At 31.7% G+C, this 117951-nt stretch overlaps 15 protein-coding genes across 36 annotated transcripts; 5 read left to right on the forward strand and 10 right to left on the reverse strand.

The window, feature by feature from the left end:
- Window positions 1-549: 549 nt before the first annotated feature.
- LOC140665743 (cytochrome P450 9e2-like) lies at window positions 550-3640 on the reverse strand. The gene has a single exon (XM_072892212.1). It carries the CDS (start codon window positions 3576-3578, stop codon window positions 2025-2027), a length of 1554 nt encoding a protein of 517 aa, XP_072748313.1. The 5' UTR covers window positions 3579-3640; the 3' UTR covers window positions 550-2024.
- A 3575-nt stretch (window positions 3641-7215) lies between these two features.
- Window positions 7216-10810, reverse strand: LOC140665932 (cytochrome P450 9e2-like). Its single transcript, XM_072892538.1, has one exon. The coding sequence runs from the start codon at window positions 10749-10751 to the stop codon at window positions 9201-9203; it is 1551 nt and encodes a 516-aa protein (XP_072748639.1). The 5' UTR covers window positions 10752-10810; the 3' UTR covers window positions 7216-9200.
- A 10209-nt stretch (window positions 10811-21019) lies between these two features.
- On the reverse strand, window positions 21020-23452 carry LOC140665619 (cytochrome P450 9e2-like). Of its 2 annotated transcripts, none has more exons than XM_072891924.1 (2): window positions 21704-23452; window positions 21020-21609 (listed from the first exon to the last, which is right to left on the reverse strand). In XM_072891924.1, the coding sequence occupies exon 1, from the start codon at window positions 23261-23263 to the stop codon at window positions 21713-21715; it is 1551 nt and encodes a 516-aa protein (XP_072748025.1). In that variant the 5' UTR covers window positions 23264-23452; the 3' UTR covers window positions 21020-21609; window positions 21704-21712. The 2 variants fall into 2 exon arrangements, with proteins under 2 accessions (XP_072748025.1, XP_072748024.1); XM_072891923.1 differs by having other exon boundaries at window positions 21692-23452.
- Window positions 23453-26425: 2973 nt separating this feature from the next.
- On the reverse strand, window positions 26426-29963 carry LOC140665620 (cytochrome P450 9e2-like). Of its 2 annotated transcripts, none has more exons than XM_072891926.1 (2): window positions 28200-29963; window positions 26426-28105 (listed from the first exon to the last, which is right to left on the reverse strand). In XM_072891926.1, exon 1 carries the CDS (start codon window positions 29760-29762, stop codon window positions 28212-28214), a length of 1551 nt encoding a protein of 516 aa, XP_072748027.1. In that variant the 5' UTR covers window positions 29763-29963; the 3' UTR covers window positions 26426-28105; window positions 28200-28211. The 2 variants fall into 2 exon arrangements, with proteins under 2 accessions (XP_072748027.1, XP_072748026.1); XM_072891925.1 differs by having other exon boundaries at window positions 28188-29963.
- Window positions 29964-30230: 267 nt separating this feature from the next.
- LOC140665618 (cytochrome P450 9e2-like) lies at window positions 30231-34047 on the reverse strand. Of its 2 annotated transcripts, none has more exons than XM_072891921.1 (2): window positions 32402-34047; window positions 30231-32305 (listed from the first exon to the last, which is right to left on the reverse strand). In XM_072891921.1, the coding sequence occupies exon 1, from the start codon at window positions 33982-33984 to the stop codon at window positions 32425-32427; it is 1560 nt and encodes a 519-aa protein (XP_072748022.1). In that variant the 5' UTR covers window positions 33985-34047; the 3' UTR covers window positions 30231-32305; window positions 32402-32424. The 2 variants fall into 2 exon arrangements, with proteins under 2 accessions (XP_072748022.1, XP_072748023.1); XM_072891922.1 differs by having other exon boundaries at window positions 32390-34047.
- A 1066-nt stretch (window positions 34048-35113) lies between these two features.
- LOC140665747 (cytochrome P450 9e2-like) lies at window positions 35114-38481 on the reverse strand. Of its 2 annotated transcripts, none has more exons than XM_072892220.1 (2): window positions 36752-38481; window positions 35114-36655 (listed from the first exon to the last, which is right to left on the reverse strand). In XM_072892220.1, the coding sequence occupies exon 1, from the start codon at window positions 38306-38308 to the stop codon at window positions 36761-36763; it is 1548 nt and encodes a 515-aa protein (XP_072748321.1). In that variant the 5' UTR covers window positions 38309-38481; the 3' UTR covers window positions 35114-36655; window positions 36752-36760. The 2 variants fall into 2 exon arrangements, with proteins under 2 accessions (XP_072748321.1, XP_072748320.1); XM_072892219.1 differs by having other exon boundaries at window positions 36740-38481.
- Window positions 38482-39333: 852 nt separating this feature from the next.
- LOC140665746 (cytochrome P450 9e2-like) lies at window positions 39334-41733 on the reverse strand. 3 transcript variants are annotated; one of them, XM_072892215.1, is made up of 2 exons: window positions 40118-41733; window positions 39334-40005 (listed from the first exon to the last, which is right to left on the reverse strand). In XM_072892215.1, the coding sequence occupies exons 1-2, from the start codon at window positions 41671-41673 to the stop codon at window positions 39999-40001; spliced, it is 1563 nt and encodes a 520-aa protein (XP_072748316.1). In that variant the 5' UTR covers window positions 41674-41733; the 3' UTR covers window positions 39334-39998. The 3 variants fall into 3 exon arrangements, with proteins under 3 accessions (XP_072748316.1, XP_072748318.1, XP_072748317.1); XM_072892217.1 differs by having other exon boundaries at window positions 40105-41733; XM_072892216.1 differs by having other exon boundaries at window positions 40093-41733.
- Window positions 41734-44743: 3010 nt separating this feature from the next.
- Med23 (mediator complex subunit 23) lies at window positions 44744-52434 on the reverse strand. The gene is made up of 12 exons (XM_072892695.1): window positions 52092-52434; window positions 51870-51927; window positions 51408-51652; window positions 51191-51323; window positions 50864-51046; window positions 49404-49691; window positions 47069-49214; window positions 46723-46962; window positions 46319-46478; window positions 45914-46201; window positions 45559-45765; window positions 44744-45102 (listed from the first exon to the last, which is right to left on the reverse strand). The coding sequence occupies exons 2-12, from the start codon at window positions 51912-51914 to the stop codon at window positions 44964-44966; spliced, it is 4074 nt and encodes a 1357-aa protein (XP_072748796.1). The 5' UTR covers window positions 51915-51927; window positions 52092-52434; the 3' UTR covers window positions 44744-44963.
- Window positions 52435-54111: 1677 nt separating this feature from the next.
- Window positions 54112-56501, reverse strand: LOC140666027 (mediator of RNA polymerase II transcription subunit 23-like). 7 transcript variants are annotated; one of them, XM_072892740.1, is made up of 5 exons: window positions 55425-55694; window positions 55173-55230; window positions 54765-54955; window positions 54501-54630; window positions 54112-54356 (listed from the first exon to the last, which is right to left on the reverse strand). In XM_072892740.1, the coding sequence occupies exons 1-5, from the start codon at window positions 55460-55462 to the stop codon at window positions 54234-54236; spliced, it is 540 nt and encodes a 179-aa protein (XP_072748841.1). In that variant the 5' UTR covers window positions 55463-55694; the 3' UTR covers window positions 54112-54233. The 7 variants fall into 7 exon arrangements, with proteins under 7 accessions (XP_072748841.1, XP_072748836.1, XP_072748840.1 ...); XM_072892735.1 differs by lacking the exon at window positions 55425-55694 and adding an exon at window positions 55760-55915 and having other exon boundaries at window positions 54115-54356; window positions 54711-54955; XM_072892739.1 differs by lacking the exon at window positions 55425-55694 and adding an exon at window positions 56415-56501 and having other exon boundaries at window positions 54116-54356; window positions 54711-54955.
- On the forward strand, window positions 55964-69566 carry Lig (ubiquitin-associated protein-like lingerer). 5 transcript variants are annotated; one of them, XM_072892696.1, is made up of 15 exons: window positions 55964-56159; window positions 57703-57879; window positions 58169-58532; window positions 58726-58980; window positions 59633-59826; window positions 60839-61087; window positions 61457-61774; window positions 61908-62339; window positions 62421-62609; window positions 62701-62911; window positions 62990-63192; window positions 64271-64480; window positions 64567-64686; window positions 64971-65246; window positions 65331-69566. In XM_072892696.1, the coding sequence occupies exons 2-15, from the start codon at window positions 57754-57756 to the stop codon at window positions 65577-65579; spliced, it is 3396 nt and encodes a 1131-aa protein (XP_072748797.1). In that variant the 5' UTR covers window positions 55964-56159; window positions 57703-57753; the 3' UTR covers window positions 65580-69566. The 5 variants fall into 5 exon arrangements, with proteins under 5 accessions (XP_072748797.1, XP_072748801.1, XP_072748800.1 ...); XM_072892700.1 differs by having other exon boundaries at window positions 64310-64480; XM_072892699.1 differs by having other exon boundaries at window positions 59660-59826.
- Window positions 69567-70149: 583 nt separating this feature from the next.
- Window positions 70150-72994, forward strand: LOC140666025 (WD repeat-containing protein 13). 3 transcript variants are annotated; one of them, XM_072892732.1, is made up of 5 exons: window positions 70150-70658; window positions 70756-70931; window positions 71000-71679; window positions 71761-72053; window positions 72449-72994. In XM_072892732.1, the coding sequence occupies exons 2-5, from the start codon at window positions 70802-70804 to the stop codon at window positions 72693-72695; spliced, it is 1350 nt and encodes a 449-aa protein (XP_072748833.1). In that variant the 5' UTR covers window positions 70150-70658; window positions 70756-70801; the 3' UTR covers window positions 72696-72994. The 3 variants fall into 3 exon arrangements, with proteins under 3 accessions (XP_072748833.1, XP_072748831.1, XP_072748830.1); XM_072892730.1 differs by having other exon boundaries at window positions 70151-70658; window positions 70719-70931; XM_072892729.1 differs by having other exon boundaries at window positions 70151-70575; window positions 70659-70931.
- LOC140666010 (uncharacterized) lies at window positions 72976-81840 on the reverse strand. 3 transcript variants are annotated; one of them, XM_072892693.1, is made up of 9 exons: window positions 81122-81832; window positions 80691-80833; window positions 80563-80586; window positions 76880-80052; window positions 76236-76785; window positions 75932-76147; window positions 75464-75593; window positions 75265-75336; window positions 72976-75164 (listed from the first exon to the last, which is right to left on the reverse strand). In XM_072892693.1, exons 1-9 carry the CDS (start codon window positions 81207-81209, stop codon window positions 74674-74676), a joined length of 4887 nt encoding a protein of 1628 aa, XP_072748794.1. In that variant the 5' UTR covers window positions 81210-81832; the 3' UTR covers window positions 72976-74673. The 3 variants fall into 3 exon arrangements, 2 of the variants coding, with proteins under 2 accessions (XP_072748794.1, XP_072748795.1); XM_072892694.1 differs by lacking the exon at window positions 80563-80586; XR_012046688.1 differs by lacking the exons at window positions 72976-75164; window positions 75265-75336 and adding an exon at window positions 75719-75822 and having other exon boundaries at window positions 81122-81840.
- Window positions 81841-82294: 454 nt separating this feature from the next.
- Window positions 82295-83676, forward strand: Samtor (S-adenosylmethionine sensor upstream of TORC1). Its single transcript, XM_072892733.1, has 2 exons — window positions 82295-82428; window positions 82614-83676. Exons 1-2 carry the CDS (start codon window positions 82297-82299, stop codon window positions 83520-83522), a joined length of 1041 nt encoding a protein of 346 aa, XP_072748834.1. The 5' UTR covers window positions 82295-82296; the 3' UTR covers window positions 83523-83676.
- Window positions 83677-83984: 308 nt separating this feature from the next.
- Rpl28 (ribosomal protein L28) lies at window positions 83985-85004 on the forward strand. Of its 2 annotated transcripts, none has more exons than XM_072892857.1 (4): window positions 83985-84091; window positions 84365-84461; window positions 84572-84814; window positions 84883-85004. In XM_072892857.1, the coding sequence occupies exons 2-4, from the start codon at window positions 84375-84377 to the stop codon at window positions 84967-84969; spliced, it is 417 nt and encodes a 138-aa protein (XP_072748958.1). In that variant the 5' UTR covers window positions 83985-84091; window positions 84365-84374; the 3' UTR covers window positions 84970-85004. The 2 variants fall into 2 exon arrangements, with proteins under 2 accessions (XP_072748958.1, XP_072748959.1); XM_072892858.1 differs by lacking the exon at window positions 83985-84091 and adding an exon at window positions 84154-84275.
- Window positions 85005-100451: 15447 nt separating this feature from the next.
- LOC140665597 (allergen Tha p 1-like) lies at window positions 100452-107108 on the forward strand. The gene is made up of 4 exons (XM_072891885.1): window positions 100452-100591; window positions 103999-104173; window positions 105830-105924; window positions 106785-107108. Exons 1-4 carry the CDS (start codon window positions 100586-100588, stop codon window positions 106884-106886), a joined length of 378 nt encoding a protein of 125 aa, XP_072747986.1. The 5' UTR covers window positions 100452-100585; the 3' UTR covers window positions 106887-107108.
- Window positions 107109-117951: the final 10843 nt, after the last annotated feature.

Here is a 117951-nt window from a genome sequence, read left to right on the forward strand (position 1 = left end):
TGTTTTATTTACATATAAATGTTATAATAATATCACGTATTGATAAAAATACAAATGACGATGACTCACAATTTAAATTTTAATCAATTCTATGTAAAAAGTATATCATACATGCTTGTTTTTTCTGTGATATTCAATTTTTCAAATTCAAAAATACTAAATATATAGTATAATAAATATGTAAATACATAATAAATATATTTATATATTTTTAAATATTTTACGTATTTTTGCGTATACGCATAAAATAATTTAGGAAATGATATAAAAATATATTTCATCACAGCATTTACTGCTAATTGCATGATGCAAATATTCATCTAATTATACTTATAATATAAGTATATAATAAACGTATTCCTTCTACAAAAATATTTTTAAAGTATATAATATTATTTTATAACATATGCATTAAAAAAAGATATTCTTGATAATATACAGAATTAAATTTTTGTAAACTAATCTATTTCTTTATTAACAAATAGTTAAAATCGTCTAATACTATCAGTAAGTGTGATTTCTTTTTACGTTGCTTTACAAAAAAATTTATATGTATATACATATGCGAGTAAAATTTATATTTGGCGTGTATACTTGAGGAGATTATGTAAATAAATAAACATTAAAATAAAACTAGAGAATAAAGATTTCACTTGAATTTATGAGATTAAAAGTGATTTGACTATGTAATAATATATAGAAAATAGATTAAATTAAAAATTATATTAAAAATTATACTATAATTATATTAAAAATTCATGCCAGTTTTAATTTTACATTATCTCTTGTCTTATTATAATATTTTTGCCTAATGTCGATATCCATGTCACAATATCTTTGTTCAAATAAAATCATTTCGGCTAGTGAGAATAAATAATGCCAAGAAATGTAATCACCTGATGTCAAATAGTGTTACTCGAAAATGTTTAAACATCTTTCATCTTTTGTTAGTCAGAATTAGTTGGAATCATATCATTACAGCTACAGATAATTCCAATTATTAGTAAATTTTTAATTGCCAAAGGAATATGCTTTGCATCGTAATCCGTATATGTTTAAGATTATCTTAGTTTTTACTAGATTTCAGTTAGATATAATAATTTGTTTTTTATATACTCTTTTTTTATAGTATTTATATACTATTTAATTCTGAATAATAAATCAATCATGACTAGTCTGCCTAGTAGCAATCTTTGAACCGTTAAAAAAAAGTATCAAACGTTTTGCTGATATCCAAGATTATTCTTATTACAAAATTTCGTCAAAATAATGATTTTTCGATTTTGTTAATTTAAAATTCTGATTATAAAAAATATTATTTTAAAAAATTATATTTTTTTACAAAACATATGTTTCGAAAAGTATCGAGAAAGTTATTAATTACATTATTATATTAATTATTATATAAATTTAAAAAAATGTTAAATAGAATGTTTTTTTTTTACAAATTACGAGACAGACATCTAAACTAATATAAAAGAAAAGAAACATAACAGATAATATATTAAAACTAATAAAATGCAACATATATGAGTGCGCGGTAATAAAAGATTTCTTCTTACTTAATTTCTTATTAAAGAAAGAACAAGAAACATCTTGACTAGAACTCTCTATCATGCTATTTGCCAACACAAATACAAGTTATACGTAAGTCGTTAAAGACCATTAATATGATCAAGTAAAATCGAAAGCTACGCATTTACGACACATACATTGTTCATCACGATATTTCTGTCTTGTCATTCTTTACCGGCAAAAGTTTAATAACACATTATATAAAATATATAATATTAAATTTATTTCATATTTTACTGGTGATAAGAGAGATGTTGTAGATAGATCCCAAATTTCAACCATCCTTAAAAACTGAAAAATTATACACAATTAAACAATTTAAAAAAGATGTAAATGCGTCATTTTTTTAAATTGTTTAATTGTGTATAATTTTTCAGTTTTTAAGGATTGTCTAATTGTGTATAATTTTTCAGTTTTTAAGGATGGTCCGTATTTTATACACAAGCTGATCACGGTTCTCTTTTCTCCAAGCCAATCCAAAATCCGCCATCGGGTGTCAAGTTAAATTCCCTCTTATTGTATATCACAGGATCCACAGTTTTTGCTGTTTTCTTCAAGATAAATTTTTGTAAGAGATGAGATACCAGAATTTTGGTCTCCATGAGAGCAAATCGATTGCCGATACATTTTCTAGGCCCCTCTCCAAAAGGTAAGTAAGTATATGGAACAATATTATCTTTGTTTTCCTCGCTGAATCTTTCGGGATCAAACTTCTCCGGGTTCGGAAAATATTTAGGATCATGATGTAAAGCGTAAATGGGTATCGACATTACAATATCAGGGTTGACGGTTATGCTTTTACACCCCGGTCGCGGCGGTGGCAGTTCGTATCTCTTGGTACAAGCTCTATCGGTAACGGACATCGGTGGATATTTTCGAAGTGCCTCAGAAATCACCATCTCCATATAAGTCATCTTTGACAACGATTCGTAAGAAAGCTCATTTTCTTCAGTGAGATGTTGCTGCACTTCTTCACGCAGGCGATCTTGAATGTCTCGATTAAGCGCCAGCTCGTGAACGATAAAACACATCAGCGTCGAAGATGTTTCAAAACCGGCTAAGAAAAAGATGAAAGCTTGCGAAACAATGTCCTCCAATGTCATTTTGTCGGAACCATTTTTATCTCGAGCCTGCATTAATAACTGTATCATATCCGGCCTGACAATGCCTTGTTCGTCTCGAACTTTGATAGTCTCTCCAACAATTCTCTTAAAAAACTCGGACACAGTCGATGTGGTAAATGCCTCCATACCGAGCAACTTGGCAAAACGTGGATATGCACGCATAATGATAAACTTGAACATAGTTAGAAAAGATCCAGTGAAACCTTTACTGACCTCTATTCCCCTCATGTAGAACTCGTTAGTTTGATCTTTCATTGAATTTACGCTTATGCCAAAAGCCGTTGTGGCGATTACGTCAGTGGTGTACCTTCTGAAGACTGGCTTCGTCTCAATCTCATCGCAGAGTTCCGGATGATCGATCAGATAATTGACGAATTCGCGAGAACACTTTGACACCAAATCGAACATGACCTTCATCTTGCTGGCGGTAAAAGAAGGACTTAGCGTGTTTCTCATTTCTTTCCAACGGTCTCCGCGCAAGGCGAAAATGTTCTTACCGAATAGCGGCTCTAAACTTACGTCCACGAAGCTTTGATGATCATGAAAACTTTCAAAGTCTTTTACCAACACATTCCTGATCAGTTCAGGATCGCGCAAACACACAGTAGGGGTGGCAAAATTCATCATTCCAAAATACTTTGCGTCCGGAAAATAATTGTACAAAAAAAGGCAAAAGTCGGCAATACTTATACGGCGAAGAAATATTTTCCAACTTGTTATAAGAGACCCTAGTGAATCGGGCAGATAAGGAATACCCTTGCCTTTCCAGTAAAAGTATACATGATGAAACACTGCGACAACTTTCAAAATGCCAAAAATGATCAGAGTAGTCACCAATAACTTGAAGGGCGACGTAAATAAGGACGAAAATAATTCCATCGCGACAGAAGTATAAACGTGACGGACGAACGAATGGTCGTTGAATGAAAAGTAAAACGTATAAATGCGAACGTATATAAGCGCTTTTATCGTGGCAGAGGAGAGAAGAGGCAAAGGGAACACCTCTCTCGGTTATAAATTGTTTTCTTAGTGAGCAGGCGGGATGACGTCAGTTCTATTTTAAACACGCTCCATAATCGATTTAAACATATCATTACAGAAATTTAATTTTAAATAAGGAAAAATTTTGTCTTTGTTTTAATAACAACTTACTATTTTTTTCACATAAAAATATCTCTCAATTAATTTCATTTAATTGTCATTTAATTCAATTTGGATTACATTCAGCGTCATAAGTGCTTTACAGTTACAGACAGCTGCTCCCACGAGACCGAGTTTTATTCCAATAAATATCAATTTTTTTCTGGGAAAAAAAACACAAAAAAAATGATAAAGCTTATCAAATAAATTTTGACTTTTGCACCCTAAAGAATCTTCTTAATATTGCTATCTTATTGAAATTAAATTTTTATCTTTGTTTTTAATATATTTAAGTAATACTTGTAACGCGAAAGCAGTATGAGTTTTACATTATTCATTGAATTAATGTTTATGATATCGTTACTTTGCCATAGAATTGTTCAGATTTTAAGTAACTAAATCTACTAGGAAAGAATACACATGATATAATTAATTAAAAAAAAAATAATTAATTAAAAACGATATATATCTTGAATCTGATAGTCATCTATATATCAATCAATAAATAAGAATTTTAATCGTAGATGAGAAGATTAAGATTGTTGATTATAAATTCGTGATTGATTATTCTTCTGCTAATACGCATTTTGCGGACGCACTTTGCATATATACATAAACTCTCTCTCTTTTTTCTTCTCTCTCTTCCTCTTTTTCTTTCTTCTTGGATACGCAGTAACATGAAGGTCGACATCGTCTGAAACATTTCAAAGAGTAAAGGTTTATTGAATATTCTTGTTAATGTTGACAATAATAATGTAAAATAAATTTTCTTCAGAAATTATGCATAATGATTAATCTCGCTACTATTAAATAAATCTAAACTTGCATGCATTTTCTACTTTGAGATTATCCTAAAAAGTCATATCCTAAAAAAACATGTTTTTTTTAGCTTGGAATGCAGGAAAGTAAAAATTTAATTTAATATTTTTTAATTTACTATCTTTTTATTTTAATATTAAGAGTTTATATATATATTAAAACATATCTTAAGTTTTCTGCATTTAAAGTTTTATTAAAAAATATTAATATTTGCGTGAGCTACAGGAATTCGTTTGAAACATGCCTTTGCGTACACAGTGAACGGTACACGATTCCGTCGTTTTGAGACAGAAATATAAATTTTTATTTTTTTATTAATCATATATTTGTATTTTTTTCGGCGTTCCGCAAGCTTATTTTAGTTCTTTTTTTTTAATTGTTTGTAAAAAATGTTTAAATTTTGTTACAATGTTTTACAAAGATTTATTATATTTTTTAAACTAAAAATCTCATCATTTTTCTAACTTAATTTTAAACTAAAAATGTTATAAGCAAAATCTTACTTCGGTAAAATTACTGTTTTTTTGAATGTTTATTTAAAGTTTGAAAGCAACTCATGCATTGCAGCCTGAGATTATATGTACGCCATTTTGAAAAACATATTTTCGAAAAAAATGTGTTTAAAGTTTAAAGTTTGACTCGTTTAAAGTTGAACTTGTGTTTTCATTATTATATTATGAATTTATATTATAAATTATTTTCGTCTTATCTTTCGCATATTTAATTTTAGGACATTAATTTATTTTCTGAAGCAAAACAATTTTTTTTTTATTTTTGGAAAGTTTTACAGTAAGATAAACTCTCAACGTATAATCATATAATTTGAGATTTGAATAAATATTTTTTATTTGTGCCATTAAAATGTTGCAATGTTATATCTTTTATAAATCAAAATATTATTTATTTTAATTTTAAAATGTATTTATTAATTATTTTTTTATATAAATTTTTATTGTTAGTGTAAAAAGTTGAAGCAAATCTGTTTTGTTTCATAGACAGAAATACAGTGAAAGTCAATAATATTTTAAAACAAATTTACTAGTGGAAACGTTGTTTATTCCATTTTTCAGGTACTGTTTTTAACAAATTTCTTTTGATTAAATATAAAAGCTTATTCAGACAAACTTACATAGGTGCATAAGCATGGATCAATTTCCTTATGCATATGTTTATGATCTAGGAAAATCTTTTGGCTCTAATGTTTCGACATGTGGACATTTAGGTAAATTACCAAGCATATTTTTCACGCTATAATTTATTTATAATAAAAAGTAATTTAATTAAAATAAAATAAGTATTATCAATCTTATCTACTAAGATGGAATATAAATATGTAAGTAGCATGAATCTACAATGTCTACGGCGTTTTTCTGCACGTTCAATTCTCCGTACATCTAAAATTATTAGTCATAAGAATTACACATACACTTCTTAGCACTTCCAATTTAATGTTTAATATATTTAATGACTTTATTTCGAAAAATCCATTGCAATCCTTTCTAAAAGAAAAATCCAAATCAGTGTGAACTGAGAATATATTGATATCACTTTTAAAGCTTTCCTATCTCCGATATACTGCAAACAGTATTTGATTTTAATAAATTCTTTGATGCGTACAATGTGAGTAATAAGTTTTTTAGATCTTTACATAACAAAATTATGTCATCTCTTGTATATTTCTTTGTGAATTTTACTCTTTAAAAATTACTCATAGAATCTTCTAAATTGAACATTAAACATTACTTTAATTATTATTTAGATTACAAATTTAAATATTAACTAAGTTTTTAAAGCTTATTCCTCTAAGTTATAAAATTAAATTAAAATGATAGAAATTTGTGTAATTTCAATAAAAAAAAAATTTCTCCACAAGTAGAAAAAATTGATAGAAAGGAGAAAAGTACATCAATGTGTTTATAAGCAATAAAAATAATAAAAATAAAAATGAGAAGTATAAAATAAAATATACATACAAAACATATACGTATGTGCATCAAAAAATAAATTCCATTTATATACGTGATTTCTAAGTTTATTGTTTATTGCAACACATATATTTACGCTCTTTTGATTTATTTTATTTTCATTATTTTATCATTTTCACACGTACGCACAATGCAACAAAATGATAATATGCCTTCATAATCTATTGGACTTTGATCAATACTTTATTATTATTATTATCAATAATTGATATAATTTTTAAAATATTACTCGCTATCAACAATAAATTCCTAACTGCAAACGTTCATATTTGCTATAGATTATACTACTTAGCGTTTTTTACTTTAGCATGTATCAATTATATATAGTGACAGATTTATATATTTTATATTTTTTCATACACATATTATTTAATTTCTGATGATTACTTTTTTTTTATAAAATTATATTAATGATGATTTTTCGATTTTGTTACATTTCTAAAATTTTAATTATAAAAAATTTAAAACATTACATTTAAAAATATTATGTATTTTTATAAAAGATTTCCAAAAGCATCGCGAAATTTTTATTCTATTAGTTACATTATTATAACAATTTTAGAAATTGTAAAATAGAATGTTTACTTTTACAAAATTACAAAAATATGATCCGCTCTAATATAAAAAAAGAAAATGTCTTAAAACTAAAACGCAAAACATGTCTGTGCTGTAACGAAACACTTCTTCTTATATAAAGAATAAAAAACATCTTTACTCTCGATCATGCTATTTGCAAACACAAATACGAGACTTAAGTCGTTAAAGCTATTATAATATTAACAAATAGAATCGGAAGCCTGCGCAGTCAGATACACTCTCCTCGTCATAATAATCCATCTAGTCATTCTTTACTTTACTTTAGTTTAATAAATATTGTATAAAATATGTAATAAAAAATATATTTAATATATTTAATATAATATATATTTAAAAATATATTTAATATATATTTAATATATTTAATATATTTAATATATTCGAATGTAATATGTCGTAGATAGAGTCTAGACTTTAATCATCTTCAAAAGCTAAAAAATTATACACGATTAAACATCTTGAAAGAGTTAAATCACGTCGCAATTAGCGCAAAAACACTTTGATTGACGTTGATTAAAATTATCAATTGACGAATTATAAATTATGAATTTTGCTTAATATTTTTTGTACTTTGACAAAGTTATGACTTTATGTAAATTACGAACTAGTTGCTTAAAATCGATTAGCGGATCGAGTGAATGCTGAAATGTAATTACGATCGATTATTTAAATTGAATCAATACCTGATACTCGCAGAGATAATCTGTCATTTGCAGCCTTACAATTAGTTACATTGTCGGGTTCAGTCCTATCTTATATGAATGCACATATATTATTATAAAGAATCATTCTATTGTGGTAGTTGATGATAATTTCGATTCATGTAGTCTTTGGTGACATGATGTCTTTTGGCTCCCGGAGATGTCATTGTGAGTATTAAATAAACCGCTTTTTCAAGTAATCGTTTCCTCTGATGATTGTTTGACTAGTCATTAATCCTGGTACTTATCTTATCTTATTATTTTGCACATGTCTTTTACAGGTTTTTCTTTTATTTGCCTCGGAAAAGAAATCAAGGTAAAAATGGAATCAATTTTATCGTGTTTATTCAATCAATTAAATTATTAAAATTTGACTACGATTGTTAACGATAACATTGGATATTTGACTAAGAAAAATTTATAATATTTTTCTGATTTATGAGAAGAAAAAGAAAATAACTTTATTTTAGTACACTTATACATATCTATATTTAATTTAATATACAAATGAAATTCACTATAATAATATCTGGGATAAAACTCGATTACTTCAATATCTAATTATTTTTATGTAGCATAGATCTTATTCTATAGATACAGATAATATTGACAATAAAAATGTATAATATAAAATAAAATATAAAATATTGTTCTCTGTGATTTGATAAGCACATTTCTTTAGCGCTTTTAATCAGGTGCAATACTTAAACATAATTGTGTTGCTTATAGCAAAAAAATGTCTTCTTTGTATACATATTAAAAAATAAATTGCACGATTGGTTTCAAAGTTTAAATATTGTTAAACGTATATACTTATAGTTTATATTAATCATATACTTTTATTTTATATTATAGTTTATATTATACTTATATATTTTTAATTTTTTATATTTTATTTTCATTATCTAATCATTCTCACGAAAACGCACAATAATAACGTAACAAAATAGTAATACATTTTCATAAATTATTAAAAATTTCGATCAAGACTTTATTATTATTATTATTATCAATAATTGATATAATTTCTCATTGTAATCTAATCATTTTTTACTAGCAAAAGTTAATAACACATTATATAAAATATATAATAATAAATTTATTTAATATTCGAATGAAGATGTGTCGTAGAGAAAGTTTAGACTTCAAACATTTTAAAAAACTAAAAAGTTATATACAATTAAACATTTCTAAACAATTGTCAATACCTTTTTCAACTACTAGAAAATAATAATTCATGTGTTTCGTATTCAAGTTTATCACGTTTCTCTTTTCTCCAAACCAATCCAGAATCCACCTTCAGGTACCAAGTTAAAATCCTTTTTATCGTATTTCATAGGTTCGACAGTTTTTGCTATTCTCTTAAAAATAAATTTTTGTAAAAGATGAGCCACTAGAATTTTGGTCTCCATAAGAGCAAATCGATTGCCGATGCATTTTCTAGGTCCGTGTCCAAAAGGTAAGTAAGTATAAGGGACGATATTGTCTTTGTTTTCTTCGCTGAATCTTTCAGGATCAAACTTATTTGGATTAAGAAAATACTTGGGATCATGATGTAAAGCGTAAACGGGCACCATTATTACACTGCCAGGTTTGACGATTACACTCTTGTAACCCGGCTGCGACGGAGGCAGTTCGTAACTATTAGTGCAAAGTCTATCGGTGAAGACCACTGGTGGATATTTTCGGAGTGTCTCGGAAATCACCATGTCCATATAAGTCATCTTTGATAATGATTCGTAAGAGAACTCGTTTTCTTCAGTAAGATGCTGCTGTACTTCCTCGCGCAGGCGATCTTGAATGTCTCGATTAAGTGCTAGTTCGTGAGCGACAAAACACATCAGGGTCGAGGATGTTTCAAAACCGGCGAAGAAGAAGATGAAAGCTTGCGAAACGATGTCCTCCAATGTCATTTTGTTAGAACTGTTCTTGTCCCGAGCTTGCATTAATAAATGAATCATATCCGGCCTGATGATATCTTGCTCCTCTCGAACTCTGATAGTCTCTCCAACAATTCTCTTGAAAAACTCGGACGTACTCAATGAAACGAATTTCTCCATACCGATCAACTTGGCAAAACGCGGTAATGTACGCACTAATATTATTTTGATCATTGCTACAATTCCATTGAAAGTTTTGGTAGTCTCTATTCCTCTCATGTAGAACTCGTTAGTTTGATCTTTCATAGAATTCACGCTTATGCCAAAAGCCGTTGTGGCGATTACGTCAGTGGTGTACCGTCTGAAAACTTGCTTCGTCTCGATCTCATCACAGATTTCCGGATGATCAACCAGATAATCGACGAACTCACGAGAACACTTTGATACCAAATCGAACATGATTTTCATTTTGCTGGCGGTAAAAGAAGGACTTAGTGTGTTTCTCATTTCTCTCCATCGATCTCCGCGCAAGTTGAAAATGTTCTTACCAAATAGTGGGTCTAGATTTTCATCCACCAAGGTCTGATGATCATGAAAATTGTCAAAATCCTTCACTAAGACATCCTTGATCAGTTCAGGATCGCGTATAAGCACGCTATCTCTGGCAAAGTCTATCATTCCAACATACTTAGCGTCCGGAAAGTAATTGTACAAGTAAAGGCAAAAGTCAGCGATACTTATACGGCGAAACAATACTTTCCAATTCGTTATGGAAGATCGTATTGAGTCGGGCAGATAAGGTACACCTTTGTTCTTCCAGTAACCATATGTCCGACGTATCCCTGCGACTATTTTTAAAATACCGAGGACGATCAGAGTAGTCAGTAATAATCCGAAGGGCGATGAAAATAAGGACGAAAATAATTCCATTGCAACGTGAGAATAAACGCGGCGAACGAATGAATGACTTCGTCGGGTAAAACGTAGAGCTTATGAATGCAAAGATATATAAATACAAATCTTATCATGCAAGAGGAGGGAAAATAAAACGCCTCTTTCCGTATCATTATAAATTGCTGTGTCAGAGTAATTGTATAGGATTGCATCAGTCATATTTTAAACAGGCGCAATAATCTATTTAAACATATTATCGCAAATTCAAAAATTTTTTGCTAAAAGAGAACTGTATTCCCAGTCTTAATTATAATTTACAATATTTTTCCACATGAAAGTATTTTCCAATCGATTCCATTTAATTCATTTAATTACATTTTATTTGCATTACATTTGGCATGTAAATGCCTTTACAAATTTCAAATCAGCTTCAATTTCGTTACGCTGAGTATATTTATGTACAATGGATCAATGTGATTATAAAATACGGATTACAATTGCAAAAATATAAAATAAATTGTATTTTATTCTATATTATTTCTTGGAAAAGAAACAAAGAGAATGATAAAAATCGAAACCAGTTTTAATTTTTGCACAAAAGAACCTTCAACCATTTCTATCACAGAAATAACGCTGATAACATCAACGTTAAACTTTTATCTTTCATATCTTTAAAAAATACTTGTGACAAGATAGGTATGAATTTCATAATATTTTATTAAATTAATATGTTTGTAATATTGTCACTCATAAAATTATTGAGACTTTAAGTAGCTAAACTTGCTACAAAAGAATAAACATATATAATAGGTATTAATATTGAAAAAATAGATTAGAAAACAAAGTATTCATAAATAAGCTGAATTTAGAATTTTTATCGAACTTCTTAAATTAATCTGGGTATCAATTATACATTAGAATTTGAATCGTTGATAAGAAGAAAAATGTCATTGTTTAAATTTGTAATTGATTATTAATTTTTTTTGTTGACACGCACTTTATTAACGCATGCATACACTCTTTTTCCTTTTCCTCCTTTCTCTCTCTCTTCCTCTTTTTTTTCTTCTTGAGTGAAAAAATAAATTAAAATATGCAAAAATATATATATATATTATATACATATATGTATTTGCATATTTTAATAAAGTTAATAAGTGCGTGTCAATAAAAGAAATTAACAATCAATTACGAATTTAATGACATTTTCCTTTTTATCTATGATTAAAATTTTAATGTATGATTGATATACAGATCAAGATATATATATATATATATATATATATGTTTTATTATTCACTGATAATGAACATCTGGTATTAATGAATAGCTTATTAACATTGAGATTGTCACCCCGTGTTAAACATGATAAAGCATAAAGATTTATTATCAAATATTGTCGAATATACACATACAAATAACTTTTAACTAAAATAAAATCACGTCGCAATTAGCACAAAAATACTTTAATTGATACTTTTGATTGACATTGATTATAATTATTGAAACGCGAATTACAGTTTGTTTAATATTTTACGTGAATAACTTTGACAAAATTATGGGGTTATATAAATTACAAACTGGTTATTTAAAATCGATTAGCAGATTGAGTGAATGCTGAAATATAATTGCGGTGGGTTCAGATAAAATTAGCACAGAGGTAATCCGTAACTTGCAATAGACAACTTTAGTAACATAATCGGTTTCGGTCTTATATAAATGCGCATATATTATTAAAGTTGATGATCATTTCAATCTATGTTGTCTTTGGTGGCATAATGTCTTCTGGGTCCCGAAGATCTGATGTGAGTATTACATCAACCGCTTTTTCAATGTCAATTAGTCATTTGGTCGTCTAGATGGCTGTTTGACTAATGACTAATCCATTAATCCGGTATTTATCTTATCTTATTATTTTGCACATGACTTTTACAGATTTATCTTTTGCTTATCCCGGAAAAGAAATCATGGTAAAAATAGAATCAATTTTATCGTATATATACAGGGTGTCCGGTAATTACCGCCTTACCTCTCTAGGGCAGATAGAGCAGGTCAAACTGAACAAAAAAGTCCTGTACCATTTCGCGATTTGCGTAATAATTATTAAACTATTAATTAAAAACCCTCAGCGAACGATATTATATATATATATATTCAAAATGTCCGGTAATAATCGCCCCATCTCTCTAAAGCTGATAGAGCAAGTTAAACTGAACATAAAAGTCCTGTACCATTTTGCGATTTTTGCAATAATTATTAAAATATTAATTAAAAACACTCAGCACATGCTGAGTACTATATACGGCACGCGCTCATACGCTGAGCGTTTTTAATTAATATTTTCATAATTATTGCGCAAATCGCAAAATGGTAGACGACCTTTATGTTCTATCTTTTATATATATATATATAATATGTTATATATATATATATATATATATATATTGTATATACAACTACGCAAAAAAAAAAATTAAACTTTCCTCCATATAAAAAAGGCCAAATTTCAAGTAGTTATAACTTTTTTAAAAATAATGGGAATAAGATCAATAAAAAAGCGTTTCAAAGCTTAAAGTTTTTAGTTTCAAAATCTTTAAATTTCAATTCTTTCTATTTGTTACAAAATTACGAATTGTACGAAAACGACGTCCGTCGATTAAACAAACTTTTCAAAAGTTTAAAAAATTAATTGAATCGACGGACGTAGCTTTCTTACAATTTTGTAATAAGTAGAAAGAATTGAAATTCATATAAAGATTCTAAAACTAGAAGCTTCAAACTTTTAAACGCTTTTTTATTGATCTTATTCCGATTATTTTTAAGGAAATCGCAACTACTTGAATATTGGCCTTTTTTATATGGAAGAAAGTAGCTCTTTAATTTTTTTGCGTATATATACAGAATGGTATTTTAAGTAACCCATTGAAATTTCTCGAAAACCAAAATTTCTATCAAAAAATGATTCAGTAACTACAAATTCTTTAATAGTATAAAAATTGGATCTCAATAAAATTAGCTGATTTTTTTAAATGTTGTAGTTTATGCTCTGATAAACAAAATTTGTAAGAAGCTGAAAGCTAGAACAGTTTTCATATTCGACTAGTTTACAGCCACACATATCTTATATAATTACTCGATAACTTCGAAATATCTAACCCAAAGTAGATAAAATTATATTGTTTTGAAAAGGTATATAAAATAACTAAAAATATGCAATAAAAAATATGAGATTCCGTTTAAAAAATTCAATGTGTGATTATGCCTCAATGTCATTCGTCCTAAAGTCAAATTAATGAAGTCAGTAAATACATAGATCCTTTTAAATCCTATAACTTTTATCTGAAACATTTTTTATAAAACTCATATTTTTCGAGATATTTTAACGTCCCTGTACTTTTTCCACATCCTACATAATGTAATATGTATATTGTAATCTTTAATGTATTAAAGTATACCAAGGTCTATAAACATACGGTGCTTATTAATCATCATACCAACGCTTAAAACTACCAATGATTAAAAAGTACTAAACAGCTTGTTGGGATTTTACACAGAAAAGAGCTTGATATCCATATAGATATATTTATTGTGAACAATGACTGATAAACGTTGTTTTTTCTTACAACGACATACGCTTGTATATTTTATAATAATAAAAGAAAGATGAAAAACAAAAGGGTTGATGAAAAGATATTGCTTTCTGTCCATCGCATTCCCATTAGGGATAATCAAACATACACTATTTATTCTAGATCGATTGGTTGCATCACTACGTTCTTTACCTAGAATTGATATCGTACTTATAAAGCTTAATACTGTTATGAAATATAAATAGTATTATTCAATCAAACTCATATGCTTAAAACACAATCCAAGTTTTTCTTTGAATACAGACTTTGTTAACCTTTAGAGGACGGAAAGCCAATAGTTAAAAACTTAAGTTTTTACAGGTTACACCTGTTGATGATATACTCATATATATTTTTGGCTATTTTTCTCATTCGAAACTAAGATAAAAAACGAACTCTTTGATATATATAATTTTATAATGGTTCTGTGGAATTTTTCTATTTTTGTTACCGTACCGGATGGGAAGCCAATATATTGGCTCTATAAGGGTCACTTATTTTTCATAGTACAACACTATAATAAAAATATAAAAATTCTTACTTTAAATTATAAAATTTTACGAAAAAATATACCCGTCCTCTAAAAATTAAACAATCAGCAATCATATTATTTGAATTAATATATGATATATTAATAATTTCATTCTCAATCTCATCACGAATAAAATAAAATTTCAAATTAACATGCCATGTTTTAGTTGACGACTTTGTGTTCTTTAACTATTGGATAGTAGCTTAATTATCATAAAATATATTAATTGGTTTGCTAATATATTCCACACAATTCAGTTCAGTAAGCATATTTTGAATCTATATAATATCTTTGACAATTTCTGAGATTTATTTGCCTCGATGACGCTATCCATCCCAAGGTCAAATTGTTGAAATCAATAAATACATCTTAATAATCTAAAAATAAATAGATCTTTTTAAACCCTATAACTTTCATCAGAAACATTTGTTTATAAAATTTATTATTATATTCTTCAAGATATTTTAGCGTCCCCGGTACTTTTTCCACATCTTATAAAATGTAAATTATATATTACACTGTAATCTTTAATGTATTAGTGTGACATGTGTTAAAATTACTCGTTGATTTTCAAGATAAAATATTAAAAGATTTTCTTTTTCTAGTGAACAGTCAGGATATCTACAAAAATTTTAACTTATATATGTACATATATTATCAATTACTACCGTTTGCAAACTTACAAATTTTTAATTAATTTAAAATTTATACAAAAATCTTTTTTTAGAATAAATAATACATCATTATATTTATAAAAAAACTAAATGCAAACTATTACATGTTGTGTCTTAATTTATCCTTTCTAGTCTAAAATTAAAAATAATACGATATCTTGCATATCTTATAAATTAATATTATATAAATAATTATTCTTACTTAAAATTTATATATAAAAATATAACTTTCTTCTTTTAAAATAAAAGATATAACGTTTTTGTATGGAATAAATTTTTTTAGTCTTCTGTAAAATCTCTCTAAAAATCTAACCAAAAAATTCCGTTTTTACAGATTGTTCTTTCCCGTGACGATATCACTCTCGAGCTTTTAGTCCATTTAGATAGATTTGGAAACGATTTTTACTCAACTTATCGAAGTAACAGGAAGATTACAACAAAATATGCAATACTCATTGAAAAAATTCCATAACCGAAGGAAATGATTCCAACTGCATAGCAAACACATATTAATTAAATACATTTTGCGCCACAATATCTTCACTTTTAAGTTTTCAAGCCATTTCTCAAAAAAATATTTAATCACGTTTTATACTGATTCAGACATTAGATTTTCTTACAGTGCAATTTCGAAGCGTTACTTACTAACAAAAATATTTAAATGATATTTCAAAGTATTTATAAATTTTGATAGGAAAAAATTAATGTAAATACACATTAGATAATATTAATAGCTGATTGTACGTAGATTGTGCAGCGATTCTATGATAAATACATATTATCCAAAATATATAATTTATTTACGGATTCAACACAAAGTTATAAAAATAATCTGAACTTAACTGTTAATCATTATCGAAAGTGCATTGTCACAACAATTATTAGTTTTAATTTCGAAACTTAAGAGGCACTTCAACTAAGCTCTCTAAGTACAGAAATCCGTGGCTTTTGACATACTAATCACACATATTTCTCTTGTGAGTCGCAGACAACGAGTGACAGTACAGATAAAAGAAATGTTCTCATTGGTTATTTTCTTATTCTCTTATTTTCAGTGAATATTAAAACCTCGAAGTTTGTACTATTCCAGAGAAAAAGCTTAAGAACTTCTTGATGTTAAGACATCTCTTCTCGTCCCGAGCATATTTGAAAAGACAGCTCAATAATATATATAATTGAATCAACGAGACATTATAAGCAACTCGTGATCTGTTCTTTTATAATTAATTTTTGATTTTGATTCATAATTCCAATAAATATCAATCACGACGTGGACACATAACAGTGTAAGGAGAAAAATTTTCGTGAAGATAGAATTAAGTGAACCTCTTAGATTATTCGAAGACTAGCAGAATGCAACTTCTCGTGCTCGTTGCGTGTTTATTGGCCGTTGCTGTGAGTAGAAAGCTAAACAATAAAATTTTCATATTCTTATAGTAATCAATTTTGAAATAATGTAGCGTATTTTTCTATACCATTCTTAAATGTTAAATAAAGTCATGATTATATTTGGTAAAAAATACATCATTTTTTAATTAATGTATTTAATAATTATAATAATGTGTCATAGGTGTTTATTTTTTTCATATTTAATACTTGGAAGACGTTAATATTTATTATATTTAATTTTGAATTTTTCTAGTACATACTTTACAATATATTTAATTAAAAAATTCTAATTTTATATAAATAATTATTTTTTTAAAGAAAACATATAGTTTTATTAAAAACATATATTTATCAAATAACTTTCTTTTTATAAAAGATTTCTATATAATTTTTTAACAAATTTATATATATATATATATATATATATTTATATGTAGAAAAATGCCATAAATGTAAAAAAATATAAAAACTATCTTACTTTTACTTCGATTCTTTTATTAATCAATTCACGAAGGATGATTTTAATATAAGTAGAAACAATGACATCAAAAACGTAATATAATATTAATCTTTTATTATTATACAATTAATATTAAAATAATAATTGCATAATAATAATTGTAATATATATAATAACTGTAATAATAATTGTTTTTAAATATTTTTCAAAATAAATTTTCACTTCTTTTTAAAATAGATATTAAATTATTATTTTATTATTCTTTTCTCAAGACTGGTGTTCCAACAATAATGAAGACAAATAACATATCAAAATTGGCCCAAGACTATACCGTTGACGATGAAAAAACAAATCACACAAAATTAAACCAGGACTACATTGTTAAAGACCGAAAAGCAAATCAAATATTAAAATTGACCACACTGTTATTGGACTATTATTATGTTCCTTACGAAATTACAAATCAGGCATTAAAATTAGATCAAAAATATACTGTTGACGATAAAAAAACAAATTACACATCACAATTAAACTCGAAATATTTTCTTCCACAATGGATAACTTCTTTGTTTTATTTTGGTTAATCATTAACAAACCTCTGAAAACACTTTTTTTGAGTCGAGAGATAAATACTTTATAAGCAATGATAGTAACATGGACGTCATATTTGAAAAATATAAGATTTTGTTTTTTAATACTTTTTATGTTAATTTTTTGTGTCTGAACAATTCCGAGAAGTGATCTGAACGTCACTTTCCTATTCTGGAGTTAACTTCCATTGATTTATTGAAGTTCAAAAAGCCAGACTATATTTTACATAGCAATATAATTTCTAAAATTAACTGTGAAGATGATAACACTTATTTATGTGGGACACATCACTAAATTATTAAAAACTAGAATAGAAAAACATCCATACAAGGAGAAGTATGTCACCACATTCTGTCATTAATCATAAATTAATACTGTCATAGATTAATACTGGCATAGATCTGATTTGTACTCAAGAATGCTTTTGGCGATAAAAAATCAAATACATATTAAAACAATGTGTATAATATAAAAAAATATAAGCAACATTGAAACAGATACAATGTTTATTTAGAGAAAGCAGATATATTCGAATTTCAATAATTTATATAAACTCTTAATTATCAGATTATGTATTAAATCGCATTTCGTCATTTATGTAATTTATAATATTATTTTGTGTTTTGTAGAACAAAAGATTTTCCCTCTGCTGAAGTATGTGTTTGAAACAAATTCATTGGTATGTAAATTTATGCATAGAAAAATTATGAAAATTTATTATAAATTAATATAATTATTAATCATAAGAATTATCAAATAAATATTAAATAATGCAATTAAGATTATCAAGTCTTAAAAAAAAAGATAAAATTCAGGCAATGGTAGCTTCATTAAAAATGAATAAAATTTAAAGCTACAGCCGGATAACCATACCAAAAATGCTCCTGTCGAGTTTTTAAATAACATTTGGACTGTCATATCTTCACTGTAAAAAAAATTTTTCCTCAAAATTTCAGCTCTCTCTATTATTTCCTGAGTTATCGAGAAAAATGTTATTTTCAGTTTTTATTTTTCTTTTCTTTAAATATTTGAGATGATCTCATACCAATTTTTTTTAACATTTATCAACGAAAGATACAAAAAAAACATTTTTCATTAATCTCGAATAAAAACTTGATTTTTAAAAAAAGATTAAAATTAAGAAATGGTTTTTTTAAAAAAATATTCTTTTTGTGTCTTTCGTTGGTAAGTAATCAGAAAAAAATGGATATGAGATTTCAAATATTTACAGAAAAGAAAAATAAAAACTGAAAATAAAATTTTTCTTGATAACTCAAAAAATAATAAAGTTAAGGTGCTGAAATTTTGAGAAAAATTTTTTTATAATGAGAATGACAAGCCAAGTATTATTTAAAAACTCGCCGGGGACACTTTTTGTATGCTTGTCCGGCTATAGCCTATAAAAAAATAATTTTTAAGCTTGAAATCTCTACTTTTAAAAGCTCATTATTCTAATCAAGATAATTATTAGCCATAAAAGTTATCAAATATTAAATAATACAATTAAGATCAAAACTTAAAATAATAAGAAATATTAATTATAAAAGTTACTAAAATAGGCGGATTTGAGATTAGTTTGTAAGATAGTTTTTAAGATAATTTTAAGTCTAGGCTAAGTCTTAGGTTAAGTTTCAGGATGTAAGAGAAATGATCGAAGATGCAGAGTGTAATTTTGAATTGTAACTCCTAGGGGGCCCAATTTGAATAAACATTTATCTATCTATCTATCTACTAAAATATGCCTGTTTTAATTACTTACATAAAGTTAGTATTTTCATATATTTGATATCTATTAAACAATAAATAATAAATAATACATATGTACCTGTGGCAGAAATTTACATTTGACGTAATAAATAACAAAAAATTATTTTTTTTTTAATAATTACAGGAAAATTAATTCTCAAATCAAGAGAATAACTATTTCATATATTTTAAACGTTTCGTGCAAGTTTAGATAATTCAATATTTTTTAAATGTTTTTGAAACAAATATTAAATTATTACATTATAAGTTTTAAATATACTTTTCACAAAAATTAGAACACTTAATTAAAAAAAAAATAGACAAAATTTAGCCAACTGTAGCTTTGCTAAAAATAAACAAATTGAAATCTAAATTTAATTTGAAAAAAGAAGTCCAAATGCTCATTTTTTATTTAATGAGCAATAACTCTGTAACAAAAAATCGTAGACAAATGTTTGAGAACAATTTTGTAGGGAAAATTTTGAACTTTTACACTGGAAAGTTTAAAATTTTTGTAAATTTTTTTTAGACATGTTACAGGCCTACAAATTGAAAAGAAAATTCGCATTTTATCTAGCTTGTAGTCTTTTTCATGTAAGAAACCCAACCAAACTCACAGAAACATAAAAATAATAATAAGCTTTCAAAAGTAGAGATTTCAAGCTTTAAGATTATTTTTTAAATTTAATTTTTGTCCGTTATTAACAAAGCTACACTTGGCTGAATTTTATCTTTTTTTTTATTTTGAGTTTCGGCTAATTTTTTTATGAAGGCTGTACAAGCATTGAATATGTCATATTAAGGTATCATAGATCACACTATGTATGTGTTTTATTGCTTTCTAGATCGACGAACGGTTTGATAAAGAAACATAAGTTTTATTTTACTTATTTAATGGCTGACCAGGAGATAAATAAAGTTATCACTTGTACCGCTCACGGTATTCAACACTTATATTTATTTTATTTTTTATAAAGTTTATTAATAAATATTTTTACAAAATTTTTTATACACATACATGTATTGCAACATTGTAATTCAATTATTTTTTTATTTAACTAATTTTGATATAATTTAATATATTTATATATATATATATATATATATATATATACATATATATATATATATATACATATATTTATATATATATATACATACACAATTTAATTCTTGATGATAATTCAACTAGTCTGTTTAATAGTAATCATAATGACGTTTAAAGAAGTAACAAACGTTTCACTCATATCCTAAATTTTTTTTACAAACTTTCGTCAAAAATAATGACTTCTCAATTCGGTTAGGCTTTTAAAATTTTGATCATAACAAATATCATTTAAAAATATTACATATTTTTACAAAACAGTATGTTTCTAAGCGGTTAAAAGCATCGCGAAAACTATTAATTGTATTATCATATCAATTTCAAAAAATGCCAAAAGTAGAATGTTGAATTTTACAAATTACAACAAAGACATTATCTGAGCGAATATAAAAAATATATAATAATATATAAAAATATAAGAGCTATTATAAGAGAAGAAAAAAGAAAATGTCTTAACACTAATAAAATACTAAATATATACGTATAATAGTAAAAGATTTCTTATGTCTATAAAAAACAAACAAGAAACATCTCTATTAAAACTCTCTATTATGCTACTTGAAAACACAAACATGAGTTATATAAGTCGTTAAAGACCATTAAACGAATCAAGAGCATACATGACATATTGCTCATCATAGTATTCTATTTTGTCATTCTTTATGCGCACAAAAGTTTAATATCACATTATATAAAATCTATAATAATAAATTTATTTAATATGCGGATGGTGATGTATCGTACTTTCTATATTTCAACCACCTTCAAAAGCTAAAAAAATAAATACAATTAAACATCTCAAAAGAGTTGTAAATGCATCAATATCTTTTTTTAACTATCAGAAAATAATTACTGTATTTCGTACAAAAGCTCATCACTTTTCTCTTTTCTCCAAAGCGATCCAGAATCCACCTTTAGGTGTCGGATTGAATTCCATTTTATCGTATATCATAGGATCCACAGTTTTTGCTGTTCTCTTCAAGATAAATTTTTGTAAGAGATGAGCTAACAGAATCTTGGTCTCCATGAGAGCAAATCGATCGCCGATGCATTTTCTAGGCCCATGTCCAAAAGGTAAGTAAGTATACGGGACAATATTATCTTTGTTTTCTTTGCTGAATCTTTCGGGATCAAACTTATCCGGATTCGGAAAGTACTTAGGATCACGATGTAAAGCGTAAACGGGAAACCAAATTACGTTGCCAGGTTCGACGATTACGCTCTTGTATCCTGACTGCGACGGAGGTAGTTCATAACTTTTAGTGCAAAGTCTATCGGTCAAGGTCACTGGTGGATATTTTCGGAGTGTCTCGGAAATCACCATGTCCATATAAATCATCTTTGATAATGATTCGTAAGAGAACTCGTTTTCTTCAGTGAGATGTTGCTGCACTTCCTCACGCAAACGATCTTGAATGTTTTGATTAAGTGCCAACTCGTGAGCGACAAAACACATCAAGGTCGAGGATGTTTCAAAACCGGCGAAGAAGAAGATGAAAGCTTGCGAAACGATGTCCTCCAATGTCATTTTGTTAGAACTGTTCTTCTCACGAGCTTGCATTAATAAGTGGATCATATCTGGCCTGATAATACCTTGCTCCTCTCGTATTTTAATAGTCTCTCCAACAATTTTCTTGAAAAATTCGGACGTAGTCGGTGAGACGAATGCCTCCATACCGATCAACTTGGCAAAACGCGGACATGCACGTATTAATATGAATTTCAACATAGCTACAATTCCGTTGAAAGCTTTGCTGCTCTCTATTCCTCTCAGATAGAACTCGTTGTTTTGATCTTTCATAGAATTTACGCTTATGCCAAAAGCCGTTGTGGCGATTACATCAGTGGTGTACCGTCTGAAGACTTGCTTCGTGTCAATTGCATCACTGAATTCCGGATGATCAAACAAGTAATTGACGAATTCACGAGAACACTTTGATACCAAATCAAACATGACTTTCATCTTGCTGACGGTAAAAGATGGACTTAGCGTGATTCTCATTTCTCGCCAGCGATTTCCATGCAAGGAAAAAAGGTTCTTACCGAATAGCGGATCTAGCTTTTCATCCACAAAGCTCGGATGATCATGAAAATTTTCAAAATCCTTTACCAATACATCTCTGATCAGTTCAGGATCCCGTAGAAGCACAGCAGGTGTGGCCAAGTCCATCATTCCAAAATACTTTGCGTCCGGAAAATAATTGTACAAATAAAGGCAATAGTCGGTAAAACTCATACGGCGAAAAAATATTTTCCATCCTGTTACGAAAGATTCTAATGAATCGGGTAGATAAGGAACACCCTTACGCTTCCAATAAAAGTATAACTGACGCACCACTGTGACAACTTTTAAGATGACGAGGACGATCAGAGTAGTCAGTAATAACCCGAAGGGCGACGAAAAGAAGGACGAAAATAATTCCATTGCGACGTGGGAATAAACGTGGCGTTTGGACGATTAAATCCGTCAGACGAGACGTAGAACGTATCAATGCCAGCGAGTACAAGTGTGGATCTTATCGTAGAAGCGGAGAGAGGAGAAACCACCTCTCAGTATCATAACAAATTGTCGAATCAGTGACTGCGCGCGATTACGAGTCAGTCATATTTCAAACACGCAATAAATCCATTTAAACATATCATTGCAAATTTAGATGGCAGTATTAAATTTTTATTAAAAGAAAGTTTTGTTTTTATTCCAATAACAACTTATAATATTCTTTTCATGTAAAAATATCCTCCAAAGTATTGCGTTTAATTATCATTTAACTTAATTTATGTTACATTCGGCGTCGTAAATATATTTACATTTGAAGACAGTTACTTTTGTGGTGCTGAATATACTTGTTTGTTATAATGGATTTATTAATTACAATTGTGAAGAACAGATTAAAATTGCAAAATTATGTAATAAAATCTGTTTCATTCTAAATATCGATTATTTCAGAGAAAAAGAACATAAAACAAATTATAAAAGCCTATTGAATCCACTTTATCTTTTGCGCAAAAAAACATTCAATCGTTGATATCTACAGTTTATGATTAAATTTTTATCTACCATTAGAAAATACTTGTGACAAAAGAGATATGAACTTTATAATGTTTCATTAAATTAATATGTTTATAATACCGTTACTTTGCCCGTAAAATTGTTCCAATTTTAAATAACTAAGCTTACTACAAAAGAATAAACATGGTATAATTAATTGAAAAAGGTAGATTAAAAAATAAAGTATTCTAAGAAGACAAACATAAAATTATCAACGATACTTTGATAATCAACGATAATCTGTGCATCATTAGATAAGATTTTTAATTGTAGATGAGAAGATTAAGACTGTCGTTGATTAAATTCATAATTAATTGTTTACTTCTTTTGCTAACACGCACTTTGCTGAGATGCATGCGTACATACACATACCCTTTTTCTTTTTTTTTTCTTGAATGATGAAAATAAATTAAAATATATTCAAATATATTAATGTATGCTTTATTACTCGCCAATAAAGATGAAGATCATATGAATAGAGCAGTAACATTGAAATTAATACTCCATCTAAAACATAATATTTAACAACGCATTTATTATTAAATATTCTTGAATATTTATTATAATCAATCATAACTTTCGATTAAAATTCAATCATGATGTACATGTCGCAATTAGCGCAAACATTTTAATTGAGGTCACTTAAAATTATGGAATTACCATAAATTATAAATTATAGATTATTTAATATTTTGTGAATAATTTTAACAAAGTTAAATTATGTAAATTACGAAATGGTTGCTTAAAATTGATTAGCGCATTAAATAAATGCCGAAATATAATTACGATTGGTTTAAATTGAATTAATACCTAAATTAACACTGCGGATATAATTCGTCATTTGCAACAAGCAGCCTTAATTACATGATCGTGTTCGGCTTATACAAATAACTAGGAATGTGCCGGATATCCGGCAATTATTCGATATCCGGCCTATCTGGTCTATTTAACCATTTTCTACAAAATCTAGAATTAATCTAAATATAGAGTTTACATTCTGGCATCTATGCTTACCATATTTGTTTTAAATAATTAAATTAAATGATTTATCAATATTATCAATATAAATCAAGTCAATTATGTGCAATAGAAAAATGTACATACAAATAATTTTAATTATATCTTTTGTTTTATTTATTGCAAAATACAGTTAATTTTTTTTTAGTTTTTTTGCCGGATATCCGGTATCCGGTTATCCGGCAAATTTTCTATCCGGTACATTCCTATAAATAAACAAACGTTCGAAAATTGGAATTATCATAATCCGCTTATTGACATTTTTTTTTTCGAAAATGCATTTTGCGAGTTTGACATGAATGATTCGTTCTTTGTTGTGATTAAAGCATCGTTAAATCTTTGCAATTATACTATATCACTCGTCTTATTTTTTTAGTTTTATATATTATTAGAGCCGTATGTCAGACCTTCCGTAAATCTACTGTAAAAAAACCAAGAACATTTTTTTTCAAATAAATTTATAGCGTCAAATAATTGACGATATGTAAAAAAAAGTCTCACGTTTAGGTGTTGCATGCTTTCATTCATCTCTTTAACTTCAGTACTTCGCTTCAGCCAGTTCCATCAGTAATGATAAAGAAAATATTCAAAAGTACGATATCAGCTTGTCATAAACATCAAGAAAAACGAGAACAGTACTATGTTGTACGATAGATACTTAAAAAATTTCAGTAAAGATAACAATAAAAGCTATATCATTCCTTACCAGATGTGCGATAATATTGCCTGCATTCATTCTTTTTATGCTATCTTTTAATCCAATAATCGTTTAGCGGAAAATGCATTGTCAGACAGAGTAATTTAATTTTCCTTACAAATATGAATGGCTACATTAATGATTTGTTGCAAAACAAAAGTAAAAGAGTAGACGAATTATTTTTTCTGGACGTTCACGATCCGTGTGAGAATATTAACCATCATATGCTTGATACTTATGAGATTATGTTTCATCATCCATTAATGGTTCTTTGTATCTACATTTTTAACAATATAATAGTGGAATTAACATCTTATTGCAGTGTGGATCAATACATATTTGCTGCGAATGTTTCTGTCTATCATGGATATGATCGTAATAATGTATTCCAAAATGCCAGAGCTCAATAATATACAAGGCTATACATTACTTAGATATAGTGGCTTGCTAGTTGTCGGAACACAATCGAGTTGATGGACATGCTAATCGAAAAAAATACTATGGAATATTCTATTTATACCGCATCTGGTATATTTAAATTAAATATAACAAAAGCGATCAATGCAGCGTCTACATCTGTCAGGATTATTAGTGTATATTAACAAAACATTATTTTTTTTAATAACTTAAATATATAATTTACAACTTTAAAAACATAAGAGGTAATAACAAATAAACTTAAAATTTTTGATGCACTTTTATATCAAGTAAATTATCAACATATTTTTTATACTATCAAAATTTTATACAGAATTATATTTTAAATTTAAAAAATAAAATTAAATTATTAAATTTAACATTAACATATAATATTAACATAATAATGTTAGATTTTTTATATTTTATGCCAAAAGTTATTTCACGTAGAGTTATAAAAAATTATATTATAAATAAAATATAATATAAAATACTCTTGGCAGTTTATTTAAACACATGCCGCATTTAGAACACATTACATTTAACCAAAACTAGCTTCCAAATAACGTTCCGTAAAAATGTTTAAGGCAGTTATTATTGTTAGTTAGAATTAGTTGAAATTATCTTATTGTAGTGATACGTAATTCCTACCGTTTATCTTATACATGACAAGAATTATTATAAATAAAATTCTGTCCTGCATTTTATCGTGTATTTTATAGATTATTTAAAGTCTATATATAAAATCTTTAGAATACAAAATGACAAATTTTTAATAATATACAATAAAAAATGTTAGAAAAATGTCATAAATTATTTTAAAAAATTAAAGGTTAAATATTATATTAAATATTATTTAGACAAACTTGAACATTAATTAGTGTTTAAAGCTGATTCCTCAAAACAATAAATATAAAATTATATAAATTAAAATTTGAAATTTTAATGTAAACATTTTTTCAACAAGTAAACAAAATTGGTAACAAAGAGAAAACATCATCAAAGTACATCAACGTGTTTATAAGTAATAAAAATAATAAAAAAATTGAAAGTAGAAAGTAAAATATACATATAAAACATATGTATATCAAAAAATAAATTGCATTTATACAACTGGTTTATATAAGTTTAAATATTCTTGCAACATATATACTTATACTTTTGGTTTATATTTTATTTTTATTATCTTATCATACTCACGCACACAATAATATTGCAACTAAATTATAATAAATTTTTGTAATCTATTAAAAATTTATATTAATACTTTTTAATATTATTGTCTGGATTAAAAGATAGAATAAAAAAATTAATGCAAGCAATAATTGATATAATTTCTAATTATAAATAAGGTATTTTTCGCAACCAACAATAACTTTTAATTGCATACGTCCGTATATATCTAAGATTACCTTACTTAGTTTTTTTTATTAGATATATTCAATTAAATATAGTGAAAGATTTGTCCTTCATATAATATTTTTATGCATATACCATAATTCCTGAAGATGAGTCCGTCTAATAATAATCTTTGACTTGTTTAAACTTGTTTAAATATCAAACATTTTGGTTATATCCTAGATTTTTTCTTTATAAAATTTCGTCAAAAAATTGATTTTTCGATTTCGTTAGACTGTAAAAATTTTAATCATAAAAAATATCATTTAAAAACATTACATATTTTTACAAAAAGTATGTTTCTAAAAATATCACGAAAGCTTTTAGTTACATTTATTTCGTATCACATCAATTTTAGAAAATATCAAAAAGATCTCTAAATCTATAATCTAAAATCTATCTTAAACGTCTAAAAAATTTCTTATGTTTATAAAAAACAAACAAGAAACATCTCTATTAAAACTCTCTATTATGCTATTTAAAAACACAAACACGAGTTATATAAGTCGTTAAAGACCATTAAACGAATCAAGAGCATACATGACATATTACCCATCATAGTATTATATTTTGTCATTCTTTACGGACAAAAGATTAATATTACATTATATAAATTATATAATAATAAATTTATTTCATATTCGAATGGTGATGTATCGTAGTTCCTATACTTCAACCATCTTCAAAAACTAAAAAAAATATATACAATTAAACATCTCAAAAGAGTTATAAATGCATTAATGTCTTTTTTAACTATCAGAAAATAATTACTGTATTTCGTACACCAACTTATCACTATTCTCTTTTCTCCAAGCCGATCCAGAATCCACCTTTAGGTGTTGGATTGAAATCCCTTTTATCGAATACCATAGGATCAACAGTTTTTGATGTTCTTTTCAAGATAAATTTTTGTAAGAGATGAGCCACCAGAATTTTGGTTTCCATGAGAACAAATCGATTACCGATACATTTTCTAGGTCCGTGTCCAAAAGGTAAATAAGTATACGGAACAATATTAGTTTTGTTTTCTTCGCTAAATCTTTCCGGATCAAACTTATCAGGATTTGGAAAGTACTTGGGATCACGATGTAAGGCAAAGACAGGTATCATTATTACGGTATCAGATTCTATTCTTACGCTTTTGTAACCCGGTTGTGACGGAGGAAGTTCATAACTCTTAGTACAAAGTCTGTCCATAAAGATCGTCGGTGGATATTTTCGAAGTGTTTCGGAAACCACCATGTCCATATAAGTCATTTTCGACAACGATTCGTAAGATAACTCATTTTCTCCAGTGAGATGTTGCTGCACTTCCTCACGCAAACGATCTTGAATGTCTCGATTAAGTGCCAACTCGTGAGCGACAAAACACATCAGGATCGAGGATGTTTCAAAACCGGCTAAGAAAAAGCCAAAAGCTTGCGCAACCATGTCCTCCAATATCATTTCGTTAGAAATGTTCTTGTCCCGAGCTTGCATTAATAAATGAATCATATCCGGCCTGATGATACCTTGCTCCTCTCGAACTCTCATAGTTTCTCCAATAATCCTCTTAAAAAACTCGGACATAGTCGATGTGATAAATGCCTCCATACCGATCAACTTGGCAAAACGTGGATATGCACGTATAATAATAAACTTGAACATAGTTAGAAAAGATCCACTTAAACTTTTACTGACCTCTATTCCCTTCATGTAGAACTCATTAGTTGGATGTTTCATAGAATTTACGCTTATGCCAAAAGCCGTTGTGGCAATTACATCAGTGGTATACCGTCTAAAGATTTGCTTCGTCTCAATCTCATTGTAGAGTTCCGGATGATCGACTAGATAATTGACAAATTCATGAGAACACTTTGACACCAAATCGAACATGAATTTCATCTTGCTGGCGGTGAAAGAAGGAGTTAACGTATTTCTCATTTCTCTCCAGCGATCTCCGCGCAAGGAGAAGACGTTCTTAGTAAATAACGGGTCTATACTTTCGTCCACAAATTTGCGATGATCATGAAAATTTTCAAAATCTTTTATCATTATATCTTTGAGCAGTTCAGGATCGCGTAGAAACACGCAAGGTGTGGTTCCATCCATCATTCCATAATATTTAGCGTCCGGAAAGTAATTGTACAAATAAAGGAAATAGTCGGTAAAAGTCAGGCGGCGCAGAAATAGTTTGCAACCTATTACGAGAAACTCTAGCGAATTGGGCAGATAAGGAATACCTTTATTTTTCCAGTAAAAGTTTATGTAACGCACCACTGTGACAACTTTAAAGATGCCCACGATGATCAGAGTAATCAGTAATAACCCGAAGGTCGATGAAAATAAAGACGAAAATAATTCCATCGCGACGTGAAGATAAACGCGGCAAACGATCGAATGACTTCGTCGGACGAGGCGTAGAACGTATAAATGTGAATGTATATAAGCATGGATTTTATCACAGAGAAGAGAAGAGGAGACGCCTCACTCAATGATATCTTACTTGTTGTATCAGTGTGTGGGATTACGTCAGTCTTATTTTAAACACGCGCAAAAATCCACTTAAATATATCATTGCAGATTCAGATGTCAAAGTTAAGTATTTTTAATAAAAGAATGTTTTGTTTCTTGTTTCAATAACAATTTGTGTATTTATTATATGTGAAAATAGCTTTCAAATTATTGCATTTAAACGCCATTATTTAACTCAATTTATGTTTCATTCGGCGTGATAAGTGCTTTTACATTTCAAGAGAGCTATTTTTGTTATGTCCAGTTTATTGATGTACAAATGGATGCAGTTATGTGAAATACAAATTACAAGTGCAAAAGTATGTAATAAAATATATTTTATTGTAAATATCGATATTTGGACAAGAGAATGATAAAATGACAAAGAGAATGATAAAAGCCTATCGTTTATCGTAATAAGTTTTGATTTTTGCACACAAAGTCACCTTCAATCGTTTCTACCTACAGCTGATGACATTGACGTTACATTTTTATTTTTGATATTTTTATTAAATACTTATGACAGAAGAAGTATGAGTTTCATAATGTTTTATTGAATTAATGTTTATGTACCGTTATATTGCTCGTAAAATTATTCAGACTTTAAGTAGCTAAACTTGATGCAAAAAATAGAAATGGTACAATTAATGAAAAAAATGTAGATTAAAAAACAAACTTTGATATTAACAAGATTCTGATATTAATCTGTGTATCAATCATAGATTAGAGCTTTAGTCGTAGGTAAGAAGAGTATTGACTTAAATTCGTGATTGATTATTAATTTTCTTTTGCTCAGAAACGTACTATGCAGAGAGGCATGCACCTTTTTTCTTCTTTTCCTCTCTCTGTCGCTCTATTTCTTTTTCTCCTTGGGTGACAACAATAAATTAAAATATTCATATACGTATACTTTATTACTCACAAATCAAATAGATCATATGAATAACGCAATAATGTCGAGAATAATATCTTGTTTAAAACGTGACAATTATCAAAGATATTATCAAATATTCTTTAATATACAACCATAATTATCAACTAAAATAAAATCATGGTGTACATGTTACAGTTAACGTAAACGCTTTGATTGACATTGAGTAAAATTATCGATTCTCGAATTAAGAATTGCAGATCGTTTGATACTTTGCGTGAATAACTTTGACAAAGATATAACATTATTAAAATTATGAACTGGTTGCTCAAAGTCAATTAGTGTATTGAGTGAATACTGGACTATAATTGTAATCAGTTTCGATTAAATTAGCACTTGACATTCTGACATTATTTGGAGATATATCGTTATTTACAATAGTATCATGGTCTGGTTCGATCCTACCTTATACGAATGCGCATATATTTTCAAAAAAAACTAATTTTTGAGATAGTTGATGATAATTTCGATCGTCTTTATACTATACAGTGAAAAAAATTTTTATTATCTTATCTTTCTTACGCGCGCGCACAATGATAATGCAACAATATGAAAATATGTTTTTATAATATATTTAAAACTTTTAGCAAAACTTTATTATTATTATTATTATTATTAATATAATTTATAAGATATTTCTCACAATTAACAATAAATTTCTAATAGCAAATGTCCGTATACGTTTAAGATTTTCTTATGTAGCATTTTTAGATGTGTTTAATTAGATGTAATGAGAAATTCATACTTTATACCATTCTTTGTATTATTTTTATATATACATATTCCATATAATTCCTGATGATGATTCAACTGATCTGTCTAATAATAATATTTGAACGTTTAAAAAACTATCGCACGTTTTGCTTAAATCCAAAATATTTCTTTTTATAAATTTTCGTTAAAATAATGATTTTTCGATTTGTTTAGACTTTGAAAATATTGATTATAACAAATATGATTTAAAAACATTAGAACTTTTTACAAAAAATATGTTTCTAAAAGCATCAGGAACGCTATTAATTACATCAAATTTAAAAAAATACCAAATAAAATGTTAAATAGAATGTTTAATTTTACAAATTACAAAAGCTATGATTTAAGCTAAAATAAGAGAAGAAAAATAAGAAAATATCTTGAAACTAATAAAATGCGAAATACATCGGTACGATGATAAAAGATTTCTCCATACACTTATAAAAAATGAACAAGGAACATCTCTATTTAAACTCTCTATCATGCTTATTTGCCGACACAATTATGAATTACGTAGTTCGTTAAACCATTGATATAAACAAGTAGAATCAACAGCTTAAACACAACACATTGACTGTAACAATACTTATCTTGTCATTCTTTATGAACAAAAGTTTAATATAACATTGTATAAAATATTTAATATTAAATTTATTTTATATTCGAATAGTGGTGTATCGTAGCTCCTATATACTTCAACCACTTTCAAAAGCTAAAAAATAAATATGATTAAACATCTCAAAAAAATTATAAATGTACATCAATGTCTTTTTTTTAACTATCAGAAAATAATTACTGTATTTCATACCAAATTACACCAAATTCAAATTATCACTTTTCTCTTTTCTCCAAGCCGATCCAGAATCCACCTTTAGGTGTCAAATTCAATTCCATCTTATCGTAGATCATAGGATCCACAGTTTTTGCTGTTCTCTTCAAGATAAATTTTTGTAAGAGATGAGCTATCAGAATCTTGGTCTCCATAAGAGCAAATCGATTGCCGATACATTTTCTAGGACCGTGTCCAAAAGGTAAATAAGTATACGGAACAATATTATTTTTGTTTTCTTCGCTGAATCTTTCGGGATCAAACTTATCCGGGTTCGGAAAGTACTTGGGATCACGATGTAAAGCGTAAACAGGTATCATCATTACGGTATCAGATTTAACGATTAAGCTCTTGTAACCTGGTTCTGCCGGCGGCAGTTCGTAACTCTTAGTACAAAGTCTATCTGTGACGACCGATGGTGGATATTTTCGGAGTGTTTCAGAAACCACCATGTCCATATAAGTCATTTTCGACAACGATTCGTAAGAGAAATCGTTTTCTTCAATAAGATGCTGCTGCACTTCCTCGCGCAGACGATCTTGAATGTTTTGATTAACTGCCAACTCGTGAGCGATAAAACACATCAGGATCGAGGATGTTTCAAAACCGGCTAAGAAAAAAACGAAAGCTTGCGAAACAATGTCGTCCAATGTTAGTTTTTCGTGAACGTTAGGATAATTCTTGTCTCGAGCCTGCATTAATAAATGAATCATATCCGGCCTGATAATACCTTGCTCTTCTCTAAGTCTAATAGTCTCTCCAACAATCTTCTTAAAAAATTCGGTCGTAGTCGATGAGACAAATACCTTAATGCCAATCGACTTGGCAAAACGTGGAAATGCACGTATAAACATAAACTTAAACATAACTAGCAACCCGCCGAAAGCTTTGCTGGTCTCTATTCCTCTCATGTAGAACTCATTAGTTGGATCTTTCATAGAATTTACGCTTATGCCAAAAGCCGTTGTGGCGATTACGTCAGTGGTGTAACTTCTAAAGACTGACTTCGTCTCAATCTCATCGCACAATTCCGGATGATCGACCAGATAATTGACGAATTCACGAGAACACTTTGACACCAAATCGAACATGAATTTCATCTTGCTGGCGGTGAAAGAAGGACTTAGCGTATTTCTCATTTCTTTCCAGCGATCTCCGCGCAAGGAGAAGACGTTCTTAGTAAATAACGGGTCTATACTTTCGTCCACAAATTTGCGATGATCATGAAAATTTTCAAAATCCTTCACCATTACATTTTTTATCAGTTCAGGATCGCGCAAAAACACAGCAGGTATGCCAAAATCCATCATTCCAAAATACTTAGCGTCCGGAAAGTAATTGTACAAATAAAAAAAATAGTCGGCCAAAGTCAAACGGCGCAGAAATATTTTCCAACCTATTACGAAAAACTCTAGTGAATTGGGCAGATAAGGAATACCCTTGCTCTTCCAGTAAAAATTTATGTAATGCACCACTGTGACAACTTTCAAGATGCCCACGATGGTCAGAGTAATCAGTAATAACCCGAAGGTCGATGAAAATAAGGACGAAAATAATTCCATCGCGACGTGAAGATAAACGCGGCAAACGATCGAATGACTTCGTCGGACGAGGCGTAGAACGTATAAATGTGAATGTATATAAGCATGGATTTTATCACGGTAGAGAAGAGAAGAGGAGACGCCTCACTCAATGTATATCTTACTTGTTGTATCAGTGTGCGAGATTACGTCAGTCGTATTTAAAACACGCGCAAAAATCCACTTAAATATATCATTGCAGATTCAAATGACAAAGTTAAGAATTTTTAATATAAGAAAGTTTTGATTCTCGTTTCTATAACAACTTGTGATATTTTTTGTATGTGAAAATAGCTTTCAAAAAATTGCGTTTAATCACCATTTAACTTAATTTATGTTTTGTTCGACGTCGTAAATGTGTCTTTACATTTAAAGGCGGTACTTTTGTTACGTCGAGTTTATTTATGTACAATAGATTTATGCAATTATGTGAGATACGAATTACAATTCTAAAAGTATACAATATATATAAAATAAGTTTTATTTTAAATATCAATACCTAGAAAAGCAAATGATAAAATGGCAAAAAAATGATAAAAGCCTATTGAATCAGTTTTGAGTTTTGAGCAAAAGAATCATTTCTATCTACAGCTGATGACATTAACGTTACATTTTTATTTCTTATATTTTTATTAAATACTTATGACAAAAGAAGTATGAGTTTCATAATGTTTCATTAAATTAATATTTATCTATCGTTATATTGCTCGTAAATTTATTCAGACTTTAAGTAGCTAAACTTGATGCAAAAAATAGAAATGGTACAATTAATGAAAAAAATGTAGATTAAAATAAAAATTCTGATATTAACGAAATTTTAATATTAATATGTGTATCAATCATAGATTAGAATTTTAGTCGTAAATAAGAAGAATATCGTTGATTAAATTCGTGATTGATTATTAATTTTCTTTTGCTCAGAAACTTACTATGTAGAGAGGCATGCATCTTCTTTCTTCTTTTCCTCTCTCTGTTCCTCTATTTCTTTTCCTATTTGGGTGACAAAAATAAATTAAAATATTCATATAAATATGTTTTATTATTCATCAATAAAGAAGATCAAACAAACAACGCAATAATATCGAAATTGATATTAAATCTGAAACACATGACAAAGAGCAAAGGTTTATTATCAAATATTCTTGAATATACAACCATAATTATCAACTAAATTAAAATCATGGTGTACATGTTACAGTTAACGTAAACGCTTTGATTGACATTGTAAAATTATCGATTCTCGAATTAAGAATTGCAGATCGTTTGATACTTTGCGTGAATAACTTTGACAAAGATATAACATTATTAAAATTATGAACTGGTTGCTCAAAGTCAATTAGTGTATTGAATGAATACTGGACTATAATTGTAATCAGTTTCGATTAAATTAGCACTTGACATTCTGACATTATTTGGAGATATATCGTCATTTACAATAGTATCATGGTCTGGTTCGATCCTACCTTATACGAATGCGCATATATTTTCAAAAAAAACTAATTTTTGAGATAGTTGATGATAATATCGATCGTCGGTCTTTATATTATACAGTGAAAGCATGTTTACTTTCGTCTTTTTCTTTGTATATGCCTCTCAAAAAATAAATTGCATTTCTACGATCGGTTTCTAAGTTTGAATATTGTTGCAATATATACTTATATTTTTAGTTTATTTTTATTATCTTATCTTTCTTACGCGCGCGCACAATGATAATGCAACAATATGAAAATATGTTTTCATAATATCTTGAAAACTTTTAGCAAAACTTTATTATTATTATTATTTTTATCATTATTAATATAATTTATAAGATATTTCTCACAATTAACAATAAATTTCTAATAGCAAATGTCCGTATACGTTTAAGATTTTCTTATGTAGCATTTTTAGATGTGTTTAATTAGATGTAATGAGAAATTCATACTTTATACCATTCTTTGTATTATTTTTATATATACATATACCATATAATTCCTGATGATGATTCAACTGATCTATCTAATAATAATATTTGAACGTTTAATAATCTATCAAACGTTTTGTTTATATCCAAGATATTTCTTTTTACAAACTTTCGTTAAAATTGTAATTTTTCAGTTTGTTTAGACTTTGAAAATATTGATTATAACAAATATCATTTAAAAACATTACATATTTTTACAAAAAATATGTTTCTAAAAACATCACGAAATATTATAATAATTAATATTATAATAATTAATTATTATTAATTACATCAATTTAAAAAAATGTCAAATAAAAAGTTAAATAAAATGTTTAATTTTACAAAATACAAAAGTTATGATTTAAACTAATATAACAAAAAAAAATAAATAAAATTTCTTGAAACTAATAAAATGCAAAATACATCTGTGCGATAATAAAATATTCTACTTACACATCTCTGTTATAATTCTCTATCATGCTGTTTGCCAATACAAATATGAGTTACGTAAGTCGTTAAACAATTAATATAAACGAGTAGAATCAACAGCCTATTACGCGACAAATTGCTCATAATAATACTTTATCTTGTTATTCTTTATGGACAAAAGTTTAATATCACATTGTATAAAATATATAATATTAAATTTATTTCATATTCGGATAGTGATGTATCGTAGCTCCTATATACCTCAACCACTTTCAAAAGCTAAAAAAATAAATATAATTAAACATCTCAAAAAAATTGTAAATACATCAATGTCTTTTTTTTTAACTATTAGAAAATAATTACTGTATTTCGTACAAAAGCTCATCACTTTTCTCTTTTCTCCAAGCTGATATAGAATCCACCTTTAGGTGTCAGATTGAATTCCATTTTATCGTACATCATAGGATCTACAGTTTTTGCTGCTCTCTTCAAGATAAATTTTTGTAAGAGATGAGCTACCAAAATCTTGGTCTCCATAAGAGCAAATCGATTGCCGATACATTTTCTAGGACCGTGTCCAAAAGGTAAATAAGTATACGGAACAATATTATCTTTGTTTTCTTCGCTGAATCTGTCGGGATCAAACTTATCCGGGTTCGGAAAGTACTTGGGATCACGATGTAAAGCGTAAACAGGTATCATCATTACGGTATCAGATTTAACGATTAAGCTCTTGTAACCTGGTTGTGCCGGAGGCAGTTCGTAACTTTTAGTACAAACTCTGTCGGTGATAATCATTGGAGAATATTTTCGAAGTGTTTCGGCAATCACCATGTCCATGTAAGTCATTTTTGACAACGATTCATAAGAAAACTCGTTTTCTCTGAGGTGTTGCTGTACTTCCTCGCGCAGACGATCTTGAATGTCTCGATTAAGAGCCAGCTCGTGAGCGATAAAACATATCAACGTTGAGGATGTTTCAAAACCACCTAAGAAAAAGAGGAAAGCTTGCGAAACGATGTCCTCCAATGTCATTTTAGTAAGATCGTCCTTGTCTCGAGCCTGCATTAATAAATGGATCATATCCGGCCTGATGATACCTTGCTCCTCTCGAACTCTGATAGTTTCTCCAATAATCCTGTTGAAAAACTCAGATGTAGTCGATGAGACGAATGCCTCCATACCGATCAATTTGGCAAAACGTGGACATGTACGCAAAAACATGAACTTGAACAATGCTAATATTCCGCCGAAAGATTTGTTAAACTCTACTCCTCTCACGTAGAACTCGTTGTTTTGATCTTTCATAGAATTTACACTTATGCCAAAAGCCGTTGTTGCGATTACGTCAGTGGTGTACCGTCTAAAGACTTGCTTTGTCTCAATCTCATCGCAGAGTTCCGGATGATCGACCAAATAATTGACGAATTCACGAGAACACTTTGACACCAAATCGAACATGAATTTCATCTTGCTGGCGGTGAAAGAAGGACTTAGCGTATTTCTCATTTCTCTCCAGCGATCTCCGCGCAAGGAGAAGATGTTCTTAGCGAATAACGGGTCTATATTTTCGTCCACGAATTTGCGATGGTCATGAAAATTTTCAAAATCCTTCACCATTACATCCTTGATCAATTCAGGATCGCGCAAAAACACAGCAGGTACGCCAAAATCCATGATTCCAAAATACTTAACGTTCGGAAAGTAATTGTACAGATAAAGAATATAATCAACAAAAGTTACACGGCGCGCAAATAGTTTCCAATCTATTAAGAGAGAGTCTAGTGAATTGGGCAGATAAGGAATACCCTTGCCCTTCCAGTAAAAGTATACGTGACGCACCACTGTGACAACTTTCAAGATGCCTACGATGGTCAGAGTAATCAGTAATAACCCGAAGGGCGACGAAAATAAAGACCAAAGTAACTCCATTACGACGTAAAGATCAACGCGGCGAACAAACAAATGGCTCTGTCAGACGAAAAGTAGAACTAATATAAATGCAAATGTGCAAAGCGTGGATATTATCGCGGTAGAGAGGGAAGAAAAGCAAACACCTCTCTCGATAACATTACAACTTACTGCATCAGTATGCGGGATTGCGTCAGTCGTACTTTAAACACGCGCAAAAATCCACTTAAATATATCATTACAGATTCAGTTGCTAAAGTTAAGAATTTTTATAAAAGAAAGTTTTGTTTCTCGTTCCTATAACAACTTGTGACATTTTTTGCATGTGAAAATAGCTTTCAAAAAATTGCGTTTAATCACCATTTAATTTAATTTATGTTCCGTCCGACGTCGTAAATGTCTTTACATTTCAAGACGGTACTTTTGTTACGTCGAGTTTATTTATGTACAATGGATTTATGCGATTATGTGAGATACGAATTACAATTTTAAAAGTATACAATAAATATGTTTTATTCTAAATATCAATAACTGGAAAAGAAAATAATAAAATAGAAAAAAAATGATAAAAGCCTATTAAATCAGTTTTGAGTTTTGAGCAAAAGAATCATTTCTATCTACAGCTGATGACATTGACGTTATATTTTTATTTCTTATATTTTTATTAAATACTTATAATAAAAGAAATATGAGTTTCATAATGTTTCATTGAATTAATATTTATCTATCGTTAAATTGCTCGTAAATTTATTCAGACTTTAAGTAGCTAAACTTGATACAAAAGTAAAAATAGTATAATTAATGAAAAAGTGTAGATTAAAAAGCAAACTGTGATATTAAATTATGATATTAATCTGTGTATCAGTCATAGTTTAGAGTTATTGTCGCATGTAAGAAGAATATCGTTGATTAAATTCGTAATTGATTATTAATTTTCTTTTGCTCAGAAACGTACTATGCAGAGAGGCATGCATCTTCTTTCTTCTTTTCCTCTCTCTGTTCCTCTATTTCTTTTTCTTCTTAGGTAACAACAATAAATTAAAATATTCATATACGTATACTTTATTACTCACCAATCAAATAGATCATATAAATAACGCAGTAATATCGAGAGTGATATCTTGTTTAAAACATGAGAAAGATCAAAGATATTATCAAATATTCTTGAATATACAAGCATAATTATCAACTAAAATAAAATCATGATGTACACGTTACCGTTAACGTAAACGCTTTCATTGACATTGAGTCAAATTATCGATTCTCAAATTAAGAATTACAGATCGTTTGATACTTTTAAGAAAATTTCAAATAAAATGTTTAATTTTGCAAATTACAAAAGCTATGGTTTAAGCTAATATAAGAGAAGAAAAATAAGAAAATATCTTGAAACTAATAAAATGCGAAATACATCGGTACGATGATAAAAGATTTCTTCATACACCTATAAAAAATGAACAAGGAACGTCTCTATTAAAACTCTCTATCATGCTGTTTGCCAATACAAATATGAGTTACGTAAGTCTTTCAACCATTAATATAAACGAGTAGAATCAACAGCCTAGACACGACACATTGCTCGTAATAATACTTTATCTTGTCATTCTTTACGGACAAAAGTTTAATATCACATTGTATAAAATATTTAATATTAAATTTATTTCATATTCGGATAGTGATGTATCGTAGCTCCTATATACTTCAATCACTGTCAAAAGCTAAAAAAAATAAATACGATTAAACATCTCAAAAAAATTGTAAATTCACATCAATGTCTTTTTTTTTAACTATCAGAAAATAATTACTGTATATCGTACAAAAGCTCATCACTTTTCTCTTTTCTCCAAGCCGATCCAGAATCCACCTTTAGGCGTCGGATTGAATTCCATCTTATCGTAGATCATAGGATCCACAGTTTTTGCTGTTCTCTTCAAGATAAATTTTTGTAAGAGATGAGCTATCAGAATCTTGGTCTCCATAAGAGCAAATCGATTGCCGATACATTTTCTAGGACCGTGTCCAAAAGGTAAGTAAGTATACGGAACAATATTATCTTTGTTTTCTTCGTTGAATCTTTCGGGATCAAACTTATCCGGGTTCGGAAAGTACTTGGGATCACGATGTAAAGCGTAAACAGGTATCATCATTACGGTATCAGATTTAACGATTAAGCTCTTGTAACCTGGTTCTGCCGGCGGCAGTTCGTAACTCTTAGTACAAAGTCTATCTGTGAAGATCACCGGTGGATATTTTCGGAGTGTTTCAGAAACCACCATGTCCATGTAAGTCATTTTCGACAACGATTCGTAAGAGAACTCGTCTTCTCCAGTGAGATGCTGCTGCACTTCCTCACGCAAACGATCTTGAATGTCTCTATTAATTGCCAACTCGTGAGCGATAAAACACATCAAGGTCGAGGATGTTTCAAAACCCGCTAAGAAAAAGATGAAAGCTTGCGAAACAATGTCCTCCAATGTTAGTTTTTCGTGAACGTTAGCACCATTCTTGTCTCGAGCCTGCATTAATAAATGGATCATATCCGGCCTGATGATACCTTGCTCTTCTCTAACTCTGATAGTCTCTCCAACAATTCTCTTAAAAAATTCGCTCGTAGTCGATGAGGCGAATGCCTCCATACCAATTGACTTGGCAAAACGTGGAAATGCACGTATAAACATAAACTTAAACATAACTAGCAATCCGCCGAAAACTTTGCTGAGCTCTATTCCTCTCATGTAGAACTCGTTAGTTTGATCTTTCATAGAATTTACGCTAATGCCAAAAGCCGTTGTGGCAATTACGTCAGTGGTGTATCGTCTGAAGACTTGCTTCGTCTCAATCTCATCGTAGAGTTCCGCATGATCGACTAGATAATTAACGAATTCATGAGAACACTTTGACACCAAGTCGAACATGAGTTTCATCTTACTGGCGGTGAAAGAAGGACTTAGCGTATTTCTCATTTCTCTCCAGCGATCTCCGCGCAAGGAGAAGATATTCTTAGAAAATAACGGGTCTATATTTTCGTCCACAAAGCTTCGATGATCGTGGAAATTTTCAAATTCCTTCACCAATACATCCTTGATTAGTTCAGGGTCGCGCAGAAGCACGGCAGGTGTGCCAAAATCCATTGCTCCAAAATACTTAGCGTTTGGAAAGTAATTATACATAAAAAGACTGTAGTCGACAAAAGTTAAACGGCGCACAAATAGTTTCCATCCTGTTACGAGAGAGCCTAGTGAATCAGGCAGATAAGGAATACCCTTGCCCTTCCAGTAGAAATATATCTGACGTATCACTGACACAACTTTCAAGATGCCGAGAATAATCAGGGTAGTCAGTAATAACCCGAAGGGCGATGAAAATAAAGAAGAAAATAATGCCATCCCGACGTGAATATAAACGTGATAGACGGACGAATGGTTCCGTCGAATGAAAGATAGAACGTATAAAGGCTAATGTATATAGCGCGGACTTTATTGTGGCAGAGGAGAGGAGGGAAAAGGCCTCTTTCAATATCATTACAAATTGCGTATCAGCGAGATACGTGAAGTCTATTTTAAAAGCGCTCAACATTTAAACACATCGCAGATTCAGAAGTTAAAATTTTTGTTAAAAGAAATTTTGTTCCTCGTTTCAATAATAATTTATATTTTTTTGTACGTGAAAATATTTCTTAAATAATTCCATTTAATCCTCATATAATTTAATTTTTATTACATTCAGTATCACAAATATTTTTACATTTGAAGACAGCTACTTTCCTAACGTCGAGCATATTTTTGTTATACGAATGGATCTATAGAAATTACAGTTGCGAAAGTATACAATAAAAAATGTTTTATTCTAAATATTGATTATTTCCGGAAAAGGAAATACAAAGAAAATAATAAAAGCCTAGTGAATCCATTCTCACTTTTGCACAAAAGAATTCAACCGTTGCTATCTAATCTTATTGACATTAAATTTTTATTTTTCTTTTTTTATATCTCTAGAAATCTTTCGATATTTTTAGAAAATACTCATAATGAGAAAGATATGAGTTCTGTATGAAATACTGTTACTTGTAAAATTAAATTTCAAGTGACTAAACTTGTTATACAAAAGAAAAGACATAGTATAATTTATAATTAGTTGAAAGAGAGATAGATTAAAAAACAAAATATTCTAATAAGCCAAACATAGAATTATTAATAAAACTCTAATATTAACTGTATAGCCATAGATAAGAATTTTAATCGTAAAAAGATTGAAAATATCATTGATTACATTCGTGATTGATTGTTAATTTTTTTTGTTAACTGTATATACTTACTTTTTCTCCTATACTTATTTTTTCTCCTTTTCCTTATCTTTTGACTCTACTTTTATTTTCGTTGGATAACGAAAATAAAATATTCAAATATATTTGTTTTATCACTCACCTATAAAGATGAAGCTTTAGTGGTCCGAATAATGTAATATCTAAGCAACATCAAGATCAATATCATCTGAAACATGACAAAGAGCAAAGGTTTGTTACTAAATATTCTTAAATATACAATCATAATTTTCGACGAATTGTAAAATAAAATCATGATGTACATTTCAAATTAGCGCAAGCGCGATTGACATTATTGATTATTAATATCGATCTGCGAATTATAAATTACGAGTGAATTACGATCGATGATTCAGATTGAACCAGCCCTGACATTCTCGAAGATATTTCATCATTTGCCACAGGCACTCTCAGTAATGGGGATCACGTTCGATCCCATATCTTATACAAATTCGCAGGCGTTTTAAAAAGAATCATTCTGATAAAAATTTATAAATTTGTGAATTTGTAAATAATTTATATATTATTATATCTCTAATGTACAGAGAAATATACATACATACGCACCCACAAAGTTTAGCCTTCATCAATCTACAAATATCTTCGTTTTACGGATTTCCATGCAATTTTCTTATTGTTAAAGGCTTATTTTGGAAATCCTAAACATTCGACAGTGTCTGGAAAAAATCAAATGTTTTTAAGTTTAGACTGAACATTCCCAAAATATTAAGATGGAATATTTATTTACAGGATTATGTGATAATATGCTTGCATTTTTTGAAATCGATATTATGTTGCATTTATTTACTCCATAAAAAATATGTATATACAATGTCAAAACAGTTTTAAAAGAAATTATAGGAATCACAATAATGTTTCCATTATTGGAGCAAATATTTGTCTACGAGAGTCGAATGCAAAATTATTTTATATTTATTTTCCACAAACGCTATTTTTTCTGTATAACTTTATTATGAACATCGTTCTCACGAAGTAATTATAAAGATTTTGTAAGAGTTAAAAAGCTATTTGATATTTCAGAATAAAGCAACAAGAATATGAATTAGAATGAGTAATTGATTTTGATTTTATCATATGTTACTCACATAGCAGAAAGAAGCTAAGACAGATTCTCAAAGTGCATATTAAAATACTTTAATTAAAACATTTGATTTTAAGTATTTTCATACTCGCAAATTTAATTTTTTCGGACTAAGAAAAGCTAGAGAGGTTCGGATAATAATGCATTAATTAAAAAAAATTAATTTTTTTTAACTAAATACCTCTGTATACAAGCACAAGTTTTTCTTAATTACACATATAAATTAGATATATTTTACATTAGACATATAAATTATATATTAGAATTAGACATATAAATTATATATAATCAAAAGTTGAATTCGATACAAAGTATTTAAATAAATCTCATTTCACGCGAGATTTTATTTTAATTATCTCGTTCGAGAACTTCCCTAAAAAAAGAAGCTTAGGTTAAAAAAATATCTGGATAAATCGTTGAACCCGACTATATGACAAATTTTTTGTTTTTGTCAACACATTAAAACATTTAAAATATTATAAAATTTATAATTTTATAATATAAGAACAAATGTTTCGTTATTATTCAAACTACGGTTTTAATAATATAAAAACGTCAATCTAAAATCACTTTTAATAAAAAAAAGTTTAATGAAATTAAAGCAAATCATATTTTATACTCATGAATTATAAATTATAAAAAGATCTCATATTTTAATTAAAAACTTTTAATAAAAGGAATTGTACTAATATAAAAAATATAACAGTAAATATATGGTTATGCATAGTGTATTTAAATAAAAAAATTTTTTAATGTAAAAATTTTTACACAACATTCATTCACATATAAGTACAAATTTTCATTCATTTACTTTTCTTTACCTTACCTATATTTTTAACACATCAAAAATTTATATGGTCTAATTTATATACATATCGAGAAAACACACATTAAAGGATATCAATAAAAACGTTAAAGCAAAGAATTTTTTAAATATTTAATATAAACATGGAATTCTTTCTCTTTAAAAAGTGCAAGTTTAAAAGAATAAACATTTAAAGTAAGAAATATATTGAAAGAAAAAAAGCTCACGTAGTCGAACACACATTTTATTAATTCGCGTATACAATAATCGATTATCAAGTATAAGATAAACGTTTCGTAAAATAAAAGAAATATACATTTTTTAATACTTATTTATATTTCGTGTTAATAATTCTAAATTTGGAATGACCGGATTATAATATTTAATCCGGAAAATTGTATTGCGCACGTCACGGTGTTATTCCCGCAGTAGCGGGAGTCATTGTGTCTCAGGACGTATGAATTTTCTCTACATTTATGTGAGCGATAAAACGCAGCCTCATTTGCAATGCAGGCCTCAGTCTTCGAATAATACATTCCACTTCATTCTTCATCATATCACCAACAAACATGTACTTGATGTGATATCTGTTATAATCATTAAGGAAAACATGTATAAATAAAAAAGACACATATACATATTAATCTGTGATTGTAAAAATATTTGATCTAATAATAAAAATATTAGGAAACGAGAACCGATATCTTTCGAGTGAAATTTTATAGAAATGTATTATTTGTAATTTTATATAATCCTGTTATATAATAAATAATAAAGATATTTGACAAAAATTATTGAGAGTATTTTACACACGTGTAAATGCATATAAGTAGTCCGTCAAATTTTTATGATATTAAAATGATTGCATAAAAATATTTATTTTTCATCTAATATAGCCAACTAAAAGATTATAGAAGGTACATATAAAGTAGTAACAGGATTATATAAAATTACAAATAATATATTTCTATAAAATTTCACTCGAAAGATATCAGTTCTCGTTTCCTAATATTTTTATTAGTAAATATATATGTAAAGGATACAATAAATCACAAATGGGATCCATATAATTTAAATGTGTTTGAGTATGGTCAACTCGTTCCAACATCTCATACAGAGAGACGGTAAGTTCAACTACACAATGTGGTCGTTCCGCATTAAATCTCGCTAATGTAGGGCCAATCAAATGGCAAGCATATATTAATTGTTCTTCGCTGCTCACAACTGGCTGCAGTTTCTCTTTGATAAACCTGTAAAAAAATATTTTTTTCATTAATTCATAATACAATAAGAATACGTAATATAAAATAACGAATATAATAATGCTATAATAGAATTCTATTTCTAAATTATGAAAATATTAAACTTGTTCATTTTATATATGAAATCAGTACTTACTGAGGCATTGTTGTGATCTGCCCTACACCTGCATGATGCCATACTGAATGTGCTAGTGCAAGCATGTAACTATATTTATTTTCTAGTAAGCTGTTATGCGTAGTGTTGAAATTAAACATCTGAAATGGCGTCAAGTTATTGTATTGCCAATTAACCAGGCCAGGACTGCTGATGGTCTCCACTAAACGTTCATGTAATGCTGACCAATAACATTCCGGCAACGCCGCTAATAGCAAACCGACGCAATTTATCCACAAATGTATCTCGTCTGATGGCACGACGGTATATCTATGCAGGATAAAAATAATAAATAAAATTATACATACAAAAGTCAATGCTTACAATTATGCTGAGTTAGTAACATCATTGTAAACAAGTTTAAAAATAAAAAAAAAACAACATTACCCTTTAGCGACAACATCCAATAGAGAATTCGCTACTAAATTTGCAGCAACTGGAAGAGCCATAAGTTCCACACAGGTCACGTATAATGCATGTGCCGCTGGATTTGGAAATTCGTTGAACCTCCAATCAGTAGCAGGGAAATGAGCCGTACCAGACATTGCTTTTAACATATATGTACACCGTTAAAAAAAATCACTTTCTATGTTTCATATTTATTAAACAAATTTCAAATTTCTCAAAAAATTCATATCAATATAAAAATAAACTTTTTATTCAATTTTAATCTTTGGAAAAAACTTTAAGATTATAAACATCTTATATCAGAAGCTACATCTTTTTCATTTGAAAATCAATAAATTAGAGATAAGACTTATCATGTACAACAAAAACTTTTGTTGCCTTACTTTCTACAATTCTTTGTACAAGACGAATATAATAATCCAATTCTGGTATCCATTGCACTGCGTCGTCACCAATGCGCGTCATGTACTTTTGATAAGCTTCGGAAAGCGCCCAGCCTGGCGCTCTGATTTCTCGTAAGGACCCCAAAACAGCAGACACCAATCGACGTTTCAGCAACGGTCGATCTCGCAATTTCCTTTCATAATAATGCAATGTGTTGTAAAGGTATGTGACGGGTCGATCTGAAAATATTAATAAATTGTAATTATTTCCGGTAAAAACAAATTTTGATTTGCTTTGTAATCTGCACATTATTAAAAAAAAAGTTTATTTGATAATTTAACGTACCATGAAATTTATACAAACAGCCTAAATGTTCTAACAGTATCTCCAAACTTTTGATAACAGGTGGTATCTCCAGATACCGATGTACTACTATGTCGAAAACTGGTAAAAAACGAAGACAGACGTTCCCAAAGTATACGGGTAAACTTTGATACTGACTAGGTCCGCCACTAGTCTGTTCTATAATGCCCTCAGGCGCAAACTTCTCCGGAAATTTCCTATGAAAAGCGAGATGCTTCTCATGCCAATTTGATTGCTTCCAATGCTCCGGTGAGTTCTCCTTAACGAATTCTTGCAGCCGATTTCTAAATTCCGCCGCTTTCAATAGCAACAGCTGTATGATAAAAAAGCACACTTGTGCCTCATTGCCTTCCTGAGTTCGTAACGCCAAACAAAGTATCAATCTGTCGATAGTCACTATGTTGTACTTCCAGATCATGTCGTTGATACTGTCGACGCATTTGTTGACGTGCTGACCAGCAACGCTGTTCGCGAATTCAAATACTAAGTAATCGCAGAATTTCCTAAGATGAGCCGATAATGCTCTGGCGCCGATTCTCTCGAGAATTTTGTACGCGATAGGACTGATACAATCGGTCTTTAATATCATCTTCCACAAGACACATAGAAACAAAGGCGGCGTGCCAGGCACGGAGAAGTGTGCGATAATGTCGTTCTCGTTGCTCATAGATGACCAATTTCTGTACTCCTCCTCGACCGCTTTGTTAATCTGCTGCTTGTTCTCCTTTGCTATGCTGTTCTGCTGGAAGAATTCGCTCAGCACAGGCGGAAAGCACTGCAAGGTATGATTCGCCCAAGAATGCGGCGTGTTTTGCATGATGGTGTTCAGCAATTCCTTGCACCACGTGCCACTGAGACTGTCAGCGCCTGTACCAGTCACGTGCATAGAACGCGCTAACGTTAATACCAAAGCTCGATTTAGCTCTTCTGATTCTGCGGACACAAGAGTCTTTGGTTCTGACAGGAATCTAGATAGTTGCGGTTGCACTTCCGCCGAACCAAGGCCAGTAATAAGTCGGAGAGCCGTGCTTTCGACACACAGGTGAAGCTGCGTTTGATTAGTTTGTGGAACTGCTGCAAGACTATGAAGGTGCGATAACAATTGGACTCTATAATGTGGCTGGATGTGATGCATTCTGTAGCTGAACATCTCCAGCAAGGTGTACAGCGTACCCCAGGCGTGCGATTTGAAAACTGTCGGCAACAACTGGCTAATAAATCCTTTGATACCAAGACTTTCAATCTCTGTATATACCAATAATCTGCTGTAGGTTTCGACCAGCGCCGGCGCCAACGCCATATTGCTCTTGGATTGCGCCAATTTGATCACATGCGTGACGATGCTGTGAATCAGACTCATCTTGGAATGTACGGTCAATGAATCTAGGATAGACATCGAAAGTGGTGTAGTTGGGCCGTTCGCCAGTGCTGCGGTATTCTGCAAAGTTTGTAATGGTTGCTGCTGTTGATTCTTCTGTGTACCCAGAATAGTATCGACTAGAGCTGCCATTGGTCTACTGAAGTATTCTTGATTAGTCGAATAAGCATTACACAAGAGTGCGATTCGATAATCCGAACCCATACAGAGAGACGTATTTGGCATAACTAGGTGTTGCAGAAACTCATGATGGACCTTCAGTGTGTGCGGTATAGGTCTATGAATGTTAGAAACAGGCTCGGATTGAGCTTTCTTCAGCAAATGTATCCATATACATGTAATAGCCATCTGATGAGTGCATAATGCCTGAGTATAATCCGGAACAGGTAAGGGTTCCTTCTCTGGATAAAGAAGATCGTACAGTTTCAGTACGGGCAAGAAATTCGACAATGGATTTCGTTGGATGCTGCCGGAAATAAATTGCAGAAGAACCCACATCAGATGATCCCTGCCCTTTCTTAAGTCTCTGCCCGCCAATTTATCGTGTATTGCCATGACGATACTCGGGAAACACGCAAATTGAAAGAGGATGAAATAGATAAGTTGTGAGGATAGATGCAACCACACCCAATGATTAGCAACAGTCCCATCGGTTCCTTCCGCCGGTAAAGATTCGTTCTCGGCCCGTTCCATCGCGAGTATGACTAGTTCCACCAGTTGTTCCTCCAAGACAATGCATCGTTGCTTGTGCTGTTATACAAATAAAAATGTATTAAAATCATTACATAGTGTTTCTAATACATATAACTTGAAAAATGCATTTATGTAAAACTATATAAAATAAATCTCACATAAACATATTTCCTTTTATTTCTATCTCTCAATAATTTTTACATATCGTCAATATCTATCTTATTTTTTTTACTTTAACAGTCTTACCTGTTTTTGTAAACCAAGCATCGAACAGACCATATCTCTGCTATATGGTTGCTCTAACACATATCGAAGCAATTCTGTTTGAGGTTTAAGTAAATCTGGATTATAAGGTAGATTTCCTTTTAAAGAAAATTTCAATGAAGTAGGATCCAACAACCAAGGATTAATCAAATGATCTGCATATCCTGTATGTTCAACTACTGGTAACATCTTTGAATGCCCTACTATAGATACCATTTGCGCAGTGGTTCGAAAAGTTTCAACAAAATTAGAGAGCAATTTTGCCAGTTTCTGAAATAGAATCTATATTAGGGCTGCAAAAAATGGGTCTCGAAATCCGTAGATAGAATCGAGGTAAGTAATCGGTATACCGAAACAACTGATATCAAAAATTGATTCGCAAATCGGTTAAAGTAATCGTCACACCGAAACAACAGATTGCGAAATCAGTAACATTATTCGATACCGCACTAGCTAATATTCTTAGCTATAAATAAACACATATGTTAATTATAATTGCGAAAAATTGTATTGATTATTATATAAAAAAAGTAATAAATATTTTATAATACGTAATAATATATTATTTTATATGTTAGAATTGATTAAATTTATTAAACTTCTACCTATATAATTATAATATTTATAGTTTTATATTATTTATAATATAGTTTTAATATTTTAGTAATCAAATTTAGTATTTAAATTTATTGTATATTAAGTAACTTTTTAATTAAATAAACTAGTTAAATAGTTACACGAAATCGAATATGTGCACCAATTTCAAAATTGATTTTTCCGAATTTCATGACGTGATATCGAATAATGTTACTGATTTCACAATCCGTTGTTTTGGTGTGACGATTATTTAACTCGATTCTACCTACCGATTTCGAAACTAATTTGTTTATCGCACAGTCCTAATATATATATATATATATATATATATATATATATATATATATATATATATATGCATGTAAAACTAAATAGTGAAAAAAACAGTAATATTTTTTTGCAAATTTTATAAAGTATTTAAAGTATTTAAATTTTTCATAAACTATCTTCTTTATCTTTATTCAATAATATTCATAAAAAAATTTTGATTTGTCAGTTAAAAAATTAATTAATTCTAATTTTGTCTTTAATCAATTATATTATAAAAAATTAATCTATTTATTATCTCAACAACAAAGTAGCTTACAACTTATTAAAATTGTTTAAAATTGTATATATAATTGGATATAGTTTCACAAAATTTAATTTGATTCTATGCAAATCTTGTTAGAATTACATATTTTGAGGGATTCTTTAATATGTAAATAATTTTTACAAATCTTATATTAATTCTAAAATCTTATTAATTTTATTAATTAAATTTTATTAATTCTTAAATCTTATATTAATTTAGAAATATAATATTCATATTATTTAGTTCAATATGATTAAATTTGATTACTTACCCAATGAGGCCAATTTTTGCTATCAGGATAAGCTTTCTGTATCTCATTAACAATAAAATAACCTGGCAATAAGCATGCATTTCTATCAAAAATATATTCAATAACATTCTCTAAAGCTTTTAATTGCGGTTGTACTGATGCATTTAATCGAGCTGGTATAGTTTGTGCTTTCTCTTTACATCCCTATAAAAAGATATAGAAAATAAGTATATTTTTGTAAATAATTTAAATATTCATTATTTTTTTAATCGAGATTGTCAGACGTATTGTAATGTTCGACATGAACATTAAAAATATGATATAAATCATTTATTAATAAAAACTTACTTTCATGATTTCTCTAACTCCTTTATAATCAACTCCACCAATGATATGTCGAATGAGAACAAAACATTCGACCCAAAAGTCTTCCAATTGATACTGTAATTTATCACAACTCAAAATACATTCACATACTAATCTGAAAAAAATTCATAAAAGAATTTAATATACTGAAAAGGAAATAGAGATAAAAACAAAAACTTTCATTTATCTAAAAATATACCTAGCAGGTAAAAAACTTGATTGTACTAAGTTTTGCAACAATGATAATAATAACTGTAATCGTCTATGGTTAGTCATAGCTGCTGCCATCGAAAGGAACTGACGAACAGCAGCTTCCTGCTGTTCCTTTGTTAATCCAGTTATAACTCCTTTTAAATCATTTTGCCATGTTGTTATTTTCTCGCTTTCATTATTAGGCTGATGAACAAGAACACAACTAAATGCTTCTTCTATCGCCTCTACTTTCTAAAATAGATAAGATATAATATATAAAGATATAATATATGTAATATATAAAAAAAGAAAAAAATAACATTTTATTAATTCCTTTTTATATCTTGATCTTAAAATTAGGATTGTGCTGAAGATTTTATAATAAAGTTACAAACAAAAAAAAATAAATAAATAAATATATATACATAGACACATATTATGTCTAAAAGAAATATCTTTTAATACTTACCAAAATATCATTTACTATACTTGCAATCTGCGTTTCAGTACTCATCTTCTGTGTATTTCTATAATCATACGAAACATTTTAATTAATAAATAAAATATAAGTAAAATATAACTTAAAATAATCGATTAAATATTTTGTAAGAGATAAATATTTTTTCTCTACGTCATATACTTTTCTAAAAATAACATTAATTTTAATACAAAGTTAAAAAATTAAATTTACCAATCATACATAACCGCGCGATATATACTCAAAATTATCCCAACTATCTCCAACAACTAAGCTTGTTCATGTTTCATTATAGAACTCTTGCATACAGGATGTATTACCAAGGATATTTTAGCCAATCAACTGTTCGCTCTTACGGACAAGCTGTAAATCGTTTGGCTGTCACGTTGCTTTTGCCGTTATCGCGTATTTAGGTAGAGTCCAGAGAGATTCAAGGAAGAGTGAGGAGTGAGGCGGAAATTGTTCTCTACTCTGGGATCCGCTATTTTCAGGTTAATTTCCGCAATTTGCTACAGTTTACATCACGTACACTATAAGTTTTCAATACTGGTGAAACCTGGAACCTTTGACTATACAAGTATATGTATAGTCAAAGGATGGAATGCCAACGGGTGTGTTCGAAGAAGCGCTATTGACGCTGATTGATCCATTAGCACGTACATAAGGAAATGGACCAATCAAATTTCTTATTAAAAATGACGAATTGATATCTTTGGGCGTTTTCCAGCAAAGACACAGGCGACAGTGTCACACAGTGTCCATTAGTGTAAGTGAGATATAACGAATGTTCTCCCTCACACTAATGGACACTGTGCCGTCTGTGTCGTTTGCTGGAAAACGCCCTTTATTTTTAGTCACGATCCTTTTTGTCGCTCAAACAATCGGTTTCAGCGGCTCGTGAAAATTTACCTTTATGCAAAAATTTGTACTGTGGCTTTAAACCTGATTAAAGCCTGATTTATATAGATTGTAAGTGATATCTTATACTATAAATTGTAAGAAATTAACCAATTACAAAGAATGTGAGAAGAATAATCGAATATAATTGGTCAATTTCTAATGGTTTAAAGTATAAGTTACCGGTTACAACCTGCTTTAAAATAGACTTTAGGGTGACGTGTAAACATAATCGATAATAACGTCCGGGAAATTCATCTTTTCCTTCCTTAATTTTCTTTGTTAAAGCATTGTGTCCACAATGACAGAATTCACTCCGAGATTTTGGTTCAAAAAATGTGTAGCCAATAAAATTGCCGTTTCCAAGAAAGCTGCAAGCTGATTGGCTACACATTTCTTGAAACTAGAACTCGGAGAGAGGGTCTATCTAAACAAACTTATCCCGGTTCTATAATAGCTGTCGTAAGTCGGATGTCGGAAGAGTTGCCCAATCATATTCGATTATTCTTCTCTAAAGTCAACTATGATTGGTCAACTCTTCCGACATCCGACTTACGACAGCTATTGTAGAACCGGCTTTAAGTGTATATACGCAAATGTATAAAGAAATTAATTGATCCATTAGCATAAGAAAATGATCCATTTTCTTTATTAGCTTAATTTACACTGCACTTGATACGCGTACTAAGTACTAGCCAATCATAGTCAGTCTTCTAAAGAATGGAATGGCTGTAATTGGCCAGTAGTATATAGTACGCGTATTAAAGCATGTTGATGTAAACAAGATCTATATTGGATGACGATATGCTGGCGTGAACTTTGGAACACAGCCATAATTGTTGCACATAGCACTCTGCACATAGGACGCGATAACGTTTGCCAGTAAAAGACAACGCAATAGCCAATGGGTCTGTTTGTTTTAGCTGAACTGGCTGCACTTTCAATGCAAAAGGAAAAAACTAAACCCTGAACTAGTGCATCAAGTTCAGCTAAAATGAACAGACCTAAGGCGCATTCCGATATTCACTGCCAGTACTGAAAATCTATAGTGTACGTGACGTAAATAATAGATCTTCAGTACTGGCAGTGAATATCGGAACGCAGTCCTAATTAAAAACTCTCAAGGAAGAGTCTGGAAAACATCTTCCATTTTGCTTCAGTTGCTAAATGTAACATTTTGGATGAGTTTAGAGTCACTCGTGGAAAACGTCCGCTATTTTGTATGAACCTAATAACTTTTATAAAAAGTGTTGAAATAATGAAAATTAGTATTAAATACAATAAAATTTTTATTTATTACTTAAAAAAAATATATATATATATATATATATATATATATATATATCATTTCTTATTTTACACATGTACGAATAATTCGTCAGAGTACAATATTTCTCTCAATGCATACTGCCCATAAAGATCTTTTCATTGAATTACGAGGCAAACATAATAAATCCTTCATAAATACTTTTTTGCATTTCTATCAAAAATATATTCAACAACATTCTCTAAAGCTTTTAATTGCGGTTGTACTGATTCATTTAATTGAGCTGGCATAGTTTGTACTTTCTCTTTACATCGCTACAAAAAGATATAGAAAATAAGTATATTTTTATAAATAATTTAAATATTCATTATTTTTTAAATCGAGATTGTAAGAAGTATTGTAATGTTTGACATGCACATTAAAAATATGATATAAATTATTTATTAATCAAAACTTACTTTCATGATTTCTCTAACTTCTTTATAATCAACTCTATCAATGATATGTCGAATGAGAACAAAACATTCGACCCAAAAGTCTTCCGATTGATACTGTAATTCATCACTCAAAATATACTTGCATACTAATCTGAAAAAAAATTCATAAAAGAATTTAATATACTGAAAAGGAAATAGAGATAAAAACAAAAGCTTTATCTAAAAATATACCTAGCAGATAAAAAATTTGATTGTACTAAGTTTTGCAACAATGATAATAATAACTGTAATCGTTTATGGTTAGTCATAGCTGCTGTCATCGAAAGAAACTGACGAACAGCAGTTTCCTGCTCTTCCTTTGTTAATCCACCTATAACTCCATTTAAATCGTTTTGCCATGTTGTTATTTTCTCGTTTTCATGACCAGGCTGATGAACAAGAACGCAACTAAATGCTTCTTCTATCGCCTCAACTTTCTGAAATATATAAGATATAATATATAAAATATAAGATATATATAATATATAAAAAAAGAAAAAATAAGATATATTTTATTAATTCCTTTTTATATCTTGATCTTAAAATTAGGATTGTGTCCAAGGTTTCATAATAAAGTTACAAACAAAAAAAAATAAATAAATATATATACATAGACACATATTATGTCTAAAAGCAATATTTTTTAATACTTACCAAAATATCATTTATTATATTTGCAATCTGCGTTTCAGTACTCATCTTCTGTGTATTTCTATAATCATACAAAACATTTTAATTAATAAACAAAATATAAGTAAAATATAACTTAAAATAATCGATTAAATATTTTGTAAAAGAAATAAATATTTTTTCTCTACGTCATATACTTTTCTAAAAATAACATTAATTTTAATACGGCGTTAAAAAATTATATTTACTAATCATACATAACCGCGCGATATATACTCAAAATTATCCCAAATATCTTCAACAAGCTTGTTCATATTTCATTATAGAGCTCTTGCATACAGGATGTATTACCAAGGATATTTTAGCTAATCAACCGCACACTCTTATCATAGACGTATAATAAATTATACTAATAATTATTATATTAATTATATTATTAATTATATTTATTATACATCTATGTATCAAATAATATTATTAATTATATTTATTATACATCTATGTATCAAGTAATAAGATAGACGCTTTCAGTCGAACTAAACTCATCCAAAATGGTAAATCTAGTAATTTCTGAAGCAAAATGGCCGCACGAATCAGAAGCTGAACCTTACGTTTCCAGCTCTCCCTTGAGGATCTCCATAGCCAATCAATCTTTTTCTCTTATAGAAAAGTTGTAAGTTGATTGGTTATCACGTCGCTTTTTTGTCGCGCGTCCTGTGTGCAGGAGCCGAAAGGATTTCTATGCAACTTCCGGTACTTCCGGACATTGCCTGTGGCAGGCGGTGAAATGCGTCGAAACGTGGCGCGTTCAGTTTAGTTCGGTTCAGTTTTCAGTTCAGTTCGCTTCAGGTTGCTAGACCTGATGGATATTAGGCTGCGCGTATAGAGAGCCTCCGATAAAAAGCGAGGAAGCGGTGCGCTGTTTAGGCGCTGGTTAGGTGCCTGGTGCATCAGGGAAGGGGGGATCCCGCGGTCACGTGACCGAGCTGCGTTTTGAGCGCATTAACGCAGGTACGAGGCGAATTCATTGTTTTTTCTCGTAGTTTTACGCGCGCCACGGCCCCAAGCGCCGAGGTGCCGTGAGTCCCGCGAACGCTTCCACTTCCGCACCCCGTCGCGCCCATCGACCGAGGCACGCGTGCACCACGTCCACGAGTAACAACCGTGTGAGTTTACCCAAGCGAGGCGATCGTCCTTTCGGAAGGCACGGCCATTCCGAGATTCACCGTGTCGGGAGTCCATCGCGACGATGCTTGACAAGCTTACCTCACGTCGGCCAGAAATGGCGTCTACCGTGCACATGGCCCTGTGAAAAACTATTCCTCCTTCGGAGGAATTTGCGCGCGCGCGCACGCGGGCCCGCGGGCCCGCGTCCGAAACTCCACAACACGAGAGAGCTCGAGTTCTCTCTCTACTCTACTCTACTCTACTCTACTCTACTCGTCTCTACTCGTCTCGTTCTCCTCTTTTCGTCTCTTCGCACCTTCAGACCTTTTCACATCCGTGCAATAACGGCGTGCCAGCGATCGACGACGCGCCCGACAAAGTGTTTCTCTCTTTTTTTCTCTCTCTCTTTTTCTCTCTCTCTTTCTCTCTCTCTCTCTCTCTCTCTCTCTCTTTCTCGCCACGATCGGTCACACCATTGCAATTTTCTCGCGGAAATTCCTCGCGAAGATCGACAACGCGGGTTTCCCGCCGCGGATCCCTCGACACGATTGTCCTGGGAGACTTGCGAAACACTTGGTGGAAATCTCTATTTGCGCATCGTTCCACGTATCGACGAAAGAAAGCGAGGCGGGCTCGGTTCCTATCGCGGTAAATCGTCGTGGCGATAATAATGCATTCCGTATAACTTTCGTCATCGTTAATGAATTCTTCACGTATCTTCCGTTCATCGATATTAAATGACCCTAACCTTTAGGGTCTTGCTTTTTCACGAGTCTCCGTGCGTCTCTCTTCAAGCTTACTTATATTTGCATGCACGAAAAGATCCACTTTGTACATAATTGTATTAGTTTGGACATTTTTAGTAGCATAATAGTAATATTTTGTTAAATTTTATTTAATAGGAGTAATATTTTGTTCAGTTTTTATATACAGGCGTTTAGATTTTCACTAATTAAATTCACTTTACTTCTAGTATCAGTGATGTCTCATGCAACAGCTCTTTGTTTTGCACGATAATTTTATAAGCTCTTAAAAAGAAATTAATTTTTAGTAAAATATATATATATATTTATTTATTAACTTATATGGAGACAAAATTGATTCGTAAAATGCTATTAAAAAGGATATAAATAATTAATTTTGTTAAGAGTTTTAGAAGGATATTTATCGATTGGTTTATGATATTACACATTTATACTTGGAAAGTTATAGTTTATATGAAACAAGATGCTTATTATGTTCAGATTTTAATTACTTTGGATTCTCTGTTATTACATTGTTTTTAAAATAAACATACATAATTTTTGCATTATTAAAAATTTAATAATTAATGTTGAACAACACAAATTGTATATACATGTATAATAGCAAACATATTCTGTTTCAGACTGTAAATAGAGAGTGTACATAGTGTGATACTGTGAGGTTTTAGTTGGCAATGAGTTCAAACAACAAATCTTTGGTGTCCTCTGGTGGAAGAGGCGCCAATAAAAACAAATCACAACACGGCAAATCAGATCACCATCAAACTAAATCAGATTCGACGAAACATGACAAGGCTCAGGTTGGTACAAACACTTCCATTTATCTTACATATTTAATGTAAGTCTATAAAAATGTATGCAACATGTCTAGCGACTGAGATCTATAACAATTCTGATAAGAAATATTTGAACTACGTATTGTAGATAAACTGATAGCTTTAACACAAAAGATGACTTTCTTTTGTAATAAAATATTTTATCTTTTGATTTCATTTTATCATTTGGTTAAATGACTAAATGTCAGATAACATTCTTAAAATTATCCAACTAACATTTTAAGAAAAATTGTTTCCAACGATTGTTATATAGCAAAACACTAATCAGATCCGGCACGCACAAATCATCGACACCAGAATGGCAGGAGGTGAGGATCCTATCCTGAAGGAACGTATCAAGCAAGTAATGGATATGACTCGACGTTCGGAGGATGAAGTGATTATGGCTTTGCACGATAGCGATGGAGATTTGGATCGTGCTGTCAACGATCTTCTAGAAGGAGTCAAAACAGAATGGGAAGTTAAAAAGAAGAAGCCGCGTCAACCTAGCGGTTCAAAACAGAATGCGGATCAGTCGGGTGGTCAGGATGAGAGTGGCGATTGGGAAGAACGACGCAATCAACGAAGTGGCGGTGCTCCGCGTATGCGAGGCCGTGTTAATCACGACAATCGTGGATGTTGGTTGAACTCTTTTTCAATCCTATTATTTTAATTATTTATTATTATTAGGAATAACCATACATGCATATATACCTTTTCTTTCTTGCATGTTTGTAACAAGATTTGAAATTAAGTACAATAGTTAAAGGAATTTTTACACTGTTATTTTATAAACAACAATCTTCATAAATCTTTTGTTTGCCAATATAGGGCGCGGACGAGAAAACAAGGAGAATGAAAGGAACATGGAGGACGGTGTTCGCGACGGCAGCTACAGCAGAAGAGGCAGAGGTGGACCTGGAAGATCGGGTCGTGGAGGTCGTGGTGGTGGTAGAAGTCTTGGTCCAAGGACGTTCGCAAATCGCAATGACCCGGCGTCTGGCTCAGCCGCTCATAGCTTTAATCGACCGATTGACACTTGGACAGGTGAAGAGCAGCAGCAGAGTATTCAGGAACCAAAAATGGGTAAGTCTTAATTTGCATTGATCAAAATTGTCTTGTCTGCAAATTATAGTTATGTTACAGTCAAGTGATTATATATATATATATATATATATATATATATATATATATATATATATAAAATATAATTAAATACAATTATATATGTAAAGTTATCGTTTAATGAAATTATCTTATAAATACATTAAGTCTCAATTTAGCATCCTCTTTAGTAAATAAATAAATAATAATTATATGACATACAAAAAAGTAATATGGTATTTATATATTATATATATATATATATATATATATCAAAAATTATGAAATTACTTCTACTATAGATGATTCTTCTATGGATTTTATCACAAGTAAAAAAATTAGATCACAAAGATAAAAATTTGTCAATAAAAACACCATCAACAGAACCATTACAAAATTAGAAAATATATTACAAATTTAAGATATCATCTAATGACATCCAAATGGATTCCATAATAATATAAATATAAATTACATATATATTTCATACATGTATATACAAATATTATTTTTTTTATTTTTTAATTTTTTTATTTTATTTATTTATTTATTTTACTTTATTTTTTTTTTTATTTTTTTTTTATTTTTATTTTTTTTTTTTTTTTTTTTTTTTACATTGATAATTTGTATGTAGATGCTTGGAATAACTTGGATTCTACAGAAGACTGGGACAACGAGGAATATACAGGATCATTGGCGGACACTAAGGTCTTTACACCAAGTGCGAACATCCTTGAACCTCCTCCTGCTTTAGAAGAACCAAAGCCTCAGGAAATACCACCAACGCAATCGGGTCAAGGCGTCAATCTATCGTTGCTCCAGCAAGAAGTAAGATTTTATAAGATACTTAGAAATAAGGTTGTCTCATACAACCATACAATTTATAAAATTATTCTATAAAATTTTGTGAACTGTAAAAGATCCAAGTTTGCATGAAACTTGTACACTCAGATCTGTAATTATACTTATCACTGTCTATTACTAGTTTAAAAAAAGCTATAATCATTTGATATTAATTTTTACTGCATTTTATATTGTTTTGTTCTTTTTTCTTATGTGTGGGTAGTACATACATTATGGTAATTGACTAATATTATAAATGATTAAAATTTAGATAAATTTTAACTTACATGTATTATACAAATTATTCAATACTTTTATAAATAAATAATAATTTTCAAAAAATTAATTATTCTATTTAAACGGGATTATTAAATTTAATGTTAAAATTTATTAATTATCAATATATTAACTACTTGTTATAGTATATGTAATATCTACACATTAGAAGCGATGAAATAAATAGCGAATTTGGTTGGATATACTAGTGCGCATTGGTGCACATTAAAGATTGTACAATAATCTTTAATTGTACACAAATTTACAATATAAATATAAAATTATAATAATATAAATTATTATTAGCAACATTTGTATTGAACAATAATAATTCTTAATATTAATTTTTTATTAATTATGCCAATGTAAATTTGTGTATGATAATTTTTGTGTGTATCTCGTACAGTCCAATCGAATTTGCTAAAAATTAACTGTACAAGTTAAAATCCATATCAACTCTGATGAAAACGAATGACAAATTAGTACATGTATAAGTATAATTACAAACCTAAGCGTGCAATTTTTTTGCGATGTTAGCCTTTGAATTCTTATAACTAAGAAATTAATGTGATTTTTAATATTTCTATATTAGGATTTTTGTCGAAATCATATTTTACCTTCAAAAGAAGATATTAAAAGAAAAATATACAGTGATTGTGTGGGACATTATATACATTTATTTACTTCATATTCTAATGATACTTTTCAATACAATTTATAGGAACTACCAAAATTGTCAGAAATATCTGCACTGCAGCAGCAAAGTTTAATACAGCAACAACCTCAGCAACCGCAACAGCAAACTGTATTAGGCTTACCAACCATGCAGTTGTCACAACAACCTAGTGCTATTAGCAGTGGTGTATTAACAGCAGCACAAACACAATATCTGACGCAGCTTACCCAACAGACGAGCGAAAACTTAAAAGCGGCTGGACAAACGTCGTTTTCATCATCTATGTCTAGTCAGGTATTGTAGTATATTGTATAATAGAATCCCGATAAGTTTTGAAATATTAAAAGAGTGGAAAAGTCCTAGAAATGAAAAGCAACTTTTTCATTTATGTTATATTCTAATCTGAGAAATTGTGTGCTGTTATAGTGGACAGATTTTAAAAGTAGAAACTGTGATATCCATGAAAGTATAAAGGAAATTAAAATTATCGAGATTTTATTAGTTTAATCAATTTTCATGTTTGAATCAACTTTTTCATATCTCTCTTTTAAATCTAAAACCTTAAAATAATTTTAATATTATGTATAATATATGTATGTATTATATAAAATATGTATAAAAATCATTACACCATTATATATACATATACGTTTATATTTATAGCCCCAAAGACAAACAAAACAACGTCCGAGAGTTCCTCCACCATCAAAGATACCATCGAGCGCTGTAGAGATGCCGGGCGACGCGGTGAATAGTGGAATAGGATTTCTCGATGTACAATTCGGTGCGCTTGAATTCGGTAGTGATTCGAGCTCTATCGACGGTACGGCAAACGAAAAATATAATTCCACAAATAGTACAATTCCTGGCGTCGACATAACTTCCGGTGCGAGTACTGTAAACACTGCCAATACAAGTAATTCGCTCGACATTGAAACGACGCAGACTTCCACCGCACCATTCAACGCCAGCTCTCAGATAGTAAGTTCACTCTTGTCATTTGACGCACTATTTATATATATATATATATATATATATATATATATATATATATATAATACCAAGTATACATATATGATAATTTTTAATATGCATAATTATATGAAATTTTCAGTTATCAAGTACCGACAATCTGCCAGTATCGAGCGAACATGCGATCAGTTCTCAAAGTTTCGCTCGTGGCAGTAGCACCGGCCAAAGCTTGGACATAACTAAGCAGGACTTTACGTCGCAAGTCTCGCCTGGAAACGCACCGACGTACGGCAGTACGACAACCTATCAGCCGTCGCAGAAATCGTCATTCCAACCGTCGAGTGGTACGCCAAGCACTTATAACGCGTACTCGAACAACCAGTCCTCGCAGTCCACCTTCCAAAATGCGTCAGTTGCTAGTACAAATAGTTATTCCACGACAGCGACGGTCTCGCAGGCAAGTTACAACTCGACGTCGTTCCCGCAATCCAATACGTCGACGTTCAATCAAGCGTCTTCTTCCGCATCGGCGTCCGTAACTTCCGGTTACAATCAACCCACCACTAGTAGCCAGGTAATAATTATCTGATTTCGAATAACTGACGATTTGATTATGAAAATAATTTTTAAAACTATTTGCTTTTTTTTTCGGTAGGTCTATCAACCTACGAGCGGATATGTAGCGGCAACAACATCGCAATATGCACAATCTGTAGCGACTAACACGGTATCAAACAGTAACGCTGGATATCAAGCTTATCAGCCTGCTTATCAATCTTCTGTTACGACGTTTACGTCGCCGATAACACAGAGTTCCGGTGCTTATCAAAGCGCCGCACAGTCTGTAAGTACAACTTCCTGTTGTATCTTCTAGCACACTTTTTTTAAGTTACAACATAAATTTACGTACGTAAATGTTGATTAATTCTCGATAGGTCTACGCTAGTCCGTATGGCAGCTACGCTAGCCAACCACAAGCGACGTCCCACGCGAATCACAAACTAAACAGCACCGCGACGAAAGATTCGCAATACGAAAACAGCGCGACGACGTCAAACAGTTCTCTCGCGACGACTAGCGCACCAACGTTAGGTCTCACTTCAGCCTCCGTCAACAGTTCACAGACCAAAGTAACAAATTCTAATGGTTAGTAGACGATCGAAAAAAATCGCAAAATTAAAATCTCTTCAGTAATTCTATTAACGGACGTGTATTCTCAATCAGCTGTACCGAAAAGTACGTCGAGCGGAGTGGTGACGGGCAACAGCGGCAATATGACAGGCGGTGGCACAGCGGGAAGTATGACTCCGATGCTGAGTCATCAGTACATCATGGGCCAGGCCGGTGTACCGGCGTATGCGGCTTTTCAGCAACCCGTGTACAGCTATGAAGACTTGCAGTTGGTGCAACAGCGGATACCTCACATGGTCAGTTACTTCTCGAACAATCAGTTCATTTGTTTCTTTAATTATTCATAGTATAAATGCATCGTTCGTAAGTAACAAGCTTCTTTGGAGTAATATACACGAAACAGAATAATTAGTCAATCGGTCGTTGATTAATCTCACGTATGCAATTTATATATATCTAGAAGGAAAAAATGATCATAAGTGTGTACTGATCCGAGAAGCATGCTTACTCTGTCCTATATTATATTTAGTACGAAAACTCTCTTAAAGTAATCATTTCTTTATTGCTTGGTAGCTGCTCGTAATATTTTTACCGAAATTTTTTCAATCTTGTATGAATGCCTTCACGATGATAATGTAAATCTGTTCTTCCTTGTAGCAAGTTTGTAGTTTGTTATGAAATGGTTATGAAACTTTTATAATAAAGACAGATCGGGTTTTCGATATGCTATTCCATGCAAACATATTTTATCAACAGTAAAAAAAGGGGGTGGAAGAAGTATTTTTAGAACTAGGGCTTGCATTTGACTTTTTAACCATATTGAGATGATTGTTTCGATCTCCGATCTATCTTGGCTTATTTTTCTTCCTTTCTTGTCTTGAGTTCACTGTAGGCTGATGTGTACGAGTAATGTCATGTGTCTGAAATTGTATGAGAATACGCATTGTACTCTCGCGTGGTGATGCGTAAAAGTAATCGATAAAAGTTTCTTACACTTTGTAGCTCTCTCTCTTTCTCTCTCCTCTCTTTTCCTTTCTTATTGTTTTATTCGGATATTTTTGAAACTATATAAATATGGAAAGAATGTGAGATGATGATAGCAAGTATATTTGTATATATATATATATATATATACACACACATGCAATTTATAGTTTGATTTATCGCGAGCAGTAGTTTTACCCGCGAATAAATACAACACTTTTAAACATCTCTTTACTTTATCTATATATATATATATATATAGATCCAAAACCGCATGTTACTTGTCCTTAAGTACGCGTAGATACTATAGACGTTAGTTAGCCTTCTTGTATTTGGAGTACACAGTGTATGCATGTAGTTTTGTGTTTGGTTTCCCTGACTAACGTGCAGCCAACTACTGGTTACTATGACGCGGCCCTGGGCTATCAGACAACCGGTCCCGCTACGAGTCTTGGTGGTGGTAGAGGTGACGCGCTTTCCGGCGTGCAAGGCGTTCAAGGTGTGCAAGGAGTTCAGGGAGCCTATACCAGTATTAGTGACGCCAGGTTCGCCAGAAACGACAGTAATGCTTCGCCGGTACCTTCCACTATGTCGCAGCAGGTGAGGCTCGTTGATTGTTTCTGAAAATAATAACGCAATGTATTACAAAAACTTTGCAAAAAGTTTATAAAAAAAAAAATTTGCAGACTGCCACGCAACAACCGATGATGAATCCCACTCTTCCTCCGGGATATGCGTACGCGTTTACGTACAGCAGCGGAATTATGCCGGGAGGTTTTCAGTACGGAACCCCGGCAATTTATCCGGTAAGTAAAATATTAGTAAGATGCTATAAGTAAGACATTTAATATTAGGTATCAATACTATTGATTTACCCTTTGTAATAAAATTTAAACTCTTCAAGTCCCAAAAAATTTCTTCAACATCATCTCAAAGTTAAATCTCCTCTTCTCCTTTCGCATAGGAGAGAATAGGAGAACTCTTCTACATTTAACATAATTGTACTAATATCTAATATTAATACGAGTTGATATTAATATCTAATACTAATATGAATCGATACTAATATCGGTTTTATTACGTTGTATAGCAAATAGCGACGGCCGGAAACGCTGGTACAAATAGTGGCGCGTACAGTGCCAAGCCAGGTAGTTACGGATCTGGTTACGGCGCCGGCGCGAGCTACGACGCGTTAGCTTCCGCCGGTCCATCCGGAGAGTACAAAGGCACTGGCAGCAGTTACACTGGCACTCAAACTGGCAAAACTGGCACTTCCACGGGAAATACTAATACCGCTGGCTCTTCCGCGACGGATATCAGCGCCACGATGTACGCTAAGAGTCACGTGGCTCTTGGAAAAGTAAACGTGAGTAATATCTTATGAATGTAATCGTAGATGTTGAAATCTTATCTCCTGTATATGATTGAACAATTAATTTTCTTGTTTCAGTCTTACGAAAAGCAAGCTTTCCATTCGGCTACGCCGCCACCGTTCGGTCTCACGGGTAGCCAAAACGCTGGCTTGCCTGGTGGTTACGGCACGCCACATCTGTTTATCCCGACTATACCGCATCAACTGCATCAACCGTTGCATCAGGACGGCGGCAACAGCACAGGCCAGAGGTCCAACACGAGTTCACAAAATAAAGCTCAAGCAAAGCCTGGATACAGTCCGAGTTATTGGACCGGCAGCAATTAAAATAATGCTTCGGACTTGACACACATGCATGGCGAATTAATACAACACCTTACTAGTAGAAAAATTAAGTCGTTTGCCACAGTTGTGTGAAATACAGATGGTACGAGACTTTGACTCTTCATTCCGCATTGACTCGTGTTTATATCGGAAAGAAAGATATTTTGACTTAAAAAAAGAGATAATATACTATTGTTTTCTTTTGTTATATATTTTCAACAATTGGCGACGTCAATGAGATTGGAATAAAGAGTGAATATTTTTGAAAATTGAAAGGTATATGCAATTATTAACCGGATGCTTCCTCCAATGGTTTGTAGCGATAATGAATTAATCAATTGTGATCTTTATTTCTTTATTTCAGCACATTCTCGCAAACTTAATACAGAGATATTAGAGTAAAAGTGCGGTACTACAACAAAATAATTGCATTTTACGCAATGATACATGCAAATTTCATATAATAATTTGCATATTCTTTCCAATTGCGAATTGCACTCGTGCCAAATGAAATTGTAGCGTTTATAACGATGATTGCGGGAGACTAATCATCGTTTATATCGATCATGATGATAAATCCTATGACATAATTATGTCATAAAATTTATGACATTTCGGGCACGTCGCGACGAAGCTAGTGATTTGTCGTGATAACGCACCGGAAAAGAGAGCGGTAACATCCGTTGAGTTTGCACTAGATCTCCCGTCTGTATATTACAGTGCAATTTCGAATATATTGTATCGACTGCTAAAAAGAATGATACATAGCGTGTCTTTATATTCTCTTTTCTTTTTCTCTCGTGTATAATGTAAGCATCTTGATTTAATAAATATGGAAAAAACGCATCTTTGTGATAGCGTGTCGCTTAAAAATGCGAGAATAAAGATATACGTGTGAAAACGTAAATTTTTATATATAAATTTATAGCGTTCTTATTTTCGGTATATTTGCAATGATCTTGGGTGAAAATTGCAATTGTTGCACTTGCATACATTTGATTTGAACAAATTTTTATGACTGGAATTGATTTCTATTATTCCTGAAAATAAGTATGTACGTATTTTACGATCATACCATTATTGAAATTTATATAATTTAAATCCAACAGAGAATCATATAATTCACATTATTTTTCAATATTGTTACAAAAAAATTGAATATGCCACAGTATGAAACGTAGCAACTAAATATTTCTGCTTCTTTTATTATTTTTGTACCTATATATTACTTTTATTTCTCTTTCTGTATTTGACCAGATTTTCGTAAAACGATACAGACCTATTCTTATTTTTCGTAAGATTGACAACAATTGAGATTGTTTTATATTGTCAGAATCTCTTGATTATGATTTACCTGTAGAATATATCACTTTTCTCAAACTAATGTATTATTTTTTGTTTTTCATTTATTTACTAACTAACTTGGCAACTGGACACCATAATTGGTAATCATAAATAATTTAGTTTATAAAAATTACATTTGAAGGCTTTAGTTTTTTTTATAGAATTATTATCTTGAAGTTTGTTGAAAAGTATTTAGACATATCTAAAAACGTTACGGATCATCATTTGGCATATATTAGTGCATTTAAAAAATGTATTAAAAAGAAATTAGATAATTTGTTTCAACGAAAAGATTAAGGCTCTATTAGATTAACGAATTTTGATCTTTATATCACGAAGCTTTTGAAAAGCCTTAATGACGTTATTAAATCAAAAGTGTTAGTCGCAGCTTTTTATAGTTTACTCGAAAAATAGACGTTCGCTCAAAGCATACGATGTGTGCAGAGAAATAATGTAATGATTTCTATTGCAACAATAAACAGAATCGTACAATTTAATACGATAGATATGAGTTATACAAATCTTTGTTGGAGAAGTCGACAAAAATGATCAAGATAAAGAAGATATGAAAATTATTAAGACAAATGAGAATAAAGTAATGACGTTGCAGTAGTAGCGATATTTGTATCTTTTTCATTGAGATTATAATAATAAAAAAAGGAATCGATTCCGTCTGGTGTACACATTCGTTAATATTGCATTATTCGTGTTGAAAGAGGCACGAATTGTGTAACTATACAAGGTATCTCATAAATATACGATACTTTAATAGTGTATTTTGGAAGTAAAATGATGAAAAATCTTTCTACGAAAATGTCGGGATTTTTCAATTATAAATAGCCAAAGTTGTTCAAAGTTGTGATCGTTTAATATCGCATAGAATACATTTATTACGATTTGTCATTTGTTATTAATATTTATCGCTATTTATAGTGTGTGATTGATGTTTGCACATTTTATTTTGTCGATTTGTTAATGTCATATAATACATATGGTAATCGGTTGATATTGACAAATTTATTAAAATTTGATTAATAATTTTAACTATTCCATCATACAAATTATTCTCAATATTTTTCTAATAAAAAAATAATTTTAAAAAAATTGAACAAATTTGTTAAATCCAATATTAAAATTTATTAATCAATTTGTCAATATATTAATTACTTGTCATAATATATATATATAGCATCCATGAAAAGCGACGAAACAAACTTAGCTGTGCATAATTAATTATCAGCTGCATAATTACTAATCAATATACAGCTGAAGAATTGATAACAAGTAATCATCTATGCGATATCAGGCGACTCATTTAATTCAAAACTATTGTGACTTTCGATATTTTTATATTAGGATTTTCGACTCCTTTTTACTCCGGGACTATTCTTAAAGTATTGTACACTGATTATAGAGATACTCTGTATACATATTAATCGGAACGAAATATAATACATTGACCAACGGAACACATACACACACACATACACATACACATACACATACACATACACATACATACACATATTTTGAAAACATACTTTACATTTTTGCATTGTGAATAATGAATGATCGCAGATATTTCTCCGAGTGAAAAAAAAGAGAAGAGAAAAGTAAGAAAAGAGCAAGAATACGGTCAAGTATAACGCATGAACGAAAGGTAAAATGTACGTGAAAAGCGTTTTCACGAAGGTGCTGTTAGAGAGAATTGTTACGGTTTGCGCGTGTACAATATAAACGTGAGGAGTAATGTTTCTTCTAGCACGAATGGGCCGGTCGACTGTGAGACGGTCGTCAAAGCTTTACGAGATACCGCTAATGTAAGCGAGAAGTAAATAGTTGTAAGTAAACTCTCGTTATAGCGACTGCATATATATAAATATATAAATATATAAATACACACACATACATAAACTCGTATAAATGCGGTATGAGTATATAGGATGCGTTTTGAAGAACTTTGAAGACCAAATGTAGTTTAGCTTCCTTGTTTTTTTTTTTCGGAGATACAAAAATTTAAATATGTATACTCGTCACTCTCGAAAAAAAAAAAAGAAAACAAAACATCGGACTACATTGTCTTCGTGGTAGTCCCAACGAGCACATGTGGACTACTAACAACTGATTTTAATATACACGTTCGAACATAGCCGGGCGTCACAATAAAAAAAAAAAAAAAAAACGACTTTATGAAACCAAGTTGTGAGAGAGAATCACAAGTAACGTTTTCGTTTTGTCTTAGTGTATGTTTTAGTCCAATCGCACTTTTCGTGTATACTCGAATCAATCTAGGGTAATAGAAAAAAAAGAAAAAAAATACAGTATACTAAGTGTAATCTATAATGGAAAGTAAAGGGAGAGAAGGGATGCAAAATATGATGTGAAGAAGTTGAGAAAAAAAAACAGAAAAAAAAGAAAGATGAGATTCAGAGTAAGCACGTTTGTTCTGATATATAATTATTATACATTAATAATTTTTGTATTTTTGTCAAATATTAACCGATTGAATGCGAATGCAAAATGCATTACGCCACTATCGCTATTATATAATTAATAATAATAATAATAATAATAATAATAGCTACTACTGTGTATAAATATGGATATATAAGAATAAATGTATTAAAGAACTCTTGGTGATTTACATACCCGTGGTGCAAATTTGTCTTTTTCGATCCTGCGTTCAAACTATTACCAAGATTCTTCCAGCTATTTTCCCAGTATAAGTCACAAGATCCTTTTATAAAGGTTACAACGGTATATATATACACACACACACACAAGATACTGTGTGTTTATTTTGAAATTGATGACATTTTGCCCGAATCGACCGTACAATAATTATATTGTATATATATATATATATATATATATATATATATATATATATATATAAACAGAAAGACATATCCCTCTTTAAACAAGATTTACGTGCGCATGCGTATGTCGTCGAACACGTGTCCGACTTTGACATACTCTTGCTAAGATCTGTCAGATCGTTTTCTCAAGAGTACTCGTATAAATTGTCAATGATTTTTGTTATAATTTATAATATAACATATATGTAACATATATTAATTGTTATATATATAAAACAGTTAATATATGCATATATTATATTACATATATGTTAGGATAAATTGTAACAAAAAAAAGAAAAAAAATTATATATACATATAAAATATTTTCTGCAAAGTTTTATCCTTTATTACAATGAAAATATGTGAAAGAAGTGTAATAACGTCTGCTATCGCTTATGCTATTATGGCTACGTTCCACTTGGAAATCGCGAGTATCATCTCTGTCTTTAATTTTCGGTAATCAACAAGATTAAACAAAGATGAAGATAATACTCGCGAGCATTGCGATCAAATGAAACGTAGTCCCTGCAAGATTTGTCAATTCGCTACACTGCGCATGACTTTACATCATGTATGGTGTGTTATGTGAAATGTGAAAAATATGGCTGATGTGTGATGAAAAGGACATAACCTTAAGATATACAAAAACTGAAAGAAATTAAGAAGGAATAATTAATCGAATATTGTAATAATATCAATCGAGAAGAATCACAATAATTTCTCTAATACTTGATATTAAAACGAAAAAGTTTCGCAAAAAAATAAAGTGTCATCTTTCCTGGGAAAAGAACAACGTATTTATAAGCAACATTTATTAATTGGATATAAAAATGAGGATGAAAAAAATATATTCGTGATCTTATTCTACTTTTGGCAGGTATTTGACAGATCTAGATATACGAAATTTTATTACATGTATAAAATGAAAATTTTATAGTTGACAAAAATATTCGTGTCTCTAAAAAAAAAAAAAGAGATGCTTTTTCATCAAACATATATCATGAAGCGTAACGTACATCGATGACAGCATCACAAGTCAGTATCATTGAAGCTAGCACATCACGAAAAATGGCCACTACGTGGCATCAACAGGTCTTTGCGCTTGATGCAAAGTATAATACATTACGAGCTAACAAGCTCCCTAGTCTGGGTACGTAATGTAGGTGTGCTGTAAGAAATGATTGATTTAAATTTAATACCTTTGATATTTTGTTACAGGTATGTTATATATTCGTCGAAGAAATCAGTTACTTCGGGAGAAACCTTCTAGAGATCCTGAAATCAGCACGAAATATTTAAAATTGCGATCGGAATTATTACGCCGACGTTATGGAGAGAAACAACAGGAGCAAAATAGCATAGGAAGTCATACGATCAGCGAGGATTTGTCAGAAGGCAGACTGAAGCATCAGCACGCGCAACGAAAATCAACAACAGCGGAGAATTTCGCGTTCGCCGGTGTCCATCATGTTTTCGATCAGCATAAAGCGGCAGTGACGATGCTGAAATTCGCCAACAATGATAGATCCAAATTGTGTTGCGCATCTTTGGATGGTACGCTGTCCATATGCGAAGTCAGCAGCACGCCTCCGAAAGTCATCGCTTTGTTAGAAGGTCATTCTGGTGGTGTAACTGCGCTCGATTGGAGCATCAGCAATGATCTAATAGTCTCCTCCTCCTTGGACACGACAATACGACTCTGGAAAGTATGCGCGGACGTAGAACCTACTTGTCTGCGAGTGGTGAACGATCAACAGCGAGCGGAAGTCTTATCCTGTAATTTTATACCCGCTAATAATAATCTTATCGTGGCCGGTAATTCTCAAGGATTGATTCAGATCTTGAATGTGTCTACTGGTATATATATGCGTGGTGGATCCTGCAAAATCGGTGGAAAGGTCAGTTTTTTATTTCTCGAGGAAAAAGGCAGTATTATTAAAAGGAAGGTTTGTACAAATTATCATGTAACATATTTCCAGATTCTTTCCCTCGCCTGCGAGGGCAGCGGCGGTTCCGTGATTTGGGCCGGTAATGATAGAGGTGTCGTAGTGTCCTTTCGATTGGAACCTGGTGTAGGACGGTTAACAAAGTTGCAACGAGTACAAGAAACTGGTGGAATGATAACCAGCCTTTCTTGGCGCTCTTGGCTATCGAAAGACGCTCCTTGGGCAGCATTATTAGTGAGCAGTGCGTGTAACGCCGTGTTATTGTATCGTGTCGCAGACAATCACGGTTCTCTATATTTCTGGAGAAAGTATCCTATCAAACACAGGTAATATTTTATCATTCGAAACATATTCTTCGTTTTCCATTTTAATATATTATTATTTATGTTTATGAGGGATGTAAAAATATAAGTGTTCTTTATTCTTTATATGTTTTTATATATATTAGGTTTTTATTATTTTATTTTATTATTAAATTATTATATAAGTATATTAGGTGTTTTTATTTGCATAAATCATTGTGATCATGAATCTAAAAACACTCAATATAAAAAAAATTAAACATAGTGGTGTATGTCGAGCAACAGTTATTATAATAAGCAAAATAAATACATATATATATGTATATATTTTTTTCTCAATTTTCTCGACGAGAGCTTTCTTGATAGTGGAGTATCTTATATTTTTATGCGATACAGTACATTTACATGTATTTTTATAGGCATTATCCATTGAGGTCTACCTTCTGTCCACAAATGGGTGCATGTTTAATAGCTACCGGATCAGAAGATGGGGCCGTTCACTTGCTGGATTCAGCGAGGGAGGGAAAGGCCGCCAGAATCAATCGATTACTTGGTCACGCCACACCTGCATTAGCTTTATCATTTAATTATGATGAATCCTTACTTGCGTCCGCGGATCACGATGGACAGATTATTTTGTGGCGCAATCATCAACGTCATTTATAAAGCATTCTTTTGTCTTCGGAACTTTCATTGGAGACTCAAAAAAAAGAATAATTTCTTCGAGTTCTAAGGGAAATTATAAAAGTTGTAAGATTTTCATAATATAAGTCCAAATAATATAATTGTAAAATGTTATGTATAAATGTATAGATTTTTCTAGGATATAGAAATAAAAGTTTTGTACATATCGTGATATGTGGTTAGGATCTATGGTGTAAATAAAATTAACATAAAATGTTAAGACATTTATAAAAACAATTGGAGTCGATTGAATAAACAGTACTTCTTTCTGTATAACAATATATTAATTGTTCTCTATTTCATTTTATATCATAGTGAGCACAAAGCAGTATTAATAGTAATAATAAGTAGTGTGGTGATAGCGAGAGATGTGACGGAGCATTCGCGGTGCTATTATAATAGCGATTTGTTCATATAATTTTTTTTTATATCGCGCACATTCGTAAAACCATTCGCGAAACAATAGTAGCACAAAACCAACACAATTTCCACGATGCTCAACTACGGTTACATTTCAATATTCTGTTTCATCGATTTGTTTCGATTCGAATGATCTATCCGTGTTTCCAGTATGAATAATTGTACAATGAGATATACATTATATCGCAAATAAATACTTGTAAAAATTTCTCTAAAATAGTATTTATACGATCGTATTTACGTTTATCGCGCGTTCGCAAGTATATTTTAGAGATCTATAGAAATATCTTTTACCATGTACCACATATCGTGGATTTATTAATGCTTGTATAGTTTCGTACACGGTATAATATATATCGAAGCGAAAAAGATACCGAAAAATAGTCGAGCACAAAGTTATTTCTACAATATTAGAATAAAAGTGAATAATTCGAGATACTTCTCTAACATGCCATCATAGAAAAGGCAAATGTGTTTCTGCAACATAATTTCACGTAATATCACGTGTATATTCGAAAAAACAAATAAAATAAACGCGATTTTGGCAGATTCTCGCTTTAGTATACGCGATTTTCCGATTCAAACATAATTCGCATACTTTCAGTTTGTTTTTCAAATTCAATATAAAATTGGACCGATCTACGCATCGTATTTTCTCATCACAGATCTAATAAAAGTAAAAATCTATCGATACATCGTGTATATATTGTGTAGAAAATTAGTCGTGCAAGTATAATATTTTTTTCCATAATTCTTCCTTCGCCACAAGAGTCTTTATAAGTAGGATGGTATATCCCGTATATCCAGCTATACAATACTTTGATAATAGAGAGCGGATTTGTTAATAATGTTTAATTAATCTCGAGAAATATCGTATGATAATGAATATCGGTAAAGAACAAAAGAAAGATAACGCGAAAGACAGTTATATGTCTCTTATAGACAGTTCGCAAAAATAATCGTGTCTTTCTACATAGGCACTACTGCTCGTTTAACGATTACGCTATTATAAACAATAACTATTTACACGCGTGCAACGAATTGTTTATCGCAAGTTTCGATGTAGCTTCCCTACGAATCGATTGTCTAGAGTTAATACTTGTGTTCACTTTTTATACACAGTCCTCTGTCGTTACTTGTTCTATCACGATTATTAAACCATCACATGCGAATAGGAAGCTTTATTAATGACAATAAAGCCGCAATTATCTATATATTGACACGTCTTTTCCGTACTTACTATACATAGAGAACAACTATAACAACTCCGCGCTAACAAAATCCACTAGACAACCGATTAACCTGCAGTCTCGAGTAATACTCGCTACATCCTCAGATTATATACATTTGTTCGAGATTTGTGTCACATATATGATACTAATCTCATTGGTGATAACTTTATTGGATGCGTTAACGAGGAAAATCGACGAGACATTTTCACGACGACGAGATTGTTTCGGACGGACTGAATTGTTTCTCTCTAAAAACACCATTACAGACTTTAGTATGTGTTTCATTGTAGGTCACGAATTAAAACACTTCACTTCTCGGTGGACTCCAGCGTTTCCCGACTATCGCGCTGGAAATTTCTTGTAGAAGATGAATCAGCCTGGACATCTTCGTGAGGCACCTTTGGCAACGTATTATCGTCACTCGGTACGATACATTGGTCTTGCGCGATGACGTTCTCAAGTTCCGATTCGTGATTCTCTTTAACGTTTAACTGTTCCGCGTGCGGCTGTTTTGCAGGAACGAACGGGACGGACGGTATACTATTCGATGATACTAGATTTAATTTCAAACGATCCCTGGTATGTCTTAACTCTCCTAATTGCTGCTGACATTGCTCGTATTCGTTGGCGAAATCAATGTTATTCTGGTGCGGCTCCTGTCGACAGCCATCCGTTTCATCCCGTTCATCAGACAATAAGGTCGCGTTCGCGCCGGGAAAAAATTGGCTGACGCACCTACTCTCGCTAGTTTGGAACTGAAAGGGTCTATTCGAACTGGTGACGAAAAACTCATCGTTTCCTAAAAATGAAGATAAACGTTAGATGAAGATAATACATTACAGTGTAATACATTACATAGATATAAAACAAAAATGTCATCTCATATTAAACTCACGTACCGGTATGATTGGCATCGTCGTAATTTAAAGGATACATATCTAATCGCGGCTCATTGATCATTTCTTCCCAATCTAAAACATAGAAAAAGAAGCATCAATTTTGTTGAAATTTAGATATTCATCCAATGTTAAAGTTAGAAAATATTTATGAAATATTCATTCATTCATTCATTATATGCACAAAATGTATAATCTATACCAGAGTACGACGTTGGCTCCGAATTGATGGTAACGTCTGCTTGACTGTCCACAGGTGGTGGTGTTTCTTTCGGATACTCATACACACAGTGGTAACGTTGCTTCTTGAACCATACGCTCTTCTTCTGATCCTGGACAAATGGCATGGACCGTCGGTCCGATTATAGGGAAATGTACGCGCCCCAAACTATATCTATATTCACAGCATATGTCTAGCATTTGTATTGTTTGTAAAAAAAGTACTTGCGCTAAATACCTCAAATTTAAATCTCTGCAAGGGAAAGAGTCACGCGAGAGGTATGTTAAAATTACATGCATTGCTCTGTGTACTTAAGTAATCGACACACCTACCAACTCATCCTAAGCAGCAATCGGAAGAGGAACGAAAGAAGATGCTGTTAATACTCATTCGTGCGTATATACAATTTTGCTTATATCGTATTATTTATCTATCTGTAATGCAACTTACCCCAGATTTTAATGTTTTGTCCGGAGACCTCAATGCCGACCGATGAGGTGCTAAAGCGGCATTCCAGGCCGAAGGTGTAAACTCTTCCTCTTCTTCTTCATCTTCATCTCCACCTAACTCCTCTTCTAATTCGATATTCGCCGCCTCCGTCGTTTCATCATCTTCGTTCGTGGTACTTCTAATCCGTATCTGCTCGATATGCGGTTCGTTATATCTCTGCGGATGCAAATTTAGATTTAGAAAATTGATTGTATACAAATTTTTTAAATAGTATTTTTTTTGGTACAGAAAAGAAACGATTTACCTTCCATACAAATTCACCGGAACTGGAACTGTTGTCCTCGTCTTCCTCCTCTCCCTCTTCATCTTCCTCCTCTCCCTCTTCCTCTTCTTCGTCTTCATCTTGACTGCAACATTCATGCTCGGCGGCGAAACTCGTCGACATTAGATCGTCTTGCAAGGGCAAAGGTAGAGGTAATGGGAAGGACGAAGGCAACTGTTGCCATTTAGATTCTTCCTCGGGGCTCGGTAACGGCGCGCCTCCGCTCGTTTTCATGATTCCACGTGATTTATCCTCTAGTGGACGCACCATCGAACAAGTATAATCCAAATTTTCTTCCTCGGACAAATCGCCGTTTGTGGTGTCTCGATCTTCGTCCTGTAATCGCTCTCCCAGTCCTTCCAATAATATCATTTCATTGGTGCGTGTGTCGACTAACAACACATCCTCGGACGGCACCGATTCTCTCGAAATGATCGACGCTTCCCTAGAGTTTGATATTAAAGACTCGGAAGTGACAGTGCTCTCTCGCTCCTCTAAGATGGGACTAAGTGGCGTTCCGTACACGTTGTACCTGGAAACAGAAAAATTTTGTATTACATTAACAAATCGTTATTTAAAATTCAGATGGACGATTTATTTTCAGAGATGATTTGAGAGAACCATACCTGATCGAAATATCTACACCTCCGCCAATTTGATCAGCTGAATCTTCGCCATCTTCGTCGTCCCATCGTTTACCGTACATGTCGTTGGAAATGGTCGAGCTTTCGTCATCGTGAGCCTCCAAGGATTCTACAATTTGCATTTGAGCCTGTGGCAACTTTTCCCTGAGTTCGTTACGAATCGCCGTTACAAATTCCTCCTCCATGTTAAACGAAACGTACGAATTGTCACTACGTAAACTCACCGTCGAACTGTCTTCATCCTCATTTTCATAATCCCCATGCGAGCACTGTTCGTCTCGCTGAGAATTGGGAGTATCCGCTTTTAAAGCGACTTCCGTTTCCGAATCATATGATCGACAAACGTCATCTTCAGTCTTAAACTCTTGAGTTTTACATCCAACAGTCGCATTCTTTTTTTCCATAGTCTCAATGTTTTCTATCATATTTGCTTTTTCATTTAAACTATCCTTTGTATCGATTGTTTCTGTCAATTCAGTCTGTTCTTCTTTCACGTTCAGCTCATCTACGTTTGCAGATATATGATTTGAAATATTTCGCTTCAAAGGCGACAAGTTTTTCTCGACGCCAAGCGTAGAAATTGTACCTTCTGTTATACTTTCAGGACCGGCAGTAGCGTAATATTCCGCGTCGAGAATAGTATCTAACTCGAGTAGAATCTGAAATGGCTCCTCTTCGGTGTAGGACAATCCGGAAGCAGCGGCGTTATTGACCGAAGATAAGAAGTTGCCAGATGTTGGTAGACACACCGTTTCCTCTTCCTCACAAGACTCTTTGTCCCGAAAACCCGAATCGGAACTTTGCTCGTCGTCTGGCGTGGATAGTTGTTTTCTCTCCTCATCGTCATCATTTGGCAACAATTTTCGCTCCACCTGTGCGTTCTCTGCTGTAGAAAAATTATCATCGGCGCTATAAATCGAATAAACGTTACAAAAGTGTGATGTATCCGGGGTAGATACGGCGGTCACGGTCAGTTCCGGTGCGTTACTTTGTTCAGTCGATGCCGATTCTATATACTCGTTAAATTCCGCTTCGTCGGAGAAACCGGGCACCTTGTGTTCTAAAGCGGAATCTAACGCATGATTCCAAAGCAAAACGTCCACCGCGTTGTGTTGATCGGTCTCGTTATTCGAGATGAAAGAATCGTGAATATTATCATCTATAATCTCTTTATTAATGAATGGTAAATCGCTCGTCTCTTCTCTTTTTCCTCTTTCTTCCTCAACAGAAGATATTTGATCAGGTACATAACGAAGAAGAGGAAGATCTGGATCTCCCTTCGACAAAAGTCTCAATACGTGCTTTTCACTGCGCTGCGCGTTATCCATGCTCGTCTCGGAGGGCGTGTCGTTGTTTTCAGGAGTTTTTCCTGCGTCGTCCAAAAATAATCGTAAGATTGGTGTATGGCCCTGATCCATAGTCAGAGTCAAAAGTTTCGGTCGTTCTAAACTTTCCAGCGATCTAACTTTATTAGTGACATTATTATTATTCGGCAATGGATCTCGTAGCTTCTTCAACGCCTCATCAAACTCGTCCGCGGGAACGGTGTGTCTCAGATCGCTGTCACTACCAGTTGTGGATAACTTCTTCTTGACATTTTTCTCCGACGATGAGGTTTGCGCTCCCATTGACCACTCCGCATCGGAATCAGGATCAATATGTACGAGCACCATAAGGTCTGTAACGGACTTGGACTTTTGTTTCACCTTTTCGGTATAAACGCCCTTTTCGACCCGACCCTTCCAGCTCTCTTCCTCGGTTTCCGAGCCGGATTCCTGAAATACCGCGGGGATCTTCATCCCGGGAATGTTTCTCACCTGTTCATCGGGTCCAAGACGAAACGAAGACTGTTGTAACGTGTCCGTAGTCAGTACGTCGTCCACGATGTGAGTCCAATAGTCGGAATCGATGCTTCCGCGTAAATCTTGCAAACTGGCACTTCGTACGTGCTGCCTGCCGCAAGCGTTCGCGCGCAAACTCTCCCAACGTTGCTCGAAATCCGCGTGCACCGAATGTTCATTCAGAAGAATTTGTTTCACGTCATCCAGGGAGGGTCTATCCTTCGCGTTGACATTCAAACACAAACGAGTCACTTGACATATATTCGACGGACAATTAATGAGATAGCTTTGCAACAACCGTGTACCGTTTGGTGAAACTTGCTTTTTCAAAGATAGGATCATCTGAATAATCTGTTCGTCGTTCATATCGTTGTAAGGCCTCTCTCCCCAGCTGAGAATCTCCCACAGAAGAACTGCATAACTCCACATATTGGCCTTTAACGTGATCTCTTGCGTTTCGATCGTGGTATCCGTACAGTTCAAGCTTTCCGGTGCGGACCATCTGATAGGTAAGGCCCGATCTCCTATTATATAATAGTCCTCGGAATATTTCTCGACACCGGTGCCATAATCTCCTAGCTTGGCCGATAAATCCGGAGCGATCAGACAGTTTCTCGCGGCGAGATCCGTATGCGCGAAGCCGTGACTGTGCATGTGTTTCAAACCGGCCGCGATTTCTATCGCGATTCGTATCGGAATATTTTCCTTGGAAAGCGCGTCCCTCGACGTGGTATCGCGATTGGATAACAAGAAACCTTTCAAATCACCAGCCGGACACGATTCGAACAACAAGAGATACGGATCGGTTTCCAAGCAGAAACCGAGTAAAGCTAAAACATTCTGATGGCGTAGTTTCAAGTACGGCGTGGCCTCACCGAGGAACCAGGCTTTTTCTCTAGTGGTAGCCTCCTCAGTGAGAATTCTCACGACCACACCACCCGATTTCGATATACCTTTCGACTGTTCCAAATCTGCCCGACCTTCAACAACCTTGCCAAACCATCCGTGACCTATTTCTCTAAGATACTTGAGTTTTTCTCTTGGTACGTAAAGTTCATTGGAGCTAAACCATTCGCTGCAAGGCTCCTGTAAGATAGAACATTCCGAATCCTGATCTTCAATACGTGGCGCTGATAAAGGTATTGCTTTAGATTTTGGAGTACTTTTAGTTCCAGATACGATAGAATCCACTGGTAATGGTTCAAACTGAACTCTCTCGGAAGCAGCTAATGTCCTGGAGGCATCCAATTCCAATCCTTCAACAGATAGACTAAACGCGCTTTCCTGCTCTACACTGCTCCCATCCTTGAATTCCTATAATAATAATAATGATACCATTTTACCCTCTTGTCAATCATAATATAAAAATAAAAATTTATCGCATACAACATACTACGCATGCTGCTCATTAATGTATTAAAAAAAATTATTAGAAACTTGAAAATTTATACTATACAAACTACGAATTGTAATAATCAAATCAACTTTTTAAAATTCAAATCGTTATTTTTTTGTATGTTAAATTATAAAAAATTAGTCCTAGAATATTGTATAGAATGCATTATACTAATCACATAGAGAGACTCTATCCATAAAAACTTTTATATATATATATATATATATTTATATATATATATATATATATATAATTACATATAAATATGAATTTATATATAAATATAAATCAGTTTATAAATCAGTTTATAAATCAGTTTATACAGACAGAGTCTTTATTAGAAATAACTAAACACTAATTTTGTTTACATTCTCATTTTAATTGACAGTTTGCAATAGGATATAAAGAACCTGCAATATCAATGTTACCTGATTGTATTTCTCTGCTTTGTCCTATAATTAAAAAAAATGCAGAGACTGATGTTAGAGCTGTAAGGCAACGACAATATTTTTTCTACTTTACTTTGAAAAATGTGATAAGAATTTCTATAAACTACCTTAAATCCCTTTGGTCTTCTGTGCCTCTGGCAACAGAGGCAACCGGCCAAAGTTACCGCTGTGGCAGTGACGCTCGACAGAGCGATCGCGTAACGCATCCAGTAGTGTTCCCATTGCCAAGAAGTACGAGTGTGCTGTGAACCTGGGACCAATGATAAAGTTTCATTCAATGCCTGTTCCAATAATATTTAGGACCGTTGCTATAAATGTTAACTAATACCACTCTCATGCATTTCAACTGATTTTCCATCTCTTTCTGAGGAAAAAAATATAAGAAATAGATAGAGATGCTTTCTTTTTGTTTTCAAAGTAGCATACATATGTGTACATATCAAGAATTTAAAGAGATAAAAAAACAATCGAGTCGGGAGTGGTATTGTATACGTCAACGGTCTTCGAAACGAAGGGAACTCGCGAACGAAGGGTGTACCTGCGACAAGTGACGTGGGTACGGGGTAGGCTGCGAGCATTGGTAGACCCACCCAAAACAGCCAGCATGCCCAATGTAAGTTCCGCATCGCGTATACCGGGGACGAGTTATCCGCTTTCGACGAGCTGTCCTAAGTCATTCTCGGCGAGGGAAGCAACGGAAGTCGTCGAGGACGGTTGTCGACGTGCCACGCTCATAATCCTCGCCTCGCGGATCCCTCGCGCTCCTGTGACAGCAGCGTTGGCGAAAGGTGGCGACGCGCACAACACGTTCTATCTGGACCGTGCATGATCGTTAGCAGGCTCCAATAACGCTGGGTGCATGATATAAAGGGCCTTTCTTATGTCATATCACTCGTACATGTATCATTCTCGTGTAGAAAGAAAGAGGCGTCAATGGGTGTTTTTTTTTTGTATTTTTATTTTTTTTTTTGCGCGGATTACGCGTAGTACGAATCGAGAGTTTAGTCTGCGAGAGTTATACCACGGATTAAGAAATGAACGAACCGGGTGCGAGACATCCGCTGAATCGCGATGACGAGGGGCACTGGCGAAACTGATTTGTCACGCCATGTTGACACGATTTTTGACATATAAGCGAGATTCGATTGGTTACGACAGATGTCAACAAGATGGCGTGTTTATTTTATTTAGGTTCCTTTCTTACGTTTGTTCGATTAAAGAAACAAGAAATACGCATTATCCTTTTATTTACACGCGCGCGTACTTGTCATTTCTCGCGAGAGATGTGTATATGATTTTCTACGCCTACGCAGTATTATATACACACATATATATATATATATATATATATGGTCGAGAAATTTTCTGCGAACTGTACGCGATAACCGTTAAATGTTTTTAGAAAATTTTTTACATACCGAAATATTTAACATAACCGCAAAGTATATGAATATTATTGGTGCATTGTTATGTCGCAATGCGTATACATATTTTTCCAATCTGCAGTATATATAATGTATATTGCCACTGGTGTGACATTTGATAATTTTTACGTCACATAGCCAGGTTGGAATACACGTGGATCTGTCAGTTGACGTCTCTGACTAAATGTAATCGAACGTACAAAATAATTGTGAAATATTGGCCATTGTGCTTAAAATACGTGAACGATATCGAAAAAGAAATAAGTCACGTTCACCGAGTGAGAGTCTAATGGCGACGGAAGAGCATAAACGCTTAGCTGATATCGTGAAGGGAACTCATGCCCTGTTGCGTGCCGAGTGTAATCAATATGGCGCCGAAGTCGCGTGGGAACGTCACATGGCGCGAAATGACACTTTGCAGGTCCGCTTATGTATATACGCTGCGTAAAATTAAATTTTAATATTTATTAGATATATTTATTATATAATATTTATTGGATAAATTTATTAAATAATATATTAAATAAATTTATTAGATAATTTTAAATTTTATTAAATCAATATGAAAGGAATTAAATTTTAAACAGTATCTTATTGCAATTTCAGAAGTACGCTACGTCTATGCAGAAATTAGCCACTACGTATTGGGCAGACAATAATTCGAAGAATGGAACATACTGCAGGATGGAATGGATAAAAACCCAGTGTAAGGAGTACTTTCTCAACGGTGGTAAAGAAAAGTATGATAAGAGAGAACGAGACATACAGGCAAAAATGGCTCTAAAAAAATCGGACGATGAGAATCATATATTCGAAGGTGATGATATCTATACGGAAGACCGATTGATAAACTCTTATGAACGGAGAATATCAATATTAGATGTAGGAAGTTGTTACAACCCTCTGAGTGTCGATGATGCATTCGACGTCACCGCGATAGATCTAATTCCCATGATAGGAGTTTTTCGCTGCGATTTTTTAAACGTCGCGATAGGAAAGGAAAAAATTCTCTCGCCGGACGCACGTGAAATTCATCAGCTACCCGTGGACTCATTTGACGTCGTGGTGTTCTCCCTGTTATTGGAATATCTACCGTGTCCGAAACAAAGATACAACTGCTGCAGAAATGCGTACGACGTGTTGAAGATCGGCGGCATCCTGATCATCGTAAGTCCGGATTCGAAGCATGTCGGTGCGAACGCAAGGCTGATGAAGTCTTGGAGATATACGCTGAGCAGATTGGGATTCATGAGGATTAAGTACGAGAAGCTACGTCACATTCACTGTCTGGCGTTCAGGAAATGCGCGTGCAAGGACGTGGCAACGCGATGGTGTGACCTGCAGCGTTTTTCCGAGAGCGATAAGAAATACATGTCCGAGACAGAAATTTTTATCCCGCAAGACTTTCAGATCATTTGTCCCGAGGAAAAACAACAACAATTAGATGAATACAATGAAACCGATTTAGCGAGTATTTTTTCTGAATTACCATTTGATAATGAACCGTCAATTTAATCTTTTAATCATTCATGACCAACATCTTAAGAATATTTTACAATACTCGTACGATAATTAAGACAAATATTTTATATGTATACATTGTACAAAAATATTAAGAATTTTTATTTTGAAAATATTTTTCCTCTTTTGATTGTCACATATGTATAAATATATATGTATAGTATGTAGTAGCTTTAGAAAAATATTTAAGAAAATACTGTATATGTATGTATAGAAAATTTTGAGATAAATACAGAAGAAATTTTGCTAAGGCTTAACATTGACACGTAATAAACTTCTGATTATCTTGACATTAAATAAAACATTATGATATTATTTTAAAAAAATATTTTACAAACTGAATAATTTATTATATTTGTACAAATTGTAAGAAAAAATTAAATTGTATCTTTAAAATTTGCGCTATTTGGAATATAAGTTTTACATCACGAACCTTAGGTGGCGTTAGGATCGAAGAAAAGTTTTGAACGAGATAGTTCTTTCTATGTACAAGATAGTCAGTGATTCTTCCTTCTGCCATCTTGAAAATTCTTTCTGATCGTTTCCTCTTGTTGGTGCACGTGGTGAGTGTAATTTCGCATTCTTACGTGATCTTTTTTTAATAATTTGTTGCATTAAAATATTTATTTTACGATCGTTATACGTTCTAAATTATCAGACATTTTTGCAATACGGCTATATTTATAGGAAATTATTTTTTTTATGGTTAGTGCATACGTGTAACCGTAACCCATCAGCCAACTTTAGGTAGTTTAAATATAATTATATCTAAAAAAGAAAATAAGGATATATATCTAATTATAATTAAAAAATGCCCGTAATCATGATTGTTACAGAGAATCAAAAATGTCTTCACACTTGAATTGGATGATCATACGCGACAACAATGCCTTTCTGCTTAAGAAACGCAACATCAAGAAGCCGTTTTCCACGGTTCGTAACCCGCACTATTTTACAAACATTATTAGTTGTCAAAGCATTATTAATTGTGATTTTCAAAAGTAATCCGATAACAATTATTACTTAGAATAATGAATGTTTAGGAATCCAATAACTTGACAAATCAGAGCAGCTATCGTTACTCTGGTTTGATCCATCGCAAGAGTGTAGGCATCATTGATACTTCTGACAAAAAAGGATTCACAGTCGTCTACAAGAAGGCTAAGGCTGTCAACAAGCCTGCTAAGGCTACTGTTAAGAGCACAATGAAGGCAGGAGCTCGCCGTTCCCTTTATAAATTAAAGACTCTATTAACGAAAAACAAGTATCGCGTAGACCTTACTAAGGTATGTGAATTAATTGTTGCTTATTGGAATAATTCTGTTTTAATATTATAACACAATATGTTTTGTAGGCTGCACTGCGACGAGCTAGTGCTGTGCTACAATCTCAGAAACCTCTTCCTGCTAAAAAGACACGAACTACTAAGAAGGCCGATTAATTTGTATATTTTATTAAATATATGTTTTAACATAATTTATTATGGATAACATATTCTGTGAAGTAAATGTGTTCTAGCTCATCAAAATTACTTGTCTTGATATATTATATTATTTGTTTGGATGAGTCGCTTTGTGCACATTTACTTTGCAGATATGTCTGGTGTTATTTTTTAATCAATATTTCTACAAAATATATTTTAGTCATAATAATACATACAATATATATAGATATATATATATATATATATATATAAAATAAGGTGAGCTTTTATATATATTCTATGTATAAAGGAAAAAATGCTTAATTATAATGATTTAATTATATTGTACTTTTATTACATTCATTATGACATTTACATGTCTTATTTTACATGACGTTTAATCTTTTTTTCTTATTTTTAGATAAAAATTGATTAAAAAATGTATTTCTGACAATTATAATTAGCCTACAGGAGAATTAATTATTAGGTAACTTTTATTTTTATTTATGAATTGAATTATATAAGATATAATTGTTTGAAATGAAGAGAATTTTATCACCAAAATCGAAATGATTGCCGTGATTTGTATTGTATTTGCTAACTGATTATTATCGACATTAATTTGAAATTTAAGTAGAAAAGTAACAATCTTAACTAATATATTAATTTTATTATTTAGGTTGCCTGTATACAATTTCCAAATGAAATGACATTTTAAAATTATATATAAAGTTATTTTAATTATTTTTATATTCTATATATATTATTTTTTATATATAAAAATTCAAATATAATGATGTAGTTATCACCAAGATCTCTGAATGCTGTGATTTTTCAATTTGCTACTTCTGATTCTAAAACTATTACAACATAGTATTTATTAATTATATTCTTTATTAACAAACACAAAATTTTTATTTATGTTTCAGACATTGCTAAACTTGTGGAATTTATGTTTAATAGACAAAAATTACAGGTAATTTTTATTTGTTAAATATTTTTTTTTCAATTATATAATATATTTGAAAATAATGGTTTTATCTATCAACTTTTATTTTTATTTATTACTTGATTTACTATATGATATGTAAATGATGAGATAACTTTATCCACCAAGATCTATGAGTGCCGTGATTTATATTGTATTTGCTAACTGATTATTATTGACATTAATTTGAAATTTAAGTAGAAAAATGACAATCTTGCCTAATACTATTTATTTTATTATTTAGGTTGCTTCTATACCACTTCCAAGTAAAAGGGCATTTTAAAATTAAATATAAAGGTATTTATTATGTTGATTTTCTATCTATATCCAATATACATCATTTTTTATATATTAAAATTCAAATAAATGATGTTATAATTATCACCAAGATCTCTGAATACTATGATTTTTCAATTTGCTACTTCTGACTCTAAACTTATCATTACATAATATTTATTAATAATATTCTTTATGAATAAAGACAAAATTTTTTTATTTTATGTTTCAGACATTTGCTAAACTTGTGGAATTTGTGTTTAATCGACAAAAATTACAGGTAATTTTTATTTATTAATTGATTTATTATATGATATGTAAATGATGAGATAACTTTATCCACCAAGATCTATGAGTGCCATGATTTATATTGTATTTGCTAACTGATTATTATCGACATTAATTTGAAATTTAAGTAGAAAAATGACAATCTTGCCTAATACTATTTATGTTATTATTTAGGTTGCTTCTATACCACTTCCAAGTAAAAGGGCATTTTAAAATTATATATAAAGGTATTTTAATTATTTTTATATTCGTCTATATATTATTTTTTATGTACATAAGAATTCAACTGTAATGATGATGTAATTATCACCAAGATCTCTGAATGCTATCTATGATTTTTCAATTTGCTACTTCTGATTCTAAAACTATTACAACATAATATTTATTAATAATATTCTTTATTAACAAATTTTTTTAAATTTATTTTTCAGACATTTGCTAAACTTGTGGAATTTGTGTTTAATCGACAAAGATTGCAGGTAATTTTTATTATTAGATTTAATTTTTTTCAACTATATAATGATATATTTGAAATAATAATGGTTTATCTACCAATTATTATTTTCGTTAATTAATTGCTTAATACATATTACATAATATGTAAATGTTTGAAATGATGAGATAACTTTTACCACCAAGATCTATGAGTGCCGTGATTTGTACTGTATTTGCTAACTGATTATTATCGACATTAATTTGAAATTTAAGTAGAAAAATGACAATCTTGCCTAATACTATTTATTTTATTATTTAGGTTGCTTCTATACCACTTCCAAGTAAAAGGGCATTTTAAAATTAAATATAAAGGTATTTATTATGTTGATTTTCTTCTATCTATATCCAATATACAACATTTTTTATATATTAAAATTCAAATAAATGATGTTATAATTATCACCAAGATCTCTGAATACTATGATTTTTCAATTTGCTACTTCTGACTCTAAACTTATCATTACATAATATTTATTAATAATATTCTTTATGAATAAAGACAAAATTTTTTTATTTTATGTTTCAGACATTTGCTAAACTTGTGGAATTTGTGTTTAATCGACAAAAATTACAGGTAATTTTTATTTATTAATTGATTTATTATATGATATGTAAATGATGAGATAACTTTATCCACCAAGATCTATGAGTGCCATGATTTATATTGTATTTGCTAACTGATTATTATCGACATTAATTTGAAATTTAAGTAGAAAAATGACAATCTTGCCTAATACTATTTATGTTATTATTTAGGTTGCTTCTATACCACTTCCAAGTAAAAAGGCATTTTAAAATTATATATAAAGGTATTTTAATTATTTTTATATTCTTCTATATATTATTTTTTATATACATAAGAATTCAACTGTAATGATGATGTAATTATCACCAAGATCTCTGAATGCTATCTATGATTTTTCAATTTGCTACTTCTGACTCTAAACCTATCATTACATAATATTTATTAATCATATTCTTTATGAATAAAGACAATTTTTTAATTTTATGTTTCAGACATTTGCTAAACTTGTGGAATTTGTGTTTAATCGACAAAAATTACAGGTAATTTTTATTTATTAGATCTCATTTTTTTCTAATTATATGATAATATAGTCTATCAACTTTTATTTTTATTTATTAATTGATTTATTATATGATATGTAAATGATGAGATAACTTTATCCACCAAGATCTATGAGTGCCATGATTTATATTGTATTTGCTAACTGATTATTATCGATATTAATTTGAAATTTAAGTAGAAAAATGACAATCTTGCCTAATACTATTTATGTTATTATTTAGGTTGCTTCTATACCACTTCCAAGTAAAAGGGCATTTTAAAATTATATATAAAGGTATTTTAATTATTTTTATATTCTATATATTATTTTTTATATACATAAGAATTCAACTGTAATGATGATGTAATTATCACCAAGATCTCTGAATGCTATGATTTTTCAATTTGCTACTTCTGACTCTAAATCTATCATTACATAATATTTATTAATCATATTCTTTATGAATAAAGACAATTTTATAATTTTATGTTTCAGACATTTGCTAAACTTGTTGAATTTGTGTTTAATCGACAAAAATTACAGGTAATTTTTATTTATTAGATCTCATTTTTTTCTAATTATATGATAATATAATCTATCAACTTTTATTTTTATTTATTAATTGATTTATTATATGATATGTAAATGATGAGATAACTTTATCCACCAAGATCTATGAGTGCCATGATTTATATTGTATTTGCTAACTGATTATTATCGATATTAATTTGAAATTTAAGTAGAAAAATGACAATCTTGCCTAATACTATTTATGTTATTATTTAGGTTGCTTCTATACCATTTCCAAGTAAAAGGGCATTTTAAAATTATATATAAAGGTATTTTAATTATTTTTATATTCTATATATTATTTTTTATATACATAAGAATTCAACTGTAATGATGATGTAATTATCACCAAGATCTCTGAATGCTATGATTTTTCAATTTGCTACTTCTGACTCTAAATCTATCATTACATAATATTTATTAATCATATTCTTTATGAATAAAGACAATTTTATAATTTTATGTTTCAGACATTTGCTAAACTTGTAGAATTTGTGTTTAATCGACAAAAATTACAGGTAATTTTTATTTATTAGATCTCATTTTTTTCTAATTATATGATAATATAATCTATCAACTTTTATTTTTATTTATTAATTGATTTATTATATGATATGTAAATGATGAGATAACTTTATCCACCAAGATCTATGAGTGCCATGATTTATATTGTATTTGCTAACTGATTATTATCGATATTAATTTGAAATTTAAGTAGAAAAATGACAATCTTGCCTAATACTATTTATTTTATTATTTAGATTGATTCTATACCACTTCCAAGTAAAAGGGCATTTTAAAATTATATATAAAGGTATTTTAATTATTTTTTATATATAAAAATTCAAATATATATAAAATATATATAAAAATTCTTCTGATTCTAAAGCTATTACAACATAATATTTATTATATTAGCAAATACAGAATTTTCTATTTATATTTTAGAGATTTGTTAAATTCATGAAATTTGATCAAATTGCAAAAAACTATATATAATTTTTATTAATAGATTTTATGTTTTCAACTATATAATAATATAATGTTTTTAATATAACATAATGGATGGTTTTATCCAAGCTGTATGACAAGTTTTGTATGAATGCCATGATTACAGTTGTTATACAGTTTTTGTTAATTGATTGATAGTTTGAAATTTAAGTAAAATAATAGCAATCTCAACTAATATTTATTTTATTATTTATGTTTACGCTTTTTAAATAATATAATATTTAGAATTGTATGAAGAGATATTTTTCTATGATTCTTATTCATCTGTATCATCTGTATAATCGAAATTGACGTTACAATAACCACCAAATCTCTGAGTGCTATAAATAAATATATATATAAATATTAGTGTTTGCTATGTAAGAATAAAATTTGAAATTTATTATACTTTAAGAATTGTTTCTTTATTTTATGAGAAAATATTTTCTGTTTCAGATTTTATCTTCTAGAAGCATCCATTGAAATTTTTCGCATCTTTTACTAAATTCATGAAATTGTAAGATTCAGAAAGGAAAGAGACTTTTTATAGTTAATATTATAATAATAAAATATTAAAAACAAATATAAAGACATGGTTATAACTCATTTTTCTAGTAAAAATTCCTAATCAGAATCACATAAACTTTTCGATTCCCCAACTGCCTTGTTATAAATTTAATATGTTTAGCTTAAAATGAAATTATTTTCGAGTTCTGTTAGAAGAATTTCGTTATATGACATTTCCGTTATATATCTTATTATTCCGTTATATATCGATTTCTTTCGTTATATATCTTAATCCATTAAATTAAATGTTGTTTATGGTGAACCATATCACGGAATCCATCGGTGCAGAAAAGGCTACGCTAATAGACATGTTTGCACGAGTAATGAATAGGTGAACGCTCTCCTAGAATGATTATCCTGCGGCGGTGAGTCTCTAAAAGGACTCGTGCTTACTATGTGCAAGCTATTTCCTCGTCAGCCCTTTTGCCCGCCCGATTCGAAGAGGGAAATCGTAACGCTTCGAAATTGTGGTTCGCCTCGTTTGCGTGCTGTTAACTGCACCGCTAACGAGAGACGAGGCCGGAGCCGGAGGAGGTGCAATGTGCAATGATCGCGCTATGACGTCTCCTCGCCGTTCGACTGAATAATGCCTGAGCTCTCCGACTGTGTACGAGGCTTATTAATTTAACTTGTCGTTGCGAATGTGCCTCGGCGACGCCGCAACTGCTGAGGAAGCTGCGCGACGATCGATCGCTCGGAAGCGTATATTAGCATGTAAACGCTATTCGTGAATAGTAACTGCTGACCGAGTTCGGGAATGTTTAAAGTTTAATAGGGATACACACACACACACACGCGCAACATATATATTTATATATACCATTTATTCATTTGTCGTCGAATAAAAATACCTATTGGTATTCGATTTATACCTACAATCGGCGAGACATTTTTTCTGCAATAATAAATCAATAAAATAAATAAATAACTTTATGAAGAGACGTTCGAGAAATTTTTTTCTGCGGTGCAAGAATAACGTAATAAAAAACGCAATAAAAAAGCTTTGAAATGAAATGAAGGTTTTTTTAATCGAGGTGATAAATGGAAATTTTTGATAAATGTAATTTATTAAAGCTTACATGTCGTTTAGAGCAAAATTCAAGATTTTTATTCGGCCTCTGCTTCATGGAAATATACGAAACAGAAAAGAAAAACTCGAAACAACATATTTTGCAGCTTCTTCAGGAGAGATTCCTTTAAAAATATTTGACATTTATAAAAATAAGCTATAATGTTAGCGATACAATTATATCGAGCACGGAAAAATTAATGGTTGTGTAATTTTAAATTGCGGAGAGCTCAATAAAAGATGTATAAATTTAAAGTTACTGTTTTATTTATTATGAGTTAATTAACACGTATACAAAGAAGATAAATATCATTTATAGCAAAATTTTCGTAAAAAATGATTTATTACTGGAATGTGTCATATTTTCGGATAAATTTTATAATAAATTCTACTGTATTATCATACGCGTCTCTCTTTCTCTCTCTCTCTCTCTCTCTCTATTGTACACATTTATGAATCACTCCATACATTTTTATGTTTTTTATTGTGTTGCGTGGGAAAAAGGCCATAAAGTCTCCCAGGGAATTATGAGAGGTAATATATACTATTATGGGATTTCACAGGGGGATGGAAAACGCTATTTCGCGTACTAGTGTTCCGAATTACGACGATTTCCGACGATATGGCTATCCGGGAATTCGCGGACCCGTTGAAATTATACCAATTAGCGCAATTAAAATTGGTTCGCGACTAATTTGAATTTACAAATCATTACGACCGCGTAAACGCACGCAAATTTACGAGCAAAAACATACAAATCAATACATTTGTTCTTGATAAATAAAAACTCGCGATACTCTGTGCGAAAGAAAATTTCATGTAGTAAAAAGAGTTTCCCCAGAGGATCGATCTTCCCTCGAGGCTAATACGAAGGTTAACAAGGTTCAAATATACTATATGAACGGAAGACTTCGCTAAAATGATCATCCTCGGAGGAAAAAGTAAGAGAACCAGACAAAGAGGAAAGACCGGCAAGAGTACGGAGGTAACCCCCGTTCCTCTCGTTGGCGAAAAAAGAGAGGTCGACTCATGAATAATGCGGGGGTGAAAGCCGGCTGAAACAATTGCCGGGCGTCGCTCTACTCTAGAAATTACATCGTCAGATTTTCCGCGAAATTAAAACATTATACCGGGTGCCCGAGGTGTTCTCACTGGCCGCAGATTTCCCGCTAAATTTCTTCTTCGTTTTCTTGTTTTGTAATTTTTTTTATGCTTCTATAATTATATAAGCGTCGAGAGTATATCAAAGCAGAGATATAACGTTTAATTAACACCGTGTTCATTAAACGTTAAATGAGAAATGAAATTTTATTGTCCATTCACTTTAGACCTTTAAAAAAACTTAACTCAACAAATTTCTTTCACTTTTAAATGTTTATAATTCATAAGCGCATGTTTGAACGTTGAAGCAAATCTTAGGATGTCTGTTGGTTTGATTTCCCTTCGTATCTTTAAATTATGTCAACTATTCTGTCAAAATGTTAAAACATTTAAACATTTTTTTCCATTTCTAATCGACGTGAAATGCCCGAGGTGACACCGTGTACATTTCGCTCCCGTCTACAGCCACTTGTCTTCCTGTCTTTTCTTCTCGCGGTCCTTTTCTAGTTATGCGCGATACGTCCGCTCGTTTTGAGAAAAAAATCGCCGATTATGCGATTTGACTGACGGCGATACGAGGACACTTTTCCTTCAGGATTTAGTAGCTCGTTCTTGCCAACGAGGACGAAATTGCGAGACTGGCTCGCGCCGAGCAAGGCTGACGGGTAATTTCTAGGATAATGTTGACCCGATTATTAAATGTCCTTACACACGGTGCCGCTGTCGTTTTTTAGGAAACATATGCTGCCGAGAATCGAAAATATATTCGCGGAATAAGTCCAAATTTAAGATCACGTGTTTTTTTCCTAGATTTCGTTTTTTTTTTTTTTCAATCCTATCTCATAAAGAAAGATATAACTCATCATTTGAATTCGCTTCTCCAAGTATATCGAATTCTTTTTAGACTACAATCTATTCATCAATTAAATACTGGCGTAACTATGTAGCGAGACTTAAATAAAATTTATTATTTATGCTATATATATACTTTGACTAAACTTATAAATACATTGAGCTGTCAACTTTTTCATTCGAGTTTAAGTAAAAAAATAAATGATCTCATACTTTATATGTACCTATTACAATGCATCTTTAATAAAAATTCATTAAAATTATAAATTATTTATAAAAATTGTAAATTACATGTGAAAAGATAATATGTACATAAATCATATATACATATATAAATATTTTTTCATGTAATTATTTATTATTTTAATCTATATTTTATTAAATAATAACATAACTTTTTTAATATATATATATATAAATATTGTAAAATAATATTAAGTACATTAGTAATTTAATAACAATTTAACAACCGATTTTTATAACCGTTTATTATAATTGTCTCTTGGAACAAAACTTTTTGTCTTTACTAATTGCTATACTTCATATGCATATACTTCATATACTTAATTAGCGAGCAACGACGCACGACGAATTATACTTAATACTTGAGATTATCTACTTACCAATTTACATTTTGTTTATCATCTTAGTTTTTTTCTTATTAAGTATGTTTATGTTGGAAGAACTTGATTATGAATAATTGACTCATCATTTATCACGGATTCAGATTGCCGGACCGTCGAAGGTCAATAATATTTATGCATGGCGAACATTATCACAAATCTTATTACCAAATATAGTCGAAAAACGTTCCAATTTATTACATTATGCATTACATAAATGCGTAATTAGCAACATTTTTAGAAATTTCGGGATTATTCTATTTTATTGTCTATGAGTTGATCGTTTTTAATCATCAATAATTACAAGAGAGAATTTAAAACATTAGTCAAATGTTTAATCTTAATTTTTAATTTTAGTTGTTTGATATATCTTTATGGAAGGTATAAAAAATAAAATAATGAGAAAAATAATAAATAATTATTAATTTTTCGCGACATTAATAATGCAATCTTACTGTTACAATTTTAATAATACATCATTAATACAAATTTCATGGAAATCGGTGAGTTTCGAGTTTTCTCTTGTCAGATTACTATGTTTTGTCTAATTTCCTCTACGTCAGTACTCTTGTCTGTGTATCCGCAAAAGGAGGATATGCGAATCCTGTTAGCAGCTCTCAAGTAAATCCACATTTCAGGCTACGCGACCCTTGCCCGGCACTTCAATGGTGTTGATTGCTTATCTGAATATGCATAATCGTGACGATAATGACAGCGCTCGGGCCGAACACTCGGCTGTGCGCTGTGCATACGTAACGAGAATGCAATTCCCTTATGCGTCTGCATATGGACGATCGTCGACAATCATCGTCCGCTTACACGGAGAATCGATCTGCAATCCATTTCTCGATAATAGATCAAGTATTTATCGAAACCTCTCGAGTAATTTTTTTTGAATTTTGATGATTGGAAATCGAACGTAAAAACATTTTTTTGCCCTAATACACAGGCGTCGAACTCTCCAATTTTCTTCTGTCGATGTGAAATTAAATTTTGATTTTTGCAAAATTTCCATTCTTTTAACTACGTTATTTGTTATTCTTTTTTTAAATATATTTTTTTACGCTGTAAATATTTTCGCTTCTTTTCCAAATCGATTTTTTTTTTCATTTAACTCTTGCACGTTTTATTTATTATTGTCTGATACGTTTATTGCTCAAACTGTTAAAATTGCCGGTTACTGCTGAATTTGGCGTGACGTAACTGGACGTTCAGTTTTTTCACGATTCATCATATGTGTTTATATGGTAATACACGCTCGACGTCGGAGTTCGTATTTATATGCGCGAGAGATAAAAGGACCCGTAGGAAACTGACGTGAGCGGTATAGAAATGTTACGAATGCGCGCGGTCCCTCTCTTTTTGTTCCTCTATATATTTTCTACCATCATAAAAATGAGTAATACTGTATGCGACGTACAAGTTAAATGAAATACGAAATTATTCTCCGTCCTATCTCTTATCCGTATTCAAATTCAAAATTCGTGAAAGCTCTTGATACCGAGAGATATCTCGTCACTTGAAAAGGTCGACCCTAAAAAGGTAAACCAAGGTGAAGGATTATTGACTATAATTTTAGGCCAGCCTGTATGTTCACGCCTATAAGGTACGTCAATTTGCACTAGACATTTGACGTACCAAATATTAGGCATGCTGAAACAACCTTTGTTACCGCAAGATAGCGATGCATCACGTATGCATAGGTACATATTTACTGCCCATTAAGGCTCCTTCGAGATATACGCACAATGACCGGTTTTTTGACATGTAGATTCACATTAAGTCAAAGTTAAAGGATAAGAAAGAGAAAAGAGAGATATATATATGGGGTCACAAACGTAGGGTCCGATTTTGCAAATAATACAGCAAAAATACATACGAGAAACTTTTGCTTCTTTGAAATTAGATGCTTGGAGAGACACAATCGGATTTCAAATTAATACTTGTTGATATAGTTTATCTGTTTATAGTTATCTAAATTTTTTTATATGATATTTAAATAAGTTGTCATTATTTATATATGTATATATAAATATATATAATATATTATAAGAAAGAGAAATTATTGTATATGATATTATACATTATATACATGTGTATATAGCAATTTTCAATATATATATATATATATATATATATATTCTCTGTTATAATAATTATATAAATAATATATAAATTATTATACCTATATGATTATTATAATAATTACTTATTTAATAGTATATAAATTATTCTATATCCTTTATAATAATTAATTACTATAATAATTTATTACATAAATATTATATAAAATATTATATATCCTTATTAGAATAATTATTATAATAATTTATTATAATAATTTTATATAATATTATATAATAATCTTAGAAGATTATACAAAATTATATAAGTATATATATATATACATATATTGTATAATAATCTTGCGTTTTTAAAGAATTATCAAAGTATCCAAGTTATTAAAATATAAAATAAATATATTTTTTTTGGCACGCGTAAGTAATCGAGAGGTAAAGAGAGACGGGGTGCGTGAAAATTGAAAGAACTCGTAAAGAAGGCAAAAGTTTCGCGCGTGCATCGCCTCCCCCCCCCCCTCCCTCCTTCCCGTGATTCTTTCGCGAGAAACAAAAAAATCTGAACGTAATAAAATAATGCGCGGAGGGGCGTGTATAACGAATTGAATTTCTGCAAGAATGACCCAAGTCGCGCGCGCTGTAGACGGGAGTTCGGACAGATATCCTTGTACGCGAAGTTATAATAAATTCAAAGCGAACGAGGACACGGACGGAGGCAGGGCTCTCGTGTTACGTCTGGATTTTCGCATAGAATATTCCACGCGCGAATTCAAAGCCCTTGGTTTCGTGCTAAAAGTGTCTAAAAGCCGGCCGCTAAAGTAGAGAATAGGGAAGGGGGGAGGCGGGGGGGGGGGAGAGGGAGGGAGGGAGCGCCAGGTGATTTCGAGTCGCGTGAGAATAGGACGCGGAATTTCTCTATTCCGACTTTTCTCAAGTTTCTCAAAGGACGCGACACTTTCCACGGCAGTACACACTTATCGCAACTTTTTACCATATCAGAGTTTTATATTCCAATTACACCGGTTATCTCACCAAAGTTTTAATTCTAAATTTTCATATGCATTAATTTTTTTTCTAACTTTTTGATATCTCTCTTCTCGTCACATCATCAATCTCGCTACCATCAGTTTTTAAATTTGAGAGAGAGGGAGACTCTCTTGGAAAAGTACGGATTGCTTTATACTATTGTCTACGTATTATAATGATATTATTTTATTTATACGATCATTATCGTGTCGATTTTATTTCAATTGTATTGTTAAAAATAAAGTTAGTTAACAAGTTGAGGCGATCCATCATCTCTTTGGAATAGTTCTCTCTTTTCCAATTTTTCAAAAGCTTATGTCTCTCGCGTTTTGTCATTTCATAATAGATTTGATTTAGAATTGATGTTTTTGACGATAATTTATGCTAAATACATACGCCCAGCCAGTAAATAGCTCGTGACTAAAAAGAATGCGTAAACATACACGCGTTCCTCGAAGTGATCGAAGCCTATTTTCACGCGTCATTGCTTCTCGCAATGAAATAGTTAGCGGGACCATTTTTATTCAGCTTGTCAAACAGATTAGTTAGATTATGTACGGTTAGAAAGAAATCACGCACAATATAATAATCTTAAATTAGCCAATATATCGCGCAGCTAAAGATTTTGTTTTGCGTAGATCCTGTTTAATATTATCATATCAAAAAAGATAAGTCTGTTTTTTTGTCGAAAATATTAACATAAATTTTAATTCACAGAAGTGAAAAAAACGGCGCAGAACTATTATTTTTCTTCTCTTCTGAGTCATCTTTTCTGTTAAATAATAAGTATAAAAAAACATGCTTAATATTTTAATCTTTACGAACAGAAAGATTTATATATATATATAAAATTTATTTATCAGCATATAAGCCAAGAAGGGATTTGAATTACAAAAGGTCTAAATCACACATTCTTCCATACCTTTCCTCGATCACATCATTACATCATGCCTACTCTATCTTTCACAACAGTAACTTTAACTTCATCAATAAATATACACAATAAATACCTTATCTAAATTTTAATTCCTAAATCTACCCTTATCCTCTCACATTCTTACATTCTCACATAAACTCTTATTCTCAGAAAGATTTATGTATATATTTATTGATATATTTTTAGCATTGTCACATCAATAAATTGTAAGTGATATAGAAAATTTATATATACGTATATTATGTATATTTTTTTCTCAATAATAAGAGATTAGGTATATAAAAAATATGCTATAAATTTATGCAATAAATCATAAATTAAATATCATTTAATGATACAATGTTACTCTGATGTGATATATAAATATATCTAAAAATATATCTTTATTTAAAATTTTATTTTTTGGTTACATAAAATTAAAGAATAGCAGTATATAAATTATATTTTTTATATATCAAAACTGGTGTATATAAAAAATATCATTTACATAATAGGCCTCCAACAACTTTTAAAAATGACTGAGTATATTTATGCATTCTTTTTATCAAAAATATCATTTACATACTGCTATTTTTTTAAAATTTTACTATTCTCTCTTTTTCTTTGTCTCTTTCTTCTGAATATACGCTTTTGTTGTTATATTTAGTTATACATATCTCATCTTGGTACATGCAATTGATTTTCAGGTTTCGTCCATGTTCGGGATGTATTAATTTGAATAATGCTATCAAATGAATTAATAATAAACAATTAGGTTAATTAGACGTCCAGATTGCTAGGAAATGCGGACTGTTAATAATTTGCTTGCATTATCATTGTACCGACAGTTTATTTCCTATTATTCTATATAAATAAAAATTATATACAAAATACATATATATTATGTGTTTACATTTTGCAACAGTTTTGTTGCCGAACTGTTTTTCGATTTAAAATAACAAAATGATTAAAAAGCTTGCGAGATATTTTGGCAATCGTATATATCGTAATTGCAGCTCTCGCTGATAGTATTGCGAATTTTATACGGTACTTTTTGCGCACACTCCCGTAGCACTCATCTCCACGATTGTTCTTCGCAAATAACGCGCTACGAGTCCGAACTGCTAGTCATTCTCGATGCTGCAATTTATTAATGATGTTAATTCTAGGCAGAACAAAGGAAATATCTCTCGCTGGTGGCTATCGATATTGCGTTTGTAAAATATGGATTACGAGGGAGATGTCCGTAACAGATGCACACACACGCCTGACCTCTCGATATAATAATACAATATTCCATGTCCTATTATATGCACGGTCGGATAAATTTATTACGAACTATAAAATCCTAAACGCAAGCGCGACAAACAGACCACGCTCCGGAACGCGGTATAAAGAGATAAATTATGTGTATAATAGTTGCAAAATTTTATTACAGTACGTAAATTTTTAATCAACACGACCTTTATTTGTTGTTCATTAGTTTGTTCAATTAAAGCTGGTTTTTACAAAGCAAAATAGTAATAAATCATTTTACATTTACGTATCATTTCATTATTATTATAGAAGTTTAAACGAATTATAAAAGTGAGCGCATATAATCAAAGTGAGTGTCGTTGCAATGAAAGCAGTTTGCAAATGAAAAAAAAAATCTTTTATAAACTTTTATATATATATATATATATATATATATATATATTCTTTTTTATATATATATTGCATATTTTGCATATATATTTTATATTACAATATATTATTATTATTATTATTATTATTATTATTATTATTATTATTATTATTATCCAAACTGTTATTTAGTCACACGTATAATTTTCATTGGACGATTTCAGAGATGCAATATTACGCAATTTACATCATGTCGCGAATTAATTCGATCAACAAAGCGCATCTTCGAGAGAATGCATCATCGGCTAGGTCGCAAGGTGCACTCTTTATGCAGATGCTGCTTACGCAACGCTCGCATTAAATCTCGAAGCGAGGCTCCGATTTTTCTCACACGTGTATCGCTTATTTTCGTTGATCTTACTAAAACGGAAAAAAGTAATATATAATTGGTCCGTTGGACTTTAAAGAGGTACGAACTGGTTAACTCAACGTCGGTCAAATATTACTTTTGCAATTGCCGCTGAATCCCGCTAATAAGCACGCGTTCGTGAAAAAGTGCTTACGTTTTTTCTCTTTCTCTCTAACGTGCAGTACAAGATTCTCATAATCCACAATTTCGTAATTTTTCCTTTTTTTGTTCTAGTAAATATCTTGAGGAACGAGAGCAAGAATTTCCTCGACGAGGGGAATTTCTCAAGAACAAAATCACCGTTATAAGCGGAAAGGGAAGGAAAGGGGGAGAAGAGAATAATTTTTTTCCGGTTTTTCTAGTTAAAAAGTCGAAGAGTTTTGCGACGAAATGCAAACAGAATTAAAGTTGAAGCATTCGCGGATGCCGAGAGGAGTTTTTAAATCGATTCAGAAACCCCTTGTGTATATCCAACAATATTTACACGACATAGAGTGATTCGTGCAGATGCGAGGCGAACATTCAAGATTTACTCACCTGTGACGCACATCGTTTCGCACCTCCCGTCCTCTCTCTCCGAAGAGATCCGTGAGGCCGATTCGACGAATTCGGGGTCCAGCCACGCGAGGGGCCCGGGTATAAAACAGCTGATCGACGCCGCTCTTAGCATCAGTAGTCTAACTTCGCTCGAACATGAAGGTAAGCGTAATTCTCTCTCCTCCATTCACCTTGGCTTCTTCCTTTCTTCTTTTTTCTTTATTTTATACCTTATTTCTTTTTTTTATACCTGTCCTCGTATTACCTTTGGTAATCCTCCTTTTTATTTTAATAATATCTCTCTCACCTTCTGTGTCCTTTCTACGTTCACTTACAATTAGTCATTCCGTCTGCTCGTTTTTTTGGATTTTTGGAAAATTGTTGTCATAATGTTAATCGTGAGTGTAATTTTTAATTACGTTCGCACGTTTTTACATAAGTTTTATATAAGGTATTAGATAAATGAAAATATATAACGCAAGTGGAGCGCTGGATTTTCCTTCTTGTAATTAAAACGTTTGCAAATAATATGCTGTGAATATTGTGGAATGAAAATTTCAAAAGTGGTTTTGATTCGATAAATTAATAACGTTATCTCACGCTGTGTGTTTTTCATACATTTCCAATTGCATTTAAAATTTAAAATATTTGTTCTCCTTGTCATATATTCCTGACTTCTGAATTTTTCGTTGAATATGTCTTACTTTTTTCCTATCACATGGGGATCGCATAGACGTTAATTGCCGCGTTTTATTCGGGGAAAATCCGATCCCGAGAGACCCGAAAGTGAATAATGCAACGCGAGCTCTTCGGCCCGCGTCGAGGCTGTTTCACGTCGTTAACGACCTCAGAGACCGTTTAAGAGGCTCCTACGGTGATTCAAAAGGTCTGTCTCTTTTGTACATTGTCGCAAAAATTCGCTGTTAATCCGCCGCGCGTGGACGTTTTTGCGACTTCTTCGCCGACGTCTTGAATTGCGAGCGAGTCACGTCGAAACGAGGTGAAATTTCTTCACGAGAGTGAAAGGCGTCAGGAAATGTTGTTCGTGGTAATGGCAGCGATTGCGTAATGAGACTTAAACACGAAGGCGTGCGTAAACCGTGTGTGAATAATTTTCCTTCTCACGTCATCTGAAACGCGCGCGTCTCTGTTCCATCTTGAGTGACAAAACATTTCGGTTTCTATTTGAGCAGATTGTTGCTAAACGATTGATTGTCACTAGTATATATAATATTAATTGCGTGTGTAATAGCTTTTAAATATAAATTTAAATCAATCGAATTAAATGTAATAATTAAATAAAAAGAAATATAATAATTTCTCAATTAAACTTCACAATTAAATTGTGAATTTTTCCAAATTTGTTAAAAAGATTTTTACCCACACGCAATGTAAAATTATACATTTCATATATAGGTAGACGTAGTTTCATATGTTAAATGTCACAGTGGTCTTACTGTTCTGGAAGAGCCGAATGTCACTGGGCGAGTCTACAGGATAACATCATTCCGGTCGCTGCCCTTTGCGCGCTTTGCTCTTCACTGAAGTATAGTGGGTATCACGTACTTCTCTACAACAGGTCTATTCTATACTAATTAACATCCTAACTAACTCTCCGGCATTAACCTGTTATGTACTAGCGTAACCATCTGCTCGTAGTCTTTGGGGGGGTGAGAAATTCCTTTGCTTCGAGTTTGAGCCAACTCGTCGAAACTGTCGTGGTTTGCATTTTCATCGAACTCGAATTATTGATTTCGAAAAAAATCAAATTCAAGACGAAAAATTAGATTTCTCGAAAAATACTTCGAAAAATTAATCTCTCGAGACCCTTATCTTTATTCTTTCTCTCTTTCTATATGATATCCTGTGGAATTATCACTCACGAGGATATAAATTTATGCTTTCAATTTCTTTTTTATTACCTGAAAAATTAAAATTCTTCATTTAAATCAGCGATTAAAGTGCAAACTGAGAATAAATGCATAACGTTTAAATATTATAAATGCATCTTAATTTATGCCAAGAACCTGCTTTTCTCTTTCTATAAGAGAGACAGAGACTGGATTATGTTGTAGTTTACGTAAATCAAGGTCTATTTAATTTTTCAGATTTTCTTGCGCGACACATAATTGATATGACATATCTTAAAACTAGAACAATCAATGTCATTTTATGACTTGGAGCTAAAAAGACAAGTGTCCTATATGCGAGAATATCTCCTTTCTTCTTTCGCACAATATGACATTGATTGTTCCAGTTTCTTCTGCATGTAATATATTCACACATATTTCTCTCTCTGAATCGTTCGTCTAAATAAATCTTAAATGTGATTTCCTAATAATTTCAATAAGATATCGATGCGTGAACTGATTATTTCAACTGAGAGATGTTTCTTTAAAATTGAATTTTTATTCCGAAAATATTCATTCGTGAAAAATAAAATATCAAGATGTATTTTATATATACGATATATGTTATGTACAAGAGAACACGATATACGAGAGAAACGTGACTTTGATGTTTTGCACGCATACAAGTGTCTCTTAACGCTCCGTGCAGTTGCGCTTGAGAAAGCGTTTGACACACTCTGCGTAATTGAATTGATTTCTAAACGAAGAGCTATGTACGTCCCATTGGTCGTTCACTCTTGTCTTTACCTTCTAATGAGGCGTGCGACACTCGCTTCTATCTTCTGGAAGCTTCTATTTTCTGTATTTTCGTTAGGGGCCTATAGAGAAATTCCTATAGAACATATAGGCATCGAGAGAGGGATTGCGTACACACGAGCAATCCAGCAACGATATAATATACGTGCGCTCGTTGCTATTCACGTCGTCGCGTTAAATACGTCCACGTTTCGGCCGCAAACATTTGGCCACGCTCGACATTTAACGTGAAAAGCGAGGTCGTATCTGTCCCAACATTTTGCTCATTGTCAACCGACATCGCGAGTTGTCGCGAATCTCGCGCGTTTATCTCGCGAAATCCCGCAGGAATCCATGAGCGGAGATTTCGTCGCTCGTTTAAACAACATCTCATCTCAGGTTTGGTACAGATATATATCAAATATATATATATATATATACAGAAAAAAATAATATTCTTATTTTGCCAATATCTTTAGTTTCCAAATGTAAATCTTGAAAAGAAAATTTCTTTGGATGAAGACATTTTATACAATATATATTTGTATAATTCAACCAAGAAAAATATATTCTTGTTATTTAAGAGTAATTTTCTTGAATGGAGAGGAAAAAAATGTTGGACAGAAAATAACACATGTTCAAATCGAAGATTATAATTTTCTTAGAGTTAAAATAATTATTTTATCCTTGAAATGACAATTGTAGTATTAAAATAAGATTATAATATTGTTGACATTTAAGATTTTTAAATTCTTCTAAGAAGATTATAAATTGTTGCGTATATATGAAATAATGAACGCGTTCATGTGAGTATATAAGTTTTGATTTGACATTTACTTTTTTTCCGTGTACGTATGCAGCATCGAGATTCCTGAATATTCAATATCATATATATGACGAGAATTTTTTAAATATTTGATCCAGGTTCTGGTTGTATTCCTCATCGCGGTCGCTTGCGTCTTGGCGGACGACAAGTACACGACCAAATTCGACAATATCGACTTAGATGCGATCCTGAAGAGCGAACGTTTACTCAAGAATTACGTAAATTGTTTGCTGGAGAAGGGAAGCTGCACTCCCGATGGCAAGGAACTCAAAGGTGAGAGAAATTTCATTAATCGTCATTATCGAAACGTGTAATCACAATCATATTGTTATCTTATAATGCAACACGCAATTCTTGTAATGCACGATAATAAAGGTGTAAACATAATATTGTAATAGACACACTGTAAAAGAAACGGTATTTGATGCCTGCATATCTCGTCTGTGTGGCGCGATAATGCGACAAAACACCCGTACGATGAAATGAAGACGATAATGAGACGATCTCTCACACGCTTTCTAACGCGCATGAGAATCAGCCTTGGCACACTAATGGCCACCCCGTCTCATCCCCGTCGAAGGATGCACGATGCGAGGTCGTTTCGTTAACGACAGTACGTATGTACCGAGAAGCGCGCGCATATCGCGCTCCCTTTAGAGATATGAATAATACACCGCAGTCACCGATTGTCGTCGAGAAGATTTTAGTAAAAAAAAGTACACGTCGTCGGGGATACATTCGCGTGTGCATATGATTGCGGTTAGCGGCGCAAACAACTACTGTCAACCTTTTTTTAGCGTGAAAACTCTGTTGCCACAGGCGATCGTAACGCGTTTTCTACGCGTAAAATTATCCCGTGCAAACTGTCGGATGTTCTTTTGACAGCAGATTCTCTAACGAATTTAGAGTGGATTTTTTTCTTAACGAAATTGTCGAGGAACAAACACTATTGTTTACAAGTTTTCAATTTTTTTCTTCATCATATATATCTTTGTAACTAAAGTTAAATCTCCATTAAAGTAAACCTAAAATTGATTAAAAATTAAAGAAGAGTTGACTAAATTAATTAAAAGATGTAATTTATTAAGTTTTTAACTCTATAAAATTTAGTTTGCAAAAAGCGAACTTGACTACTTTTTTTTTTTTTTTTAATCGCTTATAATTCGGAAATTATTGATGTCTCGGCATTAAAAGAAAGTTTGTCTTTAATTCGACCAAAGAATTTGTTATTAAAAGTGTATTTTGGAACATTCTTTTATAAAACTCACGCACACAGACACAGAATCAAATGCAAATGAGAACTGAGAATCGATCATTTTTATCGACGCATTTCTACAAATTATATTAATTACTTGTAATTTGATTTATTTTTCTTCTCGCCGTTTATCAAAAAATCACGTTTATCGTCTTCCTCTTCTTGCCGAGTTTCTTTTTTCTCTCGACATAGCTATCCCATAGAGCGAGATAAAACGCACGATGGACGGTAATACGTTACCGAAGATATATAGTCCTTGTCTTTTACGAAAATTCACGAGCGATATGCGCGGGTGTACGACCAGCTGACCATAGCAGCTGGTGCAAATGACGCAAGACGGTAAAAACGTTGGGGCAAATTTTGCACGACATCGAATATTCGAGAAATAACATACATTGTTATGAACTCCGCCCTACGTCGTGGAAACTTTGTCCCAGTGAAAACGATCTGTGCGCACAAACATATATACACACACTTATCTGTCACACTTATCTAACGAAAAAAAAAAAAAAATATATATATATAAATCGAGAATAAGGGGGAAGAAACAAGAGAGAAAATTCAGATTCAACTATTTTAAAGGAAATATCTAAATTGACATTTTGTAATCGATTCACTTGCCATCGTCGCAGACTTATGTCCCTGATCTGAATTCCTGTTGCAATTTTTTTCAGAGAACCTTCCGGACGCATTGCAAAACGATTGCAGCAAGTGCAGCGAGAAGCAAAAGAACGGCACCGAGAAGGTCATCCGGCATTTAGTTAACAAGGTACCACACTCTCGCATTCGTATATACGTCACCGCCCGTCACTTTTCACCGGGCTAATGAAACGCAGGGTCGTACGTAATGAGTTGACATCGGACGATGGAGGAGGAAACATTCTCTCTCTCTCTCTCTCTCTCTCTCTCTCTCTCTCTCTCTCTTTCTCTCTCTCGGGGGGATACGTCAAGCCGGTTTAAATGTCGCGGAACTAGTTTGACTTTCATGTAGAGACGGGTTAATGCTCTCCGGATTGCCTGAGTAGGGCGACGAGGGGTGTTCCAGTGATTCGTTGCGCCGGGAAAACTCTCGCATCCGTAGCCAAATAATTTAACGGCGATGCGAATCCGCTGCCTCGTTCGATCCGCGTAAACCTTCTTCGAAAACCGATTTCACCCCCCGATGGCCAGTCGTTTCCCTTAGAAGGGTTTCAATCCAGTTCGCGTTACGTCCACCGTATTTTGCGCCGTTCTTGAAACATTAAACATATTTTTACGGTCGATACGAATACGGCGCTTTAAGCGCTCAATGTTTATAGACAAAGAAAGAAAGAAAGAGAGAGAGAGAGAGAGAGAGAGAGAGAGATTTTTCTTATAAGATTATATTTTTGAAATTAAATAGCTTTATTATATTTTTATAACTTGTTTAAGAAAATTTAATACAAATTTCAAAATAATGTTCATGTAATAACGATATAATTTAGTATGTTTCTTGATATGAAAAATGTTTAAAACGAGAAAAGTAAGAGAACTTTTAGAATAAAAATTTTAATATAGCTTTATACTGACATAATTGTTGACATTTTGTCGATAAAAACAATCTTGTAAATTTTTTATTATGAAAAAATGATTAATTTTGTTTTATTTCAGAAACCAGAAATTTGGAAGGAACTTAAGAAGAAGTACGATCCTAATAACGAATACTCTAAAAAGTACGAAGATGAGCTAGAAAAACGTAACATACATGTGTGAATAATTTAAATTTTCTTATTTCGTCGAAACAGAACGTTGAGAAATTTATTTTTCCTATTTTTCTACAGCGTATGAATTAAATAAACTTATTAGTTTTTCATTATTATTTTTACAATTCTATTCTTTTTTTCAATTAGTTCGTTCAATGGAATATTGTAAGGAGGGAAATTTTGCGTTTCAAAAAATATCGTAAATGTAATAAATGGATCCGTAAAAAGGGAATTATGATATTTACGTTATTTAGCGATTTACGATAATCCAATTATTCTCATCGATCATTTACGTCTAGCCTCCCTCCTCTCCCTTTTCCTCCTTCTCTTCACTGTCTCTTCGTTTGACGGGCAAACTACATTTGTATACCAGTCACGGCCGGCAATAATATATTTCTTGGTTTCCGCGGCTCTTCTCTCCCGAAAGCAGTTCGACACTTGGGGAAGAGATAAATCCAGGCACAATGCCGAGAAAAGTTCCCCGGCCGAAGTTTGAGGTCCGAACGTCGCCCTTGAGACCGTCTCGCTTAATTTCCTGACGCTGTCCAATATGAGATATATGTGCGAGTACCTATATATATGCTTCGGCATTCGAGAAACCCGATTTTGTATTTCCATCGCGCCCTACATCGAGTAGTGAAACGTCCCGAACCTTCCACCTCGCGAGAAAGCGAAACTCTCCCGCCTCCCGGCGAAGGATGTATTTCATCGTCGAGAAACAAGAAACGTCTGACGATAATCGATAGTAGTTCAGGTAACGACCGAGTCAACTTCTTAGCCGAGGCCGAGACTGAGTTATCAAAGTTGCATGCGGACTAACGAGAGAACTGACTCCCCGCGTGTCTGTCTGTTCGTAGATTAAATACGATAATTCCTCGAGGAATTTGACTAAACGCATTTCCGGTTTTATTCCAGCCGTGACGCGATTGACCATTAAACTATGCGAGATATAAAACGAAAAATATTTTTATTTCCGTCATACTTGTTTGTCTTCGACACGACGTGATTTTCCTTTCGCCTTCCTTCGAACGCGTTAGTAAATTAAAGAAGTTGAGGGTTCATATCCTGAAACAAGTGTGTGACACATGCATAACTAATTATCTATTCTCTTCGTCTCCTTTCGCGCTCTCCTCCTTCTCCTCTTTCTCACGGACAGCGAACTTTGCCGACGCGCGTGTTAAATATGTAAATGAATTATGAGATTAGTGCGCATAGTCAACTTAAGCAGTCGATTTAAATGCACCGCGACGGACCGGATGGGGGCGAGGGCGAAGGCGAGGGCGAGGGCGAGGGCGAGGGAGGGGAAGGGGAGGAAGGTCACTCAGGCGATCGCGCAAATCGAGGAAGAAAATTCGCGAGGGCGCGCGACTCCTCTCCGTGGAGAGGAAATGGAAAATTTGCGGCGGTTTCAAGAAAACCGAAAATTCAATCTCTGCGTGCCGCCACTCAACGGGAAAATTTTCCCTCCAGACTCCCTCCATCATTGATCGGATTGAAATCCGAATATCATCGATTCGGCGGCGGGGCCACTCGTAGGAAACGGATATCAGGGCTCTTCAACAGGTTGGGAATTCTACGCATCCTTCGAAGCACCTGTCGCACAAGTACCTGATTACTATCCCCCTCCCCTCTCTTCGTCCATGTCCCTTGTTAAATTATAATCGATGTTGGTGATGTAGGTGTTGAGCAGATTGATGAGCAGAATTACACATCCCATGAATACGTGAAAATTGAGAAAGATTTTGTCGAAAATAAACCAAAAAAATGTCAGTAAAACTGTCTGAAAATAGTGATGAGTTTGTTATTTATAACGCGTATATATGATCCCCCGAAGCTCTAAATTTAAATCGTAGAATTACTGAAATCCAGTAACAAATTTAAATGAATGACAGAAGCTGTCCTTTAAATTTCATCGATCGATTCCGAGCGTTCCGGGAATGAAAATACTGCGTTTGATGAATTCCAAATATTCGTCGCTTCTTATCAAGCATCCCTGAGCTGATGAAATTGCCAGCGATGCTTCAATTGCAACATATAACTCTGTTGTTTTGTTTTTATCATATAACTAGATTTTATTATTTTGTTTGTCACACTTCTTTCTCTTTCTTTCTCTTTCTTTCTCTTTCTTTATATTGAAAAACATTCATGCAGCTATTTGAAATGTAACTATTTCAAACAATAGAGCAAATAAATATGCAATGCCTTTTCGAGTTAGTGATAATTAACTTACAATTAATATAAAAAATAAAATATATTAAAAATATCTGAATATTTATTTATATTCAATTTAATATCTATTGTTTTTTCGTTTAATTTAATATAAATCAATAAGTAAATATTAATAAAAATTTCGATTATGGATTGAAAAAATTTTCGCGATATTTTGAATTAGCGAGATGATGCAAAACCAAGTGTAATAATCATATACATAAATGTAAATTATGCGCATATATCAATCAAGCGTTGTGCCAAAATTAGAAAGAGAAAGTGAACTTTCGAAAGTTTAGCCTTTTCTCTCGAATGTAAAAATATAAAGGACCATATGAAAATGTTATAAACAGAGATGAATTTCCATGTTCCCTTGTAATGTTTTTATAAAAAAAAAAAAAGAAGATTAATATTCTCTTCTCTATTATTGAAGAATAAGAAGAGATAAACAGACTCTCGAAATATGGTGCTCTGTTTATAATTTTGGTGCACAAACTATAACTAATAGTAAGATAGGATACGCGTAGTCTATGTTTATTATCTATGGTAATAACCGAGGAATAACGAAACACTAGTCGGAGACTCATTCGAAGTTTATCGTTTCGTCCCGGTTGATGTGTTTATACATAATCAGGTTGTCTAGTCTGGAAAAACATGGAAAACCGGAAATATTCAGGGATTTCTTTTGTGTCTGGAAAATCAGGGAAGTCTCGTGGAATTTTATTGGATTCGGGGAATTTTTTCGAAAATTTTTTTTTAACAATTTTGCTTTTCATTTTGTAAAGAGTCAGCCGTGTATGTGAAACTGCCGTCCTTTTGTAAAAACTCATTGTTGAATTCTGCCTTTATTTTTGATAGTTCTAGAATTCTTGATAAGATTAAACAAATAATACTGACAATTAAACAATAAAAAATTAGCTCGAGGCAAATTGATTGTGAGATGTCAAGTTCACTGCATCTTGCTTTGTTCATTGACAATTTTTTTTAGTATTTCTTATCAGATTTTAAGCGCTTGAAAATTCTATGATTTTACAAAAAGTTTTATGTGTAAAAATTATTAAAATATTAATTAAATAATTAAATTGTTCGAAATACGGACATATAAATATTGAGACGCTCGTATCTTTGCTCGTCTATAATAAATTAATTGTGTATATGTACAGAAGGCATCATTAATGACTTTACAAATGGATTTATGCACATATTAATAATTGTAAATTATCTAAATGTTATATATTCTACATATAATTTTTATTATTACGTTTTCTCCGTGTAGAGAAAAATTATTATTATACAATATTATTTCGTCGCGAGGCAAAGAATATAGAGAAGTAACATGTATACCATGAAACGTATTACGAAGAAAAAAACATTGCGGATAACTCCCAGAATCGACGATTGCTAGTCTAGGATGACACCAGACTTTGTAGCAGCAATTAGATAATTTATTACGTATGAGATAATTTATTATGTATTATTTGCGGAATTAATTTTTTTTGTCGCAATTATTGCATAGCATATTTCGTGCAATTCCATTTGGGTGTGTGTGTGTGTGTGTGTGTGTGTGTGTGTGTGTGTGTGTGTGTGTGTGTGTGTGTGTGTGTGTGTGTGTGTGTGTGTGTGTGTGTGTGTGTGTGTGTGTGTGTGTGTGTGTGTGTGTGTGTGTGTGTGTGTGTGTGTGTGTGTGTGTGTGTGTGTGTGTGTGTGTGGTGTGTGTGTGTGTGTGTGTGTGTGTGTGTGTGTGTGTGTGTGTGTGTGTGTGTGTGTGTGTGTGTGTGTGTGTGTGTGTGTGTGTGTGTGTGTGTGTGTGTGTGTGTGTGTGTGTGTGTGTGTGTGTGTGTGTGTGTGTGTGTGTGTGTGTGTGTGTGTGTGTGTGTGTGTGTGTGTGTGTGTGTGTGTGTGTGTGTGTGTGTGTGTGTGTGTGTGTGTGTGTGTGTGTGTGTGTGTGTGAAGCTAACGTCTTACTTCGTGGAAACTCATTATTGAGAGTTTTATTTTTAATAGTTCTAAAATTCTTGCTAAATTAAACAAATAATTCCGGCCATTAAAAGAATAGGCCGGGAAAAAATCAGGACAAACTGAGACGCCAGGTTTACGCTACATCTCACTTTGTCCTTCCCCAATTTTTTTTAGCATTCTTGCCAGATTGTAAACACTTGAGAATGCTAGAAAAAGTTGAGAGTTCTACAAAAAGTTTTAATAATTAATAAATATTATTACAATATTATATTAGATAATTATATAAATGAGATTGCTCGAGACACCAAACGTAAATGAGATTCATGTTATACCAGCGTTTCGATATTTAACTTGTTTAATAAATATTTTAATAAGTTTTACGTATATATCTAAAACTTTGTTCAGAAAGTATAAGTGATTGCAGAATGACACAAAAAAAAACACGAAATCTCGTTTAAAGTCGATAGAACATTCGAAATATGACCAGCGTCTCCTCTCACTCATTCAGCACTTGTATGTTTGATGTTTCCTAATCTAATTTGTTTAATAAATATATTGTAATATCTTTTACGCAAAGGAGACTGTCTAGAAATTAAAAGTAATTATGGACATGAAATCTCATTAAAGTCAATAGAATAATTGAAATGAGATCAATGTCTTTAACGTCTCAGCTCGATATTTATACGCTTGACATTTTGAACAATCTCTGTTTTGTAATTTAATAAATATTCTAATAATTTTGATGTATACATCTCTCTCTCTCTCTCTCTCTCTCTCTCTCTCTTTCTCTCTCTTTTTCTCTTCCTCTCTCGAAATTAAAAGTAATTGCAGAATAACACATCTCATCAATTGATAAAATTATCGAAATATGATTAGCGTTTAATTTGGCAATTTAATTTGTTTAATTAATATTTTAATAATTTTTACGCATAGAACTTTATATATAAGTTTTGTGACTCCTAAGCGCTTAAAGTCTGATAAAAAATACTTAAAAAATCGTCGGTAGAAAAAAATATTGAATATGAAGTACGCTTTGTAATTTTTAAAGCTAAAGAAATGAAAATTTTATATACCTAAATAAAAAATTATTTTATGAAAGTTATTCAGTTTTTTTAACACATTTATAAATCTAACATTGAAACTTAAAACTTAAAAAGCTCCGTGTTTTTCCTTCCATATGAATAAAAAACATTAGAAAATACATATAATAAAAAATGTATTTTAAAGTTTAAATTAAAGTTTGTATAAAAAAATTTTTTGAAAATATTCTTTTTACTTGGAATTTTGAACAAAAATATTTAAAAAATCAGAGAATTTTCAGGAATTTTTTTTTACAAGATTTGAGTACGTACTCTCTAGTATCTCGTAATTTACAATTTTCTGCGTGTACGAGGTAGATAGTCGTCCGAATATGACTCGAGATTATTATTGATCCGTTATCTGTCATAGAACTGTATCGGAAAAATGCGAGTAGGTAAGACGTATATTACGTGAGTATATCGCGACATTTTGACATTGGCACAGCTGATGACGCGAGATTGAAAGAAAGTGAAATTAGTCGGACATGCGTTGAACACGAAGAGTGTCTTTCACCGGTCGAGGTGTGTGTGCGTTTACAATAATGCCTTACAATTTGCAATTTCGTGCGTACGTAAAGTAGAAAGTTGAGCGATGTTGACACGAAACTGTTTTCGCATCATTTTTTTTTTTTTTTTTTTTTTTGCTACACGATGCTATCGGCATGAGCGCGTATCGTAACATTTTGAATAAAATTACACTGATACATCGAATTGAAGGAAAGTGAAATAAACTATGATGACGTGTTGAAAGGATGTCATCAGATTTTGCTTGCGTCAGTAAATCTACATATGTAGTATCTTGTAGTTCGCGATGTGCGAAGAAAAATTAAAATATTCTGGCTCTCGAGAGCTGTTTCAAAGTTATCTTCTGTTTACAGAACGCTATCGGAAAAGCGGAATGAAACGTATGTTATGTACATGCAACGTGAATATATCGCGACGCGTTTGAAACGTATTATTTCATGCCGCTTGGCATATATGTTTGAAATGTCGATTTTCGTGAATGTTCAAGTGAATGCGACGCCGAAAATCGGGAGTACAGTGCGAACGAAAGTACGGAGGCTCTACACGTTGGATAGATCGACGAGGATGACGTTCTCCTAGACCTAGACAGATGGACAAGAGAGGTTGTGGCTATTCCGTGCGGATAAAGCCGAGACAGAATGCGAAATGGAAACTCGTAGCAGGTTACGTAAGTAGTCTGTAAATATTTTTCTATTTTTCTAGAAATCTAGTAGTTTTTAACTGATATATTTGCATAAACTGTTTAGTGAAATTTTGCATTCGATAAAACCCTTGTGTGTATAACAATTTGCATAAAGATAAAATTATATAAAAATGTTGCGAAACAGTTTTACGCGAGTTTTGATGAGTCCCCTGCGAGCTGCATAAAAATAGAAGTTGTAAAATAATAAAAGTTATAAATAATAGCTGCAAAATTATATATATTTATAATTGTATGAGAACAATTTTCAACTCTTGTACGGGAAATCTTTTTTAAGAACATATCTAAATTCACATAGATTCAAAAGTGGTAGCAATTTAATTTATTACTCTTTTAATTCACAGTCTTATATATAAAAAAGGTATGAAAGAGCAAGAAGGATTTATTTTTAACATATATTATTATCTTTTAACCTCTTCTTTTTTTCTCAGAGGAAATCTTTTTGAAATCTTTTTAATTTCTCAATTTATTGTTGTCTTTCTACTTCAATATTAATCAGTATATTTCAACATTAATTAACATAGAAATTAATTGCATTAATTCTATTACATTAATTAATAATAATGTTATAACGTAATTACAATTAATTACATGTATAAAGTGTCCCGTATAATATGTGTCCACTTCAGGAATGAATTTAACACTTAAAAATAATAAAAAAGTTACACATATGTGTATTTGTTTGTGAATTGATTTTGTTTTCGGCGTCAAAATTTAGCAATTATTAAATTATGCAAATTATCAATTATACACATTATGTATCTACCTAACTTTCACAAAAGGTGGATCTTCAGAATGATCACTTTGCGTTTGAATGTAACTTTTTAATATTGATCTTTTAATTATTTTGAATCTTCATGTCATCAGGTTCGGATTTGAAAACCTTATTAAATATTTTGACAAAGTGTTTCAATATTGTCAATGGACGTTTTTTATAGACAATAGAATTCGAAAGATGTACAAGTAGAAATATAAATAGCTTTTACAGATATACATTCAGATACAAGATGGTCATTCTGAGCATCTCTTTTAAAGATAAGATATAAATTTCTAAAACAGAACTCGCTATAACTCGAAAACAAGGTCAACTTAAATACATAAATATGAATTTTTCATGTGCTAAATTTATTTCTCTTTGGATTTCACATATTATTACGAAACACATCTTGTATGCATAAAATTATTAAAGCATTAATATTATAAAGCAAGACGTTTTTATAGTAAGCTATACATATAGCTTATCATAGATTAAAAAAAAAAATCTATTTTACAATTATTAAGAAAAAATTATTTATTTTTTTATATTATTATGCAAGTTAAGATATACGTCTTGCGTTGTACTATTAATTAACGTAAAAATTAATTAAGAAATTTAGCAAGAGAAATTTAATTCGAATTACATACTCAGGAGTTTTAGTAGTACAAGGCTACCGTATATGTGCCTGGCTTAGTATATGTGCTATTCTGTCATCTACTTGGTACTCCCGGCTTTATCTACCTGGCGGAGTACCTATTTCTGTAATTAGGTATTTAAGGGTGCACGTTACAACGTGATCGATTTCACGTTGAGTATCATCGTACCATCAGCTCGACAGAATTCTGAGCTGCATTGCGAAATGTTGTCATAGAATAAATCATGTTTTCATTAATTTTGTTGTGTGACACTAAATGTGATAAAAAGTGACATTTACTACTTACGTAAATATAATGAAAAAATGAGACATTTTCTTTTCTTTTTCTTTTTATTAAATTTTTTTTACATCTTTTTCAAAGTTATTAATATTAGAATTAGAATTAGAATTATACTGCTTTAAATTCTTAAATTATTATAACTTGAAATTTTAAAATTTTTAAATTAGAAAATACTCTGTCTGAAACTATTAGTTATAAAAATGTAATCTTCTTGAGATGATTAAAAATATGATGTACGCTGTTATTATTTTGAAAAGAGAAGCAACAGTACTCATTATTCCTGGGATTATTACATTTCAAAGGACATTCCCTTTGCGATTAGAATTAAGGGTTAAAGCGTCCTTCACTTTCTGATCCCTGCGTAAGTACCGGGATAAGCCTCGCCGCATGTGCTGACCTTTCATTGTCGGGGGTGGCCTGAGCTTCGTTACGTTCTCTAGCTGACACGGCCGTTTTCCGTAATTAGAATTTCCATTTCCATCCACTCTCCGGTCTCTCTCCGTGTTTTTACTTCTGTTTACACTTTCATGTCCGTAGAAACGTCTACTCCATCGCGTACGCGTCTCTCCTTCTCGCGCACGCCTTTCGTCTGCGTAGAAGAGCTTCTGACATTAACGCGCTCCCGTAAGCTCGCTTTCAGGCACCGGTTCTAGTAACGACTCTTAATCCACGAGAACGTTAATCTGTTTCTTATGCGCCCGTGCTCGCGTTCGCTCTCGTAAATTCCACCGCGCTTGTACCGCACCCATATCAGCCGGTGCAATTTCGAACTGCGACGCTTGCACATTCGTAAAAAATATTTTCTAATTCTATTTTTGACGCAAAGTTTGGAATTGTATGTTTTATTTCAAATTTTCAATTTCCGTCAACGAACGCTTGGACTTTGATGAAATTTAAGATTACTCCAAATTTTTAATTTTCATCAATCAAAAATTACTAGATAAATAGAAAATGTACCTAGATATATATAAATGTAATTATTTTCTAAAAATTGAAAATTGTCCACAAGATTATGGATTATTCTCTTTCTCTCTTTTAAGGGATTAAAATCTCATTATAATTTCTGCACACAAAAAGAAAATTTGATCAATGAGTCTAATTATGAAATTTTGACTTTTCATAATCATGACAATGTGTTATTTTTCCGTCTAGTCCATTCCTAATCCAACATTCATCTTGTATTCACCTGCGCTCGTGCCCCAAGTCCCAACTGACCGACAACCATCCCGACGCTGAGCTGATCTCCAATTTAGATCTCGATTTAGCGTCCTCCCGTGTCGTGCTTGGCGCAATGTTCGGACGCGAGATTAGGTGGTGTTCCGTCTTATGCACTGTATAGCGCCGGGATTATAGGCTCTAAGCGGGCGGGGATACCGACGTTACGAGATGATACGTGTGTACGCGTCGTGGCTTTGTCGTGTCCGCCGGCTGTCACGGCCATTCCCGTAATGGAACGTTTGTTCCAGATTGAGTTTGCCACCCCCCCCTGGGGATCTCTCGCGCGCAATGGGAATGTAAAAAAGAGGCGCCATTTCTCCGCTCCGGTTCATTTCGAATTTCTTATCGTCTCGATTGTGCAGATGCAACGAGGTAATTGAAGTCGCGTGTCGATATTAGCCGTTGATTCGCACAAATTTGCAATGATTCTGATTAGAATATCGTACGTGTGACCTTTCATATCGTACTATATTTTTTTTTCTAATTTTAATAGCGTGATCTAATAGATGTTTTACATGTAGCAGCATCGATTACTACTGCATTTAATGCATCGTATTACACATTTAAAGCGACGTTTTAGCTTCGCTGCAACTTGTACGTCGCAAATCGTGACTTGCCTTCTGACGATTATCGTTGATACGACTTGCGATATCGTTACACGGTCGAAACACACGTCATTTGGTACTTTAAAATGGAAATCCGATAGCGCAACCAACACTCGTACGGTAACCGAATCGAGTTATGGCAACATCGGCGCTTGATTCGCGCCGAGCAGATATTATATATGCATATTTATGGAGATTTACGGGAGCGTAATTTGCGATTGGAACAGTAGTGGGAAATGATTGGCGATTTCTTCCAGAGAAATGTATCTATATTCTGAATTATATGAATTGTGTGTAATTAAACGAATTTGCAGTCAATTTGTCAGTTTGTTCAATCACTAAATAGCAATAATTGATGCGAAATTTGTACATTAAGTTATAATTTAAATAAATATACGTGTGCGGGTGCCAACTTTGCACGTGTGCAAACTTTCAATATCGTTTATTCTAAAATCAAATGTATATTTGATGAAGAATGCTTTCGTTTTTTCACCAGATTTTCGAAATGCAATATTTGCCATATTTAAATGACATTTCGCGATACGACACACATGTTCGGTGTTCATGTAATTCCGCTATGCTCGGATGAATCGCAGCTGGAATACGCGAATACAGTGAATTGCACACGTGTGCAGATGCAACGCACCGCGGATGGAACAACAGACGTCTGACAGCTGATCGTTAGCCGTATCTCGCAATTTGAAATTAGCGACACCCGCGACAGTTCTTCTGATTTCTTTCATCCGCTTCGTAGAACCGCTGAAACGAGGTCTCGGGGGTAGTAAAGGGTAAGATAAAAAGGAGAGTCGGGCCCGGGGTGATCGTAACGATGGCGGAAAAGGAAGAGATAGCGCAGAGAAATCGTGCCCTGTCGTCTATCTTGAAAAAAAAAAATTCGGGTTGATTTCGTTATTACATCTCAAGATGTGAAGAAATAAAAATTAAATATTATTTATAGCGTTGTTTGTTCTTTTAATGAATCACAATTCACCGCCTATTAATTCATTTGTCGCCCATGCTATGAATTTATTTATTACAACGTATTTATTCCGTCCCTTTCACCCTTCGATCGTGGGATGAAATCCGGAT

This window comes from Anoplolepis gracilipes, chromosome 5 (genome assembly GCF_047496725.1).
Source record: "Anoplolepis gracilipes chromosome 5, ASM4749672v1, whole genome shotgun sequence".
Lineage (NCBI taxonomy): Eukaryota > Metazoa > Arthropoda > Insecta > Hymenoptera > Formicidae > Anoplolepis > Anoplolepis gracilipes.

Bases quoted from the DNA above. Each gene is read 5' to 3' on its own strand.
- LOC140665747 (XM_072892220.1), bottom strand. From the start codon at position 38,308: ATGGAGTTACTTTGGTCTTTATTTTCGTCGCCCTTCGGGTTATTACTG.
- LOC140665619 (XM_072891924.1), bottom strand. From the start codon at position 23,263: ATGGAATTATTTTCGTCCTTCTTTTCGTCGCCCTTCGGGTTATTACTG.
- Samtor (XM_072892733.1), top strand. From the start codon at position 82,297: ATGGCGACGGAAGAGCATAAACGCTTAGCTGATATCGTGAAGGGAACT. The intron at 82,429-82,613 runs GTCCGCTTATGT...TTGCAATTTCAG, and splicing joins CGCGAAATGACACTTTGCAG to AAGTACGCTACGTCTATGCA.
- LOC140665597 (XM_072891885.1), top strand. The intron at 104,174-105,829 runs GTGAGAGAAATT...AATTTTTTTCAG, and splicing joins CGATGGCAAGGAACTCAAAG to AGAACCTTCCGGACGCATTG. The intron at 105,925-106,784 runs GTACCACACTCT...GTTTTATTTCAG, and splicing joins TCCGGCATTTAGTTAACAAG to AAACCAGAAATTTGGAAGGA.
- Rpl28 (XM_072892857.1), top strand. From the start codon at position 84,375: ATGTCTTCACACTTGAATTGGATGATCATACGCGACAACAATGCCTTT. The intron at 84,462-84,571 runs GTTCGTAACCCG...ATGAATGTTTAG, and splicing joins TCAAGAAGCCGTTTTCCACG to GAATCCAATAACTTGACAAA. The intron at 84,815-84,882 runs GTATGTGAATTA...TATGTTTTGTAG, and splicing joins ATCGCGTAGACCTTACTAAG to GCTGCACTGCGACGAGCTAG.
- LOC140666010 (XM_072892693.1), bottom strand. From the start codon at position 81,209: ATGCGGAACTTACATTGGGCATGCTGGCTGTTTTGGGTGGGTCTACCA. The intron at 80,834-81,121 runs GTACACCCTTCG...CATTGGTCCCAG, and splicing joins ACCCACGTCACTTGTCGCAG to GTTCACAGCACACTCGTACT. The intron at 80,053-80,562 runs GTAACATTGATA...TTATTATTATAG, and splicing joins AAGCAGAGAAATACAATCAG to GAATTCAAGGATGGGAGCAG.
- LOC140665746 (XM_072892215.1), bottom strand. From the start codon at position 41,673: ATGGCATTATTTTCTTCTTTATTTTCATCGCCCTTCGGGTTATTACTG.
- LOC140665932 (XM_072892538.1), bottom strand. From the start codon at position 10,751: ATGGAATTATTTTCGTCCTTATTTTCATCGCCCTTCGGATTATTACTG.
- LOC140665743 (XM_072892212.1), bottom strand. From the start codon at position 3,578: ATGGAATTATTTTCGTCCTTATTTACGTCGCCCTTCAAGTTATTGGTG.
- Med23 (XM_072892695.1), bottom strand. From the start codon at position 51,914: ATGAGTACTGAAACGCAGATTGCAAGTATAGTAAATGATATTTTG. The intron at 49,692-50,863 runs GTAAGTAATCAA...ATTCTATTTCAG, and splicing joins GCAAAAATTGGCCTCATTGG to AAACTGGCAAAATTGCTCTC. The intron at 46,479-46,722 runs GTAAGGCAACAA...ATATGTTAAAAG, and splicing joins TGTACAAAGAATTGTAGAAA to CAATGTCTGGTACGGCTCAT.
- Lig (XM_072892696.1), top strand. From the start codon at position 57,754: ATGAGTTCAAACAACAAATCTTTGGTGTCCTCTGGTGGAAGAGGCGCC. The intron at 58,981-59,632 runs GTAAGTCTTAAT...ATTTGTATGTAG, and splicing joins TATTCAGGAACCAAAAATGG to ATGCTTGGAATAACTTGGAT. The intron at 59,827-60,838 runs GTAAGATTTTAT...TACAATTTATAG, and splicing joins TATCGTTGCTCCAGCAAGAA to GAACTACCAAAATTGTCAGA.
- LOC140665620 (XM_072891926.1), bottom strand. From the start codon at position 29,762: ATGGAATTATTTTCGTCTTTATTTTCATCGACCTTCGGGTTATTACTG.
- LOC140666027 (XM_072892734.1), bottom strand. From the start codon at position 55,462: ATGAACAAGCTTGTTGAAGATATTTGGGATAATTTTGA. The intron at 55,231-55,424 runs GTATATATCGCG...GTATGATTATAG, and splicing joins GATATTTGGGATAATTTTGA to AAATACACAGAAGATGAGTA. The intron at 54,631-54,710 runs GTATATTTTTAG...ATTTTTTTTCAG, and splicing joins TCAAATTTTTTATCTGCTAG to ATTAGTATGCAAGTATATTT.
- LOC140665618 (XM_072891921.1), bottom strand. From the start codon at position 33,984: ATGGAATTATTTTCGTCCTTATTTTCATCGACCTTCGGGTTATTACTG.
- LOC140666025 (XM_072892732.1), top strand. From the start codon at position 70,802: ATGACAGCATCACAAGTCAGTATCATTGAAGCTAGCACATCACGAAAA. The intron at 71,680-71,760 runs GTCAGTTTTTTA...ACATATTTCCAG, and splicing joins CCTGCAAAATCGGTGGAAAG to ATTCTTTCCCTCGCCTGCGA. The intron at 72,054-72,448 runs GTAATATTTTAT...GTATTTTTATAG, and splicing joins AAGTATCCTATCAAACACAG to GCATTATCCATTGAGGTCTA.